General features: G+C 45.8%; 1 protein-coding gene across 1 annotated transcript; it reads left to right on the top strand.

Annotated features, from left to right (window-relative positions):
• The first annotated feature begins 31,499 nt into the window (after positions 1–31,499).
• TMPRSS3 (transmembrane serine protease 3) lies at positions 31,500–127,839 on the top strand. The gene is made up of 12 exons (XM_066598567.1): positions 31,500–31,622; positions 39,517–39,633; positions 42,138–42,254; positions 49,935–50,058; positions 58,009–58,137; positions 61,029–61,072; positions 64,854–65,025; positions 68,577–68,749; positions 73,826–73,921; positions 109,297–109,439; positions 113,150–113,302; positions 127,450–127,839. Exons 2-12 carry the CDS (start codon positions 39,564–39,566, stop codon positions 127,471–127,473), a joined length of 1,245 nt encoding a protein of 414 aa, XP_066454664.1. The 5' UTR covers positions 31,500–31,622; positions 39,517–39,563; the 3' UTR covers positions 127,474–127,839.
• Positions 127,840–144,179: the final 16,340 nt, after the last annotated feature.

The following is a 144,179-nucleotide window of genomic DNA, read 5'->3' as shown; positions in this document are numbered from 1 at the left end:
GGGTGACAAGATGCTGTCTTGATGTAAGTACAGTGGAACTGGAGTGCCGATGTGCCACAAACTGATTTGACCTTGGGCTACTTCCAAGGGCAGCACCTGAGATTGCCAGGTATTTGCCCTTTAACCCCACCAATTGTGGTCGGGCCTTTGCTGCAGCTACTCCCAGGCCATTAGTCCAGAAGCAGTCTCAGAATTGTGGCAGCTGACTTAAACTGGTCAGGATAACAAAATTGTATTATTGAAGGAGCAGGCAGAGATTTGGTCATAGAAAAAAGGCAATGTCAGGACAGATAGAGTTCTTGGAAAACAATATAACAGACTGGGGGGGGGGGGGGGGGTAAGTTAGGCAGCAGACAGAGATATTATGGTCCAAAGACAAGCCAAGGTCAGGAAACGCAAAGTCAGGAAAGCTGGGTAGGACACGCATGGTCAAACCAAGAATCAAATCAAATGCACACCTTTGCATACCAAACTAGACTAATTGCTCAGGCACAAGTTGGAGGGGAAGGATGCCTGAAATAGGCAGATCTTGCTCAGAGTGGTCAAGGATGGAAAAGCTGGATGGGCATGTTGGCCCTTTAAAGCGGAAGAACGGCTGCACCGTTTGGAGACCAGAAAAATGATAGAAGATGCATCATCTGCTGCAGAGAACATGAACGAGATGGTGCTGGCCACAACTGAGAGCCGTGGATGTGGGAGAGACAGCCATGACCTGTGGCTGTAACACCTGACTCATGTGACTTTAGTGCAAGAGTATAAGGGGCTGCCAAAAAGGGGTAACTGGTCACCATGGCATTTTGTATGATATTGCAGTGTTCGACAAGTGGGTAGAGGCCTGCACTCTCTGAGCGGTTTCTAAGACGTGGCCGAGGAGTCGTGTCATGGTGGTAATGAGTACAGAGCACTCTATGTAATCTTGCACACAGATGAAAGTGAATGTAATGCCAGTGCCTGTTTGAAAAGATCTTGGTAGGGAAATAAAACTGACACACGTATGTAAGTAAACTGCAGGCACACCATTTACTTTTGGAATGTGGCAGTCTACAGGAATATTAAAACAGTAAAACTCGCATATACAGAGTTAAACACATGATACGCAGATGAACAAGCTCTCGGGAGGCAACACCTGTGATAAGGGGGAGTTATAGAGAGAGAACTGACTATGACTGAAAACAACAATCCCTATCATCCTACTAACAGTAATTTGCCATTCCTCACATGTGAGCCAAAGTTTCCCAGGAATCACTCAGTTAGTCCTATGGAGAGTCTTTGCTGTCTAAAGCTTGGGTCTTGTGACAGCTGTTTGGTAGAAATAAGAGCTGGAAGGCTTACTTGAGCGAACATCAGGTTGAAGACAGGAGCTGTTTTCTCTCTCAGCATAGTGGGAGATTTATTAGCTACACACAGCATTTCTAAAGGTGTCATTAAATGTCTCCAGTTACAGGGCAGACGAGAAGCATGTGGCTTCACATGGCTGCAAAACAATTCGGGCTCATGTCCACGGGCAAAATAAGAATTAAAATCCGCAGCGGATTTTAACTCTTCTTCTGCCCGCGGATCCGCACCCCATAGGGATGCATTGACCACCCGCGGGGTAGATAAATACCCGCGGATCGTCAATAAAAGAGATTTAAAAAAAAAATGGAGCATGAAAAAATCCGGACCATGCTCAATTTTCATGCGGGTCTCCCGCGGGGTCGGCTCCCGCGGGCTTCTATTGAAGCCTATGGAAGCCGTCCGGATCCGTGGGAGACCAAAAATAGGAATTTAACAGAATTACTCACCCGGAGCGGGCGCTGAAGGTCTTCTCTTCCTCACGGCCGCATCTTTCTTGCTTCGGCTCGGCGGATGTGCCCGGCGCATGCGCGCGGCACGTCGGAGACGTGCCGGCGACGTGCCGCCGGCGTGACGAATTCATCCGCCGGCCGAAAATGAAGATCCGGCCGTGAGGAACAGCTGACCTTCCCCGCCCGCTACGGATAGGTAAATGCTTTTAAATTGCTATTTTCAGCGCTCATGTCCGCGGGGCAGGAGGGACCCGCTGCAGATTCTCCATGTAGAATCTGCAGCGGATCTGATTTTCCCCGTGGACATGAGGCCTTCTCCTCCTTCTCTCTTTCTCCGCTCTGACTGAACTGCTTTGTTCTGCCTCCCCACACTTTTATAATAAACAACTACGACACAGAACTGGGAAGACAGGAAGCTCCTCAACCCCCCTCCTTCTGATGGAACTCACATCAGCTCAGCTCCCTCCTTCTCTACTCAGGGATCTTATTTTGTCTTGGCTGCGATTTGTACCGCCCCTTGACCACTCATGTGACTTGGGTCATGGGCTCTATGACATCATTGAAGCTCCTGTTCTGCTAAACCCAGGAAGTCTTTCCCCCAGGTCCTAAAACAATTACTTTACAGTAAAATGCCTCACTTAAGTTAACTATTTAGTTCCCTATTCTGACTGTATCTTATCATTAAACGAAATCCAGCATCACTATCCTAAATGAGCTGGTAGATAGATCAGTTGCTCTTAACTTGCAATTAAGTGTTTTTATACTGTAGTGCCAGTCCAGGTCACTACAGTAAATCGGCCTGTGTGTCAATTTTTGCAACAATTTGAATTGAGCATGCTGAGCAGAGCATGGACTGCTTGGCCTATCAAAAGAATTGTTTGCTGTGACACAACAAAAGACCAGAGATTGCAGTTTTTGTGGGAAGTGCTACTTGTTAGACGGACTGAGAGTGCGGGCCTCTGCAGAGCAACACCTGCCAATAGAGGAGGACAAGTGAAGGACAGGGTGTAACACATTCCTGAGTGTAAGAAGAACTCAACATCTGGGGAGTAAGGCAATAGTATCCCCTCAACCCATTGAGAATGCTATGTAAGTGACAGAGCAACAATTTGCAGAAAAGATAACAGTTTCTAGTGCAACTTCAAAAGGTCCATGTGCTACTGACTGTGCAACTAGAGATTGGCTAAGAGTATCTGGACAGTGATTTTTTTTATCACAAGCGACAAACTGTAAGTGAGGTTGACTCCAATACAAGTGATTAGTGTGCACACTGATATAAACTCACAACAGGCTTGTTGTATAAGGAAATGCTGTATCAGATATTGAGCAAAGAGAACATTGTTCATTGTATATGGACTGAGACAAAGGTAATACAACAATGTGTGCTCTTGGAATAGATACGCTGTGTTCAGCTATACGCTGTGTTTAGTCATATGAAATTGATAGCAGTTATAACCTTTCTCAGAAAGAATGTGTATTGCAACCCATGAAGTGTGTTTCCGTGTTATAGGACAAATTTTTGCAAAGCATCGTTAATACTGTTTCTAAATACCACTGTTGTCTTATTACTTGTTAATAGTATTCATAAAACTGAGTTCAATCAGAAACTATTAGACAACCATGGTTGCTTATTTACTCTCATACAGGTATGACTCACATTTCTGTATTCTTAAATAAACTTTGTATATTTTTGGTAAGGACTAGAGATGAGCGAACGTGTTCGGCTCCGCCCCTTTTCACCCGAGCACCGAACTTTGCGAGCAATTCCGTGCTCGGGCGAAAAAAGTTCGGGGGTCGCCGTGGCAGCGCGGGGGGGTGCGGCGGGGAGTGGGGGGGAGAGGGAGAGAGAGAGGGCTCCCCCCTGTTCCCCGCTGCTGCCGCCCGCGCCGCCGCACCTCCCCCCGCCGCCCGGCGCCGGCCGAATACTTACGCGCGGACACTGAAGTCCTCGGATAAGCCGGTGTCTGGGTGCGTAAGTGTTCGTTAAGAACACGTTCGCTCATCTCTAGTAAGGACTCATTCAGACGAGTGTGTTTATGTGCGTACATACAGTACGTCCACACAAAACTGTGCGTCTATTAGAATCAAAGGTTCCCTATGGTGTGTTCACATTTCCGTGCTTTACAGGTGTACAAATGCGTGCACCTGCAAAACATAGGACATGCGCGCACTATAGATCCATGCTGCGAATCAATATTCCCTGCGGGGAGTCCCCTTGTCACTGAACAATCTGACAGCACTGTCACAGCGCTGTCTCCCCGTGGGAAGTAAAGAATCCCCTGCCACTGCTGTGGCAGCTGGGGCAGAGGATCACAAAGCTCTCCCATTGATTTCAATGGGGCCGCAAAAGGATGCCGGCACCCCCGCAGTGATTTTCGGGGAAGGGCTTTAAATATAAGCCCATCCCTGAAAACCATCCTCAGCTGTAGTAAAAAATAAAAAAATATATACTCACCTGTTCGCCGCTGCCAGGGCTCAGGCGCATCAAGCCACTTGGTCTCCCTGCACTGTAATGAAGTACTTTCAGCAGATGGGGATTTAAAATCCCCGCCTGCTGAAAGGACTGTATCTGACTGGCTGAGCGCTCAGCCAATCACAGGCAGCGCTCAGCCATTCATTGAATGACAGCTAAGTACTGTCTGTGATTGGTCACAGCGCTTAGCTAATCACAGGCAGCGCTCGGCCATTTATTGAATTCAAGAATGATTGAATGACAAACGATAAATCGTTCTCTTTTCGTTCATCCTTTTTTATGAAAAGATAAAAATCATCGTTGGCTCATTCACTAATCATTCTGTTTAAATACCGATCGTTCAGTTGTTCTCATTCAGTTATACAGCCAATATGAATGACTGAATGATTTTTCTTTTGAGTCTACGATGTATCTGTCTGTGTAAACAGGCTGCATGAGCAAAGAAGCGAACTCTGACATTGTTTGCTCATTCAAATGATATATCGTTTGGTGTAAACCAACCCTAACAATTCACTGACAGATCATATGACATACTGCCCATAGAGAAGGGGAATGCGAATGAGCTGAGTGAGAGAGAATCAAAGACAGAGGTGCAGCTGCACCTAATACTAAGTGTTTTACTGTCTCATAACTACTGGAGTCACATCTATACTGCTCAGTAATTCGGTACAATGTTCTCCATACTGCTGCTGCTTTTTTGTATATAACAGTGATAGGAGAGCAAGATCTCCTCTACTTTTTTGTGTACTGTGTATGGGAGAGATAGTAATAAGTAAAGTGACCAGACGTCCTGATTTAGGTGGGACAGTCTCACTAAGGACACTGTGTCCTACTGTCTCCCGCGTCCCTAAGCGGAACACACTGTTAGTAATAGTGTTCCCTATAATTAGTATTATATTACTACTGAGACCAATAAAGGGGATGCTATTACTACTGAGGCCACTGTGTGGGTCACTATTACTACTGGGCCAATATAGAGGACACTACTACTACTAAGGTATTAGTGTGGGTCACTTTTACTCTTGGGGCCAATATAAGGGACTCTCTTACTACTGAGGCCATTGTGGGCATTACTACTAATACTGGGGCCAATATAGGGGACACTATTACTACTGAGGCTACTGTGAAGGTCACTATTACTACTGGGGACGACATAGGGGGCACTATTACTACTGAGGCCACTCTTCATGTGGCAGCATGCCTCAGGCTGACTTAGGGTATGTTTACACATGGTGGAAATTCAATCAAGTTCGAAAACTCATGGAGCTTGTTTTATGCCTTCAGGGAATTAACGCAGCTTGTGAAGGAGAATTTTCGGACATCAATGTTATGTGGACAAGCGAGAAGATGGAACTGAAAAGAGAAACATTGAAAGTAGAGATGAGTGAGCACTGCTCGAGGGTTCGTTTCGAGTAACGAACCCCATTGAAGTCAATGGGCTACCCGAGCATTTTTGTATATCGCTGATGCTTGCTAAGGTTTCCATTTGTGAAAATCTGGGCAATTCAAGAAAGTGATGGGAACGACACAGCAACGGATAGGGCAGGCGAGGGGCTACATGTTGGGCTGCATCTCAAGTTCCCAGGTCCCACTATTAAGCCACAATAGCGGCAAGAGTGGGCCCCCCCCTCCCAACAACTTTTACTTCTGAAAAGCCCTCATTAGCAATGCATACCTTAGCTAAGCACCACACTACCTCCAACAAAGCACAATCACTGCCTGCATGACACTCCGCTGCCACTTCTCCTGGGTTACATGCTGCCCAACCCGCCCCCCCCCCGCACGACCCAGTGTCCACAGCACACACCAAAGTGTCCCTGCGCAGCCTTCAGCTGCCCTCATGCCACACCACCCTCATGTCTATTTATAAGTGTGTCTGCCATGAGGAGGAACCGCAGGCACACACTGCAGAGGGTTGGCACGGCTAGGCAGCGACCCTCTTTAAAAGGGGCGGGGCGATAGCCCACAATGCTGCACAGAAGCAATGAGAAATATAATCCTGTGCCACCGCCATCAGGAGCTGCACACGTGGGCATAGCAATGGGGAACCTATGTGCCACACACTATTCATTCTGTCAAGGTGTCTGCATGCCCCAGTCAGACCGCGGTTTTTTATAAATAGTCACAGGCAGGTACAACTCCGCAATGGGAATTCCGTGTACACCCACAGCTTGGGTGGCTCCCTGGGAACATAAATGTATCCCATTGCAGTGCCCTGGACAGCAGAGCTAACGTCAGATTAAATGCAGGTGGGCTTCGGCCCACACTGCATGCCCCAACCTGACCGGGGTTTTTAATTCATAGACACAGGCAGGTACAACTCCCTATTGTGAAGTCCCTGTGGACCGACAGCATGGGTGGGTGCCAGGAAGCCACCGGCGGTACATAAATATATCCCATTGCATTGCCCATCACAGCTGAGGTAGTGTCATGTTAAATGCTGGTGGGCTTCGGCCCACACTACATGCCCCAGTCAGACTGGGGTTCTTTAGAAGTGGACACATGCAGTTAAAACTCCGTGTGGACCCACAGCATGAGTGGGTGCCAGGAAGCCACCGGCGGTACATAAATATATCCCATTGCAGTGCCCATCACAGCTGATATAACGTCAGCTTTAATGCAGGTGGGCAAAAAATTAATTGGATTATACTGTAGGTGAGGGCCCCCAAAAATTGGTGTACCAACAGTACTAATGTACGTCAGAAAAATTGCCCATGCCCAACCAAGAGGGCAGGTGAAACCCATTAATCGCTTTGGTTAATGTGGCTTAATTTGTAACTAGGCCTGGAGGCAGCCCAGTTAAAATAAAAATTGGTTCAGGTGCAAGTTTCAACGAGAATTGAAACGTATAAAAATTGTTTACAAAAATTATATGACTGAGCCTTGTGGGCCTAAGAAAAATTGCCCGTTCGGCGTGATTACGTCAGGTTTCAGGAGGAGGAGCAGGAGGAGGAGGATGAATATTATACACAGATTGATGAAGCTAAAAGGTCCATTTTTTTGATGGTGATAGAGAACAATGCTTCAATCCGCGGGCGCAGCCTACGTATTGTTTAGGTATTGCTGCTGTCCGCTGGTGGAGAAGAGAGGTCTGGGGAAATCCAGGCTTTGTTCATCTTGATGAGTGTAAGCCTGTTGGCACTGTCGGTTGACAGGCGGGTACGCTTATCTGTGATGATTCCCCCAGCCGCACTAAACACCCTCTCTGACAAGACGCTAGCCACAGGACAAGCAAGCACCTCCAGGGCATACAGCGCGAGTTCAGGCCACGTGTCCAGCTTCGACACCCAGTAGTTGTAGGGGGCAGAGGCGTCACGGAGGATGGTCGTGCGATCGGCTACGTACTCCCTCACCATCCTTTTACAGTGCTCCCGCCGACTCAGCCTTGACTGGGGAGCGGTGACACAGTCTTGCTGGGGAGCCAGAAAGCTGGCAAAGGCCTTAGAGAGTGTTCCCCTGCCTGTGCTGTACATGCTGCCTGATCTCTGCGCCTCCCCTGCTACCTGGCCCTCGGAACTGCGCCTTCTGCCACTAGCGCTGTCGGGTGGGAATTTTACCATCAGCTTGTCCGCCAGGGTCCTGTGGTATAGCATCACTCTCGAACCCCTTTCCTCTTCGGGTATGAGAGTGGAAAGGTTCTCCTTATACCGTGGGTCGAGCAGTGTGTACACCCAGTAATCCGTAGTGGCCAGAATGCGTGTAACGCGAGGGTCACGAGAAAGGCATCCTAACATGAAGTCAGCCATGTGTGCCAGGGTACCTGTAGGCAACACATGGCTGTCCTCACTAGGAAGATCACTTTCAGGATCCTCCTCCTCCTCAGGCCATACACGCTGAAAGGAAGGCAAGCAGCATGGGTACCCTCAGCAGTGGACCAAGCTGTCTCTTCCCCCTCCTCCTCATCCTCCTCATGCTCCTCCTCCTCCTCCTCCTTAACGCGCTGAGATATAGACAGGAGGGTGCTCTGACTATCCAGCAACATACTGTCTTCCCCCGCCTCTGTTTCCGAGCGCAAAGCGTCTGCCTTTATGCTTTGCAGGGAACTTCTCAAGAGGCATAGCAGAGGAATGGTGACGCTAATGATTGCAGCATCGCCGCTCACCACCTGGGTAGACTCTTCAAAGTTTCCAAGGACCTGGCAGATGTCTGCCAACCAGGCCCACTCTTCTGTAAAGAATTGAGGAGGCTGACTCCCACTGCGCCGCCCATGTTGGAGTTGGTATTCTACTATAGCTCTACGCTGCTCATAGAGCCTGGCCAACATGTGGAGCGTAGAGTTCCACCGTGTGGGCACGTCGCACAGCAGTCGGTGCACTGGCAGATGAAACCGATGTTGCAGGGTGCGCAGGGTGGCAGCGTCCGTGTGGGACTTGCAGAAATGTGCGCAGAGCCGGCGCACCTTTCCGAGCAGGTCTGACAAGCGTGGGTAGCTTTTCAGAAAGCGCTGAACCACCAAATTAAAGACGTGGGCCAGGCATGGCACATGGGTGAGGCTGCCGAGCTGCAGAGCCGCCACCAGGTTACGGCTGTTGTCACACACGACCATGCCCTGTTGGAGGCTCAGCGGCTCAAGCCAGCGGTCGGTCTGCTCTGTCAGACCCTGCAGCAGTTCGTGGGCCGTGTGCCTCTTCTCTCCTAAGCTGAGTAGTTTCAGCACGGCCTGCTGACGCTTGCCCACCGCTGTGCTGCCGTGCCGCGCGACACCGACTGCTGGCGACGTGCTGCTGCTGACACATCTTGATTGCGAGACAGAGGTTGCGTAGGAGGAGGAGAGTGGTTTAGTGGAGGAAGCATACACCGCCGCAGATACCAGCACCGAGCTGGGGCCCGCAATTCTGGGGGTGCGTAGGACGTGAGCGGTCCCAGGCTCTGACTCTGTCCCAGCCTCCACTAAATTCACCCAATGTGCCATCAGGGAGATATAGTGGCCCTGCCCGCCTGTGCTTGTCCACGTGTCCATTGTTAAGTGGACCTTGTTAGTAACCGCGTTGGTGAGGGCGCGTACAATGTTGCGGGAGACGTGCCACCGCACTGCCTCTTCCAACTTGCCCTGCTGCTGCACTTGCCTCCCCCTCTGAAGACCTGTCCTCAGTAGGCGTAGCAAACCAGGTGGGGTCAGTCACCTCATCGTCCAGCTGCTCTTCCTCCGAATCCTCTCTGCGCTCCTCCCTCAGACTTACTGCCCTTACTACTACCTCACTGATAGACAACTGTGTCTCATCGTCATCGTCCTCCTCACCCACTGAAAGCTCTTGAGACAGTTGCCGGAAGTCCCCAGCCTCATCCCCCGGACCCCGGGAACTTTCCAAAGGTTGGGCATCGGTCACGACAAACTCCTCCAGTGGGAGAGGATTCGGAACCATTGCTGCCCATTCTGGGCAGGGGCCCGAGAACAGTTCCTGGGAGTCTGCCTGCTCCTCAGAATGTGTCATTGTAATGGAGTGAGGAGGCTGGGAGGAAGGAGGAGCAGCAGCCAGAGGACTCAGAGTTGCAATAGTGGACGGCTCAGAACTCTGGGTGGTCGATAGATTGCTGGATGCACTCTCTGCCATCCACGACAGGACCTGCTCACACTGCTCATTTTCTAATAAAGGTCTACCGGGTAGACCCATTAATTGTGAGATGAATGTGGGGATGCCAGAAACGTGCCTCTCTCCTAATCCCGCAGCAGTCGGCTGCGATACACCTGGATCAGGAGCTCGGCCTGTGCCCACACCCTGACTTGGGCCTCCGCGTCCTCGCCCACGTCCACATCCTCTAGGCCTACCCCTACCCCTCAGCATGCTGTATTACCAGTAGTGCAGAAACAGAACGCTGTAATTAAATGTGCCGCTTATTGGCCTGTGGTTGGAGGCTGACTTCGCTTACGGAACGCACAGCAGAGGCAGGAAAGAATTTTGCTCAAGCCTGCTGTAACACTTAGCTGGCTGCGTATGAATTAGGACAACTACCCCCAGCAGAAGCGCAGTACAGTCAGGACGGTCACAGGCAGCCCAAATAGATTTTTTTTCAAAACTTTTTTTGGAAAAGCCCACTGCCTATATAGACTGTATATGTCTTTCACTGTCCCTGCCTCACCACCACTACTGGCCCTGGACTATGTAAAATTACTGCAGACTGTTTCACTCTGGACAGGATGACAGCGATGATGTAAGAGGCAACGCAGAGCCAGGAAAGAATTTTGCACAAGCCTGCTGTAACACTTAGCTGGCTGCGTATGAATTAGGACTACTACCCCCAGCAGAGACGCAGTACAGTCAGGACGGTCACAGGCAGCCCAAATAGATTTTTTTCCCCAAATTTTTTTGGAAAAGCCCACTGCCTATATAGACTGTATATGTCTTTCACTGTCCCTGCCTCACCACCACTACTGGCCCTGGACTATGTAAAATTACTGCAGACTGTTTCACTCTGGACAGGATGACAGCGGTGATGTAAGAGGCAACGCAGAGCCAGGAAAGAATTTTGCGCAAGCCTGCTGTAACACTTAGCTGGCTGCGTATGAATTAGGACAACTACCCCCAGCAGAGACGCAGTACAGTCAGGATGGTCACAGGCAGCCAAAATAGATTTTTTTTCCCAAATTTTTTTGGAAAAGCCCACTGCCTATATAGACTGTATATGTCTTTCACTGTCCCTGCCTCACCACCACTACTGGCCCTGGACTATGTAAAATTACTGCAGACTGTTTCACTCTGGACAGGATGACAGCGGTGATGTAAGAGGCAACGCAGAGCCAGGAAAGAATTTTGCGCAAGCCTGCTGTAACACTTAGCTGGCTGCATATGAATTATGACAACTACCCCCAGCAGAGACGCAGTACAGTCAGGACAGTCAAAGGCAGCCCAAATAGATTTTTTTTCCCAAATTTTTTGGGAAAAGCCCACTGCCTATATAGACTGTATATGTCTTTCACTGTCCCTGCCTCAGCACCACTACTGGCCCTGGACTATGTAAAATTACTGCAGTACGCAATGCTCTGCACGGCCGATATCCAAAAAAAAAAAAAAAAGTGCAACACTGCAGAAAGCAGCCTCAACAGTACTGCACACGGTCAGATGTGGCCCTAAGAAGGACCGTTGGGGTTCTTGAAGCCTTAAATCAATCCTAACACTCTCCCTATAGCAGCTCCGGCATCAGCAGCACTTTCCCTGATCTCTGTCAGAATGCATCTGTGGCGAGCCGCGGGAGGGGCCGATTTATATACTCGGGTGACACCTGATCTCGCCAGCCACTCACTGCAGGGGGGTGGTATAGGGCTTGAACGTCGCAGGGGGAAGTTGTAATGCCTTCCCTGTCTTTCTATTGGCCAGAAAAGCGCGCTAACGTCTCAGAGATGAAAGTGAAAGTAACTCGAACATCGCGTGGTGCTCGCCTCTAGTAACGAGCATCTCGAACACGCTAATACTTGAACGAGCATCAAGCTCGGATGAGTACGTTCGCTCATCTGTAATTGAAAGCCATGCTTATGGTAATATTTAGTTCTACTGACAAATCCTGTGATAGGTTTTACCAAGAAGTTTTACCTCTTCTAAGAAACACCCATTCTTCAATGAAGCATGAAGTCTTGGCAACAGCAGCTGAGAGTACAACCGCTACTGCGGGTCCATCGACTGCCAACGCTTGAAGCAACTGCATCAAAAGGAAAAGCATCCTCTTTTTTTATTGAAGGTAGGACTGGTGTTTTTAAATATACCATTTAAATATACCTCAGTGTACTGTAAGACAACATACAATCATAACCAGATCTATTGAGTAGGCCTATACGATGCTACAAACGTATATCAATAGCTCATCCAGTGCTCCAGCTAAGAAAAAAAGGCAGGGTGTTTCTCCCTGTCTTTTTTGAAATGGCCCTGTCTTGTTTATAATGACGGAGGTAAAATCATACGGCACGCCCCGCCTGCCGACCATACCAGCTATGACCATGGGAAAATCTGGTCCCCTTATAATAGGGAAGCAGGATCTCCTCTTCCTTATGTGTGCTGTGTATGTGAGAGATAAAGATAGGTGAGCAGGATCTCCTCTTCCTTATGTGTGCTGCGTATGGGAGAGGTAGTAATAGAGAAAGGGGAATAGAACCTCTTCTTCTCTATATGTACTGTGCATGGTCAAGATAGAGATAGGAGAGCAGGATCTCCTCTTCTCTATGTGCTCTGTGTATGCAAGACATAGAAATGGGATAGCAGGATGCTCTCCTAGAATCATAGAATTGTAGAGTTGGAAGGGACCTCCAGGGTCATCTGGTCCAACCCCCTGCTTAGTGCAGGATTCACTAAATCATCCCAGACAGATATTTGTCCAGCCTTTGTTTGAACTTTTCCATTGAAGGAGAACTCACCACCTCCCGTGGTAACCTGTTCCACTCATTGATCACCCTCACTGTCAGAAAGTTTTTTCTAATATCTAATTTGTGTCTCCTCCCTTTCAGTTTCATCCCATTGCTTCTAGTCTTGTGCAGATGAGAATAGGGCTGATCCCTCTGCACTGTGACAACCCTTCAGATAATTGTAGACAGCTATTAAGTCTTCTCTCAGCCTTCTTTTTTTCAAGCTATGGGATACCTAGAGATAGGGGAGCAAGATATCCTCTTCACTATTAGCTGTGATAGAGGGATAGAGATAGGTGAGCAGAATAGAATCTTCTCTATGTGCGCAGTGTATGGAAGAGATAGAGATAGGGGAGCAGAATCTCCTCTTCTCTATATGTACTGTGTATGAAAGAAGTAGAGCTGTATATGGGGATATCATTGTTCACATGCATGTATTTTGCGTGGGCTTTTCAGTTGTGCAAAAAAATCTGCATCTAGCTCTATTTTCCTGCACATTTGCACAGGAAAAGAGAAAAACTTAAGTAATTACACTAATTTGTCATTTCAATGGCTGAGAGCACGGTGCCTGTTTTTTTCTGCACGATTTTGGCGCGCAAAAGTGCAAAATACACTGGTGCGCACAAATACACAACGCTGATTCTGCAAAGATGCAGCGCAAATGTGAACATCAATACACTTAAGTTTGTGTGAATCCGGCCCGTAAGTTGTCCCGGCCCAACTTACCTCTTTATCAATAATCAGTATCACAGCATAATAATTATGCTGTGATACTGATTATTAATAAAAGGCTAAAGATTGTTTCCATACCTATGAAGGCGGACTTCCTTTTTACTAAAATTCCTATTGGATATCGTGAAGGACTACACGAACTGCCTAGGATGGATACATAGCCGAGCCACAAGGATCAAGTGTATGCAGGAAAGGGAGTGAGAGTTTGTTTATTCTTGTTATAGTTCCAACTTACATCTTCTTGGAAGAAAATGGTTATTAACTCTTTTTCAAAATGTAACAGATCCTTCTGTAAAGGTTTATTTATTTCCTTTTTACCTGATAACTTTGTGCCTTTTTAATTTGCACCTAAATAGGAAAGCTTTTATGCGTTTAGAAGAACTGTGTCCTCCTGTGTCACATTAATAAAAAAACATTTAATGAAGTTCACTTCCCAGTTCTGCAGGGTTCACTGTGACTGATATCAGATCATATTACCCATGATTCACACTGTGCACCATGTTGGAATCGTCTCTCGCCTATAAACTCTATTAATATTTTAACAGGATCATCATCTGTGATTCTGCAATTTTTTTCAATGACATTTTCTCTCCGGAGAGGATTATTATCTTCACTCCCATTCGGCCTCACGCATGATACGGTACACAGTGTAGACTAAGGACGTCATTGTTAACATAACAGCCATATTCACCAACAATGTAGCAATTCCCCACCTGCAATGTTTCACACATTAGGTTTGTGTTTGTATTATAACTACTGTAATACTACTCTAAAGGCACAAGAATATAAATACTATAATACTGCCCCTTAAGTACAAGAATATAACTACTATAATACTGCCCCCTAAGTACAAGAATATAACTACAATAATACTACCCCCTATGTACAGGAATATAAGTACTATAATACTGCTCCCTATGTACAAGAATATAACTACTATAATACTGTCCCCTATGTACAGGAATATAACTAGTACAATACTGCCCCCTATGTAAAGGAATATAACTGCTATAATACTGCCTCCTATGTACAAGAATATAACTAGTATAATACTGCTCCCTATGTAGAAAAATATAACTACTATAATACTGCTCCCTATGTACAAGAATATAACTGCTATAATACTGCCCCCTATGTACAAGAATATAACTACCATAATACTGCCTGCTATGTACAAGAACATAACTACTATAATATTGTCTCCTATGTACAGGAATATAACTAGTATAATACTGCTCCTATGTACAAGAATATAACTACTATAATTCTGCCCCTATGTACAAGAAAATAACTACTATAATACTGCCCCCTATGTACAAGAATATAACTGCTATAATACTGCCTCCTATGTACAAGAATATAACTACTATAATACTGCCCCCTATGTACAAGAATATAACTACTATAATACTGCCCCCTATGTACAAGACTATAACGACTATAATTCTGCTCCTATGTACAAGAATATCACTACTATAATACTGCCCCCTATGTACAAGAAGATAACTACTATAATACTGTGCCCTATGTACAAGTATATAACTACTATAATACTGCCCCTGTGTAAAAGAATATAATTACTATAATACTACCTGCTATGTACAAAAATATAACTACTATAATATTGCCCCCTATGTACAAGAATATAATCACTATAATACTGCCCCCTATGTGCAAGACTATAACTACTATAATACTGCCCCTATGTACTAGAATATAACTACTATAATACTGCCCCCCATGTACAAGAATATAATCACTATAATACTGCCCCCTATGTGCAAGACTATAACTACTATAATACTGCTCCTATGTACAAGGATGTAACTACTGTAATACGGCCCCCCATGTAGAAGAATACAACTACTATAATGCTATCTCCTATGTACAAAAATATAACTACTATAATATTGCCTCATATATACAACAATATAACTACTATAATACTGCCCTCTATGTGTAAGAATATAACTACTATAATACTACCCCCTACGTACAAGAATATAACTACTTTAATACTGCCTCCAATGTACAAGAATATAACTACTATAATACTGCCTCCTATATACAAGATCATAACTACTATAATACTGGCCCCTATGTACAAGAATATAACTACTTCAATACTGCTCCCTATGTACAAGAATATAACTACTATAATGCTGCCCCCTATGTACAAGAATATAACTCCTATAATACTGCCGCCTATGTACAAGAATATAACTACTATAATACTGCTCCTATGTACAAGGATGTAACTACTGTAAAACGGCCCCCCATGTACAAGAATACAACTACTATAATGCTGTCTCCTATGTACAAGAATATAACTACTAAAACTACTGCCCTCTATGTGTAAAAATATAACTACTATAATACTACCCCCTATGTACAAGAATATAACTACTATAATACTGCTTCCTATGTACAAGAATATAACTACTATAATACTGCCCCCTATGTACAAGAATATAACTACTATAACACTGCCTACTATATACAAGATCATAACTACTATAATACTGGCCCCTATGTACAAGAATATAACTACTATAATACTGCTCCCTATGTACAAGAATATAACTACTATAATACTGCCCCCTATGTACAAGAATATAACTCCTATAATACTGCCTCCTATGTACAAGAATATAACTACTATAACACTGCCTCCTATGTACAATAATATAACTACTATAATACTGCCCCTATGTACAAGAATATAACTACTATAATACTGCCACCTATGTACAAGAATATAACTACTATAATACTGCCTCCTATGTACAAGAATATAACTACTATAACACTGCCTCCTATGTACAAGAATATAACTACTATAATACTGCTCCTATGTACAAGAATATAACTACTATAATACTGCCTACTATGTACTAGAATATAACTACTATAATACTGGCTCTTATGTACAAGAATATAACTAGTATAATACTGCCTCCTATGTACAAGAATATAAATACTATAATACTGACTCCTATGTGCAAGAATATAGCTACTATAATACTGTTCCCTATGTACAAGAATATAAATACTATAATACTGCCCCCTATGTACAAGAATATAACTACTATAATACTGCCCCCTATGTACAAGAATATAAATACTATAATACTGCCCCTATGTACAAGAATATAAATACTATAATACTGCCTCCTATGTACAAGAATATAACTACTATAATACTGGCCCCTATGTACAAGAATATAAATACTATAATACTGCCTCCTATGTACAAGAATATAACTACTATAATACTGCCACCTATGTAAAAGAATATAACTACTATAATACTGCCTCCTATGTACAGGAATTAGAGATGAGCGAGCACCAAAATGCTCGGGTGCTCGTTATTCGGGACGAACTTTTCGCGATGCTCGAGGGTTCGTTTCGAATAACGAACCCCATTGAAGTCAATGGGCGACCCGAGCATTTTTGTATTTCGCCGATGCTCGCTAAGGTTTCCTTGTGTGAAAATCTGGGCAATTCAAGAAAGTGATGGGAACGACACAGCAACGGATAGGGCAGGCGAGGGGCTACGTGTTGGGCTGCATCTCAAGTTCACAGGTCCCACTATTAAGCCACAATAGCGGCAAGAGTGGGGCCCCCCCCTCCCAAAAACTTTTACTTCTGAAAAGCCCTCATTAGCATGGCATACCTTAGCTAAGCACCACACTACCTCCAACAAAGCACAATCACTGCCTGCATGACACTCCACTGCCACTTCTCCTGGGTTACATGCTGCCCAACCCCCCCTCCCCCCCACAGCGCACACCAAAGCGTCCCTGCGCAGCCTTCAGCTGCCCTCATGCCACACCACCCTCATGTCTATTTAGAAGTGCGTCTGCCATGACGAGGAACCGCAGGCACACACTGCAGAGGGTTGGCACGGCTAGGCAGCGACCCTCTTTAAAAGGGGCGGGGCGATAGCCCACAATGCTGTACAGAAGCAATGAGAAATAGAATCCTGTGCCACCGCCATCAGGAGCTGCACACGTGGGCATAGCAATGGGGAACCTATGTGCCACACACTATTCATTCTGTCAAGGTGTCTGCATGCCCCAGTCAGACCGCGGTTTTTAATTCATAGACACAGGCAGGTACAACTCCCTATTGTGAAGTCCCTGTGGACCCACAGCATGGGTGGCTTCCTGGAACCCACCGGCGATACACAAAAATATCCCATTGCATTGCCCAACACAGCTGAGGTAGTAATGTCGTGCTTAATGCAGGTGGGCTTCGGCCCACACTGCATGCCCCAGTCAGACTGGGGTTCTTAACAAGTGGACAGATGTAGGTTAAACTCCGTGTGCACCTACAGCATGGGTGGCTCCCTGGAACCCACCGGCGGTACATAAAAATATCCCATTGCATTGCCCAACACAGCTGAGGTAGTAATGTCGTGCTTAATGCAGGTGGGCTTCGGCCCACACTGCATGCCCCAGTCAGACTGGGGTTCTTAACAAGTGGACAGATGTAGGTTAAACTCCGTGTGCACCTACAGCATGGGTGGCTCCCTGGAACCCACCGGCGATACACAAAAATATCCCATTGCAGTGCCCAACACAGCTGATGTAACGTCAGCTGTAATGCTGGTGGGCTAAAAATTCATTTGATTACACTGTAGGCGAGGGCCCACAAAAATTGCTGTATCAACAGTACTAATGTACATCCAAAAAATTGGCCATGCCCAACCAAGATGGCAGGTGAAACCCATTAATCGCTTTGGTTAATGTGGCTTAAGTGGTAACTAGGCCTGGAGGCAGCCCAGTTTAACGAAAAATTGGTTTAAGTTAAAGTTTCAACGCTTTTAAGAGCATTGAAACATATAAAAATTGTTTAGAAAAATTATGAGTGAGCCTTGTGGCCCTAAGAAAAATTGCCCGTTCAGCGTGATTACGTGAGGTTTCAGGAGGAGGAGCAGGAGGAGGAGGAGGAATATTAGACACAGATTGATGAAGCAGAAATGTCCCCGTTTTGGATGGTGAGAGAGAACGTAGCTTCCATCCGCGGGTGCAGCCTACGTATTGCTTAGGTATCGCTGCTGTCCGCTGGTGGAGAAGAGAAGTCTGGGGAAATCCAGGCTTTGTTCATCTTGATGAGTGTAAGCCTGTCGGCACTGTCGTTTGACAGGTGGGTACGCTTATCCGTGATGATTCCCCCAGCCACACTAAACACACTCTCTGACAAGACGCTAGCCGCAGGACAAGCAAGCACCTCCAGGGCATACAGCGCGAGTTCAGGCCACGTGTCCAGCTTCGACACCCAGTAGTTGTAGGGGGCAGAGGCGTCACGGAGGACGGTCGTGCGATCGGCTACGTACTCCCTCACCATCCTTTTACAGTGTTCCCGCCGACTCAGCCTTGACTGGGGAGCGGTGACACAGTCTTGCTGGGGAGCCATAAAGCTGGCAAAGGCCTTGGAGAATGTTCCCCTGCCTGCGCTGTACATGCTGCCTGATCTCTGCGCCTCCCCTGCTACCTGGCCCTCGGAACTGCGCCTTCTGCCACTAGTGCTGTCGGATGGGAAGTTTACCATCAGTTTGTCCACCAGCGCCCTGTGGTATAGCAACACTCTCGAACCCCTTTCCTCTTCGGGAATGAGAGTGGGAAGGTTCTCCTTATAGCGTGGGTCGAGCAGTGTGTACACCCAGTAATCCGTAGTGGCCAGAATGCGTGTAACGCGAGGGTCACGAGAAAGGCATCCTAACATGAAGTCAGCCATGTGTGCCAGGGTACCTGTACGCAACACATGGCTGTCCTCACTAGGAAGATCATTTTCAGGATCCTCCTCCTCCTCCTCTTCCTCCTCCTCAAGCCATACACGCTGAAAGGATGACAGCCCAGCAGCATGTGTACCCTCACCAGTGGGCCAAGCTGTCTCTTCCCCCTCCTCCTCATCCTCCTCATGCTCCTCCTCCTCCTCCTCAACGCGCTGAGATATAGACAGGCGGGTGCTCTGACTATCCAGCGACATACTGTCTTCCCCCGGCTCTGTTTCCGAGCGCAAAGCGTCTGCCTTTATGCTTTGCAGGGAACTTCTCAAGATGCATAGCAGAGGAATGGTGACGCTAATGATTGCAGCATCGCCGCTCACCACCTGGGTAGACTCCTCAAATTTTCCAAGGACCTGGCAGATGGCTGCCAACCAGGGCCACTCTTCTGTAAATAATTGAGGAGGCTGACTCCCACTGCGCCGCGCAAGTTGGAGTTGGTATTCCACTATAGCTCTACGCTGCTCATAGAGTCTGGCCAACATGTGGAGCGTAGAGTTCCACTGTGTGGGCACGTCGCACAGCAGTCGGTGCACTGGCAGATTAAACCTATGTTGCAGTGTCCGCAGGGTGGCAGCGTGCGTGTGGGATTTGCGAAAATGTGCGCAGAGCTGGCGCACCTTTCCGAGCAGGTATGACAAGTGGGGGTAGCTTTTCAGAAAGCGCTGAACCACCAAATTAAAGACATGGGCCAGGCATGGCACATGCGTGAGGCTGCCGAGCTGCCGAGCCGCCACCAGCTTACGGCCGTTGTCACACACGACCATGCCCGGTTGGAGGCTCAGCGGCACAAGCCAGTGGTCGGTCTGCTCTGTCAGACCCTGCAGCAGTTCGTGGGCCGTGTGCCTCTTCTCTCCTAAGCTGAGTAGTTTCAGCACGGCCTGCTGACGCTTGCCCACCGCTGTGCTGCCACGCCGCGTGACACCGACTGCTGGCGACGTGCTGCTGACACATCTTGATTGCGAGACAGAGGTTGCGTTGGAGGAGGAGGAGGAGGAAGGTGCTTTAGTGGAGGAAGCATACACCGCCGCAGATACCACCACCGAGCTGTGGCCCGCAATTCTGGGGGTGGGTAGGACGTGAGCGGTCCCAGGCTCTGACTCTGTCCCAGCCTCCACTAAATTCACCCAATGTGCCGTCATGGAGATATAGTGGCCCTGCCCGCCTGTGCTTGTCCACGTGTCCGTTGTTAAGTGGACCTTGGCAGTAACCACGTTGGTGAGGGCGCGTACAATGTTGCGGGAGACGTGGTCGTGCAGGGCTGGGACGGCACATCGGGAAAAGTAGTGGCGACTGGGAACCGAGTAGCGCGGGGCAGCCGCCGCCATCATGCTTTTGAAAGCCTCCGTTTCCTCAAGCCTATACGGCAGCATCTCTAGGCTGATCAATTTGGCTATGTGCACGTTTAACGCTTGAGCGTGCGGGTGCGTGGTGTCGTAGTTGCGCTTGCGCTCAAACTGTGGCACTAGCGACGTCTGGACGCTACGCTGAGAGACATTGCTGGATGGGGCCGAGGACAGCGGAGGTGAGGGTGTGGGTGCAGGCCAGGAGACGGTAGTGCCTGTGTCCTCAGAGGGGGGTTGGATCTCAGTGGCAGGTTGGGGCACAGGGGGAGAGGCAGTGGTGCAAACCGGAGGCGGTTAACGGGCATCGTCCCACCTTGTGGGGTGCTTGGCCATCATATGCCTGCGCATGCTGTTGGTGGTGCCTCCCCAGCTGATCTTGGCGCGACAAAGGTTGCACACCACTGTTTGTCGGTTGTCAGGCGTCTCTGTGAAAAACTGCCACACCGTAGAGCACCTTGACCTGTGCAGGGTGGCATGGCGCGAGGGGGCGCTTTGGGAAACAGTTGGTGCATTATTCGGTCTGGCCCTGCCTCTACCCCTGGCCACCGCACTGGCTCGGCCTGTGCCCACACTCTCACTTGGCCCTCCGCGTCCTCGGCCGCGTCCACATCCTCTAGGCCTACCCCTACCCCTCAGCATGCTGTATTACCAGTGATTTGATTTCCCAGGCAGGAAAGAAATTGGCGCAAGGCTACACTCAACCTGGTTGCGTCTGATTTTTGTACGTTGTCCACGCAGCACACACGTACACGGAGACCTTAGGACTGACACAGGCTGGCCAAATATAATTTTTTGTCCTTTTTTGCAAAGGGAAGACTCCACTGCGTATATTCAATGAACAAGAAGTTTAATATCTGTGGTGTGGCCCTCAAAAAGTGTCACACAACTATAGTGTAGCAGAGTTATTAACTCTAGCAGAGCAGGTATTTGCCAGTCAGGAAAGACAATGGCGCAAGCCTGCAGTAAACCGTAGCTGGTTGCGTCTGATTTTTGTACGTTGTCCACGCAGCACACACGTACACGGAGACCTTAGGACTGACACAGGCAGGCCAAATATAATTTTTTGTCTTTTTTTGCAAAGGGAAGGACCCACTGCGTATATTCAATGAACAATAACTGTGTTGTGGCCCTGCCTACACAATTCTGTCCCTGTAGTATCAATGGAGGGTGCAATGCTCTGCACAGACGATTTTTAGAAAAAAAAAAAATGCAACACTGCTAACAGCAGCCAGCACAGTACTGCACACGCTTAAATTTGGCCCTAGAAAGGACCGTTGAGGTTCTTGAAGGCTACACTCACTCCTAACACTCTCCCTGCCTATACACCACTTCTGTCCCTAATGCCGGGTGCAATGCTCTGCACCGCCGATTTTGAGAAAAAAAAAAAAAAAACACTGCTAGCAGCAGCCTGCACACAGGTAGATGTGGCCCTGAGAAGGACCGTTGGGGTTCTTGAAGCCTACACTGACTCCTAACGCTCTCCCTACAGCAGCTCCAGCACGATAGTACTTTCCCTCAGCTAACTCACAAGGCATGTGTGGCGAGCCGCGGGAGGGGCCGACTTTTATACTCGGGTGACATCAGATCTCCCCAGCCACTCACAGCAGGGGGGTGGTATAGGGCTTGAACGTCACAGGGGGAAGTTGTAATGCCTTCCCTGTCTTTCAATTGGCCAGAAAAGCGCGCAAACGTCTCAGAGAGGAAACTGAAAGTAACCAGAACACCGCGTGGTGCTCGTTACGAGTAACGAGCATCCTGAACACCCTAATATTCGCACGAATATCAAGCTCGGACGAGTACGTTCGCTCATCTCTAACAGGAATATAACTACTATAATACTGCCCCCTATGTACAAGAATATAACTACTATAATACTGTTCCCTATATACAAGAATATAACTACTATAATACTGTCCCTATGTACAAGAATATAACTACTATAATACTGCCCCCTATGTACAAGAATATAAATACTATAATACTGCCACCCATGTACAAGACTATAACTACTATAATACTGCCCCCTATGTACTAGAATATAACTACTATAATACTGTCCCCTATGTACAAGAATATATCTACTATAATACTGCCTCCTATGTACAAGAATATAACTACTATAATACTGCCTCCTATGGACAAGAATATAACTACTATAATACTAGCCCTTATGTACAAGAATATAACTACTATAATACTGCCCCCTATGTACAAGAATATAACTACTATAATACTGCCCCCATGTACAAGAATATAACTACTATAATACTGTCCCCTATGTACAACAATATAACTACTATAATACTGCCCCTATGTACAAAAATATAACTACTATAATACTGGCCCTATGTACAAGAATATAACTACTATAATACTGCCTCCTATGTACAAGAATATAACTAGTATAATACTTCCTCCTATGTACAAGAATATAACTACTATAATACTACCCCCTATGTACAAGAATATAACTACTATAATACTGCCTCCTATGTACAAGAATATAACTACTATAATACTGCCTCCTCTGTACAAGAATATAACTACTATAATACTGCCCCCTATGTACAAGAATATAACTACTATAATACTGCCTCCTATGTACAAGAATGTAGCTACTATAATACTGCCTCCTATGTACAAGAATATAACTACTATAATACTGCCCCCTACGGATAAGAATATAACTACTATAATACTGCCCCCTATGTGCAAGAATATAACTACTATAATACTGCCCTCTATGTACAAGAATATAACTACTATAATACTGCCCCTTATGTACAAGAATATAACTACTATAATACTGCCTCCTATGTACAAGAATAGAACTACTATAATACTGCCCTCTATGTACAAGAATATAACTACTATTATACCGCCCCCTATGTACAAGAATATAACTACTATAATACTGCCCCCTATGTACAAGAATATAACTACTATAATACTGCCCCCTATGTACAAGAATATAACTACTATAATACTGCCCTCTATGTACAAGAATATAACTACTATAATACTGCCTGCTACGTACAAGAATATAACTACTATAATACTGCCCCCTGTGTACAAGAATATAAGTACTATAATACCGCCCCCTATGTAGAAGACTATAGAGCTCCACAGATAGGAGATAGGCTTGATAAATAATAGTTGTCTATATGTTCATTGTTAGTGTATCTACAGTATTTAAGAGAAGAGCCCTTATGGATTTGCTGCAGTCATTTGGTACTTTCCTCGCTTTGATGCTTAGAGTCACATCATTGACTTTATTCTGCTTCAGCCTCTACTCTCATCATCCTCTTGTTGGGACTTCAGAAGTGGATGATGCTCATCTTACATTCTCATCATTGTCATCTGATCAATACAACTAGTGATCTTGGACTTCTTGGTCACCATAGTGACTACATGGACTATCCGATGTCAGCGCTGGGCTCAGTTACACCGCATCACTTGCAGCATCCTCCACTGGAAACAACTTCCAGGGTTTAGCAGTTCCAAGAAGGCAGAACGGCAGCCATAGGTTATAATGAGAAAGTACTGCAAACACTGACCATGACCACCGAGAAGGTACGTTTCAGCTATTACACTTCAGAATGTACTGATGTAGTAGAGTTGAGTTTGTCATTTCACCATCTGGCATCACATAGTTTGTGCATGTGAGAGTAAAGATATGATAAAGCAACCCAATGTGATGTATTGAATGACTGTCACCTGTTGCAAAGTCAGTTCAACTATACATGACAAACGTAGCTCTAGAATTCTGGCAAATGATGCAGTACTTTAGTGGGGATATTATATATATATATATATATATATATATATATATATATATATATATATATATATATATATATATATATATATATATATATATATATATATATAATGTCAGCCTTCCTGCACCTTTATACTGTGCCTTTTGATCGCATGATGGCACAATAGAAATATGAGATCTCCGTTTTGTTCCAAAAGCGGAAATATCATGCAAATTCTTGTGAACGGTACAAGTTGTCTAAACCTGACAAATTCAGCTTTGCTATATCAAACCAAGTCAGCACTGCTGTTTCTGTACATGTTTGTTATATTGCTCATCTGATGTTCTCAGTGTGAGCGCATCTGACAAACACATCTTCTCTGTTTTCAGCCAACTCAGCTCTGCTACATCTACATATTTCTGTGTATATTTTACTTAACTGCACTTGTCAAATTCCATTCTGACAAACTCCTGTCTACTAGATTGTACAGAATCTCCACTGCCTCATCTGTGCATTTTTTTAATATTCCTCAGCTCTATTACTTCCAGCTTACTCAGTTTTAGTACATCTGACAAACTTATCTCTACTACTTCTATATTTTTTAAATTTCTTGCTTTTCCTACATTTTACAATTTCCATTCTACCGCTACATCCCAGAAACTCAGCCTTAGGCCGGCTGCATTTGCGAATTTGCATTGTGGAATCCGGAGCGAGCGTCTGCCTCCGGATTCTGCAGCAAATACCTCCCATAGCATGCAATGGAAAAGCAATTTTTCCTGCACACGAGCGGAAATCCATTGCGATTTTTCGCCTTGATAGGCGCTCTGCATAGGCTGCCCTGGGCCCTTTCAGGGGCCCCTGTCTGCTGCAGCAACCGCACAGCATCACGCAATTTTATCGCAGAAGGCCGTACGGGACCCCCAAATGTCCAGTGCAGGTTGATTCTTACAGCCAACACCCGGCAGCAGCTCCGACAAGCCGCGCCGCTTATTGGTGCTGCTAACGCTTTAAATGCCGCCGTCAATTCTGACAGCTGCATTTTAAGTGTTAACAGCCGTATGAGCGGCGTGGCTTGTCGGAGCTGCTGCCGCCGGGTGTTGGCTGTAAGAATGAGCCTACAAGCTCTTGTTCAGACATACGGAACCTGTTCATAAGTAGGGGGCAATCTGTATTCTGCTGTGCTTGTTCTGACAAACTCAGCTCTACTACATTCTTTGTAAAAAAAGGAACAAGTACCTAGAAGGAGTAGTTGTTTTGCTGCAAAACTCGTCCTAGAGTTACATCTCAGGGGGATACCCACTTGCGCTTTTCTTGCGCCTTTTTTTCACGCGATATCGCTGCTTTTTTACGCGATTGTCAATGGGACTTTTTAATGTTTATAACGCATCGCACAAAAATTGCAAAGCACCAACTTGCGATGCGTTTTTAACATGAGAAGTCCTATTGACAATCACGTGAAAAAAATGCAGCAATATCGCATGAAAAAAACACGCAAGAAGAACGCAAGTGTGCAGGAGCCCTCAGGCAGATATACAAATGATGAGAGGTGTGGTGATTAGATGAATGGTCTTGTTACCTGAGGCCCTAAAAGTGGTTCCATCCTTGGCCTATAAAAGGCTCCTTGTGTGTAGTGGGCCATAGGGACAGTCGATCCCCTCTAGTAGTGGTAGGAGGGACAATGGCAGCTCAGCGGTAGAGGCGGTACAGCAGATTACTAGAGCCTCCATGCCCGACGTATCACATCTTGTATCCAAGCTATAGGTGGTAAAACAGGGTACTAGATCCTCCATGCCCATCCGTAACACATCTTACATCCAAGCTAGAGGCAGTACAACAGGGTAGTAGAGCCTCCATGTCCGCCCATATCATATCTTGTATCCTAGCTAAAGGCAGTACAACAGGGTACTAGAGCCTCCATGCCCACCTGTATCACATCTTGTATCCAAGCTAGAGGTGGTAAAACAGAGTACTAGAGTCTCCATGCCCACCTATATAACATCTTACATACAAGCTTGAGGCAGTACAATGGGGCACTAGAGCCTCCATCCCCACCTGTATCAAATACTGTATCCAAGCTAGAGGCAGCCCAACAGGATACTGGAGCCTGCATGCCTACCTGTATCCCATCTTGTATCCAAACTAGAGGCGGTACAACAGGGTAGTAGAGCCTCCATGCCCGACGTATCACATCTTGTATCCAAGCTAGAGGTGGTACAACAGGGTAGTAGAGCCTCCATGCCCGACGTATCACATCTTGTATCCAAGCTAGAGGTGGTACAACAGGGTACTAGAGCCTCTATGCCCATCCATATCATATGTTGTATCCAAGCTAGAGGCGGCACAACAGGGTACTGGAGCCTCCATGCTCACTCATATCAGATTTTGTATCTAAGCTAGAGGCAGTACAACAGGGTCCTAGAGCCTCCATGCCTGTCTGTATCACATCTTATATGCAAGTTACAGGCGGCCCAACAGGGTACTAGAGTCTCTCTTCAAGTGCTCAGTTTTCCACAATATATGATCCTTTTAGTCTGATAATGTAATCACTTTCTTATATTAACATTACAATAACTCAGAGAACGTTTCATTTAGTTCCAACAACTTCTGGGGGAGGGATTGTTTCTGAATATGAGTGTGTATAACTGTAGTGGCCCAGAGTTAGTAGGACCCTTCCATAATATTTTGTGTTTTTCTCATGTCAGCATCTTATGTGTAGTATGCATTAGATTCATGTGTACTGCACTTCTGCAGTACTGAATGGGTTAATGTCTAAGTTATGTCTGGAAAATGTATCGTTGTGTGAGTCATACGACACAAACTCTCCTTCTCCGCATCTGACATTTCCGTCAATCACCATCAAAGTGCTGTTATTGTTTGAAAGCAGAATTTGTTGTGTTTCATTTTGGAACCATGAAAACTAAAAACTAAACATTTTCTATCTTTTCTTTAACCCCTTCCCGTCCAATGACGTAAGGGTACGTCATGGCAGGCTGGTACTTGCAAAATGACGTACCCTTACGTCATCGGGATAGCGCAAGATCATGACTGACCTCGCGCTATCCCGCAGCGGTTGCCGGCTGTCAGTCACAGCCGGCGTCCCTTAGATCGCGGCAGGGAAAGAGTTCACAGAGGGAGCGTGCTCCCTCTGTGTCTCCGGCCGGCTCTCGCGATGTTATCATGAGAGCCCGGCCTGTCGCCATGGTAACAGGACGCCAGACACTGGCGTCCTGTAGTCCCAATGCCTATGATCTCTGTATAAGCGATAAGGCATGGCAGGGCAGTAGCTCTGCCATGCCTTATCACAGCGATCATAAGTGTAGTGATATAAGTCCCTCAGAGGGACACAAATAGTGTAAAAAAAAGAAAAGAAAAATGTAGAAAAAAGAAAAATGTAAAAAAAAAATTCAAACCCCACATATTTGGTATTGACCCGTCCGTAACGACGTGTACAAAAAGTTGAACATGCTTTTTATTTTGTACGGCAAAAAGCGTAAAAAAAAACGCTAAGAAACAAAGGCAAAATGCTAATTTTTTGCATTTTGCCTCACAAAAATTGCAATAAAAATGATCAAAAAAGCCATACATTCCCCAAAATGGTACCAATAAAAACTACAGCTCGTCTCGCAAAAAATAAGCCCTTATAGAGCTCCGTACATAGAAAAATAAAAAAGTTACAGGACTTTGAATGCAGCGATAGAGAAAAAAAAAAGATTTCCAAAAAAAAGGGTTTTCATTGCAAAAAAGTGTAAAAACCTAAAAAAAATAAGAATTTTGGTATCGTTGTAACGATACCGACCCGCAGAAAAAATTTTGTGTGTCATTTATGCTGCATGATTAACGCTGTAAAAAAAAAATTTATGGCAGAATTGATGCGTTTTTTCTCACTGTTATAAAAAAAAATAATAAAAGTTTTACGATATAGTGTATGTACCCAAAAGTGGCACCGATAAAAACTACAGCTCGCCGCGGAAAAAACAAGCCCTTATACGGCCGCATCGACGGAAAAATAAAAAAGTTATAGCTTGGAGATGGAAGATGGAGATGGAAAAATACCAAAAATCGCTTGGTCCTCAACGCCAAAATAGGCCATCTCATTAGGGATTAATTTAACCCTTTTGGCAGTGTTTTGGGTATTGGGGTCCAGAGTGATTTTTTTTTCAGTCCTCTAAACATGCTTCTGCAGAGGGATGCCAAATACAGTATTCTCCGAAAATAAGCCCTACCCTGATTTTTGGCTGCCAGTATTTTCAGGGAGGGGGGGGGGGGGGGGCGGACAAATTCATTACCTAGCAGGCTCGGTGCGGGTCCCTCCTGCTGGTCTCTGAAGTTCCGTAATCAATGCAGCACTCAGAACCAATGCAACAGGTGTGATATGTTGAGAGCAGCGTTCGCGAAACCAGTCCAAGCCATCGCTTCCTGGAGGGGGTATTTATGAATCCCACAGCTAGGAAGTGATGTTCTGTTGGTGGCCGAGAAGTGCAGGATGCGCGCCGGTGCTATGGAATTTCGGAAACTAGCGGGAGGGACCTGCACCACAACTGCTGGATAAGTAAAATAAGACATTTCCTGAAAATAAGACTTAGTGCTTCTTCTGGGGCAAAAATTTATATAAGACAGGGTTTATTTTGGGGGGAAACACGGTATGTTACTATATAGGAGGTAATAGTGATACTGAGTTCTGGTGTCAGCCTGGACTCAAAGCCCCATCTGCCACATATATAGAGACAAGTATTATAAATGGTATTTTATATTGGAGCCTAGGAGCTTACACCTTTGTGTATATTATGATTAGAGATGAGCAAACTTTTAAAAAGTTTGGTTTGGCCAATCCACCTCAGCTGTCAGCACTGCTGGGATCCTAGGTTCAAATATGACAACATCTGCATGGAGCTTATAGGTTCTCCCTGTGTTTCACAATAAACCTGTCGTGGCTTGTCGGTTGCGACAGCGTTATGGCATTGTGGCCTTGACGCAGGCCAAGACCTGTCACCTTGTTATGCAGGACAAGGGTTAATGCATCATGTGCAGAGACTGCTGGTTACTGTCTCTTTGCTGCATGGATGCATGCTGATGATTAGTCATTCCTAGGAGAAGGTTGGGGGTGTGGTTTCTAATTGCTCTGCTAGGTCTCAGGTGTGGAGAGCTTTATAGTCTCACCACTTCCTTTTACTTACTGCTGCTTATTCAGTTCATAGAGGTGTTGTTGGAGTGTGGTGTTCCTCCGTGCTGGGTGTCTTGCTACTATTTCTAGATAAGTGCTGTGGTTTCCTTTTCAGTTGTATTTCTGTTTTCATTATTGCTTGCTGTGTCGGTTTATCTCTCCAGGGGCTCCTATAGGGACAATCAGGGCCCAGGAAGGAGACAGTAGGGCCGCCTCTATCGAGGCGATGACTCCGCCTCTAGACAGGGACTCTTCACTTCCCTGCTAGGTTAGGACCAGGCTTCCTTCTCCCTGGAGTGGTGCTACTCTTCAGCATAGCATGGTGTGCTTCTATTTCCATCAGTGTAGGTTACCTAACGCCGTGCTGAGCATAGTACTCTTTTATCGCACGGGCTTTACATTCTGGTTTACGTACTCCTGCTGTGGTGCGCATTGTTCTACAGTGCATAGTACTATCAACTGCAGTAGTCGTGAACATCACCCTGCGTCCGTGCGGAGCGTGGTGCTTGTGTGGCGCACGGACGTGACAAAACTTATATTTACCTCTATGCAGATATTGTCCTTGGTAAGATTTGGACCTAGAATCTCAGCGCTGCACTTCAACAGTGCTAACCACTGAGTCGCTGTGCTTCTTTATCCTCCAGACCTATCTACATAAAGTGTCACGTGATGTAAAAGTTGGGAGGGGTATTGACTCTCTCTCTCACTAGTCAAGCCAGAATTCTACTGCAACCTGATGAGTACCAAACACCCCGAAACAGCTGTCTGTGTATAGATTCTGGTTTGCTTTTCAATTTTCAATCTTTGTTAAGACCTGTATAAAGGGTCGGACATTGACTTGCAGGAATGCTGCCATCCAATAGGTGGCGCTGCAGAGGTATTGTTCCATCTTCCTTATTTGTATGATGTAAAAGAAAACATGATTTATCAGACCAGGTCACCTTCTTCCATTGTCTGCGCTCCAGTTCTGATGCTTATGTGGCCATTGTTGGTAGGCGACAGGGATCAGAATGGGCACTTTGGTCAGTCTGCAGCTATGCAACCCTTATTTATGCATGTGTTTACGACAGATTTGTGTTTAAAACTTCGAGAGAATTAAGGAGTTTTAGACAAATTTACAAATACAAAAAGAAGAAAAAGATCCAACAAGCTGGTCCGTTTTTTTTCCTCCAAAAGTGGACATTGCACATTTCTGTCTATTTCCGACACATTTATGAAGCATCATTGCAAGAAAGTGTTCAGAAAAAGCGATACTTATAAAAACCTAAATAAATTTGGTGTAAAAGGGAAGCATTTGGTGCAAATTTTTGGTACATGCTCATTTTGGTGCTAATGTGGGTGTTTTTTTTTCTTGATTTTCCATCCATCTTTTGTTTTATTATCATTACTTTGACTGTTGACTAATTATTTTATTAGCAGGTGATGCAAAATAACATTCTTGTAACAAAACATATTATTTTTGGCACATGCAGCACTGCTATGTGAGAATTGGCCCATTCTTGGCACATATTTCCTATTTTGGTGCAGGGTAAATTACACAAATGTCCAAGTCTATGTACCACTTTTGTAATTGCGTCTTCTCTGCGTGCTTTCTCCCTTTGAATCCAATGAAAATGAGTGATGGAATAATCCTCCACAGCGTTTGAATGTTAGCTTCACTTGTGTAGTGCAGAATGTTAAGGCAGCAGAATCCAGTCCTAAGCTCTTGCTCACGACCTGAAGGTTTTGAGCTCAATCTCTTCATGGTTCAGGTAGCTGGCTCAAGGTTGGGCTGCCATTCTTCCAAGGTCAATAAAATCAGTACTCAGCTTGCTGGGGGGGGGGCGATAAATAAATTACCTGAAAGCGCTGTGGAATATGTTGGCACTGTCCCTTTCCCTTCCCATGACTAGGGATGTAAGTCAAACCAGAATGCCATGTACAGATAGCTCTTACAGGGTTCTTTCTCCCTATCAGTGCCAGTAGGCTTCTGGTTGAACCCTGGTCATGGTTCTAGCCAACCCATTGTTTTTTATTGACCAATTTTTGTTGATTTTGATTTCCTTTAACTTTTGTTAAAGTTTTTAACAATGTCCCACAATAAATCTGCTTGTTTTCCAGGCTCCAGAGGAAGCTCCGGCCTCGGGTAGTCTAGAAATCGTGTCCGTTTCAGAAGAAGAACTGCCAGTCGTGGATATTGCCTTCTCTTACTTTAGATTTTTCCTAACAAAAACAAAAGTGGATCCTGGAGAAAACAGATCGGGTAAGACACGGCCCTGAACGCATTACGTTATGAGAACATGGGCCAGAATGAACACATGTGGAACCAAGGTCCAATATGGAGCAGGATAAACCAATGAAATAGAAAGTTGGTGCAGTCATTATAGCAAAATCTATCTCCAAACGTCATAAGCAGATGGGTAGCAAGTTGTCAACCAAAGTAATGCTTAGCTCCCCGGCTCAGGGGTGCAACAAAAAGCCGGAACAGCAAGAAACAGCAGTCACTGATTGTCAGAAGGAAACTCCATTAGTGGAGGCAGGGGACCTCAGTACCAGCCCTCATTAGCCCAGGACCAGAACAAAATATATCCCATGAAGCAGGGAACGATATATAAAACAGTTAAAGAGGTTTCCCCGAAATGACACTTAAAACGACCCTCTAAGCCTGGAGAAAAAAATACGGCTTCTCTGACTACCTGATGCAAACTGTACATAAGTATACATTGGTGGTCCAAGACACTACATGCTACTCTGACTGGCCAGCGCTGCCCATGTGAGCTCACTGGTCAATCCAAGCAGTGTGGAGTGTCTTAGACTAATTATGTACACTAATACACAGTCAGGCAGTCAGAGAATCGGTACAGCCATCTTAGTTACTACAGGACTGGAGGGTTGCTTTAATACCAACAATAGAGCATAGGTGATATAGTAAATATCTGATCACTAGGACACCCACTAATCACGAGATGGGGAGACTTCTGTCCCCGTGAATAAGGGATAAGTGTTGATTCTAGAAAAACCCCTTCAAAAGGATATTTCCACCTAAACAAATTATGCCATACTTAATTGATGGATGCAGGTCTCACCTCTGGGACCTAACTCCAGAATGAGGGTCCTCCAACCATCTTGATAAGGCAGCTTCTGGCCGCCACATCCCAGTACCAGACGAATGGAGAGGTATATGTGTATGTGCATGGCTCTCTACATTCACTTCTATGGAAGTTAGCCAAGCAAATGTACGCAACAGTTTCCGTCAGTCCCATAGAAGGCAAATGTAGAGTCCCACACACATGAACAGCCACTTCTCCATCTTCCACCAGGATCTGGCATCTTCACCATGCAGGATAAGGGATCTCCATTATGGAGAAAAGTGTGGGTCCCAGATGTGGGACTTGCATTTATCTGACATTTATGGGATATCCTGTGATAGAAATAAATGTCTAAGATGGGAATACCCATTTAGGCCTTAGTCAGACGGGCGTTTTTTCGCGCGATTTGCGGATCGCATGACGGATGCGCATCCGCAAATCGCATGACCGGTGCGCGCAAGTCGCCCGCAAATCGCCCGAAAATCTGCTCCTAGCCGCGTTTCATTAGAAACGGGCCGGAGCTGTCCAGCGCATTGCATTCAATGGAGACGGCAATACAGCCGTCTCCATTGAAAGCAATGCGCTGCGGGCGAGCCCGGGATGAATTGTCGGTAAGGGCTTAAATATATAAGCCCTTACCTGCAATTCATCCTAAAATGTGTAAAAATAAAAAAAAATTGTATACTCACCTTCTGCAGGCAGCCAGAGCTCCGCGCGGCCGTCCTGCAGTGGGTGTGAAGGGGGTGTAAGTCAGACCTGCCCCCTGATTGGCTCAGCGCTGAGCCAATCAGAGGCATGCCTCACTCACACCCATTCATGAATTCATGAATGGATGTGAGTCAGACCTGCCCCTGATTGGCTCAGCGCTGAGAGGCAGCAGTCACTCACCCATTCATGAATTCATGAATGGGTGTGTGAGTATTTTCAGCCTCTGATTGGTCAGGGCTGTGACCAATCAGAGGCAGATCATTCAGCAGGCGGGGATTTTAAAGCCCCGTCGGCTGAATAGTGCCAAGAAGCAGTTCAGGAGAACTGACAGCGGCCGCGGCTGGACTCCGGCTGCAGCGGAAAGGTGAGTATACAATTTTTTTTTATTTTAACACATTTTAGGATGAATTGCCGGGAAGGGCTTATATATTTAACCCCTTCCCGACAATTCACCCCGCGCACGCCGGCAGCCCATTGCTTTCAATGGAGCGGCTGTATTGCCGCTCCATTGAATTCAATGGGCAAACATCGTTCTTCTCTGCCACAGCTGTTACAGCTGTGGCAGAGAAGAATGATTTGTCTTCTATATGTTCTCAATGGGGTCGGCGCTGCTGCCGCCGGCCCCATTGAGCGCATATACAGAAGAGAACAGGAATCGCAGATCGCAGATAGGTGCGATCTGCGATTTTTTGTTCTATAATTTATCGGACGAGCGCATAAAAAGCGCTCATGTGTCCGATACCATTGCAAAGCAATGGTTTTAAAAAATCGCCGGACGCATGCGCATGCACAAATCGTGGCTAAAAACGCCTGTCTGACTAAGGCCTAAGGGCGCCCACCCTCTGGCGTTTGCAATTTTCGTGCGTGAAAAGCGCCGCATTTTCGCGGCGTTTTTCCCGCGTTTTCCGCACGTTTTTTGCCGCATTTTCGCGGCTTTTCCATTAATTTCATTGACTTTCATGGGTGCATTAGGAGAAAAATAAGGACACATATGCAACTGACAGTTCCTATGTTAAAAAACGCAACGCAACGCAAAAAAAAACGCCAGTGGACAGGAGTACATTCAATTCTAATTGCTCTTGAGAAAAAACGCAAAGCGCAAAGAAAAAAAAATCGCCAGTGGGTGGGCGCCCTTAAAGGGAACCTGTCACCGGCTTCATGCTCCTCAAACCACAAACAACATGAACCAAGGATAGGTATGCACAATGCCCCATGTATATATTATTCTGAAACGCCATGGCACTTCAGAGTTAACATACTTTGAAGTTTGACCCAGAATGGGCCTCAGAGTCAAAGAGGCCACAGCAAGTTGACTGACAGTTCTCACCCTATAAACTATACACAAAAGGGAAGATAGATGTCCGTCTACATGATGCGGGCGAGGAGAAGCTGGTGCAGTCCACCTCTTTCCAAGTCAAAATTCAAAGTGTGTTTATTCTAAAAGCGTTTCAGAATAACACATACAAGGGGGCAATGGGTATACCTGTGCCAGGTTCATGCTGCCCATGGTTTGGGCAGCATAAACCTGGTAAGAGTTTCCCTTTAAACCACTTTTCTTTGAGTCTTCAATGCCAATCTTTAACCAACTGTCAAAGCATGATAATAAAGTCCATACATTTTCAAGATCCACAGTCCAAGTGGGCCAACAGAAGAGGATACCCTGTGGTGGGTCAGCAGAATCGAGGTGAAGGAACACAAGAGGGGAGATAATCTGCAACCTTTGGTTTAGAATGGCAAAGGAGTTAATGATAATGGCCTGCAGCAGAGAAATGTACCTATCATATAATTGAGAATTGTTATAGAGGTGACAGCTGGTTTTCCAATATTCTGCAGTCTGTCTGCAGCCACCACTAGGGGGAGCTCACTGCATAGAGAATTATACAGCCACCACTAAGAGGAGCTCACTGCATGCAAATTTATGCAGCCACCACTAGGGGGAGCCCATAGTATATATCACTAGAGGGAGCGCTTTACATACAGATTTATACAGCTGCCACTAGAGGGAGCTCACTATATACAGATTTATACAGACATTAATAGGGGGAGGTTACTGCATAGAGAATTATTCAACCCCCACTAGGAGAATCCTACTGTATACAGATTTATACAAATACCAATAGAGGGAGATCTCTACATACAGATTTATAAAACCACCACTAGGGGGAGCCTACTGTATATGGATTTATACAACTACCTCTAGGGGGAGCCTACTTGATTTAGATTTATACAACTACCACCAGAGGGAGCTCTCTGCATACAAATTAGATTTATAGAGCCACCACTAGGGGGAGCTGCCTAAATAGCAATTTATACAGACATGAATAAGGGAAGCTCAGTACGTAGAGATTTACGCAGCTACCACTAAGCTAAACAAGACATCAGTACACAGAAAGCCCCCACTAAAAATATATATTTTTTCATTTTACTTAGCGTTTTCTCCTAAACTGTTCAGCGGCAGCTAGGGAACCCCTCTAAGTTTGCCCGTGTATGATTGCTATGGATGTGCATTTACTAAAGTGGAGTTAGCCTATAACGTCCGATGGGAACCGACAACTTTTTATGACTTTCAGTAGAAACAGCTGAGTTATACAAGTGCTCATTCCCCTGTCCTGTGAGGTAACCTGACGGCTATAAATACAGATTTTGTTTTTATTTAGGTTCGGGGAATTGTTCGCTATCTTTAAATTGCTTCCCATTAATTTTCCAGCTGCTGCGTTTTATTGTCCTGTAATCTGCAGGGTATGAATATGCAGATGTTCATTTGCTTAAACTTGTAATTTTGCCAGAGGGAGAGAAAAAAAGCTGACTTCTTTATCCCTACCCATCTGTCCTGCCAGCTATTCTTCCTAATTATTGGAGAAAAATGCACCCGGAAACGTAGTTACAGCTTAGCAAAGCCAGCAGTCATTGACAATACATAGAAATACACACAATCAATGACAAAAAAAAACATATTGAGCACGTAACCTTTACATGCTCACACATACACAGATGTATAATGCAATGGAAAGTCTTCATATGGTAAATTGCAAAAGTAAACACACCCCTTGTAAGATCTGGTAGATTGACATATCAGAACATAATTAACAATGATGTATCCTCTAGGAAGCATTCAATTTGATCTCATGTGAAACATAGGATTTTGCATTGTCATTGTTTAGCCAAGCGCATTTCTACTTCCTTCAAAGTAAATCAAGACAGACTGGTAGCCATGGTAAATATTGATATAGTAAATATACACTATTGGACAAAAGTTTTTGAACACTTCAATTTTTCCAGTTATTGTTGACGTTAACAGGGTTCAAGTCAAGCAAATAAGATGAAATGGTTCAAAGGTACAATAGGAAGTTAAAAAACCTAAAAATCTCACATTTTAACCTGAAATGCAAAAATAGTCTGAATTTATTATTTTAACCAAGAGTTTTTTTTCCAGGGAACACATCAAGGACAGGAGCTCTGCAGCATAGAAAGCAAATTATGGTTTGAAATTGTGTGCAAACTATTCCTACAGGTGTCTCAACTTTTGATGCTTACTTTCAAACCCTCTGATTCTATATTAGCAGTGTTGGAACAAACTGCATTACAACACCCTCTAGGGCAGGATTTACTCATCAGTTTTACTCATCAAGACAGAGTGCATTGCAATTATAATGGCAAGAAAAATGCCTTTAACCAAAGAAGACAGACAATTATAACCCTTAGAAAGCCAAGTTGGCGGTCAGTACAATTTCCTATACTTTCAAAAGACACTTACAACCTGGAGGAAACTCTGACAGGAAGAGTTCTGGCAGACCAAAGGCCACTGCAAATTCAAACAAGTTTTTGAGAGTCAACAGTTTTCATGATCAGTGCCTTACAGCATAAAATCTTCAAGCGCAGCTTAATGCAGCAAAAAGTTTCAACTGTGAAGCAAAGACCTCTATATGTAGGTTTATCAGGTAGACTATCAGTAAGAAAGCTATTGCTAAGATTGCTAAATAAAAATAAAAGACTTGCCTGGGTCAAGCATCAGCGCCAGGGGACTACTGAAGAGTGGAAGAAGGTCTTATGGACTGATGAATCAAAATTTGGCATCTTTGGCACATCACGCAGGGTTTTTTGTTAAGTAGGTGAAAGGATGTTTGATGACACCAATTATCAAACAGGGAGGAGGAAGCGTGATGACCTGGAGCTCTTTTGCTGGATCCAGAGTTGGCAAGTAGCATGGGTTGACTGGTACACTGGACAAAAGGGCTGCCACAGACCCTCTGGTATACACCTAGAAGTTTGGGGGTTCATATTACAACAAAAACAATGATCAAAAACATACATCTAAAGTTTTGTCAGAAATATTTAAGATGACGTGAAGAAGCCGGTAGACTTCAAAGAATGGAATGGCACACTCAGTCTCCAGTCTTAAACCCCACTCAGCTTGTTTAGGATGAACTGGACAGAAGGGTGAAAGCAAAGTGCAGCACGGTTGTGGGAACTTCTGCAACAATGTTGGGAAGCAACTTCTGAACAATATCTGAATGCTATTATAGAAAGAATGTCTTGAAGAGCTAAAAATCTCGATTTAATTTGGTGAAACAAAATGAATCCATTTTTATTCATCTTCTCTTGTTTGTTTGTTCAATGCTTTCATTTCAGAGTACATTGGAGACTTCGTAAATATCTATGTAAATATCAATTACAAACTGAAAAAATGGAGGTGTTCTAAAACGGTTGACCAGTAGTCTATCACATTCTTTTTATTGTTTTACATATTCTAATTCTGAATATCACTCAATTCCACCTCATTATGAAATACATTTCTTCTATTCTCTCTATTACAGGAGGGGAAGAGACATCTGTTTCAAGCACATTTCTGGCTCTGAAATGACTTCTCTTGTGTCTGTCTTCCCTGTTATTCCCCTTCTTTGTGTCATTCAAAAAGATTCAACCTTTTCAACCTGAAGCATTTTTACTATATATGTCTGTATAAAAAAAAACCCATTGACTACACTATCTCATACCATAAAAAACTCATAATACAGTATATCAATGTATACCAGCCCAAAGTGTGTCCTTTTGGCAGCAGGCAAGCTGGTATGACATGTTTTTAACCTTTTCCAGCTTCATCTGTAATGAGCCAAGGCAGGAGGCTAGTGTCACAGTGGCTAACGTCTCTAACTCCCAACCGGTTGCACTACAGTGAACGATGCTATAGTGTAGCATAGTGCAGGTCCTCCAGGAGTCAGGAAGGGGTTAACAGAAAAACTTATTTTTATTGATGACTGTTGGCCACACTATATTGCTACCACCCTTTGCCCCTTTATTTTATAATATTTTTGATATTGTTCTTCTCTATTTTTGAATACTAAAGCATTTATATTTTAGGGGATATTACCGATGGTCATTTTTCGCTTTTGGCAATTAGAATTATGTTTATATAACCCGGAGTATTCCTAGGGCAATCTTACAATATATAGTTCACACCGAGAAATCTTTCTGGAGAAGAACAGTTTTGTCAATTACCAGGCTTTCTGTGCCTTTATTTAATGGGCAAACACCAGTGAATCTAACATTTCCAATCTAATTTTCATAATTGAAACACCGTTTGCCAATTTGCTCTTGAAGAAGTCATTAGCACAGAGGTTATTTTTGTCCATGGATGAAGAATATTTCCTCAATGTGCTCAATAAAAGGCATAAACAGTATAATTGTCCTGTGGTTATGAACTTCACTCTGACTATGCAGTTTAACATCTTTGCCTGGTTCCCTATGCTGTACTCCAATCTATCGACCCAGACTCAACTTTCTGACTAGGGCTTGCCTATCCTCAGTATTTCTGCTTGATTCAGATACTGTTAAGGGTACTTTATGCAAGATGATTATTGCCTGAATTCTTACTGGAAACAGCAAATTTGGGTGATGATTGTCCTATGTACACATGGCCACCAACAGGGTACTGAGCAAGAACTCGTTCACTTGTTGGAGTCACTTGGTTTTAAGCAAAAACGACCATGTAAGCACAGGAGGGATAGTCAGGCGATAGTCCATGGGATGGCTGTCCAGCGTTTATGCGCCTGACAGTTTTTTTGTGTAAATGGCCTTTACTAGACTGATCTTCGCTGTAAACTCTGCAAGACACCTGCCACCAATTGATAACTACTCCGGGGTCACAAATGTATACCTAAGGGTGAAAAGTGTGAGAATTGCTGAAACTTCATGCCCTGTTTCAGTCAGTGCCAAATTGGCTGCGGATTAGAGGTTCCACTATTTCAGTCCCATAGGAAGCAAGAACTGACGTCATGTGTGGATGCCCTCTAGATGTCTTCAGATGGTTCACAAACTTCCAGATTGTTTGTATATGTTTTTGAAATATTCGTTTCTTTACAGAGAACATAGAAAATGATGGATCCTCCAAGTGCCATCCCATCATCCCTATGAAATATCTCATTATCATCCTAGTCGTTGTCCTGGTTATTGCCCTGGTGATTGCTACTGGCCTGATTGGTGAGTGCTATTCATTATTCAGTGGCATCTCCATTAAATTGTCAAGGATTAAATGTTTTACAAGCCACTTGAAAGAAAGAATAGAGATGGTTAGCGGCTTCTTTTTCATTAAGCAAAGCAAGTTGACCTTTCTCACCTTCATTGTCTGACGGGCGCAATGAATGGCCGATGACTTGATAGCTTGTTTATCAGTGTATTAATGGCTTAATTGGACAGTAGACATTCATTATGTTGGATGAGTTTCATGCACTCTTCTACTTAGCGAAAATTCACTGTCTAACTGTGTCTAATGTCTGGTCCCTGTGCAATTCTAGAACGCATTAATCTTCCGCGGGTCTCCTCTCAAATCTGCTCGGTTCAAAACCAACTGCAGGCTGTCTAGTGGGCATTTGAGAAAATAGACTGCGTATCGATTAGGATTTTATACAGGACGTTTCAGTTACTTACTTTATAGCACTGAAGAACCCCTATTAGATATAAGCCTGTGAAGTTCATCCTCTTGATTGCTACCAGGGCCATTGTAATACACTAGTGGGTCCAGTGTGAAATTTTCATGAGTGCCCTCACACAAAATTTTTTCCCTCAAATGACAAAAGTTAATGGGGCAACTAAAACTTACTATATCTTATAGCAGTCAGAGCTGTAACACACACTGAAGGAAAACTGGTACAGTGGCTATGTTTCGCTCTATGGATAAAGCTGCCCTGTTTGCTGAAGTGTATGTGGTAAAAACTGCATTGGCTAAATCTCTTTTTTTTGTCGCAGTTTTGCCACATTTGCAGTAATAATGTAACCACTGCAAAAACCCAGTGGTTTTGCTGATCCAAACTGCCACTTGTAAATATAGCCTAATCCAGCATCAATCTGTTATGATCAGCAGGAGGTCTGAGTTTGTTCTTGGGGCACTTCCTATGACCCGTTGAAGCGGATCAGCTGTCCACATCGTTCAGCCTCATTACAGAGATGAACATTTGATTGGTTAGCCTGTCTTTAAATACTTTTGGTTTCAGCAGTGTGGTGAGTTTGATAGCTGTGACAATATGTGCTGCAGTTCTAGTCTGTTCTGTCAGTGTATCTTGTTCTTTGGTTATTCCTAGTCCAGTCTGTGTGTCCTAGTCTTTGTTTTTTCTCATATTCGTTGTTTATTTCTGTCTGTCTTGGTTCATATTTCAGCATTTCCTATTTGCTTTTTGCCTGCATCCTATTGCCTTCTTGTTTTCAAAGATAGTGTTTAGACAGAGATGGCAGTATGGATAACTGAGAGCAATTTAGGGGCAGTGGTGTCTGATTGTGTGGGACAGTGTTAGGGCTCCTTCACACGGGCGTTGCGATTTCTGTCCAGCCGCAGCGCAGCCGAAAATCGCTTGAATGACATGCAGCCATGACCAAGTCACAGCTGCATCTCCCGTTTAAGCGCCAGTTCAGATGGTCCGGATGCGGCAAGTATTTGCAGCAACCTGGAATATCATCGGGCAGAGAGAGAGTTTAGCTCTGCTACACTCGCTCCCCCCCTCCGCTGCTAGCCGGCTGATGGCAATGGAAGGGGGCAGGAGCTAGTGTGCTAAACTCCCGCCCCTTGCCGGCTGCCTGCAATGGGAGGGGGCATGGCAGAAGCTAGTGTGCTAATCTCCCACCTGTCCCTTTGCTGACAGCCGGCAAGGGGCAGAGAGGGAGAGAGAGTTTAGCAGAGCCGCTGTTAAACTCCCTACCTCCTCCCTTTTCCGGCAGCTCTCATAGGCTCCCATTGGATTCTACGGGACCGGCTGGCATACTCCGGCTGAAAAAAAAGGTCCAGACCTATCTTTTCTGTCTGGCGTAAAAATGGAATGTGCACCATATGCAGACGGCTGTTTTCAGACGGCTGTTTTTACGCACCGGAAAATCACCTATCTGAACTGATGCATTGGGATCACGTTCGTGTGAATAAAGCCTTAGGTAGAGATTAGGAAAAGACGTAGAGAGAGCTAGCACTAGGGGCAGCATTACTCTGGTTGTTATTTTGGTTGCATACTATCTACTCCAGTCTTCACAGAAATGTCTTCTTTATCATCACCATCATTCTCCAGTTACCACCATCCTCTGCTCCTCATCTAATGGTGAGCTCCATTTCTGTTTTACTGTGTTCTTATGTGCTTCATATCAATATATCTCCCGATATCTGGTTGCTACACTATTTGGCTCTACCGTAAGTCCTGGAGTTATCTGAGTACTGGGAGACATGGTTAGTACCCAGAAGAGGTAACTACTAAAACTGAATGCATACCATGTTTACTTGTAGTTCATTGAGTCCTTCTTTTCATGTAGATGAGTTCCCCATACACAAACCTTCTAAGCCTGCAGAGGGCTTATGCTTTTACATAGCAGCCAATCTCAACAAGAAGAGCTGCAGCATAACGTGTGAAGGAGAACATGTCGGAGTTGGAGCTCATGTCCCTCCCCATGAGCCACATGTAGCAGTACATGAAATGGTAGATAATAAGTCTATATTTTAATTTCTTTTCTAGTTCATTATACATGTCCTGGGAAGTTACGCTGCCAATCCTCTTCCAAATGTATCCTCAAGTCCAAACGCTGTGACGGAGTTTATGACTGTCCAGATGGAGATGATGAAATCAGATGTGGTAATCTTAAGTCTAGCTGTTTAATCATTTTTCACCAGAGAGGTTGTTTTTTCAGATTTACCATATTATTTAATATTGTAGAACTACAATCATACTGAGGATTTCTTTTATACTTACTCTGCTCACAACTATTTGAGATATACAAAAACAGTTTTACTATCAACCTCCTGACTATATGTAGATACTAGAGATGAGCGAGCACCAAAATGCTCGGGTGCTCGTTACTCGGGACGCAAATTTTGCGATGCTCGAGGGTTCGTTTCGAATAACGAACCCCATTGAAGTCAATGGGCGACTCGAGCATTTTTGTATATCACCGATGCTCGCTAAGGTTTCCATTTGTGAAAATCTGGGCAATTCAAGAAAGTGATGGGAACGACACAGCAACGGATAGGGCAGGTGAGGGGCTACATGTTGGGCTGCATCTCAAGTTCCCAGGTCCCACTATTAAGCCACAATAGCGGCAAGAGTGGGCCCCCCCCTCCCAACAATTTTTACTTCTGAAAAGCCCTCATTAGCAATGCATACCTTAGCTAAGCACCACACTACCTCCAACAAAGCACAATCACTGCCTGCATGACACTCCGCTGCCACTTCTCCTGGGTTACATGCTGCCCAACCCCCCTCCCTCCGCACGACCCAGTGTCCACAGCACACACCAAATTGTCCCTGCGCAGCCTTCAGCTGCCCTCATGCCACACCACCCTCATGTCTATTTATAAGTGCTCTGCCATGAGGAGGAACCGCAGGCACACACTGCAGAGGGTTGGCACGGCTAGGCAGCGACCCTCTTTAAAAGGGGCGGGGCGATAGCCCACAATGCTGTACAGAAGCAATGAGAAATCCAATCCTGGGCCACCTCCATCAGGAGCTGCACACGTGGGCATAGCAATGGGGAACCCATGTGCCACACACTATTCATTCTGTCAAGGTGTCTGCATGCCCCAGTCAGACCGGGGTTTTTTATAAATAGTCACAGGAGGTACAACTCCGCAATGGGAATTCCGTGTGCACCCACAGCATAGGTGGCTCCCTGGAACCCACCGGCGGCACATAAATATATCCCATTGCAGTGCCCAGCACAGCTGAGGTAATGTCATGTTTAATGCAGGTGGGCTTCGGCCCACACTGCATGCCCCAGTCAGACTGGGGTTCTTTAGAAGTGGACAACTCCGTGTGGACCGACAGCATGGGTGGGTGCCAGGAAGCCACCGGCGGTACATAAATATATCCCATTGCAGTGCCCAGCACAGCTGAGGTAATGTCATGTTTAATGCAGGTGGGCTTCGGCCCACACTGCATGCCCCAGTCAGACTGGGGTTCTTTAGAAGTGGACACATGCATTTACAACTCCGTGTGGACCGACAGCATGGGTGGGTGCCAGGAAGCCACCGGCGGTACATAAATATATCCCATTGCATTGCCCTGCACAGCTGAGGTAACGTCAGATAAAATACAGGTGGGCTTCGGCCCACACTGCATGCCCCAGTCAGACCGGGGTTTTTAATACATAGACACAGGCAGGTACAACTCCCTAATGTGAGGTCCGTGTGGACCGACAGCATGGGTGGCTCCCTGGAACCCACTGGCGGTACAAAAATATATCCCATTGCAGTGCCCTGGACAGCAAAGCTAACGTCTGATTAAATCCAGGTGGGCTTTGGCCCAAACTGCATGCCCCAGTCAGGCTCGAGTTTTTATAAGTATACACAGGTACGTACATCTCCCTAATGGGAAGTCCATGTGGACCGACAGCATGGGTGGGTCCCAGGAAGCCACCAACGGTACATAAATATATCCCATTGCAGTGCCCAGCACAGCTGATGTAACGTCAGCTTTAATGCAAGTGGGCAAAAAATTAATTGGATTACACTGTTGGCGAGGGCCCAAAAAAATTGGTGTACCAACAGTACTAATGTACCTCAGAAAAATTGCCCATGCCCAACCAAGAGGGCAGGTGAAACCCATTAAAGGAGATGTCCCGCGGCAGCAAGTGGGTCTATACACTTCTGTATGGCCATAATAATGCACTTTGTAATGTACATTGTGCATTAATTATGAGCCATACAGAAGTTATAAAAAGTTTTATACTTACCTGCTCCGTTGCTGGCGTCCTCGTCTCCATGGTGCCGACTAATTTTTGGCCTCCGATGGCCAAATTAGCCGCGCTTGCGCAGTCCAGGTCTTCTCCTGTTCTCTATGGGGCTCCGTGTAGCTCCGTGTAGCTCCGCCCCGTCACGTGCCGATTCCAGCCAATCAGGAGGCTGGAATCGGCAGTGGACCGCACAGAAGAGCTGCGGTCCACGAAGGTAGAAGATCCCGGCGGCCATCTTCAGCGGTAAGTATTGAAGTCACCGGACCGCCGGGATTCAGGTAAGCGCTGTGCGGGTGGTTTTTTTAACCCCTGCATCGGGGTTGTCTCGCGCCGAACGGGGGGGGGGGTTTAAAAAAAAAAAACCCGTTTCGGCGCGGGACATCTCCTTTAATCGCTTTGGTTAATGTGGCTTAATTTGTAACTAGGCCTGGAGGCAGCCCAGTTAAAATAAAAATTGGTTCAGGTGCAAGTTTCAACGCTTACATGAGCATTGAAACGTATAAAAATTGTTTACAAAAATTATATGACTGAGCCTTGTGGGCCTAAGAAAAATTGCCCATTCGGCGTGATTACGTGAGGTTTCAGGAGGAAGAGCAGGAGGAGGAGGATGAATAGAATACACAGATTGATGAAGCTAAACACCCTCTCTGACAAGACGCTAGCCGCAGGACAAGCAAGCACCTCCAGGGCATACAGCACGAGTTCAGGCCACGTGTCCAGCTTCGACACCCAGTAGTTGTAGGGGGCAGAGGCGTCACGGAGGACGGTCGTGCGATCGGCTACGTACTCCCTCACCATCCTTTTACAGTTCTCCCGCCGACTCAGCCTTGACTGGGGAGCGGTGACACAGTCTTGCTGGGGAACCAGAAAGCTGTCAAAGTCCTTAGAGAGTGTTCCCCTGCCTGTGCTGTACATGCTGCCTGATCTCTGCGCCTCCCCTGCTACCTGGCCCTCGGAACTGCGCCTTCGGCCACTAGCGCTGTCGGATGGGAATTTTACCATCAGTTTGTCCGCCAGGGTCCTGTGGTATAGCATCACTCTCGAACCCCTTTCCTCTTCGGGTATGAGAGTGGAAAGGTTCTCCTTATACCGTGGGTCGAGCAGTGTGTACACCCAGTAATCCATAGTGGCCAGAATGCATGTAACGTGAGGGTCACGAGAAAGGCAGCCTAACATGAAGTCAGCCATGTGTGCCAGGGTACCTGTATGCAACACATGGCTGTCCTCACTAGGAAGATCACTTTCAGGATCCTCCTCCTCCTCCTCAGGCCATACACGCTGAAAGGATGACAGGCAAGAAGCATGGGTACCCTCAGCAGTGGGCCAAGCTGTCTCTTCCCCCTCCTCCTCATCCTCCTCATGCTCCTCCTCCTCCTCCTCAACGCGCTGAGATATAGACAGGAGGGTGCTCTGACTATCCAGCGACATACTGCCTTCCCCCACCTCCGTTTCCGAGCGCAAAGCGTCTGCCTTTATGCTTTGCAGGGAACTTCTCAAGAGGCATAGCAGAGGAATGGTGACGCTAATGATTGCAGCATCGCCGCTCACCATCTGGGTAGACTCCTCAAAGTTTCCAAGGACCTGGCAGATGTCTGCCAACCAGGCCCACTCTTCTGTAAAGAATTGAGGAGGCTGACTCCCACTGCGCCGCCCATGTTGGAGTTGGTATTCCACTATAGCTCTACGCTGCTCATAGAGCCTGGCCAACATGTGGAGCGTAGAGTTCCACTGTGTGGGAACGTCGCACAGCAGTCGGTGCACTGGCAGATGAAACCGATGTTGCAGGGTGAGCAGGGTGGCAGCGTCCGTGTGGGACTTGCGGAAATGTGCGCAGAGCCGGCGCACCTTTCCGAGCAGGTCTGACAAGCGCGGGTAGCTTTTCAGAAAGCGCTGAACCACCAAATTAAAGACGTGGGCCAGGCATGGCACGTGCGTGAGGCTGCCGAGCTGCAGAGCCGCCACCAGGTTACGGCCGTTGTCATACACGACCATGCCCGGTTGGAGGCTCAGCGGCGCAAGCCAACGGTCGGTCTGCTCTGTCAGACCCTGCAGCAGTTCGTGGGCCGTGTGCCTCTTCTCTCCTAAGCTGAGTAGTTTCAGCACGGCCTACTGACGCTTGCCCGCCGCTGTGCTGCCGTGCCGCGCGACACCGACTGCTGGCGTCGTGCTGCTGCTGACACATCTTGATTGCGAGACAGAGGTTGCGTAGGAGGAGGAGGAGGAGGAGGGTGGTTTAGTGGAGGAAGCATACACCGCCGCAGATACCACCACCGAGCTGGGGCCCGCAATTCTGGGGGTGGGTAGGACGTGAGCGGTCCCAGGCTCTGACTCTGTCCCAGCCTCCACTAAATTCACCCAATGTGCCGTCAGGGAGATATAGTGGCCCTGCCCGCCTGTGCTTGTCCACGTGTCCGTTGTTAAGTGGACCTTGGCAGTAACCACGTTGGTGAGGGCGCGTACAATGTTGCGGGAGACGTGGTCGTGCAGTGCTGGGACGGCACATCGGGAAAAGTAGTGGCGACTGGGAACTGAGTAGCGCGGGGCCGCCGCCGCCATCATACCTTTGAAAGCCTCCATTTCCACAACCCCATACGGCAGCATTTCCAGGCTGATAAATTTGGCTATGTGCACGTTTAACGCTTGAGCGTGTGGGTGCGTGGCGGCGTACTTGCGCTTGCGCTCAAACACTTGCGCTAGCGACGGCTGAACGGTGCACTGAGAGACATTGGTGGATGGGGCCGAGGACAGCGGAGGTGAGGGTGTGGGTGCAGGCCAGGAGACGGTAGTGCCTGTGTCCTGAGAGGGGGGTTGGATCTCAGTGGCAGGTTGGGGCAAAGGGGGAGAGGCAGCAGTGCAAACTGGAGGCGGTGAACGACCTTCGTCCCACCTTGTGGGGTGCTTGGCCATCATATGTCTGCGCATGCTGGTGGTGGTGAGGCTGGTGGTGGTGGCTCCCCGGCTGATCTTGGCGCGACAAAGGTTGCACACCGCTGTTCGTCGGTCGTCTGCACTCTCAGTAAAAAACTGCCAGACCTTTGAGCACCTCGGCCTCTGCAGGGTGGCATGGCGCGAGGGGGCGCTTTGGGAAACAGTTGGTGGATTATTCGGTCTGGCCCTGCCTCTACCCCTGGCCACCGCACTGCCTCTTCCAACCTGCCCTGCTGCTGCACTTGCCTCCCCCTCTGAAGACCTGTCCTCAGTAGGCGTAGCAAACCAGGTGGGGTCAGTTACCTCATCGTCCTGCTGCTCTTCCTCCGAATCTTCTGTGCGCTCCTCCCTCGGACTTACTCCAATTACTACTACCTGAGTGATAGACAACTGTGTCTCATCGTCATCGTCCTCCTCACCCACTGAAAGCTCTTGAGACAGTTGCCGGAAGTCCCCAGCCTCATCACCCGGACCCTGGGAACTTTCCAAAGGTTGGGCATCGGTCACAACAAACTCCTCCAGTGGGAGAGGATTCGGAACCATTGCTGCCCATTCTGGGTAGGGGCCCGAGAACAGTTCCTGGGAGTCTGCCTGCTCCTCAGAATGTGTCATTGTAATGGAGTGAGGAGGCTGGGAGGAAGGAGGAGCAGCAGCCAGAGGATTCAGAGTTGCAGCAGTGGACGGCGCAGAACTCTGGGTGGTCGATAGATTGCTGGATGCACTTTCTGCCATCCACGACAGGACCTGCTCATACTGCTCAGTTTCTAATAAAGGTCTACCGCGTGGACCCATTAATTGTGAGATGAATGTGGGGACGCCAGAAACGTGCCTCTCTCCTAATCCCGCAGCAGTCGGCTGCGATACACCTGGATCAAGAGCTTGGCCTGTGCCCACACCCTGACTTGGTCCTCCGCGTCCTCGCCCGCGTCCACGTCCTCTAGGCCTACCCTTACCCCTCAGCATGGTGTATTACCAGTAGTGCAGAAACAGAACGCTGTAATTAAATGTGCCGCTTATTGGCCTGTTGTTTGAGGCTGACTTCGCTTACGGAACGCACAGCAGAGCCAGGAATTTTGCTCAAGCCTGCTGTAACACTTAGCTGGCTGCGTATTAATTAGGACAACTACCCCCAGCAGAGACGCAGTACACTGAGGACGGTCACAGGCAGTCCAAATAGAAAGTTTTTTCCCAAATTGTTTTGGAAAAGCCCACTGCCTATATAGACAGTATATCTGTCACTTTCCCTGCCTCACCACTACTGGCCCTGGACTATGTAAAATTACTGCAGACTGAGGACGCAATGCTCTGCACGGCCGATATACAAAAAAAAAAAGTGTGCAACGATGCAAAAAGCAGCCTCAACAGTACTGCACACAGTCAGATGTGGCCCTAAGAAGGACCGTTGGGGTTCTTGAAGCCTAAAATCACTCCTAACACTCTCCCTATAGCAGCTCCACCATCAGCAGCACTTTCCCTGAGCTATGTCAGAATGCATCTGTGGCGAGCTGTGGGAGAGCCGATTTATATACTCGGGTGACACCTGATCTCGCCAGCCACTCACTGCAGGGGGGTGGTATAGGGCTTGAACGTCGCAGGGGGAAGTTGTAATGCCTTCCCTGTCTTTCTATTGGCCAGAAAAGCGCGCTAACGTCTCAGAGATGAAAGTGAAAGTAACTCGAACATCGCGTGGTGCTCGGCTCTTGTAACGAGCATCTTGAACACGCTAATACTCGAACGAGTATCAAGCTCGGACGAGTACGTTCGCTCATCACTAGTAGATACATGAACAGAAATGGTCATATGAATTTGCCTCTGTACTGTATAGACTTGTTTTACAACAAGAAGAGGCATAAGAAGATATAGTATACCACAACAGAAGTAGTCATAGAACAGAGCAAGACAGGCAAAAAATAGTTCGCAACACAGATCAGGCCAAGGGTCAGGGCAGGCAGTGACAAAGAAAGTGTAGTCAAGTAATAAACAAAGGTCAGGACTGGAGGTGTCAGGAAAGCTGGATAGTTTAGGTACACATCAAATATCAGGAGAACAGACAGAAGCAACTTCACACCTTCACACAGTATGGAGACTAAATGTTTAGATACCTGTTGATGGGGAAAGTAGTTTTAAGTAGTCAAAGACGTTTTAGTAATGGTTTGTGTGCTAGAAAGCCAGCTGTGTGCAGGTCCTATAAAAGGCACACCAGGCATGTGTACCCTAGGGATATCAAGAATCTGTTCAAACATGCAGTCTGTCACAGACAACATGGGGAACATGATACTGCATATGCCTGATGACAGGAGGAGATGCGGGATGTCCGTAGTCCTGACCAGTGGACATAATACAGTATATGCAGAATATGTGCATTGGCATACACAGGACATATCAGTAAGGTCTAATAGTAGAATCACATAAGAAATGGACCCTAGAATTGCTGTAAATGATTGCTAAAATTCACCTCCAAATGAGATTATCTTCTGATGGACCTTTTGGAGCTCATTATTGTACCAGAGTCTACAGGAGGATCTCTACAGGAGCTCTACAGGAGGATCCTCTCCAGTTTGACCCCAGAAAGGCCTAATTCATTTGCTTTTCCTCTATGCCTAGAGTCACACTCAATTTTTATGAGATACTAATACACTTTGTAAAATATGTTGCAGTGCGAGTGAGTGGACGGAACGGCGTGCTGCAGGCCTTCACTGCTGGCTCCTGGAGAACCGTCTGTTCTGATGGATGGAAAAGCTTGTATGGGAATCTGACATGTAAACAGTTAGGGTTCTCAAGGTAAATTGAGTTATCTATGTGTTTCTTTTATAATGTTTTTGACTCTGATGGGTGTGGTTACCAGAGAGGATAGAATTTCCCCATTACCACTGTCCAATATAGAGCGATGAGTGGGATGACGGGAGAGGAGAGAATCCCCCATCACTACTGTCCAATATAGGGCGATGAGTGGTGTGACCGTAGAGGGTAGAATCCCCCATTACCACTGTCCAATATAGGGCGATGAGTGGGGTGACCAGAGAGGGTAGAATCCCCCATTACCACTGTCCAATATAGGGCGATGAGTGGGGTGACCGGAGAGGGTAGAATCCCTCATTTCCACTGTCCAATATAGGGCGATGAGTGGGGTGACCAGAGAGGGTAGAATCCCCCATCACTACTATCCAATATAGGGTGATGAGTGGGTTGACCGGAGAGGGAAGAATCCCCCATCACTACTGTCCAATATAGGGCCCTCCTAATATACTGACACTTACTAATCTAAACATGTAGCACGTACCGCACGAACGTATTCATATAATGCTTACCTTATTTGTGTAGTGCGGTCGTTCATTCATTTTGTATTCAAGGGATTATTCTGATTACCATTATGGAGCCAGAAAGGAATTTTTTCTTCTCAAATGGGGTAAATTTGCCTTGTTGTTTTTTTTTTTTGCCTTCCTCTGGATTAACAAGGGGGATGGAAACAGATTAAACTATATGGACATTTGTCTTTTTTCAGCCTAGCATACTATGTTACTACAAATTGTATATAAACATTCTTGTACCAAACACTTGTTAAATCCGTACACCTTCTTTAGTTGTTTTTTTTTTTTTGCTTTTTCCTGTGTTTTTTTTCTGATCTCCTCATTAGAAGTAATCTGCTTGCTCTGGGGTTGCCATGGTAACATCAACAGAACTTATTCTTAGAGGTCATATGACAGGATGTTCATGCAGAACAATGACATATTACTGCAGCCATACATTTATAGCAGGCCTCTACACTAGCTCTGTATGCCTCCAATTTAATATTGTGATACGCTTCATCTCATGGTGTATTACGGAGCTATTTTCCCATAGGAGCATTGCTATGAAGGCAGCATACATTGGCACACAGAGTGACTATGACTGTATAATATAGAGTTTGTGTACTTCTGTACAACCTCAGGTACAGGGTTCTGATGGTTCATGATAATCTGTATTGTCCTTAATGGCCAGGGTGTTTTGGTCCTAAAGAACCTGACACTTTTTAGGGTTTTTACCCGTTTAGTGATTTTAGTGCCCTATTTTTTTTTTCTTCAGCTACCAAATTTATTTTTGCTGTGATTTTTTTCCATGACTTATAGGGTTTTTTTTTTAAATATCTTTTGCATTTTTTATATCAGATGTTTTGATATATAATTTGTATAGTCTTGGATTACAGGATTCATATGGCAACGTTTTGGTTGACGTCGGCGATGGGTATTTTCTTTTATATATATATATTTTTTTATTTTATTCTGTAATATTTTTTTTTACTTATTTTTGTAACTATTTTTTTAACATCTATATCACTCACATCGTCTTTTTTATTTTTAATTTCGTATTTTCTCACCGTAGCTTATTATTCACTGAAAAAGCCAAAAATACAATACCTGAAGGTCTGCAAAGCAGACACAGTCGCCATAGGCACGATCGCCATAAGGCAGGCACAATCGCCACCGGCACAATCGCCGTAGGGCAGGCGCAATGGCCTTAAGCCCTGAAGATATGTAGTCAGCCAGACAATAATGTGTGGAGGAGCAGCTTGTTCCTGGCAGGCTAATATGCAGTCACCCACTCAACCCAGCCCAGATTGGGGAGGAGTGACTGCATATACTAATAGCCTGCACATGTGAACGATACCAAAGATGTCAGCCATAGATGGGTGGTGACCCACCATACAGGATAACAACCCTGGCTGATATGACAGCGGGTTGCCCTGTATCTCCAAGGTGGGCCACACTGGCTGACATCTTGGGCTCCCCCACCAACTAGCAAACTACATATAAAAATACTAATGCATACTAATGAAATGCGGGTGTTGATTTTTTTCTCACCGTAGCTGGGGCATCCATAGGAACACCAGTTACAGGGAAAAACATCCCCCCTGTGCTGACAATAGTCATTAACAGAACTGATCTATAGAACCTTGTGTGACGCAGAGTGTAAGCTCTCGCTCACGACCTGAAGGTTGCAAGTTCAATCCCTGAATGGTTCAGGTAGCCGGCTCAAGGTCAATTCAGCCTTCCATCCTTCTGAGGTCGGTAAAATGAGCACCTAGCTTGGTGTGGAGTAAAGAATAACAAAACAATTACCTGAAAGCGCTGCATAAATCAGTTGGTGCTATACAAATAACAAGATTTATTTTATCTATGTCTCCTAGGACCCTGCAGCTCTACTTTGGCAGGGGGCACCGAGCAGTCATGTGATTGCTGGGTCAAGTAGTGGAAGTAACACTTTCGCTTTCCCTCTGTACTATGTAGTGCTCAATGAGCGCTATGTAGCCTGTGAAGGAAAGGTCAGAAGTGCTTAAAATCCACTTCTGCCTTCTCCTCTGGGTCCTCAGCTGTGACTAACAGGCAAGTACCTGACCTGCTCCTGCTTGATTTTTTACTATTGTCCAGGATTAACCCCTTAACGACTGCCCCATCGGGAAACTACGTCCTCAGTAAGTGGGCTTTAATCCTAGAGGACGTAGTTTTATGCATCCTCTTTGGATTAATGCCCACTTGCCTGAGGACGTGACAGCTCCATGCTGTCGGTGCCCGCAGGTAGCCGACAGCATGGAGCTGTCATCCCAGGATGCGGGCAGTCCCCCCGGTATTGCGATCGGCGCTATCCAATGGATAGCGCCGATCGCAGAAAAGTAAATAAAAAGGTGTAAAAAGTCAGATATTCAGCTGCCCTGATGGATTGGATCCATCAGGGCAGCTGAAAATACTCACCCGGCTTGTTGGCGGTGTCCCCCGGAGATCTTGTCCACCCGGACCCGCCACCTGCCTTCTGCGCATGCGCGCCAGATGATAATGTCACGCGCATGCGCAGAAGCCCGGGAGCCGCCGGCAAATTTCAAATCCCCTCCATGAGGGGAGGTGAAAATACTCACCCCTGATCCTCAGCGGTGTCCCGGTCTTCTGGGACTGGAGTCCCCTTCTGCGCATGCGCGCCCGATGATTGACAGCGGGCGCGTGCACAGAGGGGCTCGAGCCCCGGGAAATTTAAAATCCCTCTGCTCCTGGCTGCCATGTGTAACCAGGAGCAGAGGGATTTCACCAGGGACATGATCACTGTCATCCAATGGATGACAGTGATCATGTATAGTAAAACAAAAAGTATAAAAAGTCAAAAAAAAAAAAAAAGTGTAAAAAGTAAAGAAAAAAGTTTAAAAAACTTGCGTTTCATCTCCCCCCACGGATCATATCCGTGAGGGAGGATGAAATGATATACCTAAGGCCCGCGGATTTATCTGCGGACCTTACCCCAGCTTCTGCGCACGCGCATGTTGCCAAAATGGCTGTGGCAGTTTAAAAACTCCCTGCTCCTGGCTACAAAACTTAGCCGAGAGCCTGGAGATTTAACGGGGGGCTGCGGTGAGCGGTTCCTGATCATGTGTTCGCCATTATCCAATGGATAAAGCCGTTCATGTAAAAGTAAAAAATTGGTGAAGGTTCATCTCCCCTCACCGATGCGGTAATACACAGATCAATCGCATTGGATTACACAATTCCGCTCACATTAGTGGGTTAGAATTGTGTAATCCATTCGCAGAAAAGAGAACGCAGCAGGTTCTATTTTACTGCGGATATCCGCAACATAGAGCCCATTGTGCTCCGTGATCGCGGATATACCCGCAGCCCATACGCAACTACCTTGTATACGGGCTGCGGGTACCCATGCCATCGCTAAGCGACGGTGCGGGAAATACAAACAAAAAATATATATATACTGCGCATGACCGCCTGTGTGAGTAGGCAGTTATGCGCAGTACATTACGCAGTCGTATGCAGGGTCACAGCCGGGCTCACAGATGGAATCCGCTGCGGGCCTCCGCAAGCGGATTCTGCCTACGGCTGCTTGAGCCCGGCATTATTCAGACCGCTACCTGTAATACGTAATTTACAAGAAGCCCCGGGAATGTTCGCCTTCATGCAGTTCCAGGAGCAGCTTGTTGAGCGCCTTCTGTGTGAGACCACTGCACCTCAGCGAGATTACGGAGACTCACAGAGCGCCACTTTTTACACCCCATACCCGCTACTGAGGTCACTAAATACCCCCCAAAAAGCATGAGAGGAGGGGGGATACCGGTTTTATTGCCCCATGTACCCATCCCAACCAGCCTCCGTAATTACCCCTGTCTTTGGAAATACTACACAGTTCACATTATTACTTTTATCTAAGATTTGGGGAATGCCGAAAAGGGCGCGGAGGGGGGTGGGGTGGGGATGGGGAATTTTTTAAGGTGTCAATATTTATTCCGTACAAGTGGGCAATGGGTCCTGGAATTTATTCAGTTGTACCCTGCAATCCAACGGGTGTTCCCTCCATTCTAGGCCTTGCCATGTTTCCTGTAAGTAGATTAGGGCCACAAGGGGTATTTTTTTGAACACGGGACAAACGGGGGTATCCATTTTGGGGTGAACGTCTTCATTCCTATGTACACTGTACAAAAAAAAACAGTTTTTAAATTGACAAAGTTGCCAAAAAAATGAAAATCGTAATTTTTTCCTTCTGCTTTGCTTAGATTTATTCAAATACTGTGGGGTCAAAATACGCAATACACCCCTAGATGAATTCGTTAAGGCGTCTAGTTTTCAAAATGGGGTCATTTGTGGGGTTTCTTTATCGTTTTGGATGCTCAACGGCTCTATAAGTGGGCGATGGGGCCTGGAATTTATTCCGTTGTACCCTGAAATCCAACGGGTGCTCCTTCCATTATAGGCCTAGCCATGTGTCCTTTAAGTAGATTAGGGCCACTAGGGGTATGGTTCTGAACACGGGACAAACAGGGGTATCCATTTTTGGGTGAAAGTCTTCATTCCTATGTGTGCTGTACAAAAAAAAAACAGTTTTTAAATTGATACAACTGCCAAAAAAAATGAAAATTGTATTTTTTTTCCTACTGCTTTGCTTAGATTTATTCAAAAATTGTAGAGTAAAAATAAACAGTACACCCCTAGATAAATTCGTTAAGGGGTCTAGTTTTTAAAATGGGGTTATTTGTGGGGGTTCTCTGTCGTTTTGCCCGCGCAAGGGCTCTACAAGTGGGCAATGGGGCCTAAATCACCTTCATGCTAAATTTCTGTTCTGAAAGCCACCAACTACACCTTTCATTTTGGGCCCCGTTGTGCATCCAGACAAAAGATTAGGGCCACAATGGGTATGTCTCTGAACACGGGACAAACAGGGGTATCCATTTTGGGGTGCAAGTCTTCATTCATATGTGTGCTGTACTAAAAAAGCAGTTTTTAAAACGAAAGAATTGCCAAAAAAACGAAAATCACATTTTTTTCCTTTTGCTTTGCTTGAATTCATTCAAAAACTGTGGGGTCAAAATGGGCAGTACACCCCTAGATAAATTCGTTAAGGGGTTTAGTTTTCAAAATGGGGTCACTTGTGGGGGTTCTTTTTGGTTTTGGGCGCTCAAGAGCTCTACAAAAGTGCTATGGGGCCTAAAACGCCTTCAAGGAAAATTTATGTTCTGAAAACCACCGACTACTCCTTTCGTTTTGGGCCCCGTTGTGCATCCAGACATAAGATTAGGGCCACAATGGGTATGTTTCTGAACACGGGAGAAACAGGGGTATCCATTTTGGGGTGTCAATCCTCATTTTCATGGGCACTATAGGAAACAAATATGTCTTTAAAATGACATATTTGGAAAAATATGAAATTTTATTTTTCCTCCTCTAAATTGAATTAATTCCTGAAAAAAACTGGTAGGGTCAAAATACTCATGACACCCCTCAGTGAATACATTAAGAGGTGTAGTTTTTAAAATGGGGTCATTTTAAAAAATGGGGTATCTATTATTCTGACACCCATGAGCCTTTGCAAACTTGGCTTGGTGCAGGAAAACAAAGTGCTCCTCAAAATGCTGAAAAGTAATGTTAAATTTGTACGTCCTCTAAATGGTTAAAAACAACACAAGTTTTTCAAGTGTGCATTCAGAATAAAGTAAACAGATGGAAATATATATCTTATCAAAAATTTGTACAGTATGTTTGAACATATTTGAGATATTACGGTTGAAAATGTGAAAAAATGACAATTTTTTCAAAATTTTTCCAATATTGGTACGTTTAATAAATATACACAAATTATATTGGTCTCTTTTTACCACCTAAGTGAAGTACAACATGTGGCGAAAAAACAGTGTCAGAATCACTTGGATATGTAAAGCCTTTACGGAGTTATGCTACGTTGAACGACGCATGTCAGATTTCCAAAATTTGGCTCCGTCACTAAGGCGCAAGCAGGCTTCGTCACTAAGGGGTTAAAGTCCTGGACCAAGCACTATGAATTTACTATGCTTGGTCCTTAAGGGGTTAAAAAATGTGTGATGCTGATGTTTTGGGGGCTTTCCTGGCAGAATTGGGGAAGGCTCATGTTGTTCAACTGTTGGTACATATACCTTAGGCCAGGGTTTCTCAACTCATGGACCGCCAACAGGTCATGTTTTCAGGATTTCCTCAGTGTTGCACATGTAATGTAACTATTGTCGGTGCCTCAGACATTGCCACAGGTGGTCTTACTATTGGATATCCTGAAAACAGGACCTGTTGGCGGTCCCTGAGGACTGGAGTTGGGAAACCCTGCCATACGCCACTCTGAAACATCAGTTTTTAATGCTATTACCACTGCGTTTTGAACGGCACTATAATTGTTGTATTATGCTCCCATTGATTTCAATGGGGCCTCATAGATATGCGCTCGAATGCGGTGCTGTCCAGCGCCATGATTTCCGAGCGCTGCCTGCTCTTTTTTACTGCGATTAACACACCTCATTACCCATCACAATGGTGGGATGCATTAAAAACACTGTCAGACGCAGTAACCTGCATCCATTTCCAGTGCTGAAATCGCGGCAAAATGACGCTAGTCAAATAGCGGTGTTTTGCCGACCTTGTGTGTGAGGGGCCTTAGTTTGTGGTAGTGTGGACTAAAAGGCATGACTTGGGAACGTCTGACTTCACACAGGTCCAGAACGATAACCAACCTGTAATCCAACTTGCAGTAAAATCACATTTTGTAGGGAATAACAGGCAAGTCCTGAATAGAATCAACCAAAAATCGGGCATGGATCATTTTGCCCCTGACAGCATACATCAGGGTCAGCTTCCAGCATGGGGTTGCCCTTTTCAGGGTTGGGTGCTCTGTCTTACAATGATTGGTGTAGGGCCTGAAAAGGTAATAATAGTGGGTTTCATTTCTGTTATTCATTAATAAACGTTATGTTTTAATATTGTAAAATGGATTGGCATTTATTCTGTGAACTCAAGAACATTGTGCTGACAGCGACATCATTGCCCACATGTATGTTTTTTCCATATGAAAATCTGAATCCCCTTCATAGATATACAGTTTAATTATAAAATTATATCCGCCTGCAGCCACCACTAGGGGGAGCTCAGGAACTTACTGAATACAATTTATATTCTAAACACAATAACACAGTATACTGTTAGTTCCTGAGCTCCCCCTAGTGGTGACTGCCATTAGCCATAATGTTATATTTTAAATATGTGTCTATACAGGAAATTTGGCCTGTGTATCAGTAAAATGGGGCTCAGACTGCTCTGTAAACAAATAAGTCGGCACAGACTGTTGGACCTAAAAACAGCCAGATGATGAAAGTAGGAGATTCAACAAAATGTCGTATCCTCGGCACATTTTTCAAAATTTCACATTTTTAATAGCTTTGCTTTTACCCGCTCTTCCTTTGTTGTGTAGCTTTGTGAGCACCGGCTCTGTGGCAGTGACTGCTGTGGAAGAAAGGTTTAGACGAGAGTTTGTGTCTATAACAAAATCTTCAAATCCTGACATGCGGGAAACGCTACTGCAGCAGATTATACAGGGAAAGTAAGTATTCCTGCAGCATACAGTAGTGCTACTATAGATGGCAAAACTACAGTGGGAAAAGATGTCAGTGGCTTTAGTATACTTGCCAACACTTTGGGTTCTGGGATATTGAAGGCATAGTTACCATTCAATTGAATAGGAACTGTGCCTGTAATACCATCCTGGGCCACTGTGGTGTGCACAGAGCTGTCTGCTTCTGATAGCACATCGGCTGCATACACTAACACAGAGGCCCGGCGATCAGCAGGTTTCAAGCACTTGTCCACTCCCCTGCTGTTCAATTACTGATGACCTATCCTAAGGATAGGTCATCAATAGTTCAGTCATGGAAGACCCCTTAATGGTTGACTATACTGGCTGTAGTCAAAAAAACGGATCCAGCGCTGTATCACAGTACTGGCGTCCTAATTTGAAATAATACCATACTTAAATAGAAAGGTATAGATACGTTACATGATGGTAGGGCGTACAGGCCCATGCTAGCCCCAAAACATGGAATTTAATCTTGTGTTGTGGCCCCTGTAAGAGGAAGCGATGTCTCTGATTGGCTGAGCAGCGCTAGATGAACAATCACATCCATCGCATTGGTTCCTCGAGCTCTACATTGATTGGCTGAGCAGTGCGAGATGAACCAATCAGAGCCATCGCTTCCTGGAGGAATTTATGAATCCTGCAACCAGGAAGTGATCTGTGGGCGATCGAGGACTGCAGGACACCCGGAGGAGCTCCGGACAACAGCAGGATGATCCGGACCGAGCCTGCTAGGTAAGTATGCCTTTTTTTCAGGGAATGCAGCTAGGGCTTATTTTTGGGATAGAGAATGTTAAAATGTATCGCATCTCATGAAAATCACTAGTTCATGAGATGCGATGTGATTAACAAGGAGGCTCCATAGGGAAACATGGGCTACAAAAAAAAACCAACCAAACAAACAAACAAAATAAAATCGCAAATCGCTCAACTATAGAGCATGTGACAATTTTTTTTCTCACAGCATTGCATCCGTGAGAACATCGCTAATGTGAAGGAACCTATTGGAAAGCATGGGTTTCACAAACATGCAATTTCTTGTGCAATCGCACTGCGGGAGAATCACGCGATTTTGTCGCCCGTGTGAAAGCGACCTAATGACAGCTGTGACAGATCTACAGATTATGTAACATATCATATTTAATTATTTTTGCAAGATTTGGATATTTTCATGATATGTTTAGATTGTAAGCTCAATTTTACTTTAACCCCTTAATGACCGTCCATACGCCTTTTGATGGTGGCTATTAATGGACTTTATTCTGATGCCTGGCATGGGTCATCAGAAGCCTGGCATGGGTCTGCAATGCCACAGGAAAGCGGGTGCTTAGCTGTTGAGATAATGAAGTCCCCTAGTAGGCCAAAAATTAAAAGTTACAAAAAAGTAATAAAAAAAGCAAAAAGAAAAAAAAGTAAAAATGTCAAAACCCCACCTTTCTCCCTTTATTATGTAAATAAAGTAAAAAATAAATCACATGTGGTATCGCTGAATTCATTGTGACCCAGAGAAAAAAGTTAGTACATTATTCAACCTGCACTGTGCACGTCATGAAAAAAAATATAAAAAGCATAGCAAAAATAGCTAAAAATATACTTGTTCACTATGCAAAAAAATTGCACAGGAGCAAGCGTATTGCGTAACACGTTGTTTTGTTTAAGCCCTATGGGCGCCTACCCACTAGCGATATGTTTTCTTGCAATGCGAGAGCGAGTGAAAACGCAAGCCTCACAGCGCTGAGAAAACCCTGCGATGTCGCTCATTGTTTTAATTGGGGTCGGAGGCAGCAGTGCGAGCCCCATTGAAAACATAGGGAGTACATCGCGGATTTCTGCCACAGCTGTGACCGCTATGGCAGGGGATATCTTCATCCCCACAGGGACCACGGTGATCAAGGAGTCCTCTGCCATAGCTGTCACAGCTGTGGCACAAGTCTGCGATGCTATCCCATTGCTTTCAATGGGCTGGTGCTGCTATGGCCCCATTGAAAGCAGTGGGTTGCAGGCAACCCCTGCAGCGATGATTTTCGGGAAAGGGCTTGAAATATAAGCCCTTCCCTTAAAATCATCTTTAGCTGAAAAAAAAAGTTTAAAAATAATTTACTCACCTAGAAAAGCCATCCGGCTCTTCTCTCCAGCCCCGGCAGTCGTCATACAGTTTAATAAAGAGCAATCATGGGCAGCTGTCACCAGGAATTGGGTATTAGATACACTTGTGCTCCTGACAGTCAGACCCCCGTTAACCTGACACATAACTGTTTAATGTACTAGTAGAATGAAGTGTCATAAGAATATGTTAAAGGTGTTATCCAGTTTAGAAAACCCATTTTCATTTACCTAATTAGGAAATTCTATTAGGGAGTTAATAGAGGAGGGGTCCTCTCTTCAGAATCCCTATCCAGAGAGCACAGCAATACCACATCACTCAGACAACACATTGATGTGAATGACAACTATGTAATACTTCATTTTTCCTGTGGGGGCACTGCAGGGAAACGGAACAGTTACTGCCTAATTTACCCACAGCTGATCGTTGAGGGTGTCAGTAGGAGAATATGTTGTAATCAACTTATTGTCAAGGAATCCTTCTAACATGTAGGGATTATCCAAAGTCAGAAATTCCGGTAAACATAGTGCAATTTTAGTAGTCAGATGTATAAACTAGACCCTAGAAGAATTGATTGCAGCAGTCCCTGGCTGTGGTCAGACCCCTGCCCATCAAACATTTACCCCCTATATCCAGTGGATAAGTGATAAATGTTTTTGACAAGAATACTCCCTTAACATATTTGCATTTGATAAACTGGTTACCAATAAATTCTGTATTTCCTTACATAATACTTCACCAAATTTTCTTTTTCTAGAGAATTCTGCTCTTCAGGAAGTGTCACCACAATAAAGTGTGTGGGTGAGTACGCAATATCAACTTGTCCGTACACAAGGTAGTTTGAAATTTTTGGAACAACTTGACAATGTAATTAAAGAAGCTCCCATTCAGACGGCTGTGTTTTCAGGCCGCGTGATAACCGTGTATTTCATAGACAGCAGATGGATCCATAATAGTCCAAGAGGCTATTTGTACGGACGATTTTTCACACAGATTAATGGTCTGTGTGAAAAAAACCTCACTTAGTCGGGAGGGGTACAGTGTCTCCCTATGGAGACCACATAGTAAGTCTGAAGAGACTTACAAGGCCATGCAATGTCATAGACCTCTCACCAGGCCAGCCAGAAATCTACTGCACACTGATGAAGGGCAAAAGCCCCGAAACAGTCTGTCTGTACATGGTTATCTTTTCCTTCTGGTTTTGGTTTATACTCCCAGTCATGTTATAAGGCCTGTTAGAAGATCATACATTGACTTGTAGGAATGTTGCCTTGTAATTAGACATACAATAGTGGTTCACCGTGAACATCGCAGAGCACACGGATGTTGTCTATATGCTCTTCGAAGTTTTTTTGCACCAGATCTTACTGGCCATGGTCATGGGAATCCGGCCTATGGATGATCTTTTTTTTAAAGAAAAATCTTTAAAAAGAAAAATCTGATTACTAATCTAGGCTGAGAAAGTGGGTAACATGGTCTGACTGCTGCTAGGGGACTTCCCTTCCTCTGATATCTGCTTTAAAGCAAACCTCCGGTTGCAGGACAAAATTCTGTCCTTGGATTGGAGGTAGTATATTACCTGCACTTGATGTTCCCCTTTGCCTTTTGGTTGCATCAGTTCCAGTCCTGTTTTCTGGTGGTCAAGATGGCCACTGCCATTTTCTAACTAGCCTTCCAGTGACCGAAGAGTGGGCCACGGCCTAGGAGACAGCGAGGTAGAGTTTCGGCCTTGTCACGATGGCTCTACTGTCTCCCACCCGGACGGTAACTGGTGACACGTCCAAGGGCCGAGGGCAGGTTAATAAAGAGGAACCCAAGTGATGGATTACCTTAAATCCTATTTTGTCTCATGAGGCCACTGTTTCTTCCACAGCGGGGGATTCTTGGATGATGGAGTAAATCCTCTCCTATGTAACTTCCGTGGGGGGGATTCCTGGGTGATGGAGTAAATCCACACACACGCGGGTACAGTTTAAGACACGGCCTCTGGAAACTGACGGGTGACGGGTCGTTTTACTCAACTTCAGAACAGAACAATTCAGCAGCTTCTTGACAAGTGATGTGACAGGGAGGACTGATGGGACGTCAGTAGGAACCACAGCAACAGTTATCTGTAGGTCCTGGCACAGTATAACACTTCTCTTTTTCTCTCTCTTTCAACCGGATTCACGTTCACGGACGGGAACACACTGCAGAACTTCTGGGGAGTAGTAGTCCCCACACTCGCTGGGCCATCCTCTCGGCCTCCTCCATTCTGTGTCTGTGGGTTGAAGGTACCCACAGACAGCTGCCTTGCACTGCTCTCTCAGACAGGACAAGAATGGAACTCTCTTTCCTGCGCAGACCCAAAACACATATATTAGACATCATCCCCTGACAGACAAAAGATACAAAACCAGACAGTCATCCACATACCAGGCATTTAACTCCTTCAGTGCTGCAACTATGCAATGCACACCATTCTTGCAACACGAAAGACACTGACAACACAAGACTGGGCAGACACACCATTCAGGAGGGGGCCGTTATACTGGGCCACTACAGCCTGATCATCTGAGCAGCGCCAAGCAATCACAGGGTAGGTATAGTGCATGGGTAGTCAAGGACTACCTATGCCCTGTGGCTTATTAGGTAGTCTAAAGATAGCTAACTGCCATCTTGTCTGCCCGAAAAGAGGACTGAACCAGGGCAATGCAGGGACAGAGGAGAAGATTGCTCAGTGAAATCCGCATTGGAATCCATGTTATTCTTACATCTCAATAGGAATCTGCTCAGTGGAAAAATAATTTATAAGCCAACTCTTGACGCGGTTTCCACTGACACGATATTCTATTCCAGTATTGCATGTTTTTTTAATTGTTGTTTTGCAGTTTGTAAATTCATGAACTTTAAATGAACCTTTACATCCTGTTATTTTATGTGACACATGGCTTTCAATCTGCATTCTGCAAACTGAGATACTGACGAGAATGTAAAGTCTGATGTAAATGTGGTATTTTAACTGAACAGTTGAAGGTCATTTAAAGGGTAATTCCACTCCATACCATATCTCCTCTGTTATTATGTACACTTATCCTTGGTTTACCCATGTAAGCAATTTGAATCTCTGGTCAGATATTTGTGGGATGATCCACGCTTAAAGGGGCTGTACCCAGATCTAAATATACCCCCTATCCATAGGATAAGGGATAACTTTATGATCAGTGGTACTTTGACACCTAGGACTCCTATCAATATTGAGAAGGAGGGTCACACATTCATACTGCTGCTCCATTCAGTTGCTTGTACTTGCCAACTTCCAGCTCTGTCATTGAAATCAATGGAGCAGCAGCTTGCACATGCAATTTCCACTCCATTCATGCACGGACCGCCAGGATCTCCGTTCTTGAGATCGGTGAGGAGTCCAGTAGGCGGCTCCCCACTGATCATAAAATTATCTCCTATAATATGGATAGAGGATAACTTTAGATCTTGGAACATCCCCTTTAAATGTCACTTTTCACATCAAGATGTGGTAACAGCTGTTTTCACAGGTTGTCACGGCCCGTCCCCATTACTAGTATAATGGAATAGTAATATGATGCTTTTCTCGATTAGTTGTTCTACCTTCCTACCTCTACAATGAATCTAAACAATTGTGTTAGTGCTGGACTGTGCTTTCTGAGGCCCACCAGTGAAGATGCTTCTGAGGTCCAACCTCTATCTATATGGAACATGTGCACGTTCGTTAAGAATTCCATCATCATCATTGTATGTAAATTAGCTCTCCTTTAAAAGAAAGAAAACTATCTCTCGGGCCACTTATAGGTAAATATCCCATAAAGGCCCATTTACACGCAAAGATAATATTTCAAACAACTGAAAGATTGAAAGATTTTGTGATCTATTTGCCTATAGTGTTAATGGCCATTACCACTTTATCATCTTCATTTGCATGTAAAAGGGCCCACAGGAGCTGTTTGCAGAGGCCAGCATGTGATTAATCACATGCCCAGCTGTGCACACAGCCGCACTATTCTGCCTGCGGCAGATGGCAGAATACGATGTATTATGCCGCCTCCTGTGTAGATAACAGTGTGCAGTCTACTGGCAGATAAATGTGTTTGCTTCACCTTTGAGTAGCTGAACAATGGATTTTAAGTTCACCCTAAAATCATCTCTCAAATAAAAAGTGCACGATACCCGCGTTTACATGTAAGAATTTGTCGCTCATTTTCATTTGAACGAATTTAGAGTGATAATCTTTACGTGTAAATGGGCCTTAAGTCTGGAGGAGCGCTAACTTGCATATTTTTCCCAGGGGGCATTGCCTGTATCAGCTGGATCTCCACAAGCATAATCAGTACATCCCTAGGTCTAATAGGTTATTTGTGAACTTTTCCATAAGAAATAGACTCCAGTTACAATTGATTTGATCCCAAATTACCCCAATGGGGTTTTGTCTTCTGCTGGACCTTTTGGCGTGCATTAATCTGTCAGAGACTTGATCCCCAGAGGATCTCTTCTTCTCCAGTTCCTTCGGTGCTATGTATGTATTACTTTTTGTACCTTGACACTAATCCCTTAATCTACTTATTTACAGTTTGTGGAAATCGACCCAGCTATTCCTCGTCCACACGTATCGTGGGAGGGAACATTTCTGCAGAGGGGCAGTGGCCTTGGCAAGCCAGTCTGACGTTCCAGGGCATACACTTGTGTGGTGGCTCGCTCATCAGTCCCCAGTGGATAGTCACAGCTGCACACTGTGTATACGAGTAAGTGTCTGCGTCAAAACTTGTCTCAGAATTCTCACGTGGTGATTGGTCTAGAGTGACCCTTATATCTTTGGGCCAATACATTGTAAAACATGCTATAAAGAGCACTCTTATGACTCATATAAATCTCACTAAGCTTAGCAGACTATTGCCATTGCCCCTTGCCAATAAGGGTTGTCCTTATGCATTGTGGCAGTATTCATACTGATTGTATAGTGTCTGATTATTTACAGTCAGTTCTTATGCCAAGGGAAATCGTAGCACCCAGTCAATGTTTTAAACATTTCCAGGAAGAATAACAGAGGAGCATCATATCACAAAGATGAGATGCCCCAGAATTATTTTATGGGGAGTGCAAGTCAAGTCATGTCAGGAGAAGAGGTAAAACCTGACCGGACCCTCTATAGACCAATAGTCATAGAGAGGTGACCTGACCAGGGACTCCTTCTCCAGCCATTATCTTATTGCGCCCCTATAGGGCATATTAAAAACTCTTGTAAAAACAAAAAAAGTCTGATGTTTTAAAAATAGTTTTCCACTCTTTGCAATCTCCCTGCCCACTCACCCATCAGTCCCTCTCTCCCCTCTCTACTTCCGATGCTCCATATATACAGATTATGTCTAGAAAAAACTATAATAAGAATCCTTTGCTTTAATTGAAATGTCATCGGAGGCTTATCTAACATGGCCAAGACAACTGCGCGAAGGATTCTCACGCGTCTCGGTATCTTGCACTCCCAGCCGCCTTTCATTGAAAGCCCTTGTTCTATAAAGGGCAGAAAAAATATTGATGTCGCTGATGTAATATGCTGTGGGTTTACTGACAATCACTGGAGCCACCATGATTCTGGACAAGAGAAAATGCATATGACAGCATCTCCAACTGTATCGGTGAAGCTGAGCTGAGTTTTTCAGATATAGCAGAGTAGACTCTGCCAACTTCGTGTAGAATTACAGAGCTTACATAATCGCTGTTCACAAACAATTCAGCCACGCTATATTTTATGCTCATTAATATCGAGTCTATGCTGGATCTACAATCATGTCTGTAACTAAAGAACATTGGTCATCTCCATCGTGTGACTTTCCAGCTGTTGCAGAACTGACATCCACAGGTTCCTGAAGCAGTCTTGTAAAATTCATCAACGACCACAAAGGAATAATTTCCTCCTGAACTCTTTAATTTACAGCTGACAGTGATCTGAAAGGTAGAGCTTAGACTATGGATAGGGTTTAGGGTCTGCGGCCTCGTAATAAGGACAGAGCAGTGGGGAAGGGCTCTCGATGTAGCCAGTTGCGTTACAGCCAGAGGTTTGTCACCAACGAGGGGTATAGTTGATTTCTTACGGCATATATAGTTTAGATGATCTGTCTATCAATCGATCTATGTGACAGGCATGGAAGTTTGGTTATAGAGGGTCATCAGTGAGGTTTCTATCATATGTGGAGGAGTGTCTGACCTGTTAGGTAAATAATCCAGTAGGTGGATATTTAAGAACAGCCAGGAGAACACTGAGCTGTTCTACCTGGGGAACACAGAAAGCTGGTCTGTGTGACCTACAAATGTCATCTGTGGGAGGGTTTATCAAAAGCGGTATTAGTGTAATATGTCGCCACCAGAAGAATGGGTGGAGACATGGGTTGGCTGGCTTTAGTTAAAGGGAACAACCACAGCTGCTGATTGGCTGCCTGAGACATGCAGCACTTGGCACTAATCTTGGTTAGCTGCTGAGCTGCCACTCCTGCCGATGCGTCAGACATGGCTGGTGGCTCCTCCAGCGTGTCACTGCTGCCGCCACCGCCAGCCACACACACATACCGCTGGAGGCAGCTGTGCCCGCTCCTGCTGCAGCTCATGGCCAGCCAGCCCCTGGAAGCGTCTCCCTCCAGCAGTCCCACTACGAGCTCTCCTGCTCCTAGCTGCCCAGCTCCTGGAAGCACCTCCGGCGTTCCCACTATGGTCGCTCCTGCTCCTAGTCGCCCAGCTCCTGGAAGCGGCTCCCTCCAGCAGTTCCACTGTGGCCTCTCCTGCTGCTACTCACTGAGCTCCTCCAGCCATGGAACCCCCCCACCGCCGACAAACTCATACTGCTGGAAAGACCCTGCTCCTCTCTGCCCTCACTGCTGACAGACGGGGACGGGAGCCAATCCGGAGCTTTTGGGTGTTACCAGGGCGTTAACCATAAGCATATTAAACCCCAGTTCGGCACTATGCAGCAATTCCAGCAACCTCATTGGTTATTTGGCTTGTGTGATTCAACCTGATTGGTTGTTTGGGTTCCCTGATTCAACCTGATTGGTTGTTAGTGACAAACTGGGATTTATTATAGATATATGCTAACCGTAACTCAGTAGGTCTCCATCCCTACTTCCGGTAGAGACATATTGCACTAATACCATTAAAAAGCTGTTGTTTTGTAAACTGGCAGAGAGCAGCTCTGGAGCTGATAGAGTGGGTTATGCTCTGTATTAGTAGCAGACAGGCAGGTTTTTCCATTTTTTTCCTGCTTTATTGTAATTTGTAACCATACTAATAAAGCTGGCCACATCTCAGTTTTTAACCTCCACCGGGCTGCTGACTCCATCTTAGGTAAAGGTGATTCCCCAAGCCATCCGCCCACAATATATATGCCTTCCTCTATTCCTTAGTGCTATATTTAAACAGGAGTATATAAGACGTGTGGAGGTGAAAGTTGCATCAGAGGGCTCAGGGGAACCTAAAGGCACTTCAGAAGATGCCCATATTGTAAATGTTAAGTGGGGGCATTGATACAGATTTTGTATTGGGGCCCAGAAGCTTTAAAGGGGCATTGCAGTGAATTGTTTTTCATTCATTGTGTAGCTATCCCCCCAGTGTATATACGTTGGCTAGTGTAACCATGGTTAGTTACTCCTTTCTATCTGAAACTCCAGGCCTCTTTCCTCCCGGGTTATTATGTGATCTTAAATCTGAATAGCTCACATTTACTTGGGCTAATGTGCCTTCAAACTAGTCAGTTTCTTAGTCAGCATAATACCCATCATCACAGAAACTGCTTAGAGGGGGACACAGGCACTCCTAACACAAGTTACTGATGATGATCACACAGCTCCTATCACACAATTATATTAGAAGAGATCACAGCTTATCCTCCTGACAGCATAATTAAGGCTTGTAGCTTTTTTAGAAGAATATAGATGATATTGAAAATTAAACTGGCCTCTCGATAGACAGAGATGGTGCAGCCTCTAGCTAAAGCTGTGCTGATGCATCATGGAATTGACAACACACAAAAGTGAAAGCAACATCAAGATGGTGCCTGATAAGCATTCAGACAAAAGGCTGCACTGCATGGAAGTAACTGCAGTGCACAGAGGAGGCCTCAAGAGTGTGTCGGGCAATCAAGTGTAGAGGGTAGGGATGGAAAAATGTGTTTTCGCTGGAGTGGCCCTTTAAATTGTGACTGTGACATAGAAGGAACATTTTAGTTATATGGAATCTATGCGTTATAACAAGGTATAAACCAAATTATAACATGACTGTATTGAGCCTTCTTTCCCTTGATTTGCAGCTTGTATTTTCCAGAATCATGGAGCGTACAGGTTGGGCTGGTGAACCAACCCCTTGAACCTCCGAATAATTCAGTACTGGTTGAAAAGATCATTTACCACAGCAAATACAAATCAAGCTCCATGTCCAATGATATTGCTCTCCTCAAACTGGCTGAGCCCTTTAGTTTCAATGGTAAGTTACAGTGTTATTTCCCAGTTCGTTACCTGATATTTTTCCAGTGACATCACTACTCTTGCTAGGAGTTGTGCTGGTATTGCAACCTACGCGGTAGGTATCTACATCATGCTTTTGAATTGGTTCTTCAAGAATTAACCCTTTCCAATCCACTGTCTGACGTCTTCCTACATTCTGAATGAAGCCTGTACAGCTCCAATATCAGAAGACGTCCGACAGGGTATTCTTACCATCTGTTGCCAGCCACTCCACTGTCTGAGCCTCTCTGGCGCACACACACTGGCTTTAGCCAGCAGATGGCACCGTTATATGACAGCAAAAGGAGAAAGCCTTTTAGGAAACCCTGAATCCAAGATTGGATTGGAAAGGGTTAAATGACATTTCTCTGTTAGATCATTTTTTAAAATGCCCCGTGTATATATATTGCTTTTCTATACTTGTTTTAGTGCCCCCTGGTGTTCTTTTGATTTTCTCCCAATGCCTCTGGTTTAAAGGCACCCTATTTAAAGAGCACATATCAGCAGAACAGACTGTAGTGATAGACCTCCTTAAAGGGGTTGTGCCAAGATGCATAAGCTTTTTGGGAATACGTTGCATGGAGTGATCAAATCCCGCTCTCGACATAACCTCAGACAGTGAGATATTTCCCCACTTCAATGGAAATGTAGTATTACAGGACAGCCATTCATATGATCCGCCATCCTTTAACAGGACGGCATAAGGTCCTCCAGAACGGGGGACGCTCTTACTGCACAGCTCTCGATTTTCAGCCATGTGGGAGACCCTGCTCTGTGCTGTTCACGCGCACTAATAGAGCATATGAACAGGCATAGTGCTCTTGGCACAACGCCATTAAACTAGGCTATCTATCTCCATTCTGGAGGAACCAGCACGTCTGTGTGTTACACAAACAGTATATTAATATCAATAAGAGCTGTGCAATCCTTCATTTTCCCTGTGGGGGTGCCGTAGAGAAATTGAACATATGTTGCTGAATTTCCTCATAGATTATGGTTGATCAATAGGGGTCCCAGCAGCAGGAAACCGATTAGCTTATCATTGGGGGAGCCTTCTAGAGAAAAGGGATTGTACAAAGCAGACCACCCCTTCATTGCTGGATTAAAGGATATGAAATACTGTGGCCAATTCTACTAAATAAATGTCTCAATAGAAAGTAAAATACTGTCTAGAATGATGATAGTAATAATTGTACAATCATAATGTATAGTGGGTGACCCAAGACGATGTAGGACATTAGGAATATCGTTCTTAGTTTAATATTGCATTTAATCAAGGACATAAATCTTCCCTTAGTAGCGTGACAGCTGCATCTCCTTAGGTTATATATATTATGTTGTACTTAAAGGGGTTGTCCTAATTTATTTAAATTTATGCAAACATGCTCCCTGTGTGTTTAAAATAAAAAATCAGCTTATACTCACTTGTCATTACATCTAAGAGCCATAAAAGTCTTCTTTTTCATTCTATTAGCACTTGCAGCACCGAGGTCCTTGGTTCAAATCCAACCAAGGACAACATCTGCTTTATCATATTTGAACCTAGGAAACCAGGCTGAAAGACAATTGTGCTAATCTCTTGGTCACCAAGGGTCTTCTGCCTTCTTCTTTATCCTAAGGAGGAGGAGGAGAATAAGGAGGAATAAGGAATATTTCCTCCTCTTCTTCCTCCTCGCAGCCTGGGGTCCTAAATTTAAATTTGATCAAGCTGATGTTGTCCTTGATTGCATTTGAACCTTGGAGGCTAGGACCCCAGTTCTGCAAGGCAGCGGTGCTAATCATTGAGAGAAGAAGATGTTTATTTTAGTAGGTGTGGCCAAAATAAACTGCCTGAAGTTCTGGTTTGGGCTGAACCAGACTTTTAACAAAGTTCAACCTAAAATAGGGTTGGAATGTTTCAATTCGCTAAGCACTAGAGGTGAGTATAAGCTAATTGATTGTTTTTCATATTTGGGGAGCATGTTTGCATAATATTTAAATAAGCCGGACAACCTCTTTAAAGGGATAGAAAATTGTGTTCTTTCTTCCAAAAATTGTGCAACATAGTCCACAGGTTATGTCTGGTATTGCCATACGGCCCCATTCACTTCAATGGAGCTTAGCAGCAATACCAGAGACAACCTGCAGACAGGTAAAACTCATTCAATGTGAATCTGCTCCCTTCAATCAATTAGGTGGATTTACTACATAAAATGCATCAGTTCTGACAGAAATTGCCTCAAAAAAGTGAAAAATGCAAAGTTATGATGTGCTTGAGATACTTTTCTGAAATATATTTGATTGCTAAAGCAGTTGTTCAGTTGTAATGATGGCTTATTCTTAGGCTAGGCCAGTGATGGCGAACCTTCTAGAGACCGAGTGCCCAAACTGCAACCCAAGACCCACTTACTTATCGCAAAGTGCCAACATGTCAGGGGGCGGGGCTTATCACAACGTAAGATTTTACCCCCGTTGTTCTAAAAAGGACAGGGTCGCTTCAAAATAGACAGGGTGCAGATTTTGACTGCTTTTTGGATGCAGAAATACTGCAAAATGTCCTCAGCGGAAATTTCTGTGGAAAATTCTGCAGCATTTCCACATCCAAAAAGCAGTCAAAATCTGCACCCTGTCTGTTTTGAAACAGCCCTGTCCATTTCTGCCACATGTAAACATACCCCAGCGGTAATAGTGACCTCCCACCCCAGCGGAAATAGTGATCCACCCCCAGCGGCCACAGCGGTAATAGTGACCCCCCCCCCTAGCGGTAATAGTGATCCCCCCAGCAGCCCCCAGTGTAATAGCGACATCCCCCAGCGGCCCCCAGCGTAATAGCGTCACCCCACAGTGGCCCCCAGCGTAATAGCGACACCCCACAGCGGCCCCCAGCATAATAGCGACACCCCACAGTGACCCCCAGTGGTAATAGCGACACCCCACGGTGGCCCCCAGTATCATAGCGACATCCCACAGCGGCCCCAGTGTAAAAGCGACATCCCACAGTGGCCCCCAGTGTAATAGTGACACCCCATAGCGGCCCCAATGGTAATAGCGACACCCCACAGCGGCTCCCAGTATCATAGCAACATCCCACGGTGGCCCCCAGCATAATAGCGACACCCCACAGTGGCCCCCAGCATAATAGCGACACCGCACGACGGCCCCCAGCATAATAGCGACACTCCATGGCGGCCCCCAGCGGTAATAGCGACATCCCATGGCGGCCCCCAGTGTAATAGTGACATCCCATGGTGGCCCCCAGCATAATAGTGACATCCCATAGCAGCCCCCAGAGTAATAGTGACATCCCATAGCGGCCCCCAGAGTAATAGTGACATCCCATAGCGGCCCCCAGTGTAATAGTGACATCCCATATTTGCCTCCCTTCCACTCCCCACTCTGCCACTCACAGTTGTGGTGCGTTCTCCTCCTGCGCCTCAGCCTCTGCTGCCGCAGCTCCCAGCCTCACCGCTGTCTTCTATCCCAGGGTCACTGGCCGGGCCCTGCGCTACCTGTGCCTGCGCTCCCAGCCTCGGGCCCGCCGCTCTCTGCCTCGCCGCAGTCCTCAGCCAATGAGAAGCTGGGGGCATGACTCAGTTGCTTGGCAGGTGTATTATGTCGCCACCCCTTACTTCTGGTGGCGACATAATACACCACTATCGAGGAGACGTTGGGGGAGGAGGATCCCGACTGCACACTGACGTCACAGTGTGCGCCAGGATCGGCGCTGCTAGCAGCACAGCTGGGTGAATGCCGGCAGGGGAGCCGCAGCCCCTGCCGGCATTCACAAGTAGTGAGCGGCCGATGGCGGCGCGTGCCAGTAGAGAGGGCTCTGCCTGCCGCCTCTGGCATGCATGCCATTGGCTTGCCACCACTGGGCTAGGCTATCAAGAGTAGATTGGCAAAGATTCCTCCACCTGGGACCCTCATTGATCAGCTGTTTGCCGGACCGATGCCTTTATGTACTAAGCCAATTTCTGCTGGAAGCGGGCCGCCCTGCTCCCACTTTAGTAGTGATGTACGGAATTACATGTATCGTTCCTATTCACTTCAATAGGAACTTTGCCTGTAATACCAAGCCTGGCCACCGCAGTGGGAATGGAGCTGTATGATTCCTGCAGAAATCACCTCAGTACATGAGGACATCAGAGGGGAAACAGCTGATCATCTGGTGATCTACAGGGTCGTTCAAAGGTGTGGAGACAACTGAATAAATGGAAAACAGTGGTTGAGATTGCCATCCTGTGTGTAGCTTGTTGCTAAGGGGAAGGGAACAAATCTGTGAAGGGCACTGTCCAGCATGGTGACCATATTGAAGGCCGCCATCTTGTAACCTTGGCAGATACTTGGCAGCTGTAAGGTTACTGTCGAAGAATGGGGCCCACTATCTTTGTACCCCACACACCGCACCAAACCATGACCTTTTGTGCACTAACCATCTTTGAGGTAGCTGCCCAGTTTGGGTTTGTATTGGACCAGTGGTGAAGGTTTTGTTTGTTCCCCTCCCCGTTGACGTAGACATTTGCTTCATCACGGAACAGTACCGTGAAATGTGGGTGCCGTTGCAATTGCTGTGACACCCATTCCGCAAATTCAATATGGTCCTCATTGAGATGAGGCAGCAACTGGATCTTGTAAAGGTGCCATTTGTACGTAGCCAGTATCCGTCCAATGGTGGTTCAAATCCCCCTGCTCTCCTGTAACAGATGCTGGGTGCTATGATGTGGGCTCTGGCAGAAGGATGCCAGGACGGTCTTTATTTGTCCCATAGAAATAATTGGACAAAAATAATGGGCTAATGAGAAGAAGGTATGTTAGCGGTACATTCTCTAGTACAGGATACATATATACCCACTACTTATGGCAGCGCCAATTATATACACAGTCCTGGTAATAGTTGAATTGAAAATCTTAATGTGGCAGAGACAGACTGTGGGAATTGTCAGTGGCGGACATATAGTGCAGGTAAATTGTACCGTACACTGAGGGCTTGTTGTCACTCTGTCACAGATCACCACCTAGTGGTCAATAGGTAAAATGACACTTTCTTTCTCCTGATCAGTTATGTCTATTTTATCAGGTTTGATACAACCAATTTGCCTTCCGAATTATGGAGAGGATTTTCCAGAGGGTAAAATCTGCTGGATATCCGGATGGGGAGCCACGGAAGAAGGAGGTAAATGACAAGGGGCTTTGTACATCTCATCAGCTCAATAATACAACCTCTAGTCAAAATGAAAAATAAGGCCTCTTTCACACGGGCAACAGCGATACCATCGCAAGAAAATCGCAGCAGTGTTCTGTGTGATATCGCTGCATTTTCTTGTGAAGATATTGCAATTTTTTTGGCGTTACAAAGTCACGAGTGGCGCTACAAAGTCTCACGGCTTTATAGTGCTCTTTTGCCAGGATTTTTAGTGGGGGCTTGAAATATAAGCCCTACCCCCAAAATAATTCCTAGCTGCAATAAAAAAGCAACAAAACAATACATTACTTGATAGGGGCTGTCCGATCTGCCGCACTTCTCCTCCGGTGGTTCAGCGACCCTTGTTTGTAGTCTTCAGCCACCGCTTACTGGTCAGTTTAAAAAATCACGCCTCCAGGATGCACTGGCTCTGATTGATTCTTGAGCATCACGGCTCATCCAATCACTGCAGCGCTCGAGAGCCAATTAGAGCTAGCGCTTCCTGGAGGCGGGACTTTTGAACCTTCTAACCAGGAAGCGCTGGCTGCAGACTACAAACAAATGCCGCCGAACCTCTGGAGGAGAAGTGCGGTGGACTGGATAGTGCCTATTAGGTGAGGATTTTTTTTAATTTCAAGAAGCTAGGGCTTATTTTAGGGGAACAATAGGACTTCCTACTGTAAAAGTTGCATTGCACGAAAACCGCAATTTTGTGCGATGCAACACATAGAAAGACTCCTTAGGAAAACATGGGCTACTAAACATTGCAAATCGTGGCTGTATAGAGCATACGGCAATTTTTTTTACTCGCAATCTAGCAGCCTACAAAACATCGCTAATGTGAAAGAACCCATTGGAAAGCATGGGCTTCACATACGTGCGATTTGTAGCGATGTCGCATCGTGAGAAAATAGCACGATTTTGTTCCCTGTGTGAAAGCAGCCCAAAGAGGTTGTACAAATTTAGAGATTAAACAGCACCACCCTTGTCCACAGGTTTTGTGTTGTATTGCAACTTTGCCCCATGGACTTCAGTATAGTCAAATTGCAATACCAGGCACAGTCCATGGACAGGTGCGGCGCTGTATATGATGGAAAAGGGCAAGCTGGTAACTATCGACCTAAGGGCGAGCACCCACTGGCGTTTTTTTACCTGCGTTTTGCGTTTTTCCTGCACAGGCATAGAGATAACATGTGTTCCTGTCCACTGGCGTTTTTTTTTGCGTTGCGTTTTTTAACATAGGAACTGTCAATTGCATATGTGTCCTTATTTTTCTCCTAATGCACCCATGAAAGTCAATGGAAATTAATGGAAAAGCCGCGAAAACGCGGCAAAAAACGCAGCGAAAAACGCGGGAAAAACGCCGCGAAAACGCTGTGTTTTTCACGCACGAAAATCGCAAACGCCAGTGGGTGGGCGCCCTAAAAGAGGCATTTCCAGGGTTTTTGAAAGGGTGGTGATTAAAAAATTCTAACATTTGGAGGTTTGGTAGTTACCAGGGAATTTCCTTCCCTAACAAGCAGAGACGGAAATCGTTACTTTTCTTTGCACAGAATTATTTAAAGGGGTTTTCCAATAATGACTTATTTATTTTAAACAAATACTACTTATGCCTAAAGGGGTAGTCAATTTTCAAAGATTCCTGATCTAAAAGGTGTTGGCGCCATGTTCATAAACACCTGGTTATGGGTATAAATTGCACAGCCGTTACCTTCTTATCCTATCCTTCATTTCTGATATTTCCGTATATATGACTATTTTCCAAGATGGCTGCCACCCCCCTACTGACATGCAGTTTAAACTACACTTACTAAAATTCCCCGCTCTGCGCTTTCTTCCTGTGCACATCCTCCCTAAGTGCTGCCCTGCTGTTGCTCAACAATCCGGTCCTGAGAGTGGAACAGAAAAAAATCAGTCCCTGGTCATTCCTACTGAGCACGCCCGACCTGTAGCCCTGGAATATCTACTGGTTGTATCCATGAAAACCTGGGAATAAACACTTCAGAAGTGCCAGTAAAAGGTGATGGTTTATAGAGTTACTGACACAAAATCTAAAGCAGAACACTGCAAACTCTAGTAGCTTGTGATTAGCATTCATTTGACAGCAACTTTGCATAATCGGAATCCCACTTTAAGGCAGCATGCACACGAGTGGGTCGGATTCCGCATACGGGAGCCCGCAGCGGAATCCGACTCTGTGCCCAGCCGACATCCACGCGTAGCTGTATTTACTTCCGCTTTTTTGCACTGCGGATGGTCCGCACGGCTCACCATCAGACATGCATGGTAGCATCTTAATCAGTACCTCCTCCACCCACCAACTGTGTATGTGCCTGGTTTTGGCCACATGTGGACCCGACCGAGCATGCATGCACTTGGATCCCATGGACACATCTCACGGACCATGCACGCTCCTGTTTCACGAGATATATCTGGCCTACACTCCCACAAATTACATCAGAGGAAGAATAGTGAGTGGATGTGACTTCAGGTGAAATCGCAGCCTTGGCCCACCACATGACCATCAGTGAAAGAGGCAGATTTATGACATGTGGGAAAAAAATACTACATACTTATTGCATGTAGCATGTTATTGTGAATGGAGATTAGTGAAAACAGCCTTAAAATCCTCCTTTAAATACTATACGTAGATTTTATGCAGTGTAAAATAGCCACATGGGGGAGCTAACTGAAGACAGATGAATACAACTAGACTTTAATAAGTCTTAATAAATCTATCAGTTTGTTCCTCCTAATACCTTTTTTGTAACATAGAACTTTTTGTATGAAATAGGGCTTCATCAGGAATACAAAGGGGTAGGCAAAAGGGGTATCTACACTCACTGTCAAAAAATCCCTTCCCTAGAAGGAGTTGTTGGAATGGAATGAAACTTTCTCTGTGTGATGTTGTAACAGTGATTTAAGTAAGTGATTACAATATCAGAAGGAGAATTTTCTTGCAGAAAACTGAACACTTGAAGGGAGGCTCTAGTACCCTGTTGTACCGCCTCTAGCTTGGATGCAAGATGTGATACGGGCGGGCATGGAGGATCTAGTACCCTTTTGGGCCTTCTCTAGCTTGGATGTAAGATATAATATGGACAGGCGTTAGGGCTCTAGTACCTAGTTGTACTGCCTCTAGCTTGGATAGAAGATGTGATACGTATGGACATGGAGGCTCTAGTATCCTGTTGTACCGCCTCTAGCTTGGATACAAAATGTGAAACGGGTGGGAGTATAGTCTCTAGTACCCTGTTATACTGTCTCTATCTTGGATACAAGATGTGATACAGTCGGGCAAAGAGGTTCTAGTACCCTGTTGTACCACCTCTAGCTTGAATACAAGATGTGATATAGGCGGGCATGGAGGCTCTAGTGCCCTGTTATATTGCCTCTAGCTTGGAAGCAAGATGTGATATGGACGGGCATGAAGGTTGTAGGACCCTGTTGTACCACCTCTAGCATCAGATGCAAGATGTGATACCGGCGGGCATGGAGGCTCCAGGACCCTGTTGGGCTGCCTCTAGCTTGGCTACAAGATGTGATACGGGTGGGCATGGAAGCTGAAGTACCCTTTTGGGCCGCCTCTAGCTTGGATGCAAGATGTGATACATGAGGGCATGGAGACTTTAGTATCCTGTTGTACTGTGTCTAGCTTGGATATAAGATGTGATACCGACGGGCCTGGAGGCTCTAGTACCTTGTTGTACTACCTCTAGCTTGGATAAAAGATATGATGCAGGCGGGCATGGAGACTCTAGTACCCTGTTGTACCGCTTGTAGCTTGGATACAAGATATGATATGGGCAGTTGTCAAAGTTGGCATTGCAGATGGCCCCATACATGTTTTATTGGTGATAAATCTGGAGGCTTCCTGTGACCCCCTTGTGTGTGCGGCCGAGCATTATCCTGCAGCCTCTTGGAAGCCGCCAAGAGAGGAACACATGTGGCTGCAGGATGTCCTGAACATATCGCTGAGCTGTCATTGTCCCTCGTACCACTACTAGGGGTGACTGACCGTTGTATGCGATGGCCCCAAGACCATCGCACCAGCCGTGGGGACTCCACAGGAAAGGCAGAATTAAGGTGCCTTTTTATAGGCCAAGGGTGGAATCACTTTTAGGGCCACATCTGATCACCACAACTCTAATTAGTTGTATATCTGCCTGAGATGGAACTGCAGGACCAGTTTTGCAGCAAAATGACAACTTCTTTTAGGGGCTGGATTTTTTTTTTTTGACAAAGAGTGAAGGAAATGGTTAATATAATGTATTAATTTTTTAAATGACCTCCGGTGAATCTGTAGGTACTGATAATACTTTTCCATATTTGCACCTGATTTCATCTGGTGCCATAAAATGTCACAATACTCATGATGCATCAATGCAAGTACAAGTACTACCCAGTCATTATATTGCCATTTAGCAAACTGAAAGGGGTGCATGGCAGACATGAGCAAAAAACCCTCGAATCAAGGACAGACAATCCTAAGTCACTTATATAGGGCAACCATGTTTAAATACTCCCATATAACAGGCATGTGCACCCTATAATACTGCATCCTCCATATAGAGTGCAGCCACAGGTCTCCCTGTATATTGCCCAGTCTATACAGTGCAGCCTCATATTCCCCATTTACATGCAGCCTCAGGTCCCCCATATACCATGTAGTGCAGTCACATACATTTATAGAGCAGTTACTGTACATGTCCCCCATTTACAATGTAGTCATTTGTCTTCCATTTACAGTGCCCCATATACAGTACAATCACCATTTTAACTTTTGGAATGACATGCAATTTCTCTCACGTGTGGAGACCACGTGTACATCCATGCGAATTGCAGGTTTTTAACGCCAAAACATATTGCACATGCGTGGAAATCACAGAAAAAAAACAGGCGCAATGCAAATAAAAGGTGCAAATGGGTGTATGGGGGGATGCAGTGGAAAGAAGGGGGTCTGGTTTCCAAGGGGGAGTGTAGCAGCAGGGTAGATGGAGAAGGGTTTAGATTAGGGAATATGGTAGGTCTCCCTGAAAAGATGTTTTTTTAAGGCACACTTAAAGCTGTGGGTTTTGAGACTGAACCTGATTGCCTGGGTAGCGCATTCCATAGAACTGGTGCAGCTCTGGAGAAATCTTGGAGGCAGGAGTGGGAAGTCCGAATTGGAGAGAAATATAGTATAAGATCATTAATAGAGATGAGCGACCGTGTTCGTCCGAGCTTGATATTCGTGCGAATATTAGGGTGTTCGGGATGTTCGTTATTCGTAACGAACACCATGCAGTGTTCTGGTTACTTTCACTTCCTTCCCTGAGACGTTTGCGCGCTTTTCTGGCCAATTGAAAGACAGGGAAGGCATTACAACTTCCCCCTGCGTCGTTCAAGCCCTATACCACCCCCCTGCAGTGAGTGGCTGGGGAGATCAGGTGTCCGCCTAATATAAAAGTCGGCCCCTCCCGCGGCTCGCCTCAGATGCCTGGTGAGTTAGATGAGGGACAGTGCTGTTTGTACCGGAGCTGCTGTAGGGAAAGAATTGGTAGTTAGTGTAGGCTTCAAGACCCCCAAAGGTCCTTATTAGGGCCACTGATAGCTGTGTGTTGGCTGCTGTTAGCAGTGGCAATTTTTTTTTCTTCTCAAAATCGTCTCTGCAGAGCGTTGCACACGGCATTAGGGACAGAAGTGCTGCATAGGCAGGGAGAGTGTTAGGAGTGAGTGTAGCCTTCAAGAACCTCAACGGTCCTTTCTAGGGCCATATTTAACCGTGTGCAGTACTGTCCAGGCTGCTGTTAGCTGTGCTGCATATGTTTTTTCTTCTCAAAATCGCCTCTGCAGAGCATTGCACCCTCCATTGATACTGCAGGGAAAGAATTGTGTAGGCAGGGCCACAACACAGTTATTATTCATTGAATATACGCAGTGCTGCCTTTTGGTTGAAAAAAACTGAAAATAATTGTATTTGTCCTGCCTCTGTCCGTCCTAAGGGCTGTGGACACGTGTCGGCTGCGTGTGCAACCTTTAAAAATCAGACGCACCCAGCTACGTTTTACTCCTGGCTTCGCCATTTGCTTTCCTTAATTGGGAAAAAAAATACCTGCTCTGCCAGAGTTAATAACTCTGCTACCCTCACGTTCTGTGACACATTAGCAGGGACACAGCACAGTTATTAAACTTCTCATGTTCATTGAATATACGCAGTGCTGCCTTTTGGTGGAAAAAAACTGAAAAAAAAACTATTTGTCCTGCCTCTGTCCGTCCTAAGGGCTGTGGACACGTGTCGGCTGCGTGTGCAACGTTTAAAAATCAGACGCACCCAGCTACGTTTTACTCCTGGCTTCGCCATTTGCTTTCCTTAATTGGGAAAAAAAATACCTGCTCTGCCAGAGTTAATAACTCTGCTACCCTCACGTTCTGTGACACATTAGCAGGGACACAGCACAGTTATTAAACTTCTCATGTTCATTGAATATACGCAGTGCTGCCTTTTGGTGGAAAAAAACTGAAAAAAAAACTATTTGTCCTGCCTCTGTCCGTCCTAAGGGCTGTGGACACGTGTCGGCTGCGTGTGCAACGTTTAAAAATCAGACGCACCCAGCTACGTTTTACTCCTGGCTTCGCCATTTGCTTTCCTTAATTGGGAAAAAAATACCTGCTCTGCCAGAGTTAATAACTCTGCTACCCTCACGTTCTGTGACACATTAGCAGGGACACAGCACAGTTATTAAACTTAGATTATTCATTCACTAGAGGCAGTGGGGCCTTTCGTTTTCAGAAAAGGGAAAAAATTATATTTGGCTGCAGTCTTGCGCCAATTTATTTCCTGCCTGTGAAATCAAATCACTGGTAATACAGCATGCTGAGGGGTAGGGGTAGGCCTAGAGGACGTGGACGCGGCCGAGGACGCGGAGGGCCAAGTCAGGGTGTGGGCACAGGCCGAGCTCCTGATCCCGGTGTGTCGCAGCCGACTGCTGCGCGATTAGGAGAGAGGCACGTTTCTGGCGTCCCCACATTCATCGCCCAATTAATGGGTCCACGCGGGAGACGGTTATTAGAAAATGAGCAGTGTGAGCAGGTCCTGTCCTAGATGGCAGAAAGTGCTTCGAGCAACCTATCGTCAACACGCAGTTCTGCGCCGTCCACTGCTGCAAATCCGAATCCTCTGTCTGCTGCTCCTCCTTCCTCCCAGCCTCCTCACTCCACTACAATGACACCTGCTCAGGAGCGGGAAGACTCCCAGGAACTGTTCTCGGGCCCCTGCTTAGATTGGGCAGCAGCGGTTCCTCTCCCACTAGAGGAGTTTATCGTCACTGATGCCCAACCATTCGAAAGTTCCCGGGGTCCGGGGGAAGAGGCTGGGGACTTACGCCAACTGTCTCAACAACTTTCTGTGGGTGAGGAGGACGATGACGATCAGACACAGTTGTCTTGCAGTGAGGTAGTAGTAAGGGCAGTAAGTCCGAGGGAGCAGCGCACAGAGGATTCGGAGGAAGAGCAGCAGGACGATGAGGTGACTGACCCCACCTGGTGTGCAACGCTTACTCAGGAGGACAGGTCTTCAGAGGGGGAGTCAAGGGCATCAGCAGGGCAGGTTGCAAGAGGCAGTGCGGTGGCCAGGGGTAGAGGCAGGGCCAGACCGAATAATCCACCAAGTGTTTCCAAAAGCGCCCCCTCGCGCCATGCCACCCTGCAGAGGCCGAGGTGCTCTAAGGTCTGGCAGTTTTTCACAGAGACGCCTGACGACCGACGAACAGTGGTGTGCAACCTTTGTTGCGCAAAGCTCAGCCGGGGAGCCAACACCAACAGCCTCACCACCACCACCATGCGCAGACATATGATGGCCAAGCACCCCACAAGGTGGGACGAAGGCCGTTCAGCGCCTCCGGTTTGCACCCCTGCCTCTCCCCCTGTGCCCCAACCTGCCACTGAGATGCAACCCCCCTCTCAGGACACAGGCACTACCGCCTCATGGCCTGCACCCACACCCTCATCTCCGCTGTCCTCGGCCCCATCCAGCAGTGTAGTTCAGCACACCGTCCAGCCGTCGCTTGCGCAAGTGTTCGAGCGCAAGCGCAAGTACGCCACCACGCACCCGCACGCTCAAACGTTAACCGTCCGCATAGCAAAATTCATCAGCCTTGAGATGCTGCCGTATAGGGTTGTGGAAACTGAGTCCTTCAAAAGTATCATGGAGGCGGCGGCCCCGCGCTACTCAGTTCCCAGTCGCCACTACTTTTCCCGATGTGCCGTCCCAGCCCTGCACGACCACGTCTCCCGCAACATTGTACGCGCCCTCACCAACGCGGTTACTGCCACGGTCCACTTAACAACGGACACGTGGACAAGCACAGGCGGGCAGGGCCACTACATCTCCCTGACGGCACATTGGGTGAATTTAGTGGAGGCTGGGACAGAGTCAGAGCCTGGGACCGCTCACGTCCTACCCACCCCCAGAATTGCGGGCCCCAGCTCGGTGCTGGTATCTGCGGAGGTGTATGCTTCCTCCACTAAAGCACCCTCCTCCTCCTCCTCCTCCTCCTCTGTCTCGCAATCAAGATGTGTTAGCAGCAGCATGTCGCCAGCAGTCGGTGTCGCGCGGTGTGGCTGCACAGCGGTGGGCAAGCGTCAGCAGGCCGTGCTGAAACTACTCAGCTTAGGCGATAAGAGGCACACGGCCCACGAACTGCTGAAGGGTCTGACACAGCAGACCGACCGCTGGCTTGCACCGCTGAGCCTCCAACCGGGCATGGTCGTGTGTGACAACGGCCGTAACCTGGTGGCGGCTCTGCAGCTCGGCAGCCTCACGCACGTGCCATGCCTGGCCCACGTCTTTAATTTGGTGGTTCAGCGCTTTCTGAAAAGCTACCCACGCTTGTCAGACCTGCTCGTAAAGGCGCGCCGGCTCTGCGCACATTTCCGCAAGTCCCACACGGACGCTGCCACCCTGCGCACCCTGCAACATCACTTTAAGCTGCCAGTGCACCGACTGCTGTGCGACGTGCCCACACGGTGGAACTCTACGCTCCACATGTTGGCCAGGCTCTATGAACAACGTAGAGCTATAGTCGAATACCAACTCCAACATGGGCGGCGCAGTGGGAGTCAGCCTCCTCAATTCCTTTCAGAAGAGTGGGCCTGGTTGGCAGACATCTGCCATGTCCTTGGTAATTTTGAGGAGTCTACCCAGGTGGTGAGCGGCGATGCTACAATCATTAGCGTCACCATTCCTCTGCTATGCATCTTGAGAAATTCCCTGCAAACCATAAAGGCAGCAGCTTTGCGCTCGGAAACGGGGGCGGGGGAAGACAGTATGCCGCTGGATAGTCAGGGCACTCTCCTGTCTATTTCTCAGCGCGTACAGGAGGAGGAGGAGGAGCATGAGGAGGATGAGGAGGAGGGGGAAGAGACAGCTTGGCCCGCTGCTGACGGTACACCGGCTGATTGCCTGTCATCCTTTCAGCGTGTATGGCCTGAGGAGGAGGAGGAGGAGGAGGAGGAGGAGGAGGATCCTGAAAGTGATCTTCCAAGTGAAGACAGCCATGTGTTGCGTACTGGTACCCTGGCACACATGGCTGACTTCATGTTAGGATGCCTTTCTCGTGACCCTCGCGTTGCACGCATTCTGGCCACAACGGATTACTGGGTGTACACACTGCTCGACCCACGCTATAAGGAGAACCTGCCCACTCTCATTCCCGAAGAGGAAAGGGGTTCGAGAGTGTTGCTATACCACAGGACCCTTGCGGACAAGCTGATGGTAAAATTCCCAGCCGACAGCGCTAGTGGCAGAAGGCGCAGTACCGAGGGCAAGGTAGCAGGGGATGTGCGTAGATCGAGCAGCATGTACATCCCAGGCAGTGCAACAGTCTTTAAGGGCCTGGCCAGCTTTATGGCTCCCCACCAAGACTGTGTCACCGCTCCCCAGTCAAGGCTGAGTCGGCGGGAGCACTGTAAAAGGATGGTGAGGGAGTACGTAGCCGATCGCACGACCATCCTCGGTGACGCCTCTGTCCCCTACAACTACTGGGTGTCGAAGCTGGACACGTGGCCTGAACTCGCGCTGTATGCCCTGGAGGTGCTTGCTTGTCCTGCGGCTAGCGTCTTGTCGGAGAGGGTGTTTAGTGTGGCTGGGGGAATCATCACAGATAAGCGTAGCCGCTTGTCAACCGACAGTGCCGACAGGCTAACACTCATCAAGATGAACAAAGGCTGGATTTCCCCAGACTTCTGTTCTCCACCAGCGGACAGCAGCGATACGTAAGCAATACGTAGGCTGCACCCGCGGATGGAAGCTACGTTCTCTCTCACCATCCAAAACGGGGACATTTCTGCTTCATCAATCTGTGTCTAATATTCCTCCTCCTCCTCCTGCTCCTCCTCCTGAAACCTCACGTAATCACGCTGAACGTGCAATTTTTCTTAGGGCCACAAGGCTCACTCAAATAATTTTTCTGAACAATTTTTATAAGTTTCAATGCGCTTAAAAGCGTTGGAACTGTAACTTGAACCAATTTTTCGTTACACTGGGCTGCCTCCAGGCCTAGTTACCACTTAAGCCACATTAACCAAAGCGATTAATGGGTTTCACCTGCCCTCTTGGCTGGCCATGGCCAATTTTTGGGATGTACATTAGTACTGTTGATACAGCAATTTTTGTGGGCCCTCGCCTACAGTGTAATCAAATTAATTTTTAGCCCACCTGCATTCCAGCTGACGTTACCTCAGCTGTGTTGGGCAATGCAATGGGATATTTCTATGTACCGCCGGTGGCTTCCTGGCACCCACCCAGGCAGTGGGTCCACAGGGAGTTTAACCTACATGTGTCCACTTCTAAAGAACCCCAGTCAGACTGGGGCATGCAGTGTGGGCCGAAGCCCACCTGTATTACGCACGACATTACTACCTCAGCTGTGTTGGGCAATGCAATGGGATATTTTTGTGTACCGCCAGTGGGTTCCAGGGAGCCACCCATGCTGTAGGTGCACACGGAGTGTAACCTACATGTGTCCACTTGTAAAGAACCCCAGTCTGACTGGGGCATGCAGTGTGGGCCGAAGCCCACCTGTATTACGCACGACATTACTACCTCAGCTGTGTTGGGCAATGCAATGGGATATTTCTATGTACCGCCTGTAGCTTCCTGGCACCCACCCAGGCAGTGGGTCCACAGGGAGTTTAACCTACATGTGTCCACTTCTAAAGAACCCCAGTCAGACTGGGGCATGCAGTGTGGGCCGAAGCCCACCTGTATTACGCACGACATTACTACCTCAGCTGTGTTGGGCAATGCAATGGGATATTTTTGTGTACCGCCAGTGGGTTCCAGGGAGCCACCCATGCTGTAGGTGCACACGGAGTGTAACCTACATGTGTCCACTTGTAAAGAACCCCAGTCTGACTGGGGCATGCAGTGTGGGCCGAAGCCCACCTGTATTACGCACGACATTACTACCTCAGCTGTGTTGGGCAATGCAATGGGATATTTCTATGTACCGCCGGTGGCTTCCTGGCACCCACCCAGGCAGTGGGTCCACAGGGAGTTTAACCTACATGTGTCCACTTCTAAAGAACCCCAGTCAGACTGGGGCATGCAGTGTGGGCCGAAGCCCACCTGTATTACGCACGACATTACTACCTCAGCTGCTGTGGGTCGACAGGGACTTCACAATAGGGAGTTGTACCTGCCTGTGTCTATGAATTAAAAAACCGGTCTAACTGGGGCATGCAGACACCTTGACAGAATGAATAGTGTGTGGCACATAGGTTCCCCATTGCTATGCCCACGTGTGCAGCTCCTGATGGCGGTGGCACAGGATTCTATTTCTCATTGCTTCTGTACAGCATTGTGGGCTATCGCCCCGCCCCTTTTAAAGAGGGTCGCTGCCTAGCCGTGCCAACCCTGTGCAGTGTGTGCCTGCGGTCCCTCGTCATGGCAGACGCACTTCTAAATAGACATGAGGGTGGTGTGGCATGAGGGCAGCTGAAGGCTGCGCAGGGACACTTTGGTGTGCGCTGTGGGGGGGAGGGGGGGCGGTTGGGCAGCATGTAACCCAGTAGAAGTGGCAGTGGAGTGTCATGCAGGCGGTGATTGTGCTTTGTTGGAGGTAGTGTGGTGCTTAGCAAAGGTATGCCATGCTAATGATGGCTTTTCAGAAGTAAAAGTTGTTGGGAGGGGGGGGGGGGGCCCACTCTTGCCGGTATTGTGGCTTAATAGTGGGACCTGTGAACTTGAGATGCAGCCCAACATGTAGCCCCTCGCCTGCCCTATCCGTTGCTGTGTCGTTCCCATCACTTTCTTGAATTGCCCAGATTTTCACACATGAAAACCTTAGCGAGCATCGGCGATATACAAATATGTTCTGGTCGCCCATTGACTTCAATGGGGTTCGTTATTCGAAACGAACCCTCGAACATCGCGGGAAGTTCGTTCCGAATAACGAACACCCGAACATTTTGGTGTTCGCTCATCTCTAATCATTAACAAAGCGGAGAGCATGGGTAGGCTGCTAAACAGAAATGAGGGAGGAGATATAGGAGGCACAGCATTGTGGAGAGCTCTAAGGATGAGAGTGAGAAGTTTAAATTATATTCTAGATTTGATGGGCAACCAGTGCAGTGACTGGCTCAGGGTGGAGGTATGAGTGCAGTGACAGGCACAGGGGGGTGGCGTGAGTGCAGTGATCGGGACAGGGGGGTGGGTTGGGGGGCATCAGTGTAATGACTGGCTTAGGGTGGAGGTGTGAGTGCAGTGAATGACACAGGATTCAGTGTAGTGACTGACATAGGGTAAAGGTGTCAGTGTAGTGACTGACACAGGGTGGAGGTGTCAGTGTAGTGACCAGCGCAGGGTGGAAGTGTCAGTGTAGTGGCTAATACAGGGTGGAGGTGTCAGTGTAGTGGCTGATACAGGGTGGAGGTGTCAGTGTAGTGGCTAGCACAGGGTGGAGGCATCAGTGTAGTGACTGGCACAGGGTGGAGGCATCACTGTAGTGACTGTCACAAGGTGAAGGTGTCAGTGTAGTGATCGACAGAGGCTGGAGGTGTCAGTGTAATCGCTGGAGCAGGGTGGATGCTTCTGTACAATGACCAGCACAGGGTGGAGGCATCAGCGTAGTGACTGTCACAGGGTGGAGGTGTCAGTGTAGTGATCGGCACAGGCTGGAGGTGTCAGTGTAGTGATCGGCATAGGGTAGAGTTGTCAGTGTAGTGATCGGCACAGGCTGGAGGTGTCAGTGTAATCGCTGGAGCAGGGTGGATGCTTCTGTACAATGACCGGCACATGGTGGAGGCATCACTGTAGTGACTGTCACAGGGTGGAGGTGTCAGTGTAGTGATCGGCACAGGCTGGAGGTGTCAGTGTAGTCACTGGAGCAGGGTGGATGCTGCTGTACAATGACTGGCACAGGGTGGAGGCATCAGTGTAGAGGCTGGACAAGAAGATAAGCCTGGCTGCTGCTTTCTGGATAGATTGGAGAGGGAAGACTTTAGTTAAGGTAATCCCAATAAGCAGTGAGTTGGATAAAGGCAACAGTAAGAGTTTTTGCTTTTTCAACAGTGAGGAATGGGTAGATTCGGGAGATGTGTTTGAGGTGCTAGAGCAAGCAAGTGACTGAATATGGGGAATGAAGGAAAGGTCAGAGTCATATATGTCAAGGAGTTATGGTGGTCCCACACATTGAGGTGGGGATATCAGATCTAGATCGGTCAGTAGGTGGTGGAAACACAAGGAGTTCAGTTTTTGAGAGGTTAAGTTTTAAGGGAGGGAGGACATGATGTTAGAGACAGCAGACAATCACTGGGGTGTTGTAGTAGAGAGGGTGTGATGTCATGAGAAGTCTATAATTGGGTGTCATCAGCGTAAAGTTGGTATTGAAACTGAAATCTAACAATTTGTCGAATGGAGGCTGTGTAGATAGAAAAGAGGGGGAGGGGCGAGGACCCCAACAACAAGGGGAAGAGGAGAAGTAGAGCCGGCGAATGAGACACTGAGCGCGCGGTCAGAGAGGCTTATGTCTCATTATATATACAGTACAGCAGACACGTGCTAATCTTAGTTTTCTCATTGGTATTTTACAGACAGGGACAGAGCAGCAGCCGGCGCCTCTAACGAGACAGGAGGCGAATGTGAGACGACGGCTGGTAACGGACGGGTGCATTTCAGCCTACATTAGGCTCTAATTAACAATGTAGCTACGGGTGAATTCACATGTGTGAGTGTTGTGCATTGCGAGATACAAACTTGCCCGAAAATACAACCCATTATTTGTAATGCGCGTATTCACAGGGGCGACTTTTCTCTCCCAGCTTGTTCCATTTTTGTGCAAGATTTACGCACATCGCACAGACGGGGTATCCATGTGCTGTATGATGCAAGTACGCCTGAGAATGTTGGGCGCGACCTACTGTCGCCCGTGTGACTGTACGGTGAATATACCCCTAGCCGGAGTCACAGATATCCGTGTCCTAATGGATCTTTTTAAAATCCCATTCACAAGTGTACAGCCTTCCTGCTTCTATACGGCCACCACAGAACTCCAACAGGTAGCCAAACATTTCCAGCTCAGACATAACTGTACAACTGGGCCAACGTCATTCAGGAGTCTGGGAAAGCTGAGTGCTACTTTCTGCTATATCTGAAACAGATATAACTAAAAAACAACTATAAAATATGATAGAAGGAGGAAAATTACTAAGACTCACCAGGCAGAGAGAATATCACTTTTAAATAAAAAAACAAACAATCAAAAAAAGCAGTGCCCTTAACCCTATCATGACCAAGGGCGTACCAGCTGTGGTAGACAGCTGACATCAGCCTGCAACGGCTGGAGCTGGCTGTTTATATACTTGGATGCCATGGTCATCATGGACTACCATTAGCTGGGTGGTCTTCCATCACCCCAACAACTCTCCTTTAGATGCTATCACCGGGTGCCGATGACTTGCCATGCATTCAAGCCTATGGCACAGCCTAATAGGTAATAATGACAGGTGCCATACACTGCAATACGGAAGTTGGAATAGTGATGTTCAAGTTTCCTAGGGGGGCTAAAAACTAGGTTTTAAAAAAATGACTGTAATAGTTAATAGTATAACTAAATGAATAGTAAAGGAATTACTACATTCATGTAGTATGAATGTAAATTCATCCAACTACTTCTACTGGAAGTTTGTTTAGAGCATCTACTACTATTTCTATAAACATCATAAAAAAAACCCACTATTTCAGAATTGTACTTTTTGGGCACCCAATTTCCTAAAAAAACAAAACTAAATAAAAATTAATCAAAAAAAGTTGTATGCTCCTCCTAATGGTACCGTAAAAAAACTACAGCTCTCCCAGCCAAAAAAACAACCCTCACGCAGCTCGATCGAGGGAAAAGTTTAAAACGTTACAAGTGTCAGAATGTGGTGGCAGTAAGCAAATAGAAAAAAGTTTTTCTATTTTTTAAAAGTAGTAAAACCCTCAAAAACCAATGTAAATTTGGTATAGTCGTAAGGGAACTGACTAGAGATGAGCGAGCATACTCGGTTCGGGTGTTTTTGCACTCGAGCACCGCTTTTTCCGAGTAACTGACTACTCGGACGAAAAGATTCGGGGGCGCCGGGGGGCGGCGTGGTGGAGTGGGGGGTAGCAGTGGGGAACAGGGGGGAGCTCTCTCTCCCCCCCCCCACTCCCCTATGAAACCCCCCGCTCACCCCCGGCGCCCCCCGAATCTTTTCGAAAAAGCGGTGCTCGAGTGCAAAAACACCCGAACCGAGTACGCTTGCTCATCTCTAGTACTGACCCATGGATTAGAATCAACAGGTCATTTTTACTGCATCATGAACGCTGTAAAAAAGAGACTCAAATAAATTTTTAAACCTTTGCAATACATTATGCGGTGCGTTAGGGCTCAGTCAGACGAGCGGATATTCGCACGTCTTTCCGCGCGGAGAAAAACACGCAGTGCGTGTGAAATAAAATCTGCATGACCACATCCATTGCCACCCATATGTTCTTTCTTTTGTAGGTGTGAATTTTTTCCCATGAACGGAGTGCGTTGTTTTTGCTGCGCGATAAGACACACAAATATCTTCTTGTCTGACTGAGCCCTTAAATGGTACCTTTAAAAAAATAGAACTTGTCCGGAAAAAAAAAAAGACCTCATGCCGCCATAGTGATAGAAAATGTAAAAAGTTGTAGCAGTTGAAAAGTAGGGAGAAAAAAAACACCAAAGAAATTTTAAAAAATGACTGCTGAGGGAAGGGGTTAAAGGAACGTCCCTTGTAAAACCAATACATTTTTTTTATGCCAAGTGCATGAGAGGGGCGGAGCATGACACAAGGATTTATAGTATTTTAATCACTGCAGAGTATATCAGTTTTAGTGGTGTGCTCCTTTAAATGTACTGGCCAATTTTTTTCTTAAAGGGGACATGCACTTTCAAAAAATTTACTGGCACAGTCAATGGTATCATGATCTCCTCGCTGCTTGGTTACTCATTACTGTCCATGTGCCTACATTCTATACATCACCCCCTACTACTATATTCAGTCAGTGTTATCACTACGGTAACCATACAGACAAATCACTTGTTCCGTTTCCATATCATTACGGGATTGTATGATACATATTCTGTGCTAAGAGTTTTAGCCAGTGTTAAAGGACGGCTCGACCCTGGGAATGAGTGTTGTTATTTTTATGTTGTTTTTCTTTGGGTTTTTTTACTTTTTTTTTTTTTTTTATGGAAATGGTCGATCTGCTCAGCGCTTTTGTGAAAGATATTTAAATGAGGGATTAGGAAACAGCTTATTCTTCTCCTTAAAGCCTGCTGCTGAATTCATTGCATCACACACAGTTGCCATGGAAATGGCTGTATTATTACCGATTCAGCGCAGCAATGGGATCGCAGCAGGTGGCAAGTTAGCAAGACGGGCAAAAAGGTTTCAGTATTCAAGACAAAAAGCAAGAAAAAAAAAAGAAGAAGAAGAAAATAACATGTGAAGTATAAGTGTGTTGCGCGCTCCACCTCCCGCGCTTCTTGAAAATGGCGTATTTACAAAGATGAGAAGTTTGAAGGATTTTTTATGTATAATTCATAATATATCATAAAAAAAGCCCAAATGCTAATTATGAGAACTCAAATGAGAAAAGTAGGTTGTAATAGATTAGAAAACATGGCTTCTTTCTTCCAATAAACAGCGCTACATCTGTGCATGGCATTATATATCAGCCCTATTCACTGCAATACCAAGCACAACCTGTTCACATATGTGGCGCTGTTTGTACAATAAAGCAGCCGTGTTTTCCATTTTTAACGGACAAGACAGAATTAAACAGACTGGGTGACAAATACTCATATCAGCCATTAAAGGGGTTGTTCAAATGAGATAATTCCTGTGCACAGTGGCATGTCTACCATAGATGTGACTACACCAGGCAACTGCTATGGGGCTAACGGTGTAGGGGGGGGGGGGGGGGGCAATACTCTTTTGATTCCCTTGCTGCTATGACATTTTTGTGGCTTTGCCTGCAGCACCCTGTAGGGAAAGCTCCCTGCAAATGTATACAGCACTTGTTGATTCAATACTGTAGTAGTGGCAGGGATGTAGCTAAAGGCTCAGGGGCCAGCCGGCTTCCATGCGTACCTGTTCCTTGTCTTCTTTTCCTGTACTGCAGATGGTCCTCATGGATCGCTGTTGTTTGTTACTCTGGTCGTCCAGGGTATACGCAACAGCTTTTGCCAGCACCACAGCTCAAATGCATCAATCCTCCTTCTATCAGCTTTTTTCGCGATCCAGCTTCCAAATCCATACATGTGCAGCGACCAAGAACCAGGCCTTCAGCTGAGGAGACAGCGGGGTACAAGATGGCTGTGGTTCACTGTGGCTCTACCATCTCCTCTCCTCAAAGGCTCAAGCATAACCCGGCTCAGCCACTAGCAAGGGAGATAAGATTGTAGCAGGCTTGATAACTGTAACTCAGTCCTGGGGTATAATCGTGACGCCAGTGTCCCTAGATGAGTCATTAGTTACTCGCGATGAATAAATGGGTTCACTGAGAAACATGTTTTTCAAAACTGGGGCACGCGGTTTTCTTTTACTAACATTCCAACTTTGATTTTCCAATACAGGCAAAGTTACTAGTACTTCTTAACATGAAGTTACAGCCTTGGGAAGAGTTTCTTGAACTCTACTTTTCAGAACACATTTGACAATACACAGTTCTTCTCCCAAAGCATACACATATTCAGTCGCTGTTATCTGAAGGGCACTTGTTTGATGGTCTCTCATATCACTTCCACTTTAGTGGCTAGCTGTAACAGACTTCTGCGCTTCCCCTCCATATGCAGTTCAGCGGGGGCACTTACGGCTCTTGCATTCCCATACCAACTCTTAAGCAGCATCTCATGCACTTTCATTCCCGGAGGAGACAAATGTTCCAGCAGCAGAAGCATAACCGCGGCCTAACCCCGTCAGGAGCATCAGCCCGTCTCTCCCGCATGCACCTCCTTCTCCGACGACTAGAGATGAGCGAACACCAAAATGTTCGGGTGCTCGTTATTCGGAACGAACTTCCCGTGATGCTCGAGGGTTCGTTTCGAACAACGAACCCCATTGAAGTCAATGGGCGACCAGAGCATTTTTGTATTTCGCCGATGCTCGCTAAGGTTTTCATGTGTGAAAATCTGGGCAATTCAACAAAGTGATGGGAACGACACAGCAACGGATAGGGCAGGCGAGGGGCTACATGTTGGGCTGCATCTCAAGTTCACAGGTCCCACTATTAAGCCACATTACCGGCAAGAGTGGGCCCCCCCCCCTCCCAACAACTTTTACTTCTGAAAAGCCCTCATTAGCATGGCATACCTTAGCTAAGCACCACACTACCTCCAACAAAGCACAATCACTGCCTGCATGACACTCCACTGACACTTCTCCTGGGTTACATGCTGCCCAACCGCCCCCCCTCCCCCCCACAGCGCACACCAAAGTGTCCCTGGGCAGCCTTCAGCTGCCCTCATGCCACACCACGCTCATGTCTATTTAGAATTGCGTCTGCCATGACGAGGGACCGCAGGCACACACTGCAGAGGTTGGCACGGCTAGGCAGCGACCCTCTTTAAAAGTGGCGGAGCGATAGCCCACAATGCTGTACAGAAGCAATGAGAAATAGAATCCTGTGCCACCGCCATCAGGAGCTGCACACGTGGGCATAGCAATGGGGAACCTATGTGCCACACACTATTCATTCTGTCAAGGTGTCTGCATGCCCCAGTCAGACCGGGCTTTTTAATTCATAGACACAGGCAGGTACAACTCCCTATTGTGAAGTCCCTGTCAACCCACAGCATGGGTGGCTCCCTGGAACCCACCGGCGGTACACAGAAATATCCCATTGCATTGCCCAACACAGCTGAGGTAGTAATGTCGTGCTTAATGCAGGTGGGCTTCGGCCCACACTGCATGCCCCAGTCTGACTGGGGTTCTTTATAAGTGTACAGATGTAGTAAAAACTCCGTGTGCACCTACAGCATGGGTGGGTGCCAGGAAGCCACCGGCGGTACATAGAAATATCCCATTGCATTGCCCAACACAGCTGAGGTAGTAATGTTGTGCTTAACCCTTTCCAATCCAATTTGTATATGGTTTTCCTAGGGGGCTTACTCTTTTTCTGCCGTTATACAACGGCGCTATATGCTGGCTAAAGCCAGTACTGCATGAGCTGACACGTAGGATAGGCTCCGACAGCAGAGAGGCTGGCAATATACAGTAAGAGAACCCCGACGGACGTCTACCAACAATGGAGCTGTACAGCCTTAAACCCTAATGTCTTCACAGGTCACACAGTGGACTGGAAAGGGTTAATGCAGGTGGGTTTCGGCCCACACTGCATGCCCCAGTCAGACTGGGTTTCTTTATAAGTGGAAACAGATGCATTTATAATTCCCTGTGGACCCACTGCCTGGGTGGGTGCCAGGAAGCCACCGGCGGTACATAGAAATATCCCATTGCATTGCCCAACACAGCTGAGGTAGTAATGTCGTGCGTAATACAGGTGGGCTTCGGCCCACACTGCATGCCCCAGTCAGACTGGGGTTCTTTAGAAGTGTACAGATGTATTAAAAACTCCGTGTGCACCTACAGCATGGGTGGCTCCCTGGAACCCACTGGCGGTACATAAAAATATCCCATTGCATTGCCCAACACAGCTGAGGTAGTAATGTCGTGCTTAATGCAGGTGGGCTTCGGCCCACACTGCATGCCCCAGTCAGACTGGGTTTCTTTATAAGTGGAAACAGATGCATTTATAATTCCCTGTGGACCCACTGCCTGGGTGGGTGCCAGGAAGCCACCGGCGGTACATAGAAATATCCCATTGCATTGCCCAACACAGCTGAGGTAGTAATGTCGTGCGTAATACAGGTGGGCTTCGGCCCACACTGCATGCCCCAGTCAGACTGGGGTTCTTTAGAAGTGTACAGATGTATTAAAAACTCCGTGTGCACCTACAGCATGGGTGGCTCCCTGGAACCCACCGGCGGTACATAAAAATATCCCATTGCATTGCCCAACACAGCTGAGGTAGTAATGTCGTGCTTAATGCAGGTGGGCTTCGGCCCACACTGCATGCCCCAGTCAGACTGGGTTTCTTTATAAGTGGAAACAGATGCATTTATAATTCCCTGTGGACCCACTGCCTGGGTGGGTGCCAGGAAGCCACCGGCGGTACATAGAAATATCCCATTGCATTGCCCAACACAGCTGAGGTAGTAATGTCGTGCGTAATACAGGTGGGCTTCGGCCCACACTGCATGCCCCAGTCAGACTGGGGTTCTTTAGAAGTGTACAGATGTATTAAAAACTCCGTGTGCACCTACAGCATGGGTGGCTCCCTGGAACCCACCGGCGGTACATAAAAATATCCCATTGCATTGCCCAACACAGCTGAGGTAGTAATGTCGTGCTTAATGCAGGTGGGCTTCGGCCCACACTGCATGCCCCAGTCAGACTGGGGTTCTTTACAAGTGGACACATGTAGGTTAAACTCCCTGTGGACCCACTGCCTGGGTGGGTGCCAGGAAGCCACCGGCGGTACATAGAAATATCCCATTGCATTGCCCAACACAGCTGAGGTAGTAATGTCGTGCGTAATACAGGTGGGCTTCGGCCCACACTGCATGCCCCAGTCAGACTGGGGTTCTTTAGAAGTGGACACATGTATTAAAAACTCCGTGTGCACCTACAGCATGGGTGGCTCCCTGGAACCCACCATCGGTACATAAAAATATCCCATTGCATTGCCCAACACAGCTGAGGTAACGTCAGCTGTAATGCAGGTGGGCTAAAAATTAATTTGATTACACTGTAGGCGAGGGCCCACAAAAATTGCTGTATCAACAGTACTAATGTACATCCCAAAAATTGGCCATGGCCAGCCAAGAGGGCAGGTGAAACCCATTAATCGCTTTGGTTAATGTGGCTTAAGTGGTAACTAGGCCTGGAGGCAGCCCAGTGTAACGAAAAATTGGTTCAAGTTAAAGCTCCAATGCTTTTAAGCGCATTGAAACTTATAAAAATTGTTCAGAAAAATTATTTCAGTGAGCCTTGTGGCCCTAAGAAAAATTGCCCGTTCAGCGTGATTACGTGAGGTTTCAGGAGGAGGAGCAGGAGGAGGAGGAGGAGGAATATTAGACACAGATTGATGAAGCAGAAATGTCCCCGTTTTGGATGGTGAGAGAGAACGTAGCTTCCATCCGCGGGTGCAGCCTACATATTGCTTACGTATCGCTGCTGTCCGCTGGTGGAGAACAGAAGTCTGGGGAAATCCAGCCTTTGTTCATCTTGATGAGTGTTAGCCTGTCGGCACTGTCGGTTGACAAGCGGCTATGCTTATCTGTGATGATTCCCCCAGCCGCACTAAACACCCTCTCCGACAAGACGCTAGCCGCAGGACAAGCAAGCACCTCCAGGGCATACAGCGCTAGTTCAGGCCACGTGTCCAGCTTCGACACCCAGTAGTTGTAGGGGGCAGAGGCGTCACCAAGGATGGTCGTGCGATCCGCTACGTACTCCCTCACCATCCTTTTACAGTGCTCCCGCCGACTCAGCCGTGACTGGGAAGCGGTGACACAGTCTTGGTGGGGAGCCATAAAGCTGGCCAGGCCCTTAAAGACTGTTGCACTGCCTGGGATGTACATGCTGCTCGATCTACGCACATCCCCTGCTACCTTGCCCTCGGTACTGCGCCTTCTGCCACTAGCGCTGTCGGCTGGGAATTTTACCATCAGCTTGTCCGCAAGGGTCCTGTGGTATAGCAACACTCTCGAACCCCTTTCCTCTTCGGGAATCAGAGTGGGCAGGTTCTCCTTATACCGTGGATCGAGCAGTGTGTACACCCAGTAATCCGTCGTGGCCAGAATGCGTGCAACGCGAGGGTCACGAGAAAGGCATCCTAACATGAAGTCAGCCATGTGTGCCAGGGTACCTGTACGCAACACATGGCTGTCTTCACTAGGAAGATCACTTTCAGGATCCTCCTCCTCCTCCTCCTCCTCAGGCCATACACGCTGAAAGGATGACAGGCAATCAGCCGGTGTACCGTCAGCAGCGGCCCAAGCTGTCTCTTCCCCCTCCTCCTCATCCTCCTCATGCTCCTCCTCCTCCTCCTGTACGCGCTGAGAAATAGACAGGAGGGTGCCCTGACTATCCAGCGGCATACTGTCTTCCCCCGCCCCCGTTTCCGAGCGCAAAGCAGCTGCCTTTATGGTTTGCAGGGAATTTCTCAAGATGCATAGCAGAGGAATGGTGACGCTAATGATTGTAGCATCGCCGCTCACCACCTGGGTAGACTCCTCAAAATTACCAAGGACATGGCAGATGTCTGCCAACCAGGCCCACTCTTCTGAAAGGAATTGAGGAGGCTGACTCCCACTGCACCGCCCATATTGGAGTTGGTATTCGACTATAGCTCTACGCTGTTCATAGAGCCTGGCCAACATGTGGAGCGTAGAGTTCCACCGTGTGGGCACGTCGCACAGCAGTCGGTGCACTGGCAGCTTAAAGTGATGTTGCAGGGTGCGCAGGGTGGCAGCGTCCGTGTGGGACTTGCGAAAATGTGCACAGAGCCGGCGCGCCTTTACGAGCAGGTCTGACAAGCGTGGGTAGCTTTTCAGAAAGCGCTGAACCACCAAATTAAAGACGTGGGCCAGGCATGGCACGTGCGTGAGGCTGCCGAGCTGCAGAGCCGCCGCCAGGTTACGGCCGTTGTCACACACGACCATGCCCGGTTGGAGGCTCAGCGGCGCAAGCCAGCGGTCGGTCTGCTGTGTCAGACCCTGCAGCAGTTCGTGGGCCGTGTGCCTCTTATCGCCTAAGCTGAGTAGTTTCAGCACGGCCTGCTGACGCTTGCCCACCGCTGTGCTGCCACACCGCGCGACACCGACTGCTGGCGACATGCTGCTGCTAACACATCTTGATTGCGAGACAGAGGAGGAGGAGGAGGAGGAGGGTGCTTTAGTGGAGGAAGCATACACCTCCGCAGATACCACCACCGAGGTGGGGCCCGCAATTCTGGGGGTGGGTAGGACGTGAGCGGTCCCAGGCTCTGACTCTGTCCCAGCCTCCACTAAATTCACCCAATGTGCCGTCAGGGAGATGTAGTGGCCCTGCCCGCCTGTGCTTGTCCACGTGTCCGTAGTTAAGTGGACCGTGGCAGTAACCGCGTTGGTGAGGGCGCGTACAATGTTGCGGGAGACGTGGTCGTGCAGGGCTGGGACGGCACATCGGGAAAAGTAGTGGCGACTGGGAACTGAGTAGCACGGGGCCGCCGCCTCCATGATACTTTTGAAGGACTCCGTTTCCACAACCCTATACGGCAGCATCTCAAGGCTGATGAATTTTGCTATGCGGACGGTTAACGTTTGAGCGTGCTGGTGCGTGGCGGCGTACTTGCGCTTGCGCTCCAACAGTTGCGCAAGCGACGGCTGGACGGTGCGCTGAACTACACTGCTGGATGGGGCCGAGGACAGCGGAGGTGAGGGTGGGGGTGCAGGCCAGGAGACGGTAGTGCCTGTGTCCTGAGAGGGGGGTTGCATCTCAGTGGCAGGTTGGGGCACAGGGGGAGAGGCAGGGGTGCAAACCGGAGGCGCTGAACGGCCTTCGTCCCACCTTGCGGGGTGCTTGGCCATCATATGTCTGCGCATGGTGGTGGTGGTGAGGCTGTTGGTGTTGGCTCCCCGGCTGAGCTTTGCGCGACAAAGGTTGCACACCACTGTTCGTCGGTCGTCAGGCGTCTCTGTGAAAAACTGCCAGACCTTAGAGCACCTCGGCCTCTGCAGGGTGGCATGGCGCGAGGGGGCGCTTTGGGAAACACTTGGTGGATTATTCGGTCTGGCCCTGCCTCTACCCCTGGCCACCGCACTGCCTCTTGCAACCTGCTTTGCTGATGCCCTTGACTCCCCCTCTGAAGACCTGTCCTCCTGAGTAAGCGTTGCACACCAGGTGGGGTCAGTCACCTCATCGTCCTGCTGCTCTTCCTCCGAATCCTCTGTGCGCTGCTCCCTCGGACTTACTGCCCTTACTACTACCTCACTGCAAGACAACTGTGTCTGATCGTCATCGTCCTCCTCACCCACAGAAAGTTGTTGAGACAGTTGGCGGAAGTCCCCAGCCTCTTCCCCCGGACCCCGGGAACTTTCGAATGGTTGGGCATCAGTGACGATAAACTCCTCTGGTGGGAGAGGAACCGCTGCTGCCCAATCTAAGCAGGGGCCCGAGAACAGTTCCTGGGAGTGTTCCCGCTCCTGAGCAGGTGTTATTGTAGTGGAGTGAGGAGGCTGGGAGGAAGGAGGAGCAGCAGACAGAGGATTCGGATTGGCAGCAGTGGACGGCGCAGAACTGCGGGTAGACGATAGGTTGCTCGAAGCACTTTCTGCCATCCAGGACAGGACCTGCTCACACTGCTCATTTTCTAATAACCGTCTCCCGCGTGGACCCATTAATTGGGCGATGAATGTGGGGACGCCAGAAACGTGCCTCTCTCCTAATCGCGCAGCAGTCGGCTGCGACACACCTGGATCAGGAGCTTGGCCTGTGCCCACACCCTGACTTGGCCCTCCGCGTCCTCGGCCGCGTCCACGTCCTCTAGGCCTACCCCTACCCCTCAGCATGCTGTATTACCAGTGATTTGATTTCACAGGCAGGAAATAAATTGGCGCAAGACTGCAGGCCAAATATAATTTTTTCCCTTTTTTGAAAACGAAAGGCCCCACTGCCTCTAGTGAATGAATAATCTAAGTTTAATAACTGTGCTGTTTTCCTGCTAATGTGTCACAGAACGTGAGGGTAGCAGAGTTATTAACTGTGGCAGAGCAGGTATTTTTTTTCCCAATTAAGGAAAGCAAATGGCGAAGCCAGGAGTAAAACGTAGCTGGGTGCGTATGATTTTTACAGGTTGCAGACGCAGCCGACACGTGTCCACCGGCGTTAGGACGGACAGAGGCAGGACAAATAGAATTATTTTCCGTTTTTTTGCACCAAAAGGCAGCACTGCGTATATTCTATGAACATGAGAAGTTTAATAACTGTGCTGTTTTCCTGCTAATGTGTCACAGAACGTGAGGGTAGCAGAGTTATTAACTGTGGCAGAGCAGGTATTTTTTTTCCCAATTAAGGGAAGCAAATGGCGAAGCCAGGAGTAAAACGTAGCTGGGTGCGTATGATTTTTACAGGTTGCAGACGCAGCCGACACGTGTCCACCGGCGTTAGGACGGACAGAGGCAGGACAAATAGAATTATTTTCCGTTTTTTTGCACCAAAAGGCAGCACTGCGTATATTCTATGAACATGAGAAGTTTAATAACTGTGCTGTTTTCCTGCTAATGTGTCACAGAACGTGAGGGTAGCAGAGTTATTAACTGTGGCAGAGCAGGTATTTTTTTTCCCAATTAAGGAAAGCAAATGGCGAAGCCAGGAGTAAAACGTAGCTGGGTGCGTATGATTTTTACAGGTTGCACACGCAGCCGACACGTGTCCACCGGCGTTAGGACGGACAGAGGCAGGACAAATAGAATTATTTTCCGTTTTTTGGCACCAAAAGGCAGCACTGCGTATATTCTATGAACATGAGAAGTTTAATAACTGTGCTGTTTTCCTGCTAATGTGTCACAGAACGTGAGGGTAGCAGAGTTATTAACTGTGGCAGAGCAGGTATTTTTTTTCCCAACTAAGGAAAGCAAATGGCGAAGCCAGGAGTAAAACGTAGCTGGGTGCGTATGATTTTTACAGGTTGCACACGCAGCCGACACGTGTCCACCGGCGTTAGGACGGACAGAGGCAGGACAAATAGAATTATTTTCCGTTTTTTTGCACCAAAAGGCAGCACTGCGTATATTCTATGAACATGAGAAGTTTAATAACTGTGCTGTTTTCCTGCTAATGTGTCACAGAACGTGAGGGTAGCAGAGTTATTAACTGTGGCAGAGCAGGTATTTTTTTTCCCAATTAAGGAAAGCAAATGGCGAAGCCAGGAGTAAAACGTAGCTGGGTGCGTATGATTTTTACAGGTTGCAGACGCAGCCGACACGTGTCCACCGGCGTTAGGACGGACAGAGGCAGGACAAATAGAATTATTTTCCGTTTTTTTGCACCAAAAGGCAGCACTGCGTATATTCTATGAACATGAGAAGTTTAATAACTGTGCTGTTTTCCTGCTAATGTGTCACAGAACGTGAGGGTAGCAGAGTTATTAACTGTGGCAGAGCAGGTATTTTTTTTCCCAATTAAGGAAAGCAAATGGCGAAGCCAGGAGTAAAACGTAGCTGGGTGCGTATGATTTTTACAGGTTGCAGACGCAGCCGACACGTGTCCACCGGCGTTAGGACGGACAGAGGCAGGACAAATAGAATTATTTTCCGTTTTTTTGCACCAAAAGGCAGCACTGCGTATATTCTATGAACATGAGAAGTTTAATAACTGTGCTGTTTTCCTGCTAATGTGTCACAGAACGTGAGGGTAGCAGAGTTATTAACTGTGGCAGAGCAGGTATTTTTTTTCCCAATTAAGGGAAGCAAATGGCGAAGCCAGGAGTAAAACGTAGCTGGGTGCGTATGATTTTTACAGGTTGCAGACGCAGCCGACACGTGTCCACCGGCGTTAGGACGGACAGAGGCAGGACAAATAGAATTATTTTCCGTTTTTTTGCACCAAAAGGCAGCACTGCGTATATTCTATGAACATGAGAAGTTTAATAACTGTGCTGTTTTCCTGCTAATGTGTCACAGAACGTGAGGGTAGCAGAGTTATTAACTGTGGCAGAGCAGGTATTTTTTTTCCCAATTAAGGAAAGCAAATGGCGAAGCCAGGAGTAAAACGTAGCTGGGTGCGTATGATTTTTACAGGTTGCACACGCAGCCGACACGTGTCCACCGGCGTTAGGACGGACAGAGGCAGGACAAATAGAATTATTTTCCGTTTTTTGGCACCAAAAGGCAGCACTGCGTATATTCTATGAACATGAGAAGTTTAATAACTGTGCTGTTTTCCTGCTAATGTGTCACAGAACGTGAGGGTAGCAGAGTTATTAACTGTGGCAGAGCAGGTATTTTTTTTCCCAACTAAGGAAAGCAAATGGCGAAGCCAGGAGTAAAACGTAGCTGGGTGCGTATGATTTTTACAGGTTGCACACGCAGCCGACACGTGTCCACCGGCGTTAGGACGGACAGAGGCAGGACAAATAGAATTATTTTCCGTTTTTTTGCACCAAAAGGCAGCACTGCGTATATTCTATGAACATGAGAAGTTTAATAACTGTGCTGTTTTCCTGCTAATGTGTCACAGAACGTGAGGGTAGCAGAGTTATTAACTGTGGCAGAGCAGGTATTTTTTTTCCCAATTAAGGAAAGCAAATGGCGAAGCCAGGAGTAAAACGTAGCTGGGTGCGTATGATTTTTACAGGTTGCAGACGCAGCCGACACGTGTCCACCGGCGTTAGGACGGACAGAGGCAGGACAAATAGAATTATTTTCCGTTTTTTTGCACCAAAAGGCAGCACTGCGTATATTCTATGAACATGAGAAGTTTAATAACTGTGCTGTTTTCCTGCTAATGTGTCACAGAACGTGAGGGTAGCAGAGTTATTAACTGTGGCAGAGCAGGTATTTTTTTTCCCAATTAAGGGAAGCAAATGGCGAAGCCAGGAGTAAAACGTAGCTGGGTGCGTATGATTTTTACAGGTTGCAGACGCAGCCGACACGTGTCCACCGGCGTTAGGACGGACAGAGGCAGGACAAATAGAATTATTTTCCGTTTTTTTGCACCAAAAGGCAGCACTGCGTATATTCTATGAACATGAGAAGTTTAATAACTGTGCTGTTTTCCTGCTAATGTGTCACAGAACGTGAGGGTAGCAGAGTTATTAACTGTGGCAGAGCAGGTATTTTTTTTCCCAATTAAGGAAAGCAAATGGCGAAGCCAGGAGTAAAACGTAGCTGGGTGCGTATGATTTTTACAGGTTGCACACGCAGCCGACACGTGTCCACCGGCGTTAGGACGGACAGAGGCAGGACAAATAGAATTATTTTCCGTTTTTTGGCACCAAAAGGCAGCACTGCGTATATTCTATGAACATGAGAAGTTTAATAACTGTGCTGTTTTCCTGCTAATGTGTCACAGAACGTGAGGGTAGCAGAGTTATTAACTGTGGCAGAGCAGGTATTTTTTTTCCCAATTAAGGAAAGCAAATGGCGAAGCCAGGAGTAAAACGTAGCTGGGTGCGTATGATTTTTACAGGTTGCACACGCAGCCGACACGTGTCCACCGGCGTTAGGACGGACAGAGGCAGGACAAATAGAATTATTTTCCGTTTTTTTGCACCAAAAGGCAGCACTGCGTATATTCTATGAACATGAGAAGTTTAATAACTGTGCTGTTTTCCTGCTAATGTGTCACAGAACGTGAGGGTAGCAGAGTTATTAACTGTGGCAGAGCAGGTATTTTTTTTCCCAATTAAGGAAAGCAAATGGCGAAGCCAGGAGTAAAACGTAGCTGGGTGCGTATGATTTTTACAGGTTGCAGACGCAGCCGACACGTGTCCACCGGCGTTAGGACGGACAGAGGCAGGACAAATAGAATTATTTTCCGTTTTTTTGCACCAAAAGGCAGCACTGCGTATATTCTATGAACATGAGAAGTTTAATAACTGTGCTGTTTTCCTGCTAATGTGTCACAGAACGTGAGGGTAGCAGAGTTATTAACTGTGGCAGAGCAGGTATTTTTTTTCCCAATTAAGGAAAGCAAATGGCGAAGCCAGGAGTAAAACGTAGCTGGGTGCGTATGATTTTTACAGGTTGCAGACGCAGCCGACACGTGTCCACCGGCGTTAGGACGGACAGAGGCAGGACAAATAGAATTATTTTCCGTTTTTTGGCACCAAAAGGCAGCACTGCGTATATTCTATGAACATGAGAAGTTTAATAACTGTGCTGTTTTCCTGCTAATGTGTCACAGAACGTGAGGGTAGCAGAGTTATTAACTGTGGCAGAGCAGGTATTTTTTTTCCCAATTAAGGAAAGCAAATGGCGAAGCCAGGAGTAAAACGTAGCTGGGTGCGTATGATTTTTACAGGTTGCACACGCAGCCGACACGTGTCCACCGGCGTTAGGACGGACAGAGGCAGGACAAATTGAATTATTTTCACTTGTTTTACAAGCAAAAGGCAGCACTGCGTATATTCAATGAATAATAACTGTGTTGTGGCCCTGCCTATACAATTCTTTCCCTGCAGTATCAATGGAGGGTGGAATGCTCTGCAGAGGCGATTTTGAGAAGCAAAAAAAAATGCAGCACAGCTAACAGCAGCCTGGACAGTACTGCACACGGATAAATATGGCCCTAGAAAGGACCGTTGAGGTTCTTGAAGGCTACACTCACTCCTAACACTCTCCCTGCCTATGCAGCACTTCTGTCCCTAATGCCGGGTGCAACGCTCTGCAGAGCCGATTTTGAGAAGAAAAAAAATGGCACTGCTAACAGCAGCCAACACACAGCTATCAGTGGCCCTAATAAGGACCTTTGGGGGGTCTTGAAGCCTACACTAACTACCAATTCTTTCCCTACAGCAGCTCCGGTACAAACAGCACTGTCCCTCAGCTAACTCACCAGGCATCTGAGCCGAACCGCGGGAGGGGCCGACTTTTATGTTCGGGTGACACCTGATCTTCCCAGCCACTCACAGCAGGGGGGTGGTATAGGGCTTGAACGTCACAGGGGGAAGTTGTAATGCCTTCCCTGTCTTTCAATTGGCCAAAAAAAGCGCGCTAACGTCTCAGGGAAGGAAGTGAAAGTAACCAGAACACCGCGTGGTGCTCATTACGAATAACGAACATCCCGAACACCCTAATATTCGCACGAATATCAAGCTCGGAAGAACACGTTCGCTCATCTCTACCGACGACACACACTACACTACTCTCTATAACTCCCTCTTCTACTTAAACAGCCAATCATAACACACTGACAAGACAGAAAGACAAACAAACTTATTTAAAGACAAAGAGACCCATAAAAAGATGAAGGGACCCTACTCTGGGTCTCTACAAATGGCTATGGGGGAAATGGTGGTTTGCACTATCCTGCGTTTAGAATAGGATCTAAAAAAAATTTCTTTCTTATAGAATGATTAAAAACAGAGCTAAACATATGGCTTTGTAGCCTATCGCCACCTGCACACGGCCGGGTCGGATCCCACTGCGAGAATTCTCGCAACGGGATGCGACCCGTGCCCCGGTATTGACCTTATACTCACCCATCCAGCCTCTTCTCTCTCTGCACTGCGATGTGCCGGCTGGCACACAGAGGCTCGCACAGAAATCGGACATGCCGCAATTTGTTTACCGCGCGAGTTTCACGTTGTCAAATCGCGTCTGTCTGCGTAGGGTTGCATTATCTAATGCAATCCTATGGCAGCGTGCACGGACGGAAATTCTGTGGGAAATCCTGCTGTGGGATTTCCACCCATGTGCAGGAGGCCTATTGCTGCTGGTCATGAGATTATAAAAAAACCCTCTGTATACGACCACAGCCTAATTTACAAACGAGGTAACCCAAACGGTAAATAGGCGGATGGTAAATGCTTTTATTACTCTGGGTACGGAGACGTATGATTGCCACACCTGTAATGACCAGGTCACATATGTGAATGTATTGACATATTGGGTTAGAATGGAACACTCATTTCTCACTGACGACCTATTGATAATTCACAGCGAAGCATAATCACTTGTCAAAAATGTGAATGGGCCTACAACACCAGATGCAGATGTGACCACCAATCTCACATTAACAGTGTCCTAATAGTTCATAGTGACACATTGCATTTATACTGACCCTTGTCTAATGTAGATGCTGCACTACAAAGATCCTGGTCTGATAGGAGGACTTCAAGTGGGTGCTGGGGTTATGTCCGATAAATGACCCAAACTGATAAGCTGGGTATTTCTGAGAACACCCTATCTGTTCCTACATTAACACTCTCAAGCTGACACTCAAGCTCAACGCGTTTCTAGGGTGAGTTTAATAGACCTGTCTCCAGGAGCCAAGTCATAGTGATAGAAATTAGTATTTTGTTACTCAATCTGTCATGATATCAACAGGAATGATTATCGAATCGCCATGAGAACAAAATAATGAAGTTGATATTCAGGTAATCCAACTGTCATGATAACGACAGACAACATGGCGGTTTGACAACCCTCTCTGTAGTGCGGACGAGAGAAAGCTGAAGTCACTTTGGAGAACAGCCTAACTTAGTGCCACCTTTGGTCTGTTGTGAGGTCCCTCGTCTGGTATAAGGGATGTTTAAGAAAATCAAGCCACTGCTGTGGAAACAGTAAAAATTCTCTGTGCAACAGGAATTCTACATAGGAGAGTTGCTTACAAGTGTGTCAGCCTTAGGTATCCCCATAAGAGTGTGTCAACCACAGATCTCCCCAAAACGGTGTGTGTTATCCACAAAAAACAAAGTCAGCACCTCCGACAAATAAATTAAATGTGCAGGTGCACATAAGCCATGGCTGAAAAAAATTCAGTAACAGAAGCAAGAGTTTCAGCATATTTAATATCAGAATAAAAATGCATAACTATTAGAGATGAGCGAGCGTACTCGGGCGAAAAGATTCGGGGGGCGCCGTGGGTGAGTGGGGGGTTGCAGCGAGAGTGGGGGGGGGAGAGGGATAGAGAGAGGGCTCCCCCCTGTTCCCCACTGCTACCCCCGCGCCGCCACGCCTTCCCCCACCCCCCGGCGCCCCCCGAATCTTTTCACCCGAGTACTGAAGTACTCGAAAATCGTGGTGCTCGATCGAGTAATTACTTGAAACGAGTACGTTCGCTCATCTCTAATAACTATTATATATACTAACCTCATAAAATTGCAAGGTTCTTATTGCATATTTTGATCAAAACATGTGGGCCCATCCATTACATCCAGGCGACCATTGCATTTGGATGGGTTCTTAATTCTAACAGATAGATCTCTTTGGGCCAAAGCCTCACTAGATAGTATGTGAATCTGTAAGGCCTCATGTCCACGGGGAAAAGAAGAATTAAAATTCGCAGCGGATCACCCGCACGTGGATCCGCGCCCCATAGGAATGCATTGACCACCCGCAGGTAGATAAATACCCGTGAATGGTCAATAAAAGTGTATTAAAAAATTTCTGGAGCATGAAAAAAAATGGACATGTTCCATTTAGGTGTGGGGACGGCTCCCGCGGGCTTCTATTGAAGCCTATGGAAGCCGTCCAGATCCGCAGGAGACCCGCGCCTGAATTAAACTCACCTGCTCCAGGCGATGCAGATCTTCCTTCCTTTGCGGCTGGATCTTCTGTCTTCGGCCCGGCGGATGTGCCTGGTACGCAGCCGGTGTGCCGAGCACATCCTCCAGGCCAAAGAAAGAAGATCCAGCCACGAAGAAGGGAAGATCTGCATGGTCCGCAGCAGGTGAGTTTATTCTTATTTTACTGCCTCATGTCCGCAGGGCAGGAGGGACCCGCTACGGATTCTCCATGGAGAATCCGTAGCCGGCCTGATTTTCCCCGTGGACATGAGGCCTTAGAGTGCTGAAGCTCGTGCTTCTGTTACTGTATTTGTTGCAGCCATGGCTTGTGTGCACCCGCAGATTTAATTTATTTGTTGGAGGTGCTGATGTTGTTCTTTCATTGCATTGTGGAGGAATGGCTGCCTCCTCTTTTGTCTTGCACTCGCTCTACCCATCTGCCCCGGGCCTTTTAATTAGACTAAGGCCGCCTGCAGACGCGCCTGCAGAGAGCAGCGCGGAACTCACCTGCTCCCGCGGAGCCGGCGGCTAGGGAGTGACGCACAGAAATAGAGCATGCCGCGGTTTGTTTTCTGCGCAGGATTTCGCCCAGACAAACCTCGGCCGTCTGCATAGGATTGCGTATTGTAATGCAATCCTATGCAGGTGTGTACGGGCGGAAATTCTGCGGGGGAATCCTGCCGCGGAATTTCCGCCCGTCTGCAGGAGGCCTAACTAATTCCAACTTTTCCTGAATCAGTTATCACGGGCAGTGGTATTGCGACACAGATTTAGAATACAATGCAGCAGACAGCGTTACTAAAATGTGCAGTATTTATTCGCAAACAAAGAAAATGAAAAATTGATTAAACACGTAACAAGCAAGTAATCTAATCTTTACTGTATCACTAAACTAATCCCAAGTTCAATAATACTTTATGCACTATAAGAAAACAGTAACACTTTACACACAGTGCATTACAATAGCAGGGCAAGAAACACTAACAGTATTGCTACAAGGCGATCTATGCTGTTTAAGCAGAAATACAATTCACACAGTCCTTTCTTTAGGTGTTAACACTTTATTGCTAGTAACTACCCTGTTACCCGGAAAATAAGACATACCCGGAAAATAAGACATAGCATGATTTTCCAGAATTTTTGAGGATGCAAAATGATTTTTCAGGCTTTTTGAGGATGCTTGAAATATAAGCCCTACTCCAAAATTAAGCCCTGCTCACAGTTAATTAAAAAAGTCAATTTAAATAGTGTCCAGGCAGCTGTACATGTAAAAAAGGTAAACCTTTTTGAACAAAAATTAATATAAGACACTGTCTTATTTTCGGGGGAACACGGGTAGTTAACACTTTATTGCTAGTAACTCGGTCCAGTTGAAACACAGCGTTCAAACCCCAACCGATGTGCCTCTATCGTAGCGGACCATTCACTTGTGGCCCTATCACAGTTCATAGACACAAATGTTTAAACAGTGCAATCCTGCCCAACAGACCTGCTGATTAGTTGCTTGCATCTCTAATGCTGTGCACATCTACAGTCAATTCGTGCCTAGCTTTACTTATAATCTGTCATGTATCCAACACCCTCTGTGCTACGCAAACTGTTCTGCTATTTCAGATTCTCAAAGGCAACAGCTCTCCTACTGGTTATTGCAACTCTCTCCATTAGCGTTCCAGCACACCTCGAGTTTACTATTACAGGCCCTGCTGCCTCTGTAATGGACTTCGCAAACCTTTTATAGTCCTGACGTCATCTCTCTAGATTTTAGAAGGTTCCATGGAGCATGCTCAGTTCTATAGCGCCAAAATGTGGGGCAAAGCTTGGTGCAATCGGTAATTTCGGTACACTTTTTGGTGCATTTGACTGTCCATCACCATGGGAACATCCTAACCCTATAGGGTAGTCCTTTATATAGTTGCAGCTTATGCCCAAAGATATCAGTTAGTTACAAACCCATCCGAAAGCAATGATAAATGGATGTATCAAAGAGAAGGAAGTGGCAGCATCCGTTGGGGGTTTTAGGTTAAAATGTCAAATTTTATTGCTCCATACTCCACAGACAAATACAGGTAACGTTTCGACTGAAAATAGTCTTTATCAAGCCTCAGGCTTGATAAAGCAATAAAATTTGACATTTTAACCTAAAACCCCCAACGGATGCTGCCACTTCTTTCTCTTTGATGCTTGACACGGGGACTGGAGGTCCATAGTCCCATTGGTGGCTTGGCATACATTCGCTTAATACCTCTGCGCTTTTGCACATTTTTTGGTGTGCTGCGGGACTCTATCTTGGACATTTCTGATAAATGGATGTGGCGGATGGGCCCGCCTTTTGATCAAAGTATGCATTAAGAACCTTGCATTGTTATACAGTTAGTGTATATATGACAGTTGTGTATTTTTATTCAGATATTAAATGTTTGAGTGCTGAAATGCTTGTTTCTGTTACCCCCACCCCCCATAACAGTGCATCATCCACAGGTCCCTCATAACAATGTATCATCCATAGATAATGAGTATAACTTTATGCATTATTCATTGTCCTTACATTATTTTACAGGTGACACGTCTCAGACAATGGACTATGCTGGGGTCCCCCTCATATCAAACAGAGTCTGTAATACAAAGTATATCTATGGTGGTGTAATAAAGCCATCCATGCTCTGTGCCGGATTCCTAGAAGGTGGAGTAGATACCTGTCAGGTACGATGATGGATTTTATTAATTACATATAAAGTACTGATGAAGTAAATAATTAGACCTTCCCTGCTTATCACAATCACTGGGTGTGGATCATCATCATAAATACTTACATGACTATTATTTCACATTTGTTATCATGATATATATTTATTCTCTGTAACTATAATACAGGCCCTGATATGTAAGAATATAAGTAATAAAATAGTGTCCCTTAAAAACTGGAATGTAATTACTCTAATACTGTCACCTATGCCCCCTATATACAACAAAATAAATATCATAACACTACCCTGTATGTGCAATAATATAACTACTATAAAACTGCCTCCTATGTACACGGATATAACTATTATAATACTGTCCCTATGTATAAGAATATAATTATTATAATACTGTTCCTATAAAAATGAGCATAACTCTTGTAGTCATACAAGAGTTTGACTACTATAACACTGCCCCTTATTTAAAAGAATATAACTACTATAATATTGCACTATGTACAAGAATATAACTACTATAATACTGTCCCCAAAGTAGAAGAATGTAACGACTATAATAATGCCACTGCATAAAAGAATATAACTACTATAATACTGCCCCTATGTACAAGAATATATCTACTATAATACTGCCTCCTATGTACAAGAATATACTATAATACTGCCTCCTATGTACAAGAATATAACTACTATAATGCTGCCCCATATGTACAAGACTATAACTACTATAATACTGCTCCCTATTTAAAAGAATATAACTACTATAATATTGCCTCCTATGTACAAGAATATAACTACTATAGTACTGCCTCCTATGTACAAGGATATAGCTACTATAATACGGCTACCTATGTACAAGAATATAACTACTATAACACTGCCCCCTATGTACAAGAATATAACTACTATAATACTGCCCCCTATGTACAAGAATATAACTACTATAATACTGCCTCCTATGTACAAGAATACAACTACTATAATACTGCCCGCTTATGTATCGGAATAGAACTACTATAACACTGCCTCCTATGTACAAGAAAATAACTGCTATAATACTGCCTCTATGTACAAGAATATAACTACTATGTTACTTCTCCTTATGTACAGGAATATAACTACTATATAAAACTGCCTCCTGTGAACAAGAATATAACTACTATAATACTGCCCCCTATGTACAAGAATATAACTACTATAATACTGCCCCCCATGTACAAGAATATAACTACTATAATACTGCTCCTATGTACAAGAATATAACTACTATAATACTGTCCCCTATGTACAAGAATATAACTACTATAATACTGCCTCCTATGTACAAGAATATAACTACTATAATACTGCCTCCTATGTACAAGAATATAACTACTATAATACTGCCTCATATGTACAAGAATATAACTACTATAATACTGCCCCCTATGTACAAGAATATAACTACTATAATACCGCCCCCTATGTACAAGAATATAACTACTATAATACTGCCCTCCTATGTACAAGAATATACTATAATACTGCCTCCTATGTACAAGAATATAACTACTATAATGCTGCCCCATATGTACAAGACTATAACTACTATAATACTGCTCCCTATTTAAAAGAATATAACTACTATAATACCGCCCCCTATGTACAAGAATATATCTACTATAATACTGCCTCCTATGTACAAGAATATACTATAATACTGCCTCCTATGTACAAGAATATAACTACTATAATGCTGCCCCATATGTACAAGACTATAACTACTATAATACTGCTCCCTATTTAAAAGAATATAACTACTATAATATTGCCTCCTATGTACAAGAATATAACTACTATAGTACTGCCTCCTATGTACAAGGATATAGCTACTATAATACGGCTACCTATGTACAAGAATATAACTACTATAACACTGCCCCCTATGTACAAGAATATAACTACTATAATACTGCCCCCTATGTACAAGAATATAACTACTATAATACTGCCTCCTATGTACAAGAATACAACTACTATAATACTGCCCGCTTATGTATCGGAATAGAACTACTATAACACTGCCTCCTATGTACAAGAAAATAACTGCTATAATACTGCCTCTATGTACAAGAATATAACTACTATGTTACTTCTCCTTATGTACAGGAATATAACTACTATATAAAACTGCCTCCTGTGAACAAGAATATAACTACTATAATACTGCCCCCTATGTACAAGAATATAACTACTATAATACTGCCCCATATGTACAAGACTATAACTACTATAATACTGCTCCCTATTTAAAAGAATATAACTACTATAATATTGCCTCCTATGTACAAGAATATAACTACTATAGTACTGCCTCCTATGTACAAGGATATAGCTACTATAATACGGCTACCTATGTACAAGAATATAACTACTATAACACTGCCCCCTATGTACAAGAATATAACTACTATAATACTGCCCCCTATGTACAAGAATATAACTACTATAATACTGCCTCCTATGTACAAGAATACAACTACTATAATACTGCCCGCTTATGTATCGGAATAGAACTACTATAACACTGCCTCCTATGTACAAGAAAATAACTGCTATAATACTGCCTCTATGTACAAGAATATAACTACTATGTTACTTCTCCTTATGTACAGGAATATAACTACTATATAAAACTGCCTCCTGTGAACAAGAATATAACTACTATAATACTGCCCCCTATGTACAAGAATATAACTACTATAATACTGCCCCCCATGTACAAGAATATAACTACTATAATACTGCTCCTATGTACAAGAATATAACTACTATAATACTGTCCCCTATGTACAAGAATATAACTACTATAATACTGCCTCCTATGTACAAGAATATAACTACTATAATACTGCCTCCTATGTACAAGAATATAACTACTATAATACTGCCTCATATGTACAAGAATATAACTACTATAATACTGCCCCCTATGTACAAGAATATAACTACTATAATACCGCCCCCTATGTACAAGAATATAACTACTATAATACTGCCCTCCTATGTACAAGAATATAACTAGTATAATACTGCCCCCTATGTACAAGAATATAACTACTATAATACTGCCCTCCTATGTACAAGAATATAACTACTATAATACTGCCCTCTATGTACAAGAATATAACTACTATAATATTGCCCTCTATGTACAAGAATATAACTAGTATAATACTGCCTCCTATGTACAAGAATATAACTACTATAATACTGCCCTCTATGTACAAGAATATAACTACTATAATATTGCCCTCTATGTACAAGAATATAACTAGTATAATACTGCCCCCTATGTACAAGAATATAACTACTATAATACTGCCCTCCTATGTACAAGAATATAACTACTATAATTCTGCCCTCTATGTACAAGAATATAACTACTATAATATTGCCCTCTATGTACAAGAATATAACTACTATAATACTGCCACCTATGTACAAGGATATAATTACTATAATACTGCCCCCTATGTACAAGGATATAATTACTTGAATACTGCCCCCTACATACAAGAATATAACAACTATAATACTGTCCCCTATGTACAAGGATATAATTACTATAATGCTGACTCCTATACCTCCTTTATTAGAGTGGATAATGGATTTGTATAAGCAGTATTGACTTCATTAAAATCTCTGTATATTTTGTGTGTTCCGTTTTAGGGGGATAGTGGGGGACCTTTAGCCTGTGAAGACAGGAAAGTGTGGAAACTGATGGGAACCACTAGCTGGGGTGTCGGCTGTGCTATGAGATATAAGCCAGGAGTGTACACTCGAATTACGTCTTTCCTGGACTGGATTCACATGCAGATGGAGGTAATACTTAAAACATCATACAGGAGCTTACAAAGACCAGAGGGTCTAGATTACATAGGAGCAGCCCCTTTGCTCTTGCTGGTTTATGTCATCACAATCCATCAATGTGGGATAACAAGGCCCAGTGTTGCCCCCTGTCCATTTGCCCTGCAACCCCTATTTGGGTCCACACAGCCAATACAATAGGTAGATAAAAGCATCCCAGGGTGGGTCCCACAAGATCCCTCCAAGGATGTTGGTAGACATCTCTTCTCTAAAATTCCTACTGGGGGCACTGCTGCAATCACGGGTGCCATGGTAGCTGGTATTGGGGCTCCAGTGCTTCCAGCTTATCTAGAGAACTACATCATATTGTGGGGGACTAGAGTTCTTACTAGGAGAACTGTGGCTGAAACTGGGAGGTCTGTAGCTAGCACTGGAGGCTCTGCCACTATTACTGTTGACACTGGGATTTTTATTCAGGGCCCTTTTACATGGGACGACCTGTTGGGTGCAGGAACGAGCATCACTTAGAGAATGGAGGCAAAGTGGGCCAGGGATTATACCAGCCCCCCTCCATTCATAAAAAAACAGGCAATCGTTCATAAGTGAGTGTCTGCCTCTTTACATGGACTAATCTGTCGTTCAGTTGACGAATTAGATGCAAATGAATTTTCATTCGATATTCAGTCGCGGCATGCATTCACGCTGAACGATTTATTGACCTGTGTAAAAGGACCCTTAGACCCTGTTTGTGGGGGGGCTCTGTTCACTAGCATAACTATAGGGGACGCGGTTGCACCCTGGTCCAGGAGCCTTATAGGGCCCATAAGGCCTCCCTTCTCCATATAGCGATCCCAGTACTATGAATTAAGCATTATAGTAGGGGCCCTGTTACAGGTTTTGCATTGGGGCCCAGGAGCTTCACGTTATGGCTCTGCGTTGAGGGTTTAAGAGAAGTTGGGGCCCCCCCAAGATAAACTTTTGCAACTTGGCTGTGACTTTTGCAACATTTTAGGCAGGGGTGCAACTAGCAAAGAGTGGGCCAAATAGCCAACCTTTGAATGCTTCCCCCTGAACATGAACATTCACGAAAGGTTCACATGTGGTGAACTCGTCCACAACTTCATTATTTTAATTTTGTTTTTTCATCCCTATCTTCCAAGAGCCATAATTTTAATATTTTTCTATCAACGTAGCTTTATAAGGGCTTGTTTATTGTGGCTGAGTTGTATTTTTTAATGGTATGATGGAATGTGCCATAAAATGTTCTCAAGTTTTTTTTAATTCTAAACCGCTATAAAATGGAAAAAAATGCAATTGTGCTATTCTCCGTATATCTTTTTGATCACTTTTTATTCATTTTTTTGGCCAAGATAACAATTATTATTTTTTATTGTTTAAAAACTTTTAATAAGCCTTTTTATACATTTTTATTTAGTTGCCATAGGAGACTTGAACTTGCAATCATTTAATCGCTTGTACTTTATAGTGTTTATAGTGATTTTTAATGTTGGCTCTCAAGTCCTGCCACAGGCTCCAGGCTGCCATGCTAGGCCATTGGCACCACATAGTTACATTGCAGGGGGCCGATAGTGTTCTGGAGGCGACTCCCCCTAGGTGACTGTTTAGACACTCGGTTAGCCATCTAAATTGTTATCTTCTGCAATCAGAGCAAGAAGAACTGATAGCATCTGGGTATGGCGTGAACTCTGCTCCCAGGTCTGCGCCATACACCCTTAACGACCACATAATATATACATTATGTGATCCAGGAGAGGTTAAGGGCCATTTTAACACATTGGTGGGCCCAGGGCAAAGGTTCCATCATTGCCCACCTGTGAACATTGTGCATTATCTTTTACATTCTAAAACTGATTATATCTGTCTATGGACACATTTTTTGTGGGAAAGCTTGATGGAAAAATTTTGACTCACAGGTTTCTCTTCTCTGATTGGATTCCCCCACTTTCCCTTTTCTTCTGAATCTGAACCAGACCATCATGATGCCTTCTTCCAACCATAACTTGTCTTTTTAGAGGTTGCCAGTCTAGACATCTTCAGCCCTTGTTTTACAAAGAACCTTCCCCACCTATTTTACCCTCTGCACAAACTCCCCATCCTACTGTTACTCTGAATGCTGTGCCTGTTACTGCCCCATAACCATAACTGCTGTATTGGAAAAAGCCCACAAACACTGAACTCAGATATCAATAATAGTGCCATAATAATAATAATAACCTTTATTTGTATAGCACAACTTATTCCGCAGTGCTTTCAAACGTGGGAGAAATGCAAACAGTACAACAATTACAATGTGAGATACAATTTGTTTGAAACAAATGGGTTGGGGATGGTACAGGAGGTACAAGGCGGGGGGCAAGGCATGGGGAACACAGGCAGTAGGAGATTTCATGTGGAAATCAGTTATTAGAAAACAAACTGGGTGCAGCGGTAAGGAGGTGCAGGGGTAGAGGTCTTATGTGATAGGCAGGGTGGAAGGTGTTGAAAGCAATAGGGAGGGGCAGGGGGCTAGGTCTGGGGATTTAGTATGCCTCCCTGAAGAGAAGCGTTTTTAAGGCGCGTCTGAAATTTTGTGCATTGGGAATTGTCCGGATGCCTTGGGGTAGAGTGTTCCAGAGGATGGGTGCTGCTCTGGTGAAGTCCTGTAGGTGAGCATGTGAGGTTCGTATTAGGGGGGTGTTTAGTCTCAGTGTGTTAGCGGATTGGAGTGAGTGGGCTGGGTGATGTATGGACAGGAGAGAGGCGATGTTTGGTGGCGCCATGCAGATCTTTGTGGGTGAGGTTGAGGAGTTTAAATTTAGTTCTGCAGTGGATGGGCAGCCAATGCAGCAACTGGCATAGTGCAGAGGCATCTGAGTAATGGCTGGATAGAAAAATTAGCCTAGCTGCCGCATTCATTTGAGTGGAAAGAGTCTGGTGCGGGGAAGGCCGATGAATAGCGAGTTGCAGTAGTCAAGTCGGGAGTGGAGAAGGGTGACCACAAGTGTCTTTAGCGTGTCTGTGGTGAGGAACGGATGGATTTTAGCAATAATTCTGAAGTGCATGTGGCATGTTTGAGAAAGAAATTGAATGTGGGGGGTAAGGGAGATTTCAGAGTTCAGTGTGACCCCAAGGCAGCTGGCATGCTGTCTGAGGGTATTGATGGTGCCAGAAACTGGAATGGAGATGTAGAGGGGAAATCGATTGGAAGGCGGAAAAATGAGGTCAGTTTATAGAGAGGTTAAGTTTGAGAAAAAGGGAGGACATAGTATTAGAGACAGTGCACAAACGGTCGGTGATAATTTGGAGGAATGGTTCAGAGATCTCACGGGATGAGGTGTATAGTTGGGTGTCGTCAGCGTAGAGATGGCATTGGAACCTGAATTTGAGGATGGTTTGTCCAACTGAGGCTGTGTAGATAGAGAAGAGAAGGGGGACCAAGAACCGAGCCCTGGAGTACCCCAACACCAAGAGGAAGTGGAGAGGAGATAGAGCCAGTGAAGGAGACACAAGAGCGGTCAGAGAGGTAGGAGGAGAACCAGGAGAGAGCAGTGTCCTTTAGGCCAATAGAGTGGAGCATAGTGAGAAGGAGGTCATGGTCAACAGTGTCAAAAGCAACAGAGAGGTCATGGAGGATTAGTAAGGAGTAGTCACCCCTCAACTTTGCCGTCATCAGGTCATTTGATACTTTTGTGAGGGCAGTTTCGGTCAAGGGTAGAGAGCAGAAACCAGACATGAGGGGTTCGAGGATTGAGTTGTCAGAGAGAAAACGTGTAAGTCGGGAGTAGACCAGGCGTACTAGTAATTTGAAGATAAAGGGAGGTTTGAGATGGGTCGGTAGTTGGCGGCATCGGTCGGGTCAAGGGTTGGTTTTTTAAGCAGAGGAGATATGATGGAGTGTTTAAGTGAGGAAGGGAAAGTGCCAGAGGTTAGAGAGAGGTTGCAGATTGTGCTGAGGTGAGCTGGGGAAAGGGACCGGAGGAGGTGAGAGGGTCACTAGCGCAGATGGTGTTGCGGGCAGCAGAAAGCAGCCTGGAGACTTCTTTCTCTGTCGTTGGTTCTAACATAGAAAGTGATTAGGTGCTGGATGCAGAGCTGAGGAGACTAGGATTGGGGCTAGCCAGGCAGTTTTTGGAGATTTCTTTTCGGATGTTGTTTTTTTTTTTCTTTGAAGTAAGCAGCTAGTTCCACACCAATAGTGCAAGTTTTGGTACAGACTGATGCAGAACGTCTGTTGTAGACATTTTGCAGCAAATCTGCCTGGTTTTAACATGCCCTTAAAGCAAAGACAGTAGAGCAAACTGCAGACACACAGAATTCCTAACACTTTCCTCCACTGTGGAGCCTGGCAGCTCCATTTTCTGGATTCAGGACCTGCACAGATCTGGTCACATGACTGTATCTGTGCAGGTCCTTCAAAAGTAACCATTCCAGTAGTGGAGAGGGAGGAGCATTGCTTGTCTCTTTCCTTCTCTCTGTTATCCGCTTACAGCTCTACTGCTTGTGCTCCCTCAACCCCCCCTAAGGACCACAGTCCCCCATGGTTGATAAGGCGATAATTCTGCCACTGACTCTTGACACTGTGGCTGACTATTATTGGTGATGACATGACCAATACTGTGTTTGGGACTGTTAAGGGGACACAATGAGTTTAAATGGGTTTTCTGCTTTTTACATTCCCTTTTTTTAATACGTGTCCCCTCCAAAATAATCTGATCATAGGTTGTCCCATCGCTGGGACTCCAAGTGATCAGGTGTAATGCATGGCAGAACTTGGTAGCAAGTGTTCAGTTTCCCTGCAGTGCCACCTCAGCATTATATGGTGCCCATTAAGATCAATGGGCTTTTAATATAATGCATGGACTGTTATTCTAGAATGCTCTTTGTACTCACTCTCTTTAAAAACTATTCAGGAGGTATGAAGTTTTTGTAGCATGTAACATAGATACAGAACATTTACCAGCTCACTTGCACTACACTATATGGAGAGAAAAGTCACAAATATGCAGGTTACGTCAGCAGATGAAGGGCGTGAAGACCCTGAGACAATATTTACCCGTAGAGGCCGGGCTCACAGAAGCTGTTACCGCCCTATGTGCTCACACTGTAGAGATACTGCAAACCTGGTTATCTTGTGTAGAGTTTCTCCTGGCTCATGTGGATCAGATTGTTCCTGTTTGGATTTCGGGACTGGTGAGGTTTATCTTACAGGATGTTAATCACCATCATGAAGACACGTTCTACCCAAGGGAAATTCTTCTTACAGAACTGGAAAGTCATTTTTTGTCCATTTAAAAGGAAACTCCACAAAAACCCCATAAAATTTGGAGGTGACCGCAGATAACCACAATCCCCCTATTTCACACTCTTAGGAACATGAGATTCAGGTTGCTATTTGGTGTGGTTCTGTAGCGATGCTTCTGGCCATTCCTGTGCTACCTGTGCGGTAACAATGTGGTCCTGTGCACTGTGTCTAGATTATGAAGGTGTATTCATAAAGTGTAGTCATACTTCAGTTTTTAATGACACTATGAACACCACACTTGAATATTCCCTTGCGGGGCAATGGGACTGGCAATTTTAAGAGGATGGCATGACATACGGAAAAGTAACAATTCACATATGTGCCAAGAAAGTGGAGTACGTGACATGTGTCTGACAAGGAAAGAGGTGTCTAAGAAAAGAAAAGTCATAGAAGATGCCAGATTTAATAAAGACAAGCGTCATGTTTTGCTGCAGGTTCTTTTTGCACATAAGGTGGTAAAAGAGAAATCTGTTTAACATGCTCATAGGAGCCAGATATAAATATTCTGCTTTAGTCTAACTTTTTGGTTTAATTTCCTATTTGTTTCCTAAGATCTACAGTCAGTTTTCAATTCATGAAAGGATAGAGTACATACACTGCAGCCACTCAAACAGCATATTTTAACTCATTTGTGAGTAGACATACACCTCTCCATAGCCAATTTGGGGCCCGCCTGCCTGATGGCAGCCTGGCTCCAGCTGCAGTGGTGTTTTGTAAAGGGCTGATAGATGGAAGGGACTCCTTCTGTCAACCATCCGCGATCACATCAATGTGATTGTGGTGTCCCTATGAGTTGCTATGGCATTCAGAGGCTTGAACATGGCCTCTGAGTCTGCCATCTACCTTAATAGGCTATATAATATACTGCAATACTGAAGTATTGTAGTGCATTATAAAAACAATCAAAAGCGGTGAACTTCAAGCTCCCTAGTGAAACAAAATTTTTAAAAAAGTGTAAAAGAAATGGCAAAAAAAAGTCAAAACCATGCCTTTTCCCCTGTGGTATTTACACAAAAAAATCCACCACAAATATGATATTGCAGCGTTCATAATGAACCATATAAAAAGGTTAGTACATTAATTACCCTGCATCATGCAAGCTGTAAAAAAAATGTAAAAACATGATGCACATATTGTATATTATCATATGTATTGTCGTATATATATAGTCTCCATGCTGCTTTCTGCTGTTCGCCCCACCACCTGCGCTAGCGACCCTCTCACCTCCTCCGGTCCCTTTCCCCAGCCCTCATTACTCACCTCACCACAAACTGCAACCTCTCCCAAACCTCTGGCACTTTCCCTTCCTCATTTAAACACTCCATCATATCCCAATTCCCCAGCAGTGGGGGGGGGGGGGGGGGGGAGGGGGGGCAGTAGGGGACTCCCTCTACCTTTCCCACCAGCATAGGAATCCCAAGGGGGCGGGGTTACAGGGCTTCCCTGAGGGCTTCCCCAAGAGTGGGGGCAAAGTTAGAGGGATCCACCCTCTAGCCCAGTTCCTCTCAAGCTGCAATAGGGAAAATCTCAGGGAAGAGACATAAAGCCCCACCTCTCCCTCTCCGCTACGGGGATATCCCTCAGGGATCCCCTGTAGACCCACCTCCTCTCTCTAAGCACTATGGGGATATCCCTCAGGGATTCTCATAGCAAGAAGAAAGAGCAATACTATGAGTTAATCTCCCATTGCAAGATAAGAGAGCAGAGCTATGGCCGATTAACCCATAGCAGGGAGAGACAGAGCAGGGCTATGGGTTAATCCCCCATAGCAAGGAGAGAGAACTTAGCTATGGGGGATTAACTCATAGCAGGGAGAGACAAAGCAGGGCTATGCGTTAATTTCCCATAGCAGGGAAAGAGAGGTGAGCTATGGGAGATTAACCTATAGCAGGGAAAGACAGAGCGGGGCTATGGGTTAATTCCCCATAGCAGGAAGAGAGAGCTGAGCTATGAAGGATCAATACATAGCAGGGAGAGACAGAGCGGGGCTATGGGTATATCCCTCATAACCCCACTCTCTCTCCTTGCTATAGGGAAATCCTAAAGCACTGCGGGGCTTCTTATTTCTCTCCTTCTCACAGCTGTGCTTCTTTAAGCCATAAAAATGAAATCCAGAAAACAATGAAACAATTTATTTGTTTTCTTAATAGAGATGAGCGAGCACCAAAATGCTCGGGTGCTCGTTACTCGGGACGAAATTTTCGCAATGCTCGAGGGTTCGTTTCGAGTAACGAACCCCATTGAAGTCAATGGGCGACCCGAGCATTTTTGTATTTCGCCGATGCTCGCTAAGGTTTTCATGTGTGAAAATCTGGGCAATTCAAGAAAGTGATGGGAACGACACAGCAACGGATAGGGCAGGCGAGGGGCTACATGTTGGGCTGCATCTCAAGTTCACAGGTCCCACTATTAAGCCACAATACCGGCAAGAGAGGGCCCCCCCCCTCCCAACAACTTTTACTTCTGAAAAGCCCTCATTAGCAATGGATACCTTAGCTAAGCACCACACTACCTCCAACAAAGCACAATCACTGCCTGCATGACACTCCGCTGCCACTTCTCCTGGGTTACATGCTGCCCAACCCCCCCTGCACGACCCTGTGTCCACAGCGCACACCAAATTGTCCCTGCGCAGCCTTCAGCTGCCCTCATGCCACGCCACACTCATGTCTATTTATAAGTGCGTCTGCCACAGGAAAAGCAGGCACACACTGCAGAGGGTTGGCACGGCTAGGCAGCGACCCTCTTTAAAAGGGGCGGGGCGGTAGCCCACAATGCTGTACAGAAGCAATGAGAAATATAATCCTGTGCCACCGCCATCAGGAGCTGCACACGTGGGCATAGCAATGGGGAACCTATGTGCCACACACTATTCATTCTGTCAAGGTGTCTGCATGCCCCAGTCAGACCGCGGTTTTTAATTCATAGGCACAGGCAGGTACAACTCCCTATTGTGAAGTCCCTGTGGACCCACAGCATGGGTGGCTCCCTGGTACCCACCGGCGGTACATAAAAATATCCCATTGCATTGCCCAACACAGCTGAGGTAGTAATGTCGTGCTTAATGCAGGTGGGCTTCGGCCCACACTGCATGCCCCAGTCTGACTGGGGTTCTTTAGATGTGGAAACAGATGCATTTATAATTCTCTGTGGACCCACAGCATGGGTGGGTGCCAGGAAGCCACCGGCGGTACATAAAAATATCCCATTGCATTGCCCAACACAGCTGAGGTAGTAATGTCGTGCTTAATGCAGGTGGGCTTCGGCCCACACTGCATGCCCCAGTCAGACTGGGGTTCTTTACAAGTGGACACATGTAGGTTAAACTCCATGTGCACCTACAGCATGGGTGGCTCCCTGGAACCCACCGGCGGTACATAAAAATATCCCATTGCATTGCCCAACACAGCTGAGGTAGTAATGTTGTGCTTAATGCAGGTGGGCTTCGGCCCACACTGCATGCCCCAGTCTGACTGGGGTTCTTTAGATGTGGAAACAGATGCATTTATAATTCTCTGTGGACCCACAGCATGGGTGGGTGCCAGGAAGCCACCGGCGGTACATAAATATATCCCATTGCATTGCCCAACACAGCTGAGGTAGTAATGTCGTGCTTAATGCAGGTGGGCTTCGGCCCACACTGCATGCCCCAGTCAGACTGGGGTTCTTTAGAAGTGGAAACAAATGCATTTATAATTCCCTGTGGACCCACAGCATGGGTGGCTCCCTGGAAGCCACCGGCGGTACATAAAAATATCCCATTGCATTGCCCAACACAGCGGATGTAACGTCAGCTGTAATGCAGGTGGGCTACAAATTCATTTGATTACACTGTAGGCGAGGGCCCACAAAAATTGCTGTATCAACAGTACTAATGTACATCCAAAACATTGGCCATGGCCAACCAAGAGGGCAGGTGAAACCCATTAATCGCTTTGGTTAATGTGGCTTAAGTGGTAACTAGGCCTGGAGGCAGCCCAGTTTAACGAAAAATTGGTTCAAGTTAAAGTTTCAACGCTTTTAAGAGCATTGAAACGTATAAAAATTGTTTAGAAAAATTATATGAGTGAGCCTTGTGGCCCTAAGAAAAATTGCCCGTTCGGCGTGATTACGTGAGGTTTCAGGAGGAGGAGCAGGAGGAGGAGGAGGAGGAATATTATACACAGATTGATGAAGCAGAAATGTCCCCGTTTTGGATGGTGAGAGAGAACGATGCTTCCATCCGCGGGTGCAGCCTACGTATTGCTTAGGTATTGCTGCTGTCCGCTGGTGGAGAAGAGAAGTCTGGGGAAATCCAGCCTTTGTTCATCTTGATGAATGTAAGCCTGTCGGCACTGTCGGTTGACAGGTGGGTACGCTTATCCGTGATGATTCCCCCAGCCACACTAAACACACTCTCTGACAAGACGCTAGCCGCAGGACAAGCAAGCACCTCCAGGGCATACAGCGCGAGTTCAGGCCACGTGTCCAGCTTCGACACCCAGTAGTTGTAGGTGGCAGAGGCGTCACGGAGGACGGTCGTGCGATCGGCTACGTACTCCCTCACCATCCTTTTACAGTGCTCCCACCGACTCAGCCTTGACTGGGGAGCGGTGACACAGTCTTGCTGGGGAGCCATAAAGCTGGCAAAGGCCTTGGAGAATGTTCCCCTGCCTGCGCTGTACATGCTGCCTGATCTCTGCGCCTCCCCTGCTACCTGGCCCTCGTAACTGCGCCTTCTGCCACTAGCGCTGTCGGATGGGAAGTTTACCATCAGTTTGTCCACCAGCGCCCTGTGGTATAGCATCATTCTCGAACCCCTTTCCTCTTCGGGAATGAGAGTGCAAAGGCTCTCCTTATACCGTGGATCGAGCAGTGTGTACACCCAGTAATCCGTAGTGGCCAGAATGCGTGTAACGCGAGGGTCACGAGAAAGGCATCCTAACATGAAGTCAGCCATGTGTGCCAGGGTACGTGTACGCAACACATGGCTGTCTTCACTAGGAAGATCACTTTCAGGATCCTCCTCCTCCTCCTCTTCCTCCTCCTCAGGCCATACACGCTGAAAGGATGACAGGCAAATAGCATGGGTACCCTCAGCAGTGGGCCAAGCTGTCTCTTCCCCGTCCTCCTCCTCATGCTCCTCCTCCTCCTCCTGAACTCGCTGAGATATAGACAGGAGGGTGCTCTGACTATCCAGCGACATACTGTCTTCCCCGGGCTCTATTTCCGAGCGCAAAGCGTCTGCCTTTATGCTTTGCAGGGAACTTCTCAAGATGCATAGAGGAATGGTGACGCTAATGATTGCAGCATCGCCGCTCACCACCTGGGTAGACTCCTCAAATTTTCCAAGGACCTGGCAGATGGCTGCCAACCCGGCCCACTCTTCTGTAAATAATTGAGGAGGCTGACTCCCACTGCACCGCGCAAGTTGGAGTTGGTATTTCACTATAGCTCTACGCTGCTCATAGAGTCTGGCCAACATGTGGAGCGTAGAGTTCCACTGTGTGGGCACGTCGCACAGCAGTCGGTGCACTGGCAGATTAAACCGATGTTGCAGGGTCCGCAGGGTGGCAGCATGCGTGTGTGATTTGCGGAAATGTGCGCAGATCCAGCGCACCTTTCCGAGCAGGTATGACAAGTGGGGGTAGCTTTTCAGAAAGCGCTGAACCACCAAATTAAACACATGGGCCAGGCATGGCACGTGCGTGAGGCTGCCGAGCTGCAGAGCCGCCACCAGCTTACGGCCGTTGTCACACACGACCATGCCCGGTTGGAGGCTCAGCGGCGCAAGCCAGCGGTCGGTCTGCTCTGTCAGACCCTGCAGCAGTTCGTGGGCCGTGTGCCTCTTCTCTCCTAAGCTGAGTAGTTTCAGCACGGCCTGCTTACGCTTGCCCACCGCTGTGCTGCCACGCCGCGTGACACCGACTGCTGGCAACGTGCTGCTGCTGACACATCTTGATTGCGAGACAGAGGTTGCGTAGAAGGAGGAGGAGGGTGGTTTAGTGGAGGAAGCATACACCCCCGCAGATACCACCACCGAGCTGGGGCACGCAATTCGGGGGGTGGGTAGGACGTGAGCGGTCCCAGGCTCTGACTCTGTCCCAGCCTCCACTAAATTCACCCAATGTGCCGTCAGGGAGATATAGTGGCCCTGCCCGCCTGTGCTTGTCCACGTGTCTGTTGTTAAGTGGACCTTGGCAGTAACCGCGTTGGTGAGGGCGCGTACAATGTTGCGGGAGACGTGGTCGTGCAGGCCTGGGACGGCACATCGGGAAAAGTAGTGGCGACTGGGAACCGAGTAGCGCGGGGCCGCCGCCGCCATCATGCTTTTGAAAGCCTCCGTTTCCACAAGCCTATAAGGCAGCATCTCTAGGCTGATCAATTTGGCAATGTGCACGTTTAACGCTTGAGTGTGCGGGTGCGTGGCGTCGTACTTGCGCTTGCGCTCAAACTGTGGCGCTAGCGACGTCTGGACGCTACGCTGAGAGACATTGCTGGATGGGGCCGAGGACAGCGGAGGTGAGGGTGTGGGTGCAGGCCAGGAGACGGTAGTGCCTGTGTCCTCAGAGGGGGGTTGGATCTCAGTGGCAGGTTGGGGCACAGGGGGAGAGGCAGTGGTGCAAACCGGAGGCGGTGAACGGGCATCGTCCCACCTTGTGGGGTGCTTGGCCATCATATGCCTGCGCATGCTGTTGGTGGTGCCTCCCCAGCTGATCTTGGCACGACAAAGGTTGCACACCACTGTTCGTCGGTCGTCAGGCGTCTCTGTGAAAAACTGCCACACCGTAGAGCACCTTGACCTGTGCAGGGTGGCATGGCGCGAGGGGGCGCTTTGGGAAACAGTTGGTGGATTATTCGGTCTGGCCCTGCCTCTACCCCTGGCCACCGCACTGGCTCGGCCTGTGCCCACACCCTGACTTGGGCCTCCGCGTCCTCGCCCGCGTCCACGTCCTATAGGCCTACCCCTACCCCTCAGCATGGTGTATTACCAGTGATTTGATTTCCCAGGCAGGAAATAAATTGGCGCAAGCCTGCTGTTAAACGTAGCTGGCTGCGTATGATTTGTTTACTATCTCCACCCACCACACACGTACACAGAACGCTGAGGACTGACAGAGGCAGGGCACATAGAATGTTTCCCTTTTTTTAAAAAGAAAAGGCCCACTGACTATATTCAATCAGATAAGATATGTGTTGCACAGAAATGCAGTTATATGAAGTGCAGCAGAGCGGAGACTTTTCCCAGGCAGCAAATAAATTGGCGCAAGCCTGCAGGACAAATTGAATGTTTCCCTTTTTGGGAAACGGAGGGCCCACTGACTATATTCAATCAGATAAGATATGTGTTGCACAGAAATGCAGTTATATGAAGTGCAGCACAGCGGTTACTTTTCCCAGGCAACAAATAAATTGGCGCAAGCCTGCAGGACAAATTGAATGTTTCCCTTTTTGGGAAACGGAGGGCCCACTGACTATATTCTATCAGTCAATCAGATAAGATATGTCTTCTGGCCCTGCCTACACAATTCTCTCCCTGTAGTATTACTGCAAGGCGCAATGCTCTGCAGACAGCCGATTTTGAAAAGAAAAAAAAATGCAACACTGCTAACAGCAGCCTGCACAGTACTGCACACGGATAGATGTGGCCCTAAGAAGGACCGTTGGGGTTCTTGAAGCCTACACTCACTCCTAACACTCTCCCTGCCTAACCACCACTTCTGTCCCTGTACTATTAATGCAAGGCGCAATGCTCTGCAGACTGCCGATTTTGAAAAAAAAATAAATTGTGCAACACTGCTAACAGCACCCTCCACAGTACTGCACACGGATAGATGTGGCACTGAGAAGGACCATTGGGGTTCTTGAAGCCTACACTAACTCCTAACACTCTCCCTACAGCAGCTCCAACACGATACCACTGTCCCTCAGCTATCTTACAACACATCTGAGGCGAGCCGCGGGAGGGGCCGATTTTTATACTCGGGTGACATCTGATCGCCCCAGCCACTCACAGCAGGGGGGTGGTATAGGGCTTGAACGTCACAGGGGGAAGTTGTAATGCCTTCCCTGTCTTTCAATTGGCCAGAAAAGCGCGCTAACGTCTCAGAGAGGAAACTGAAAGTAACCGGAACATTGCGTGGTACTCGTTACGAGTAACGAGCATCCCGAATACCCTAATATTCGCACGAATATCAAGCTCGGACGAGTACGTTCGCTCATTTCTATTTCTTAACATTGTATGTACTCCAAAATGATGCAATTAAAAGATACAACTTGTCCTGCATAAAACAAACCCTTATACGGTATCTTGATTGAAAAATTAAAAAGTTATTGCTCTATGAATATGACAATGAAATAAACTGCAAAATTAGTTGGTCATTAAGGTGCAAAAAGGCTTCATTAGTAAGGAGTAAAAAGGGCCGTGCCAAGTTAGAAAGTTAACCCCTACCTACAAAATGAGGGATAACTTTATGATTGGTTATGGTCTAACTGTTCGGACCCCCACCAATTCTGAAAATGCCACAGCTCCATTGATTTCACTGGGAGTGTTGGATTTGAAAACTGTTCAAATTGCAATCAATGGTAAGTATTTGAGTCTCCTCTTCTATCCCCTCCCCTCCTCACTTTATGCAGGATATCTCATTACCCTCTTTCACATCCTGTTCTCCGCCTTGGTCTCTCTTTTGATTGTTATATACATCACTTGACAACAGGCAGTGGAAGGAACTTAGAAGAATGGGAGGCCCCTAATGGTCAGCACTTTAGAGTGATTTTTAGCACAAAACAACATTTTTGGTAAATAAACAGAATCGCACATTTCCTAATTATCACATTGATGACCATTCAAATTGCTTTAACTTGTTGTTTCTTGTTACAGAGAGAAGAGAGGAGGATGAACTGAGGATATTCACCAACCTCCTGTATTGACTTATGTTTACAAGAATAAGAAACCTACAGAACTTAGACCATTGAGCTGTGACCGAGTCTCCATGTATCATATTTTTTCCTATGCGCTGCAGGCGCAATAATATATTACCATACTCTCTACATAATAAATCGTACAAATCCTGTAGAAAAAGTTAGAAAAACATCATAAATAGTTGTCTCTTCATATGTCATGGAATAAAAAGGTGCTTACAGGGTTGTATGTTTTATAAAGCCCATTTTGATATACATGTTAACAGAAAGGAGTCTATTGTTCAGAATATCCTTTAATTAGATGTAGCAGAGGGTGCCGACAAATACCATCTCATGCTGGACAGCCCAATATGTGTGCACATTACATGGACATCCTATTGAAGTGAACTGTGTAATGCTTCATTTTTTCTGTGGTGGCGCTGCAGGAGAGTCGAACACTTAAACACTAAATGAGCAACCTATGAACTGGGAGTTTGTCAGCTGGAACATGCTGTCCAAACTGCAGGCATCATGTAAACGCGGCCATCATTCACTTTTTATCTCACAGATGATTTTAAAGTGAGCTTAAAATCCATAGCTCAGCCGGAGAGAGATAACAGGGACCGCATGCTGTGTTCTCAGCGGGAGTCAGAAATTACATTGTATTCTGCAGGCAGCCCTTGCGAGAACATTGCAGCTGTGTGCAGTGCCCAGTCCACATGCTGTGCTCTGCAAACTGCTCTCAGAGGGGCTTTTACACACAAATGATGGTGATAAAGTATTAATAGACATTAGTGTCCATTAACACTTTATGTAAAATGATCGCTAAAATTGTCAATCTTTCAATCGTTTGAAAGATTGTCTTTGCGTGTAAATGGGCCTTAAGTTTAACTTGTATTTCATTCATTTATATCTCTTCACATTCTGGTCTTAGAGGTCTAGTGGGCGGTCTTATCAGTGACTGACATCTATCTGTTCATGACTGGGCATAGGGAAATATTAGTTAATCACTGACAAGACCACTAAGCTGAGAATGAGCAGAGATTCAATTGCATTGTGTGCAAAATTAGTCTGAGGAAGGGGTGCAGAACGCACATGTGATATGTATAATATATATATATATATATATATATATATATATATATATATATATATATATATATATATATATATATATATATATAAAATATACACTCATTGTATAAAAAATTAAGCACCTAGTAGGAGTTGTCAGAATCGAACTAAACTTTCTATGCATGATTGTAGCATTGATATACAGGGGGTGGACAAAAATATGGAAACACCATACGGAATGCATGCCTTAAACTTGGTCTCTACATGTTAAATTAAAATATGATTTATAATCCAATGTAATTTAAGTTGAGACAATATTATACAGTTGCTGCCGAGCAGATATGAATATCTGTCCAAGCAATAAGCTTCCATTAGTCAAGGGTTTGAGCCACTCAGCTGCTGTTACTAGCTGGCTCCTAAAACCACCCAGAGCAGGGCAAGAAGTGAAGTAAACACAAATTTGGCAGGAAAGCTCTCAGCCAAGCAGGATCAAATGGGCAGCTCAGTGCTAATGATTAAAATCCCATGCATTTCCGTATTTTTGTCCATCCCCTGTAAGTAAGTGATTGCAATATCAGAGCAAAATGATCGTTTACTGCAGAAAACTGAGCACTTGTATGGAGGATAAAAGATACGATACGGGTGGGCATGCAAACTGTAGTACCATTTTGTACCACCTCTAGCTTGGATATAAGTTGTGATACAGGCAGGCATGGAGGCTCTAGTACCCTGTTGTACCGCCTCTAGCTTGGATACAAGATGTGATACAGGTGGGCATGGTGGCTCTAGAACCCATTTGTACCGCCTTTAGCTTGGATATAAGGTGATATGGGGCGGGCATGGAGGCTCTAGTACCCTTTTGTACTACCTCTAGCTTGGATATAAGATATGTTACAGGCAGGCATAGAGGCTCTAGTACCCTTTTGTACCACCTCTAGCTTGGATATAAGATGTGATACGGGGCGGGCATGGAGGCTCTAGTACCCTTTTGTACCGCCTCTAGCTTGGGTATAGATGTGATACAGGCAGGCATGGAACCATACAAATTCCGTATGGTATCCTGCGGCATATTGCTCCATATTTTCTGTAATTGAGCCTCTAGATTGTGCAAACCCATAGCCTGTCGAAGTTGGTGATCCAGATAGTCCCATATATGTTCTATTGTAGTTAAATTTGGCAAATAGGCAAGCCACATAAGTGTGATAATGTTATGGAGGCATTCCTGTGACCCCCCTTGTATGTGCGGCAGAGCATTATCCTGCTGGAAAATGACTCTTGGAAGCTGCCATGAGAGGAACACATGTGGCTGCAGAACGTCTTGAACATATCGCTGAGCTATCATTGTCCCTCGTACCACTACAAGGGGTGACCGACTGTCAGTGATGGTCCCCAGACCATCACACCAGCAGAGGGCAGTGTGCCACTCCACAGCAAAGGCAGGGTTAAGGTACTCACCCCTAGGTCAATAGAAACAAACATGGCCATCATCAGTGCCCAAACTAAAGCTGGATTCGTCACTGAAGATAATCCAGTTCCATTCCATAGCAGTCTATTTAGTTGTTTACAGCACCAATGCAAACGGAGATGACGGTGGGTGGATGTCAAATGCAGTACAGGTAAGGGGTGCCGTGATATCCAATATCCTTCAGCTAAGCGCCTGGAAATGGTTCCAACACACAGGTCTGTAATGATGGTGCCACCTGTCTCTGGATGGTGGACAACGAAACAGTTGGAGAGGCTTGTGCTTGTTGGACAATCAGATGATCCTCTCTACTGATGGTCTGTTGAGGGCCTCCTGAGCCTGGTCACCTCGTGTGAGTGTTCGTTGGCTGAATAAAAGAAATTATGTCTACATATACGAGGTGTGTTCAAAAAGTATCCAACCTTAATTTTTTTGTGTGTAAGCAAATGAAGCTAGGGAGGCGTAGTTTGGTGCACATATTTAGGCGACTTGATTTTTTTGCTGCGTGCAGAAGCTGCCAATTGTCAGCAAACAGCTTATGAGTGACGAAGTGTAAGTGAGCGCCGTCTGATTTTCTTTTTTGACAAAATTACAGAAAAACCTGAACAATGCTACTGCAATAAATTTTGTGTAAAACTTGGCAATTCCCAAGTGCAAATGATCCTCAAGATTCAAAAGGCCTTCGGAGAGGAAGCAATGGGCACCACACAGATAAATGAGTGGTACAACCACTTGAAAGATGGGCGCACATCAGTGGAGAATCAGGTTACCTACTGTCCCGATATTCTCCATGTGACTTCTGGCTTTTGTCCCAGAAAGGAACCAGATTTCAGTCCAGAGAAGACCTGCAGAATGCGATGGACCAGCTGCGCTCCATCTCAAAAGAGGCGTTTTAGCACTTCTTCCAACAGTGGCAGAAGCGTTGGGAAAAGTGTGTTTTGAAGGAGATTAGCCTGAGATTGTTGTATCTGAATACAAATATTTCTTACGAATTAAGGTTGGATACTTTTTGAGCACACCTGAGAGCGCTGCAGATTTTTGCTTGGATTATTCATTTGAACTTGAGATCAGGGTCGCACATGCTGGCACACCAGGTACAATATTTGCTTCCATCATGGAAGGGGTTATGTCACTACCTCCAACATTTTTTAAGCACATTTTTACTTAGAATTCTATGTTGTTCTGTTCTTCTGCCATTTCTCCTAGAGTTCTATATTTAAGGTCTACCCTACAAGGAGATTTTCTTATAACACTATAGCATCTCAGAGGGACACACTTAGTCTCCGCCAGGGCAGTGCTGGGCCTCTTCCGGACACCTCTCTGAGAGGGATGCCCAACAAACATGAAAACAGGGATAGGAGTTGTCATGGGTGACACCACTGTTTCTTTACTCACTTGAAAGACCCTCAGTGGTAAATAAATGAGCCACAGACAGAAATAATGTACCTCAGGTCCCTGGGAATGGTCAGGGTCTGGCAAAACTTTACTGGAACAACTTTTGAATACAAGGCACAAATAAAAGTAACTTGCAGTGCAGGTATAAGGCAGACTTGAGAGTACCTCCACCCGGTGATCCCAGACTTCAGGACAGCCGGGCGTGACAAATAGACTTGCATGCGCAAGTGATCCCCTCACTTAGGACGGCTGCATAGGAAATATAATTAAACAGTACCTTTGCACTAGGCCTTGCAATCCACACCTCCGACTTTCTTACGCTCTTTTTCTCATTTCCACTTGGGGCTTACACCTCTTTCTTCTGTATGCATTCACTCTCAGGGAACCTCTCCTCTTCCTCCATTCCTCACCACATGTTGGTTGAAGGTATTCCCATGTGGCTGTCACTCTTGATCAGGAACCCTGAAGAAAACTCTCTTCCCGCTCTGAATCACTCACATTTATAGCCTCACTCATACCACGTGACAGGACATAAATTGATGCATTTCATGCATCTCCCAGACCTTTTGCAAACACTTTACCCATCACACGCTGCAGCTGTGCAATACATATAACAGAATGACTGGACAATTTGCACAGTGCACTAACATGAGACATTACATATATGACATTTATGGAGGGGGCCATGTACTGGGCCACTACAACACAATTAACACATTTTTACAATAAAGCTACAGCTCCATGCACAACCATGTTTTGTGCTGCATACAATCCCGTGAACCTCAGCTGGCACTTGATAAAGTTAATCTTTTAGCATACTTTTTTTTCCAGTCCCTTGAATGATCCCAGGCCTCCGCAGGCTTAAAGGGTTTGTGACAAAATAGAAAGTTATCCCCTATCCACAGCCATGCCTGTGAAAACGTAACTCAGAACATTTTTGGTGGTTGTCCCTTTAGGTGTTTTTTGAGATTGGGGAACAGGTAGTAGTCAGACGGACCCAGGTCGAGCGGATAGGGTGAATGGCGTAAGTTGAAAGCCTAAGGAGGCCATTTTTGCAATACTAGCACCTGCAGTGTGTGACGGGGCATTGTGATGCAACAGGATGACACCTTTGGAGAGCTTTCCTCAACATTTTTCCTTAATATTTTGCCTCAGCTTTATCAATAACGAACAGTAATCTGTTACATTGATGGTTGAACCCTTTAGGAGGTTGTCCACAAGCAGAACTCCCTTCTTATCCCCAAAAAATGGTTGTTGTTTGTTTCTGCGCTGACCTTTGCATACAGAACTTCTTTGGCTTGGGGAACCACTGTGCCTCTATTGCTTAGACTGTTCCTTTGTCTCTGGATCATTAAAGTAGATCCATGTTTCATCACCAGTTACCAGTTTGGGCAGGAAATCTGACCCATTTCTTGCAAAATGCTCCAAAACAGCCACAGATATCTCCACACGTCTCCTCTTCTGTTTGGTTTTTAAGAGTTTCAGGATCCACTTGGCTGTAAGCATTCTCAATCTCAAGTCGTTGTGGATAATGGCACCAACTCCCTCATGTGATATCCCCAGATAAGTAGCAATACTTTTGGCTGATTTGGCGGTCATCCATGATCATGTCATGGATGGCTTCCACATTTGCAGACAAGGGGACACAGACAGGCCTTCCACTGGGTTTCTTACTTTCAACACTGAAATGGCTAGTTTTAAAATTTACAACCCAACATTTAACTGTTGCATGTGAAGGGTCGCTGTCACCCAAAGTTTGTGACATTTCATCATGGATCTGCTTTGCACCTTTTGCTTAGAGAAACAGGAACCTGATTATGGTCCTGTGCTCTTCCACACAGAACGTCTTTGGAGATGCTGCCATGTTCAATTTGGACTGGAAAAAAGATACATTGAAATAATAGATAGTTAATTTTTGCATAATTGAATATAGACAAATAGACAGGTACACCCTGCAATTTACAAGGTTCTAGCTCAATTCTTTCTGGGTAAGGCCTCGTTCAGATGAGCGTGCATTTGCATGCACGTATGTGCGCACAAATCCGCGTATCCACGGATGTGCCAAAACATGGGCGAATGCAGGTCCGTTCCCATTGCTTACAATGGGGCCACTGCAGCCGGCGGCCCCATTGAAAGCGATGGGCTGCCGGCAACCCCTGCAGTGATTTTCGGGGGAGGGCTTTTAGTATAAACCCTTCCCTGAAAACCATCCCTGGTTTGTATAAAAATTAAAAATAAAACATATATTCACCTCTCCGCTGCTGTTAAGGGCTCAGGCGCGTCTAGCCGCTTGGGTCCCTGGCACTGCAGTGAAGTTCTTTCAGCAGGTGGGGATTTCAAATCCCCATCTGCTGAAAGGGCTGTATCTGATTGGCTGAACACTCAGTCAATCAAAGGCAGCGCTTAGCCATTCGTTGAATGACAGCTAAGCGCTGCCTGTGATTGGTCACAGCACTCAGCCAATCACAGGCAGCACTCGGCCATTCATTGAATTCATTGACAGATGTAGCAGGAGATTCTTAACTCCTTGCGGGGAGTCCTCTTGTCACTGAACACTGAGACAGTGCCGTCACAGTGTTCAGTGACAAGGAGACTCCCCGCGGTGGAATATTGATGCACAGCACGGACCTATGCCTGCATGCTTGTCCTATGTTTTGCAGGTGTGCATGTTTGCACGCCTGTAAAACATAGACATGTGAACACAGCATAGGGAACCAATGGTTCTAATAGACGCGTGATTATGTGCGCACGATTGTACGCACATAAACACACTTATCTGAATGAGGTTCAATACTTATCAGCACCCCTTCATAAATCCCATCCATTTATATAGGACACACCCACAACTTACATAATTTGAATAATCAGTGACTGATTCATTAAAATGAATACAGACCCAGAGATATAGATTGTAAATAAAATGTATAAATTCACGCAAGAAAACACAAAACTGACAGCCTTCTACCTACGACAATATCTGGAACTTCCTTATCTGCCTTATCATTTGGTACTGTGATGAACTAATTGTTCTTGGCACCATATGCTCCTTATTTGCTTTTCACTAAGGAAATTTGGCATATTTGCTATTAAAAACAAAAACAGAACACATTCTAATAATATAAAATTAATGACCGTTTTTCACTTAGTGGGGTCCAATGCGATCCCAACTAGGTATTTACACTGTAGTTCAGCTGCGTCATTGCCACAACCTGTGGCAAACTGAGATTAGATGGAAGCATGTGGAGTCATATTGTTTGGTTTAAAAGTTACACCCAGAATTAGATGTGGTGGGCCCCTTTTTAACCCCACCAAGTGATTAACCCCTTAGGGACATGACCTATTTTGGCCACAGGGACAGAATGATTTTTTTGGATTTTCATATCCACTTTTCAAAAACCCTAACTTTTTTATTTTTCTGTCGACATGGCTGTTTAAAGGCTTATTTTTTTACATGGTGAACTGTAGTTTTTTTATTCGTACCATTTTGGGTACATATAATGTATTGTAAAACTTTTAGACATTTTTTTTGGAGGGCAAAGAAAGAAAATACATAAATTGTGCCTTTTTTTTCTACACCGTTAGGGCTCTTTCACACGAGTGTAGTGATTTTCAGTCGGCTATTCCACGGCCATAGCGCGATCGAAAATTACGTGAACCGGTGCACAAATCTCCGGTTTGTGCGCCCATTCAGATGGCCTGGGTTCAGTGCATATACGCCAAGGCCAGCATGCTGTTGGGTGGGGGGGGAGACAGCTTAGCGTTGCTAAACTGCCTTCCCCTTTCCACCCCATCGCCGGCTCTCGGCAAGGAGAGGGGGGGATGGAGGAAAGCTAGTGTGCTAAGCTCCCGCCCCCTCTCCATCTCTTGTCGGCTGACAGCAATGGAAAGGGGTGGGACAGGGTGGGAACTAAGACATGCTGCTAAACTCCCTCCCACCTCCCTTCTCTGGCAGCTACCATAGGCTCCCATAGGAGTCTATGGGAGCCGCCGCCATATTCCGGCCAGAAAATAGTCCCTGAACTATCCTTCCTGGTCAGTGTAAAAAGCTTTAATGCCATGGGAATATGCCCATGTGAACTGATGCATTGTAAACCAATGCATCCGATGGACAGCATATATCGGTCGGACGTGGAAGCGCGGCCGATATACGCTGGTGTGAATAAAGCCATAATCATACAGCATAAATAATATGATGCCATTTTTTTGTAGGTAGGTGCAATTTCAAACATAGCAAAATTTATTATAGTTTTTTTTTTCATTTTTGCACAATAAAAACCCTTTTTTCTACAAATTATTATTATTTTTACATTGTTGCATTTAGAGTCACATAACTTTTTCAATTTGCAATGGACAGAGCTCTGAAAGAGCTTGTTTTTTTGCGTGACACGCTGTAGTTTTTTTGTGTCATTTTGAGGTACACACAGTTTTTTGGATCACATTTATTGCATTAATTGGGAGGCAAAATGCATTGTGCCTCTGTTTTTCAGTGTTTTTTTTTTGCAGATTTAGCTGTGTAGGACACATAGTGTGTTCAATGTATTGTACAGGTCATTGTAGATACGATGATACCAAATGTATTTAAAAAATTTTTTTTAAAAAAAAATACAAACAGGGGAAAGTGTGCAAAAGTGCGTGTGTGTGTGTGTGTGTGTGTGGGGGGGGGGGGGGGGTAATTTATTTACTTGTTTGTTTTTACTTTTTTAAAAACATTTTTTATGTCCCTGTAGGGAACTTGAATCATACCAACTCTTTTTGCTATGATAATGGATCGCAGTGATTCCTAATTGCTTACAATACTAATCACAGGCCATGGCAAGTTCGCGCAACATCGATCCCTGCTGTTGCAGCAGGAGGCTGGCTATCAGTAATAGTTGGCTCCTGCTGTGAGATAGTGAACCCGTGTCATCCACAGGACGTAAATTTACATCCCATTGCATTAAATACCATCCTGCAAGGACGTAAACTTATGACCTGTGGTGTTAAGGGGTTAAAGAGTTAAACAGATGCAGTGCTCAGGACATATGATGATGAGCGAACTTTTGAAAAGTTTGGTTTGGACACCACCAATTTTTTTCAAAAGGTTAGTTTGTTCTGAATTAGTTCGCAATGAAACGAAAGTTCCCCCAAACCCCTAAAACTGGTGTACAACACTGACTCAGGGCTCCGGCACACTTGCGTTTTTCTTGCACTTTTTTTCACGCGATATTGCTGTGTTTTTTTCACGCGATTGTCAATGGGACTAACGTAAAAATGCATTGCACCAAAATTGCAAAGCACCAACTTGCGATGCGTTTTTAACATTAGAAAATCCAATTGACAATCGCGTGAAAAAAACAGCGATATCGTGTGAAAAAAAAGCGCAAGAAAAACGCAATTGTGCAGGAGCCCTAAGAGCCATAAAAGTCCTGTATGACACTCTGAGACAGTGTTATAAACCAATGTTCAGGACTAGTGTTGAGCACTGAGTGAACTCTGTTTGACCAGAAATGGGGTTCTACTGGTTCAGTTGACGCAACACTAGTTCTCTCTTTTGATAACAATTGGTGAGTGTGGGTAAGGCAACAACCTCTAAGTTAATAGGGAAATTTGTGTTAAACAATTATGGTGGGCTTTATGGAAAGCAATTAGCAGAAAATTACGGGGGCGCTTGTGGCAAGCAATTATGGGGGCTTAGCAGGTAAACATTTCTGGAGGTACATGTACAAGACAATTATGGGGACACTTGTGGTGAGTGATTATGATGCAAAGTGTGGAAGGGCATTTATGGCAAGTACTTATGGAGAAATTTACGGTAAGCAGTTTTAATGACTACTGTGACAACCATGATATTAAAAAGCACCATTTCAGACAACGAAGCTTACTCCTTCTGCGTCAGTAGATATGGACTCTCATCATGTATTTGTCTATCTTACGTCCATGGCATACAGATATTGCATAACATTTTGGACTGCTTCAGATCTCATGAATTTCCCACCTAATACAATATTGAAGTTGGCAACGTTTTACTCCAGATAAGATTGAGCAGATCATGACTCATTTGGCCCCCGCCATGCCAAAACAAAGATCAACTTCAGCAGGCCATTGTGTTTCCTAATATTTAGAAGGACTCGCCTTAATAGACATAATCTGATAAGAGATAGCAAACAACAACTAGGAATATAAAGTAACCCCCTTTAGAATTGTCCATTCTACACGCTAATCCACACTTCCACAGGCAAGACCAAGTGAGGAGACCAGCCATGAACTCCAAGGTGTTTTGTTTATTTGCCATTGCCCTCATTGTTGGGTCTTTCAGCTCTGCAAATGGACAGGCTGCTCTAAGTAAGTAATATACATTATTATGTTTTACCATAAAAGGGGTTCTCTAGATTTGCTTGAAAAGTCTATGTCATGGGTCTTATTGCATAATGCATGTTCAAGTACTTTATTCTGGATTAACCAAAGCGGATCCACCCAGGGAAACTACAAAGAGTGTCTCTCGAGGATCTGTCACATCAGTGCATTGCATTTTCAGCCTATTGATTTCAATGGGAATGGAAATAATACAATTCTTCTTTTCACCTGTGGTGGTTCTGGGGAGAAATTGAACAGTTTCTGGTGGATTTTTTAATAGCCTACAACTGATTTCTATGTCACAAAGACATTATAGAAAAGTGGAAGAGAAGGGAAAAAGTTGGGGTAAAGGGATGTGGAGCATCGTCATATGGACCTAGTCAAGTTTTATGTTGCAGTTCGGCTTGGATCCAATTTTTGAGAGTAGTACAACCTATTTTTAGATAAGAGAAGTGGTCTTTCCTTTTGTGGGATACCAAGACAAGAATCCCTTCCATCTCCAATAAAGAATTCAGAATATACCATTTTTTTTAAGCTAAAATGAAAGAGAAATATTTCATCCTAATATCTAAATTAGGACACATTTTATAGTCCAAAAATACACTTGGCTTCAAGCAAAAAGGAGTTGGGGATATGAGACTAAATGGATGTGAGAAAAAACTAAATAATAGAATATCACAAGGCTATATCAAAACAGACCAATAGGGGTTCAACTACAACCTTCAAAATTAAGGAGTTCCGGGAATGGTTGACTATTTCCACTCCTTCACATGCTCCTGCTCACCCACCGGGAATACCATTGTGCAGAAAATAACCCAATGGAATCATGGTCCCTTCATATTAAGTGATTAGTGGGGTCAGATCCCACCAATCCTAATGTATTGGCATATCCTACCATATCATTATTAGATGGTGATATAAAGGAAGCTTTGTTTACTCACATGGTGAAACAGAGGCAAGTCTGGGAAAATGCAGATCATTTCAGTATTCTTCTCGTAGGGTAGTTCAGTATAGGAACAGTTCTCACAGGTCGGACTAAGGCTACATTCATATGGGCGAGTGCGATATTGGTCCAAGAAACGTGGACTGATATTTCACTTGCAAACTTGTGATTCTGAATGTTGGACGATGCGTTTTTGCTTTAAAAACGCATTCCACCTGTTTACGATTTTCAGGCACGTTCTTTACGCGTGTGAAAAGATCGCAAGTGCTTCCCATAGACTTCAATGGTAAAAATCACATTGTATGAAAATCTTTTTTAAAAGATCCCATAGGAAAAAATGGGCAATTTCTTCCAAGCAATTGCCCAAGAATAGACCATCATGCAGCGATCTTTCAATGTAGCTATGCTGCAAGAGAAAAGTTACTCATATAAATAGACCCGCTTTAGTATATAGTACTGAGCACCCAACACAGTGGGTCCATATGGTTTCACTCAAATAAAAGGAATTGACCCTATAATGTAGCACATAAGTAAAACTATAGGTTCTGCATTAATGATGTCCCTCCCTTTCCCCCATAGAGTCCCTTTTTGCTACCTTGTGTCCAACACAGACACCCTGCTACCATGTGTCTGCCCTCTACCCCTCCTCCACAGAAGCCCTATCACTTCGTGTTCCCCCTGATCCCACCTTTCCCTACACTGCCCCTAGCACTCTGTGTCCCCTTCTGCTCTTGACACATTGCATTTCTCCCATATAGCCTACCCCCAAAAAGCCTCCACCAATTACTAACTTGAATCTCCCCCGACATATGACCCCTCTACAAAGAGTCACTGCTACCTTGTGTCTTCCCCAGAAACTGCCCTCAAAGTGGAACCCTAAAATTTCTGAAATGGCCCGATGTGTTTTATGGTGTTTTCTCACATGACGATGTCATAAGGGCCATATAGGTGGAGAGTCCAGAGTGAAGGTGCTTTAAATTCAAATGTTCAGAGTCTACTGACCTAACTGGAAATGTATGGGTGTATATATAGCAATAGACACTTGGGGGTTACACACAAATATGGCGTGTGTGTCATTCACCAGGATGACAAGCTTGTCAGTAAACCACTCTCCTACTAAACACACATATATTATGTTATTATAGGCTTAGAATATCATCTTTTCTTACTTTCATTCAGTTACTGTTATTTCATTTTTTAAACCTTTACGGCTGCTACCTGACATTGAGCAAACAATACATAATATTTGTTGTCATTTTTCAGCTGAGGAACAATGCAACGTTCAAGCAGTTGCAAGAGTAAATTGTGGAGAACCTGGCATCACACCAACACAATGCTTCAACAAGGGATGCTGCTTTGACAGTAGTAACCCAGATGCCATCTGGTGCTTCTACTCTCGCCCAGATGATGGTAAGATTTAAAGCATTGCTTTATTCAGTTGTATGAACTCAAAACTATTTTACATTATCCCAAAGTAGCAAAATGTTAAGACACGTCTGATACTGATAAAACGGATATGACCATTTTGCATCCATGATCAATGTAAAGTGGTTGCAGGAGATTAGAACAAAAACCCCTCTGTACCACTGGTTGTGTCTGGTACTGCAGTTCAGTCTCATGGACTTCAGACAAATCCAATGGACAAAGGTTGTACTGTTTTGGGGAACTGTAAGCTGATCATCGCTCAACCAACAGCTTTTTCCATGGCTCCCCATATACATAGACGTTTGGCTTGACCAAGTGTCCATGTGTTTAAGGAGGTAAGCCGCATCCAGACAGCTCTGGTGTTGGCTTATTTCCCGAAATGAGTTGTTGAAATTCAACATTCCCAATCCTTCTTACCATTCATTTCTCGGGTAAAGAGTTGAGTGCCCCCAGCCCGGCCATTATCAATGGGTTCACGTAAACTAAACACTAATGTGTATGTGGGTCTTAATTCTCTTTTACCTACCCCCTCTTCTTTAAATTTCTGTGTTATGCACCTACCAGTCAGGCCCTTCACAGGCATAATACAGTGTAGATGTATAACCTGTATAACCAGTATTCCTTTCAGGACTCACAGGAGTGAGATCATTTCCTCTGGCCCTGACTTGACAGTTCTGGTGACTATTTAGGGAGAGCTGCTGTACCCAGTAGTTCAGTTTTAGTAGGGTATCCTAGAGGTGCCCCGATATGAAAGGCAACCTGTATTGGTGGCAGGTTCCCTCTAAAAACTAGTTAGGATAGACATTTTAATGGGACCTATGCATAGTACAACCTTCCTAATTTTTGCGGAATATTCCTGAGAAATTGATCTAAAAGGGGCAGGAATTATGCAAATCTAATAAAAAATGGGCGTTCATGGAGGTGGAGCCTACACAATGTGTCACAAATGGGCATGTAAACCTTGGGTAAAAATATCCCATACCCTCATTTCAATATTCATTATTAATGTCTGTTTTTTTCTCTTTCTAGAATGCATTTTGTAATTGGATTGATGAACAACTCGGTCTCTGCCAGTGGAAGAACGCAACAAGACACAATCGTCATCATGTTTCATAGCTACATCCATGGAACAATCAGAGAACTATCTCTGCCTTGATCAGATTTCACATTGTAAAAGACTTTCCCTCTTTCTGAATATATTTGCAGCCAGGCACTTATGTAAAGCAATAAATTAAACAAATGCAATTGGAAATGTAGACGTGTTTCACTATTTATTGAAGTGTGTAACTCCATAGAGTCCCAGACCAGTGGCATATAGCACATACAATAGAGTGAGCCCCTCTCTTATGCCAAGTTTGCCACCCAAGACAGAAGGGCCTGGAATTTGTTTCGTCCCTTCCCATGATCCTTGGGGACAGATTCCACACCCCCTTATTTGCTCACAATGCAGATACTCTGTAGAGGGATAGTCCTTCACAGACTCTCAGCAACTAATAGCAAAGGGGATGAGATTAACAGTGAGTCCCAAATCAGCCACATGAGCTGTCTCCTATGGTATGGCTTAGATCGTGGGTCAATGCGGAATGACTTCATCTGTAGAAGTCTTCTGAACTGAAATAGTCTGTGCTGCTGTTAACACGGTAATATCAATTGGCAGTGTAACACCAGAAAATTAAGACAGGCTGTATGAGATTAGAAAACTGGATCTGTCCTATTAACCCTTTCCAATCCACTGTCTGACGTCTTCCTACTTTCTGATTGAAGCTTATACAGCTCTAATGTCAGAAGATGTCTGACAGGGTATTCTTACCGTCTATTGCCAGCCACTCCGCTGTCGGAGCCTCTCTGGCGCACACACACTGGCTTTAGCCAGCAGATGGCACCGTTGTATAAAGAGAAGGAAAAGCAAAAAGAGAAAGCCTTTTAGGAAACCTTGAATCCAAAATTGGATTGGAAAGGGCTAAAAACAGCTTCACCATGAGCCGCATTCACCTGCATTATCAAATGTGGCCCATGGTGGCGCTGTTTCAGAACAGAAAAAAGCAGATCCATTTTTCTAATCTCATTGAGGTGGATAAATACATTTCCATTTATTATACTGGGCTACACTCTACCACTCTAGTAGTACATTTAGTAAATTAACTTTTCTAGGCAATTTGATAATCCAGAATACTTGATAATCTGGCACATATTAGGGTTTATTTATAACGACATGACACCAATGTTAATTTGGTTTAAACACTATATGAATATCCTATTTTTTAGCACACCCCATAATGAATCACTTCCTATTAACAATTTTTTCAAACTGGGGCGGAGTTTAGTAGACATACGGCTGTGTGATCTTGCTAACTGATGGGTGAGTAGGGAATAGACAGTAACATAAAGAGGAGGATGTCAGAGAAACAGCAGCACTCCAATGTCTCTCACCACTGGTGTAAGATAGTCAATTATGTAAAGCTCGAGTTGGGAACTTGACTCCAAAATTCCAGACTGTATATACCGAAAAAGAATAGGATGGAGCAGCATCAAGTGGTTAAAATTCCATGCATCATTTGAGGTGCCTCTTTATTAGTCCATTTCAAAGGTAGACAAGCCACGTATCGACCCTGCTGAAGGGTCTTTGTCAAGCTAAAATGTACCAACACCTACCCCACATTAAATAGCACAATACACTATGGTGCTCTGACATTTGGGGTTCTCGTGATCTTGGCATGTTGTCTGATGCAGGAGGTGGTTGCTTTATTTTCCCAAAAATCAGTGTGCAATGACAGCTTAGTATTCGAAAGGGGACCTGCCTGTAATCACTTGATCGCCTGGCTCGTTGTCAATGTAGCGAGGCCAGGCATTGTCATCGGGGACAGAAGCAGACGTGTTATAGCCAACTTTTCTCCCATTGAAATCAATGATAGCTCAAGCCTCCTATTACAATTTTATTGTCTGACCCACTGACAGCAGGCCAGACAATCAGCTGATCGCCGGAGATCCCAAGCATCAGCTCCCCGGCGATTAACTTGATGACCTATCCTGAGCATAAGTCATTAATAGGTTTGCCCAGAAAACCCCCTTATCACTTGTGGCAGAGAATTTATTTGGTCACCTCAGGTTCCAGGCACTTTGGTTTCCTCAGTTTTCTGGTCTTATGTAGAAAAGGTTTAATCTTTTTGTAATTAAATATTCTACAACTTTCTAATAGATTTTGGGTTTCAGTTCCTCACCATCTTCAAGGTTTTTGCTTGCTGAAAGGGAATGGGAACTTTGTTGTATACAAGAGACTGAAAACCAGAGCAGACACAATGCACCTCAAAGCTGAGGGGTTGTTCTAATTGTTTCCAGTTTAGACAATATTCGCACTGGTACTCACGTCCAAGACCATCTGTCCACTTTACTTGGTCCTCAGGCCAAAGAGAGCATGACAGGCCGAGAGCATGTGGTGGACTGCACAGTATCGGGGAAACACAAGTCTGTCTGTTAGACAAAATCTAGCCTCTGTTCAGTTCCTTCTCAACTGAAGACACTCCACCTTCTACTGAGACTCTCTGCAGAAGAATCCCCGCACTGATGGCCATGATACAAGAGCCAGCCACACGCCAAAAACCACACTCGTGGTCTCCGCTACACTGCTTGACTCATTTTCTTTGCGGTTCCTGCTGTGCCAGACACATGCTTTCTACCAAAAACCACAATATCACAGCATAACGTACAATAAAGGCATAACTGGCAGCCAGTAGATAGCAGTGCAACGACCGAGAACCAGACCTTCAGCCGAAGAGACAGTGGGGTACAAGATGGCAGCAGTTCACAGTTGCTCTGTTCACGGTCTCCATTCCTCAAGGAATCATAACCCAGCTTATTTGCTGGCAAGGGAGATAAGATTTCTAGTAGACTTGATAACTGCAATACAGTCCTAAATTACGGTCGTGAGGCCAGGGTCCCTAAATGAGTCATATGTTAGTCGCGATTAATAAATTAATGTGGGGACACGGGGTTTCCTTTTACTCATGATCCAACTTTGATTTTCCAATACAGGGAAATTACTGGTACTTCTCAACATCAGGTTAAAGGCTTTGGAACAGAT

The sequence above is a fragment of the Eleutherodactylus coqui genome, chromosome 4, assembly GCF_035609145.1.
Source record: "Eleutherodactylus coqui strain aEleCoq1 chromosome 4, aEleCoq1.hap1, whole genome shotgun sequence".
Classification (NCBI taxonomy): Eukaryota; Metazoa; Chordata; class Amphibia; order Anura; family Eleutherodactylidae; genus Eleutherodactylus; species Eleutherodactylus coqui.
This window is presented reverse-complemented; position numbering and strand designations above follow the sequence as displayed.

Bases quoted from the DNA above. Each gene is read 5' to 3' on its own strand.
- TMPRSS3 (XM_066598567.1), top strand. From the start codon at position 39,564: ATGAAATATCTCATTATCATCCTAGTCGTTGTCCTGGTTATTGCCCTG. The intron at 39,634-42,137 runs GTGAGTGCTATT...TTTCTTTTCTAG, and splicing joins GATTGCTACTGGCCTGATTG to TTCATTATACATGTCCTGGG. The intron at 113,303-127,449 runs GTAATACTTAAA...TTCTTGTTACAG, and splicing joins GGATTCACATGCAGATGGAG to AGAGAAGAGAGGAGGATGAA.